The sequence below is a fragment of the Anguilla anguilla genome, chromosome 10, assembly GCF_013347855.1.
Source record: "Anguilla anguilla isolate fAngAng1 chromosome 10, fAngAng1.pri, whole genome shotgun sequence".
Lineage (NCBI taxonomy): Eukaryota > Metazoa > Chordata > Actinopteri > Anguilliformes > Anguillidae > Anguilla > Anguilla anguilla.
Genome location: NC_049210.1, coordinates 20,571,495 through 20,694,069, shown reverse-complemented (window position 1 = coordinate 20,694,069; position 122,575 = coordinate 20,571,495). Strand labels below are relative to the sequence as shown.

The 122,575-nt window shown below is 43.5% G+C and overlaps 3 protein-coding genes and 1 non-coding gene across 8 annotated transcripts; all 4 read left to right on the top strand.

Moving 5' to 3' along the window:
- Positions 1 to 50,298: 50,298 nt before the first annotated feature.
- LOC118206596 (far upstream element-binding protein 3-like) lies at positions 50,299 to 86,038 on the top strand. Of its 5 annotated transcripts, none has more exons than XM_035379442.1 (19): positions 50,299 to 50,453; positions 54,888 to 54,941; positions 60,716 to 60,827; positions 66,603 to 66,633; positions 67,088 to 67,137; positions 67,893 to 67,964; positions 68,853 to 68,910; positions 69,513 to 69,675; positions 70,119 to 70,217; positions 70,976 to 71,080; positions 71,253 to 71,355; positions 72,224 to 72,324; positions 74,477 to 74,618; positions 77,816 to 77,976; positions 79,257 to 79,330; positions 79,921 to 79,997; positions 80,460 to 80,528; positions 83,488 to 83,618; positions 84,076 to 86,038. In XM_035379442.1, exons 1-19 carry the CDS (start codon positions 50,355 to 50,357, stop codon positions 84,082 to 84,084), a joined length of 1,710 nt encoding a protein of 569 aa, XP_035235333.1. In that variant the 5' UTR covers positions 50,299 to 50,354; the 3' UTR covers positions 84,085 to 86,038. The 5 variants fall into 5 exon arrangements, with proteins under 5 accessions (XP_035235333.1, XP_035235337.1, XP_035235332.1 ...); XM_035379441.1 differs by having other exon boundaries at positions 50,300 to 50,453; positions 66,600 to 66,633; XM_035379446.1 differs by lacking the exon at positions 80,460 to 80,528 and having other exon boundaries at positions 66,600 to 66,633.
- On the top strand, positions 70,344 to 70,577 carry LOC118207152. The gene has a single exon (XR_004761321.1). It is a non-coding gene; the product is annotated as a small nucleolar RNA SNORA53 (small nucleolar RNA).
- A 15,589-nt stretch (positions 86,039 to 101,627) lies between the features above and the next one.
- Positions 101,628 to 106,280, top strand: prdm12b (PR domain containing 12b). Its single transcript, XM_035379934.1, is given in 6 exon segments — positions 101,628 to 102,151; positions 104,072 to 104,262; positions 104,375 to 104,530; positions 105,116 to 105,227; positions 105,732 to 106,107; positions 106,109 to 106,280. Coding segments are annotated over 6 exon segments (1,125 nt in total). The 5' UTR covers positions 101,628 to 101,931; the 3' UTR covers positions 106,179 to 106,280.
- Positions 106,281 to 109,737: 3,457 nt separating this feature from the next.
- exosc2 (exosome component 2) lies at positions 109,738 to 114,864 on the top strand. The gene is made up of 9 exons (XM_035435851.1): positions 109,738 to 109,920; positions 110,353 to 110,454; positions 111,339 to 111,384; positions 111,491 to 111,580; positions 111,962 to 112,027; positions 113,373 to 113,441; positions 113,631 to 113,807; positions 113,958 to 114,086; positions 114,342 to 114,864. Exons 1-9 carry the CDS (start codon positions 109,796 to 109,798, stop codon positions 114,420 to 114,422), a joined length of 885 nt encoding a protein of 294 aa, XP_035291742.1. The 5' UTR covers positions 109,738 to 109,795; the 3' UTR covers positions 114,423 to 114,864.
- The last annotated feature ends 7,711 nt before the right edge of the window (positions 114,865 to 122,575 follow it).

Here is a 122,575-nt window from a genome sequence, read left to right as displayed (position 1 = left end):
ATACACACACAAGCACACACACACACACACACACACACAAGCACACACTCAAGAACACTCATACACACACACACACACACACACACACAAGCACACGCACTCAAGAACACTCATACACACACACACACACACACACACACAAGCACACACACACACACACACACACACACACAAGCACACACACACACACACACACACATGCGTTTGCCACTTGGTCCCGGCTGCTGTGCAGAGGTTGATGGAACAGAAGGTGTGCTGGAACATGACAAAGCCAGGGCGTGAAATTCAATTAGGAAAGGGCCTGCTCGCGATTTCACAGCCTTCACACCACAGAAAAGCTTTTGAATTTATTGGTACCTCTATTTACGACCCATCTAAGCACTGACCTCATTAGCAGACACCCCCCCCCCCTCCCTCTACCCATTCCTCCCCTCTTTCTTTATTTCAAACCCCTCGTTCTTTTCTCAGTCCTTCTCAGAAAGCGTAGCGCTGTTGGGCCGGCATTATGGCAGCAGCCTGTGAACTAGCACACTGACTGCTTTCTTGTTCGGATCTGCAGTCTCAGACTCTAGACCACTGCACACCCGAAAAAAGACTCCATCAAACAGACAAAAACAGCTCTGTACATGGCCAGGTAGTGAGTTAAGGGTGGTTAAGCTCCTGTTTCAATCAAAGCCACAACAGCGCAGATCATAGCCATGCAGGAGATATGTTTCCCAAAAGCGTGAGTCCTGGTATCACCCTAGCTTCAATGCTGCTATGCTGGCCCAATGCAGCCAATCATTCTGTATCACACTATTCCCATACCGTAAGTTTACTTTCACATTAAATTCATTGAAAAAGGCCCATAGCATTCCATTTCCGCATCAGGATTTCTGAAGTTCATTGGCTGTTGGCAGCCAGCTAGGACCCCCAGGAGGTATGTGTCACACTTTCTGAAAGTTCATCCATATTTACTGTCCATGTAGCTACCAGCTGGGTTCACCCTGCAGTACATTAATGACAGCAGATCCGGAAAACTCCAGAAAGTTCAACAGTTCAACACTTTTGAAAGCACTTGCAAATGAAGATGTATTTCCTTTCCTGCCAATGGGAATCAGTAAAAGTTTGATTGAACAATCAAACAATCTAATTCTTAGCGTGCATGCTAAAAATGAGCAACGCTGTTAGTCACATGCAGTCACTTTGGTGATCTGTCTTTTATCATACACCACAGAGATCAAATGAAGTACTTGAATTCAAATCTCAAATGTGTCATATTATCCAGAGATATTGACAAGAAAATCGCAGCTGGAAAAGTCTCCATTGGTTTCGGTTCACTGGAGACCTTTGTACCCAATGAGCACTGAGGAGAGAAGTACTTCAGTCTCCAATTTTTCACCAGCGTTTGACAGAAAAGGCTGTTGATGAACTCCTTAGAGTGGTGCATTTGTGAGTCTTAATGATGGCAGTTTTCTGTAACCTCATGCTTTTGTGATAAATGCTAAAGCAATCATGCAGAACTTTTACAGAAGCATATAAGCTAATATACACATAAAAAGTCACCTCACTTTTTATTAACATTCCTGCTCTTTTCTCGCAAGTATAACTGTACTTATTACTTATACTCGGTACATATTATGTGGTTAGGTTCCTGTTCTTAAGAAGAGTACTGAGTGTAAAATAAATCTTAATCAAAAACAAATGTTAAAAGGGATCAATTGAGCAATTGTGGAAAGGGGGGGGGGGGGGTCAATCATTTTCCTCCCTGCAATATCAACAGGTTTATGATGATCAAAAACAAGGCTTTTTACTGCCAGGTGTCATATCCACAGAGATATTTTAGAAAGCCTGGCTCACAAAGCTAGTCTGTTGCTAGTGATATTGGTTTGCCATTCAGGTGGTGAAACATCACTTAGAGTTGATCTTTCTGGGTACCACCCATGGCTGCTTATATCAGGTTTATATTTAGAGAAATTAAATGGGTCCAACCTTCAAAAACCTCGTGTCTGATGGCTAATGATGGAGGATGGTAATTCTTGGTTTAGGGACCATGTTAAAGAAACAGCACTATTTAATGAACACTATACACATTTCTGGTGGAGGGATGTTCAATGTTCATTTATTTCTTCTGAGTGAACAATTGGTTTCTCTGCAAACCAGATAACCTGTGTAGGAGTAAAGCAATATTATTTAGGATTTGTGCCTAGGAAATGTGCCTGGAATTTGCATCTGGGAAACATACCTGGATAATGTACCTGGGGTTTGTATATGCGAAGCATACCTGAATTTCATAGCTGGGATTCAAATCTGGGAACGGCATCAGCTCAGCTGGGTCAGATTACTGAGCTACTTAAAGTTTGCGTGTAAGAGTTTGTTTATAATATTAATAAAGTTAAAAATATTTATGGGTGTGAGAGAATGGTGGGATGGAGCAAAATTGTATTTGAAAACTTTCTTTTTTATTTTACTTTTAAAGGATCATGTACCCCCCACATTGATTATTGACGACCTCATGCCTGTACAACCCCCCCCCCCCCCCTCCAAAAAAAGCACCCCCACCCCATCTGCTCTGGATGCATTCCACCTCCCGTTCCTTCAATTCAATGGCCCCCGACTCTCCCCGTCCCACCATGAATACAGCTGCACCCGTCCCAGAAAGAGAGGGACCTTTCTCCCCCCCTGGGGTCCCAGACGCCCCTCTTCCCTAACAGATGATTTCCTCTCCGTGCAGCCCCTAATTCCGGGCGAGCGGAGGCGCGAGGTGCGGATGAGGGGCCCGCAGATGAAAGTGGGATTAGCATGGCAATGAGTCTGCGTCTGAAAGAGTGAGGGAGAGAAAGAGAGAAGGACAGAGAGGGTGAGGGTGAGGGATGCAGGAGGAGTGAGGGACAAGGCAGAGAGAGAGAGAGAGAGAGAGAGAGAGAGAGAGAGAGAGGATGAAAGAGTGAGAAGCAGAGAGAGGAGAGAAGTGGCCATTGTCTTTCCATACCATACATTAATGTAGTTGGCAATGACCTCCAGTAACGCACAGTTTGAATTTGAATTTGAATCTGAACTTGAGAAAGGTACATAAGAAGAGAAAGAAAGCTTACGGGTCCATTTTCTCAAGCATGGAGATGGACTACAGTGAGAATGGACCCATTCCAGCAGTAACTCCTCCTATGTCCTGAGTTTGATTCTGCATGCTGTCTTCTGGCACCTCGTATAAATCTCATGTCAGGATTCCTCACTGTGCTGTACTCCTTGCCCCCCTGTCCCTATAACCGTTACAGGCATGTGTTCCCAAAATGGGCCCTTCCTCCCTGGGGGGCATTTGCGGCCTTTCCAGTTTTCCTACAAAGCACAACACTTCCCCTGGCCCAGCCAAAATGGCACCAGCATCCCAGGCAGAACACAAGGGACCAGAGTGGTACCGAACAGAGAGGAACTGAACAACGTTTCATTGCATTGGCACATACATGTTATTCCAATGTGTATGCGCATGGATTGAGATGACCAGCTACTCGCTAAGGGAATGATTAAGATTTTTCAATTAGGTTTAAGTGTGGTGAGTAGGGCAAAAGAGTATAACCAGCAGCAAGTGTACACACATCCATACATGTGTGTACATCTGCGTATGCATGCATGTGCGTGACTGGCTACGTCTGCTTGTGCACGTGTGAGCGTGAAAGAGGAAGAGAGATGGAGAATGGGAGAAACAGTGAAAGTAGCACAGAGTGGGAGGTAGTTGGGACTGACAAATGAGTGTGTTTTTGTAAAGACCCATGAAGTTACCCTCCTTTAGCCCGCCTCAATGAATTGGTTCATGGTTACCCCTCCTTTGTTGTCTGGGGCCATTGGGTAACTGATGACTGGGAAGTAATTAGGCCAGGCTTGGATGTTAGCAGGTACCGGCAGCTGTCCTTTGTACAGGCCATAATGTGGGGTGTGTGTGTGGAGGGTGGAGGGAGGGGGTGGAGGGATTGTGTATGCAGGGGGTCAGACTTTGCCCATCTGTTTGCCTGAACTCCCCCCCCCCCAACTCCACACACATACACACACATCGACACACACACACACAGACATAGAGACACACAAACGCACACACACACACACACACACCTACACACGCCTACACACACACACATACACACACAGCAGTGTCTGATGGAAGCAAATCATCCACAGCTGTTTATACAGACACTATAGCAGTATACCAGCAGGTCAGTCTCAGAAAAAAATAGCCCTGTGTTGCCCTTACTTCCTTTCCACAGATCAGAGGAAAGTTCCATCCATGTGGTCATAAGTTGATCCAGCCGTTTGGTACATTGACCAGTCTGCCTGCACGGTTTCTCTAGCGGCTGTGTGCTGCAGTGCGTTTCCCTCTTCGGCACGCAAAGCATGCATGCAACACGCAAGCTAACATCTGCAAGAAGCCATCATTTTATTTCTCTCCTTTTGGAGTGTTTCATGAAGAAATCACAGTTTTGTTCAATGAGCACATAGCACAGGTGTTTACATGGAACATACAAGAGAAACTTCCCACTCTGGAATTACTGCCATTCCCCCGCCTCACTTTGTATCAATAGCAAGGAATAGGAGTACACATGGACATGCAAACTCGCTATTAGCCGAAGTAGATGGACATAGTCTATTCTATTCTATAACAAAACTATTTACAATTTTCAACAAGGAAGATCCATAGCCATAGAAATTTCAGAGGAAATACAAGGAAATTAATTTGTTTTTTGGCATAATGTGGTTGGGTATATTAATTGCAATGACTGAAAACACTATTCATCAGACCTGGGTCAAATATGTATTTGTTTTGGATTGAAAATACTTTTCTATGCTTTACTGATCTTATCTGGTGTATTGGAACCAATAAGATACTCTCAAAAAGTGCAAACCCTGCCTTCTGGTCACAATGGCAGACTCAATTACACCAGGCAAGGTCAATAAAGCACAGAAAACTATTTGAATCCAAAACAAAAACATATTTGACCCGAGTCTGCTATTCATATTATAAAAGTTAGGGCAGAAATGATTGGATATTGTACATTTTTAACCATTTCTTTATATTTTATTTGTTATTGCATATGTGCAACTCTGAGAATTATGGCACAATAATTAAAGACACAAGTGTATGCTTAAGCAAGTGCTGCCTGTACTTATCTTTAATGTTCAATATTTAGGCCACTCCTAAATAAATTTTGTTTTCAAAAGTTAATACTAACGTTGTTTCCCTCAAGTCAACTGTGACGGGCCATGTAAATGGTCTACTCCTTTTCTGAACAAGCAACAGGGATGACGACATTGAGGGGAACTTTGGTTTGCAATTACCCTGAAGTTGTAGCAGATTTATCTGTGAACTGCAAAGTGACACATTTAGTGAAACATTTTTTGACAAAAATTAAAAACCTGTCGCATAACACATTTGTGAGACAAGCCTCTTGGACTTATCTTTATTCACATCATGCCTGAATGGAGAATGTCTGTCATCCATCAGAGATATTGGAGGTGAGGCTGGTGAGTTGTTTCTTAAATAAAAGTACTGGCAATTGATGTGCCCCAATTCGTGTAACAAATGGCCTTGCAGTTCTGAGCATAATTGCCCATAGTGCCATCTAAGGAGGTAGGGATTCAGTCAGCAGTGTAGTCCTCCTAGGCCTACCTCCTCTCATCAACTGAATGCCAATGGTCTGCTACAGAAGCTACATGTCCTCATCAAACCCAGCAGAAAAAAGTTCAGAATTTTTTATGTTTTGATGAAATAAGTATCTGGGATGACAAAGACGTTGAAATATTTTCAAAAATATGATTCATTTTTTTTCTTGAATGTCCCTTGTAGTGTAGGTTTCATCATAGTGGAATATATGGTTCTTGAGATTAAGGTCACAGACTCCCCTACAGGGGAAAAATGAATATGCTGGGTCTTAGAAGGATATAAAGTACTCTAACCTACAACAATGACTTATACACCTCAGGTAGACTATGGAGAATAAAGAATTGGCAGTTGACTGGACATGTTTTGAAGAATGCACAAGCTATCTGCACCCTCTGGAATTCAACAATGACTGTTGCAGAGACAAGACCTACAATTACAACTGGGCATGCTGAAAAGAGAAGCCAGAGGAACAGGGTGACGCGAAAAGGATTTAAAAGGAGAGATGTTCCAGAGAAGACTGCTGTGATAGCGGGCTCCTGGTCTGTTGCTCAGGGTCGCCACGGAAGGATAATGCCAGCATCTGTCACTCACACACCTCCGTCTCCTGAAGGCATTTCCACCCACCAATCAATGCAACTGTCACTCTCTGTGCAGTCATACGCTGTCTCTGTGTACTCAATTACTTTCTTACTTTTGTAAAGATGTAGCTTTTATATAGCTATTATGACTAGACTGTATTATAAATGATACGTGACTTTTCAATGATCATAGTTATGGGTAAGGCAGTGGCTTTTTTTTGACCCAAATTAACTCCCACCCCAGTTCACTGCAGAACCATCCGCACAGATATAAACATATCTATTTTTTATAGGTTGAGAAATTGATTCCTTTCATGCCTTTGTATTGTGTGTACAAGTGTGTGCCATTGCATGCATGTGAGTGTCTGCGTGTGTGTGGGTGAGGGTGTGGATGTGCGTACATGTGTGCCAGTGCTTTTGTTTGTACTTGAATGTGTAAGTGGGTGTAAGCAAGTCTCCTTATGGCTAGTAGTCATTATTAAGGCTTACTTTTGGCTCAAAGTAACTTTAAGGAAGCCTGTGATATTCAAGAGAAATTAGTTCCAATCAAATGAAACAGTATTTCAGCTGTATCTGCTCATTGGATGAGCCATGAAGTGCTTTTGCATTAATACAGCAAGAAGCTGAAGTTCCTCATAATGTCCCGTGTAAACAAAAATGTACACAGCTACTCACACACATATGCCCAAACACTCACACACACACACACACACATACACATACACATTTTAGCCAAAATACAGTTAAATGCAAAAGTTTTTGGACAGTGACAGTTTTTGTTATTTTGGCTCTATACTCCAGCACATTGAATTTGAAGTAAATCATGTGAGGTTAAAGTGTGGACTGTCAGCTTTAATTTGAGGGTATTTACATCCATATCGGGTGATCCCAATCCAAAGAGCCAAAACAACAAAAATGGTGTCTCAATACTTTAAACTGTAGACGCAAGAGAGAGGCCTCCGCTAGGAAGGTGCCCTCTGGAGTTACACAAGGCAAAGAAATGTTTGTTTAAATGGCTTCTGTCATCACAGTTGCCTTGTGATGAAAACCTCCAACCCAGCTCAGTGAACAAAGTGCTGCAACACAAGTCTGTCTTGGAGCAGTTAACACCGTGAGTAAGAGTGACCACCCCCCCCCCCCCCCACCCCCCCGTCCCCTTTTCTCTCTCTTCCTTCTCCCCTTCCACAAATGAATGAGAATTAATGAAAAGTTTAAGCATCCTGGTCAGGTTATCGACACAACCCCTGCTCTCTGTGCCCGGGTGCTCTCAGATAAAGCAGCCCCAGATGAGCGATCGGTTGATGGATAAGGTGCTATTAGGTGGGATGTGGGGGGGAGATTATCAGAGCTGATTAGCTACTCCCTTTCAGCTGACACACCTGTGGAGGAGGCCTACACCCTGCTCTCTACCCCCGCTCAGCCTTCTCTCTTTAGCCCTCCCCCCACCTCTACCCTAATGAACAATGACAAAGGTCCAGTGTCACTGGCCACCACGGCTGTGCCGGACACATTTTTTTTGGGCCACCAGGAGGATGGATGGGACTCCTGACAATAGTGGAAAAGACCTGCAGGGGTCAGAGGTTGCCCAGGGGTCATAGTGCCTGGGGGGCATAGGTATGCCCGAAGTCCTTAGGTGGGGCTTTGGGGCATCACTACAGTGGGGGGTGGGTGTAGGATCAATAAAGCCTCTGCCTCGACCTTACTACTGCCTGGAGGGTTTCACCCCCTCTCCTGTCTCTGCTACTTGGATACCTCTCTGTCCTGAGTCATGAGACAGTGAGGTTGGCATATCCTCGCTCTTGTTATTTGTTTATCACAGAGTTGATGACCACCAAAGCTGAATGGCATTGACCTGTAACAGACGGTGACTTACCCCATTTTTCAAACATTTCGGATGTCAGTTGTTAATAGCTTGGTCCAGGGTGGTAGTGCACTTGGAATAGGGCTTGAGAAGCCAGCCAGGTCAAGTAGGGGGGTAGAGGGTTCCTCTTGACCGACCAGCCCCTGCTACAACTTTTGCAAAATGTTTTTTTCCTCTGGCCCTCTGCCCATAGCAAAAGGCAACGCATTTTCATTGTATCGCTACTCACCCCAACCAGCAGTGTTCAACAAGCTCACTGTAATATTGCAAAAACATGCAGGTAGTCAAATGTTTTAAATGCCTCCAACCTTTTTTTTGTTTGTGGAAGGTTGTCTTGTGATTTTTCATTATCGCAAAGTATTTTATAAGCTTTCCTACAGATAAAGGTTCGATTTTGGCCTATTTACAGTGTGGCTGGAAAATTGTGGTTTCAGGGTGGTGAAAAAGAAACATAACTACATTGTTGGTTGCACGATGTTGCAGTAATGTTTTGTCCTAGTTGTGGAGGCTGAATGTCGTCTTAGTTTATTTGTTTAAAAACTATTAGTTGGAAATACTTTCATTCACACCACATTCCTTTGTGAGTCCTCTCCTTTCTACCTATCAAAGCAAAAGTTTTCAATTTTTGCAGTGTAATTTCTCATTTTATATTATTTATTTATTTATATCTCAATTATAAGGCTATTTCACTTGTTCTGCACATTGTTGGAGTTTCTCTTCCTTCCCAACAAGAATGAATGCGTTGTAGTTTTGTATACCTAGTTAGCATATGCTCAATAGTTCTATATTCATTTTCATTTTCCAGATAATACATCCCTTTGCACGTCACATCACTCATTTTGCAGAGGGAGTGTTCGTTTTTAGCCCTGGGTTGGTCCACAGTACCACCATGCTTCCTATCTGGACAGATTTCACATGTGAAGCATGACTGTGTGTGTGTGTGTGTGTGTGTGTGTGTGTTTGTGTGTATTTATCTGTCTGTCTGTCTGTTTCTCTGTCTGTCTTGTATGGGTTAAATGGTCAGACTCTCTGTCTGTCTTGTGTGTATGTGTGTGTAACTGAGAAAGAGAGCAAATCTGTATGCAAATTCTGTGTATACACTGACACTGTCCTATGTCAGTGTCTGCATAGGTGTATGTATGTGTGTGTGTGTGTGTGCGCTTGTGTCTGTTGGGCTGTCTGTCAGTCAGTCGGTCTGTTCCCTTTCCTGTGTATAGGTCTGTCTTTCCTTTTGTTTATTAACAAACATATTAAACCCCTTCACAGATTGTTCTGCTATTCATCGCTGTATGACAATCACATTAACGAGAACTCGCCTTTCATCAGCCAGTTGATTAACATCTTAATATCATCCTCTTTGTTCTGTCAACCAACTCCACACATGCAAACACACAGACATTGTTTTCCCCAGATGAATCAAGCACAAAGAAATTGAATTTCTAAATTCTATTTGTCTTTAAAATAATCAGCAAGGTGTTACTGAAATGAAAAATAAAATAAAACACCCATCCAGGTTTGCAGAGTGGGGAAGCCTAAACAAAAACAATAAAACAATAAGCCGTCAAATTAAAGAAAATCTGGATTTAAATAAGCCGGAAAGCATTAACGTATCAAGGTAACAGCAAGCGTGAAACAGTTATTCATCCGAACAAAAACATTAATTACTTTTTTAAATCAGTTTTTGTGTTAGCAGCACCGGCATGAATCGCCTTTAGAAATGTTTGGCTTTTCAGGCCTCGCGGTGTGCGTACGCGCGCGTGTGCATCGTCGCACGAGGGCATGTGCCTCACAAGCCAAGCGGCCACGATTTTTAAGGATTGTCATTTTAATGAGAGCGATTAATTATGGAGGTGAGGGAGAGCTGGTATTGTTTGCTCTCTTCTCTTTGCTAGCATATGGAGAGAAGGAGAGTGTGGGCCTCTAAGGGAGGAAGAAAAGGCCCTTGTGTCTGTCTTGTCTTGTCACTTTCATCCCCCTTTTTAGCATTTTTTTTTTTAGCAAAAACGCCGTCCCTGTATGTCAGTTCTGCACTCGCAAGCGCAGAGAACCATTAGGCATTCAAGAGTCCTCTCAGCAAGATAGAACAGTACCTCACCGTCTGTCCTTGGGAAGGTCCTCACAGGGGAAAATGTACGTTCTTTCTCAAATTCGAGCAACATATTTGCAAAAAGCATTTTTAGTTTTATTTATTATTTATTCATTTTTTGTGGGAGCTTTTGTCTGACAATTTTAGATGTTTTCATTAAGGGGGGGGGGGGGTTGCTGTGGTTGATGCAACAGCATGAGTAAGCTGTGCATGTGTAATTCCTTTCTTTATCTCAAAGTGGTTATTGTTGTCCCGGATACAGAATAATGTGTCATACCAGAGTGAAAATTAAGTTAACATAGATATATGCATTTTAAATTTTGGAAAGCTGAGCTCTGTTTGTCAAATAAATGCTAAACTGACTGAATTATTACCTTTCAAAAGCTTGTCATTGAAGTTTTTTTCTCTCAGCAATAGTTTGCATCAAAAGCATCAAAGCTTTATTCATAATAACATCTTTGCCATTGCCGACCCCTATAAGCTTGAAGCAGAACAACTAGCCAGAAATGTGATACATTGAGCAACAGTAAATTCATTTCTTAAACATACAAGGACAAACAGCACACACCTGTCAGATATTGTCAAACACAGATCTGGTTTAAATGAATGACTAAAGCTTAATTAATTGAACGCTTTGCTTTAATGAAAACAGAACATGCAGTATGCCTTGGCAGAGAGGTTGAGAGACATTAGCACTAAAGCTACATATCAGTAACATGTTAATTCAAGGTATCATAATCAGTTTGGCCAGTTTTCAGACATCAAGGATATTTTCTTTAGAAATAGGTTGCATTTGCTAGATTGACTACTGAAACAGGGAATCATACTTGAATGCTATGAATATTGTTGACACCAACAGCTGTAATTAAACACAGCCAATCAGAAACAAAGACAAGGTGAATGTTAATGTACCAAACCTACATATATATATACCACATCAGCCTACTCCTTGGATCAAACCATGCAAAACCTGAAATTCCTTTTTCAGTTACCTTTATTGATTGAGAGATATTCTGGGAAAGGTACCATCACACACACACACACACACACACACACACTCAAATAGAGTTGCCATAGAACCGCAACCCCAAAGAGACTTTGGGAATTTGGGAAGACTTTTTTTCTGGATGATGTCTATACAACTGGTAGCTCAGTCACAGCATGCAACTGTTGTTGGCTCTTATGTATGGTTCAGATCTGGGTCAAATACGTATTTGTTTTGGATTCAAATACTTTTCTACGCTTTACTGATCTTGTCTGGTGTATTGGAACCAATGAAATACTCTCAAAAAAACAAACCCCGCCTTCTAGTCATATTGGCAGGCTCAATTACGTCAGGCAAGATAAATAGAGTACAGAAAAGTATTTGAATCCAAAACAAAAACATATTTGACCCAGGTATGGTATGGTTCTTTGGCCATAGATTTGGAGCTAATTTATGCCTCTAGTATGCAGTTACCTTAGTTTTGGAATCCTTCCTCCTCCACAGTCCACACCGCCATCCGTATGGCTTTTTTAAACACTTTTCTTTGTCTTCTATTCCTTTGTAATAGATGTCCAACTGGGGCATCATCCTGTGATCAGGTGCAACCCTGTGCCCTAGGCTCCAAGCACAAGATAAAAATGAATCAAATGTACAAATCCAATTAATCTTACAAATGCATAACTGGTGTATTGAAACTTACTCTGAGGCCTATAGCACCACGTTGAACAACAGAAGTATGATGAGCAGACAATAAAGAGCAACTTTTTAGTTGATTTTCTTTACCCTGAAGTTTGTGCTCTGTGCTTATAAATCTTTAAATAAGTGACAGGTAGGTCTGTTGCAGGCTTAAGCGGCCGTACTGTGCAAAGTAATATGCACTTAGCTAGCAGAGCTAAAGACCAAGGGTTCCCAGCAGTGGAAAGAATTACAATGTTTACTGAAGTTGCAAGGGGTCTTCTTCTAAAGCAGACATTCACCTGGTCAGTCTTGTCTCTGAGCTCTGCAACACTAGCATTCAAGCTTGGTAATGTTCATGTTGTGACTGTATCATATAAGCCCAGGGATACTTCTGTCCTGAATTTGCAGAGAGCAACTGTAGTCTGGTCATGTAGCATAACAAAGACACACATTTTTGCATTTTACCTGCTTAATTGTCAGCACACTTGCACCGTGAGTGTGGTAGAGGTGGCATGGTCTCTGAGCACATCTCCTCACCCTTTCTGATTAAAAAGCACACTTCTTGGCACTGTCATCTTCCTACCCTTAAACATATTGCACATACACATACATACACACTTTCTGTCTCTAAAATACACAGCGTAGTTCCCCTGATGCACACACTCAAATACAGTCCCTAAGACAGAGTCTCATTCTCTTCTGGCTCCTCTCTCTCAGACTCTACTGCCTCTCTCTCTTGCCTTCTTGTCTGTCAGCACAGCCCGCCCCCTCGTTATCAAATTATCCTTCTTACACAGGAGGAGGGACAATTAGGAGCCGAAAACTGAGGTGGTAGCTGTGCAGACAGGTTCCCTCTGTGACTTTTTGTTTTGTGTGTGTGTGTGTGTGTGTGCGTGTGTGTGTGCATGTGTGCGTATGTGTGAGTGTGTGTGCATGTGTGTGTATGTGTGAGTGTGTGTGTGCGTGTGTGTGTGCACGTGCATGCATGCATGTGTGCATGTGCGTCTGCGTGCATGTGTGTATGTACGTGTGCGTGTGCGTGTTTGTGCATGTGTGTGTGTGTACGTGCGTGCATGCATGCATGTGTGCGTGTGCGTCTGTGTGCATGTGTGTATGTACATGTGCGTGTTTGTGCATGTGTGTGTGTGTACATGCGTGCATGCATGTGTGTGTGTGTACGTGCGTGCATGCATGTGTGTATGTACGTATGTATGTGTGTGTGCTTTGTAGGTACTTGTGTTCAGATGTGTGTAAATCTGTTCTTTTGTATGAATGTGCATATGTAGATTTGTGTTTATGTGTGACCTCCTGCTTACTGATGTGTACATACGTGAGTCTGTAGGTGTTCAGATGTACCTTGTTTGTGTAGTGCATACTTCTGTCACTATGTCACTTACAAATGTCATCAACTCATGACTTCAGCACCTCATCCTTATAAAAAATCCAACAGTTCATATCATTTTGATGTTTGCCCTGAAAAAATGATGTTTGCCCCAGGCTTGGCGATGCGATTCCCATACAGGACATTTTCACATTCGGTAGATATCACACGGATTCACAAGACACGCCCAGCACACCCGCGTCTCATTCGCGTCAATTCTCACTCTCAGATTTTTGTTGTTTGGTTTTTTTTCTATCCCCGAGATATGTTATTTCTTTTCCGAGCGGTAAAAGCGCCCCCGTTTTCTGTTTTGTTCTCCGTCTCCGGCGGTGCCGTGATACGGCGACGGTTCGGCTCGGCGAAGGGGGCGAGCGAGCGCGCCTCCGGCGCCGGGCTCTGACGGCGACGGTCCCACACGGCGGGCCTGTCAGGCTCCCTTCGCGCGGCACAACAGGCTGATTGGCAAATTGCCGATCCGCCCTGCTCATGCCTCCAGAGTGGAATGGCAGGTATAAACTGGAAAATGTGAAGCGCACTTTTCCCCTGATCGCTCAACAGATTACCGAGTCTTTTTTATTTCGCAGCCCCCTCCCCCCCCCCCCCCCCCATACTCTTTATATGAATGCAGTAAATACATAACTAGCGGCAGCTAAGAAGGAGAATGACAGACGGCCTTTTCACAGATAAGTGTGTGTGTTTGATGCAGTCGGGTGGCGTGTGGAGGTGTCATATTTATCTTGATGTTTTGATGAGGGTGCGGGGGGTGGATTTTGAGGACCGAGCCCTTACAGTTCTCTCCAGTCGGTGCACAATGCTGGCACATGGTGGAGTTGAGCTGTCCTACACCATCATGCTTCAGTTGGACTGCTGGGTTTACCAGTGGTTTTTGGTGGATCATAAATTAGTTCTCACCTTTTGACATTGTTCATTATTCATTCACTCACCAGAAGTTTTGTTTCATGTATTATTATTATTTTTTAATTGTTATTATTTTTGCCAAGCATGCATGCAGCTTGAAATTAGTACACATTTATATTGCTGGATCTTTACTGAAGCTTTTTAATTCAACGCATTGAACCTGCAGCCATACTGAGTTGCAAGCCATCTCCTCATCTGTATTATATCATTTTAACATAGACATCACAAATGCATGAGTATGTCATGAAGTACAATAAGTAAATAGATGTCCAATTTGTTTTGCACACCCATACACACACACACACGCACGTACGCACACACACACACACACACACACACGCACGTACGCACACACACACAGAAATTTACAAGCTCAGTTCCCTAAAAGCAATGACCATGCAGTGCCGCCCCACAGTTTAGCAGTGAGGGTGGAGGGAGTGGCCATTTTCCTACTGTACTTTTGGGCTGGGAGGGGGTTTGGAGCGAGGGGTTCTGTGTGGTTTTATCCCCAGAACTAAATCTTTAGATGAGAGTGGAAGCCCAGCTTAAGTGGACATTGCCATCACTGGGGGATAGTGTAAAGGCTGGTGTGTGTGTGTGTGTGTGTGTGTGTGTGTGTGTCATGTACCGTGTGTGCGTTTTTCAGGGGGTGGGGATTGGGGAATTGCATATTTCCACCAGAGAGGGGGCTGTGTCTCCCCCATGGTCATTAAAATTCACCTCCTAATATAAAGCGAATGTAATAAGTGTGTCTCCTACCTGTTCCATTATCCAGACCCTGCAGAGCAGTTGTGTGCACACCAAAGAATCTGCTCTCCAAAGAGGGCACCCACCAAGTGAGCAATTAAACTAAAGTACACATTCCCGCTACATTTCCCCTCCAAGACTTCCATTATTTCTCTTTTTCCACACTTTATATTTCTTAGACTCAAGCTGCCATTTACAAATCTTACAGGGAAAAATTGATCTATTTTTTTCCTCCTTATTTCCATTGCTTTCTACACTGAGCCCAGGAAACTCAGTCTTCAGGTAGATTATTCATTCCAGTTTTGTGCATGTTCTACATTAGGAGTATCCAATTAACAAAAGTACAAATCCTCAAAGCCACCATATCATTTACATTGAGTGTGTTTTTAAAGAGGAGGTTGAAGGTTCTGCTGTTACTAATATCTAAAAATAACTTCTAATAAAATTTTTTAAAACATATTATGCCATATGTTGTGACCTGTAGTACCTATGTTTGACTAAAATTGAATAGCGTTGTTTTTAAACACTTTCATTCCCCTCTCAGGTACTTCCAGGTACACGATACAAGTATTACCTGTATTCATATTCATTTATGAAAATATCCAGCAGTTAATTAAAAAAGTTTCAATTGAGAACAAAATGCTTGTTAAAAATGTGATCCCAGCCACAAGGCCCACAAGGAATACCAATACCTATGAATACGTTGATTGCCCATGAATCAATATGTTGATTGCAGGAATACCCACCTTCAGGAAGGATAAATCTCACCACAGACAGCTGTGCTAATGCCAATAAACACACATTCACTGCAAAATACTGACTGTAGCTATAGTATATAGTGCTTCTGGGCAAGGAACAACAAAAGAAAAATATTAACAACACAAACAGAGATGCTAAGTAGAATCAGCTGTAGCTGGCTAGCAGCCAGTTAACAAACTATGCGTAATTAAACCAGGATTACCTAATTCACATTGAGTAATGCAAGCAGGACTACAGAGACAAATAGCATATTCGTAAACAACAGCAGCCAGAAACTCCAATCAATCAATGAAGACTCATAGTGTCAGCCAAGCACCAACACTCATTCTATGGATATCTCTATCCAATACCAGAAATTATGTGCCAAGATATAGGGCAAAACAGGAATCGCTGGAAGAAGAGGAAGAGCTCTCTCATTGCCTGAATACTGCAGAATACCACTATCTATTTACTGCAGGGCACTGCAGAATACTAACTAAACACTGCAGACCATTAATACTTCATTAAAAATGGACTTACAAGCCTATTTAATTTTCAAATGCTGCCTCTAACATTGCCAGCTAGCTTGTCTGCATGTTAGTTCGTAAGGACCATACAGTATATAATAACCGCCGTAGTTAATGATAGTCCTGCTACAATCAATCTCCAGTAGTGGAGCATAGACTAGGGTGTGGAGACAGAGGAGTGCAGGATTGGGCACTGCCCAACCAATCAGAAAAAGAGAAGTATATAACTGACGAGATGTCAATCTAACTTGAAAATTAGGTTGTCTGGGTAGGACCATGGGCCAAGTTTCTCTACTCTACTCACACAAAAGGAAAGTCACATAAATGGGAAATGTATTAGAGTTTAAGATTTAGGCGGAGGCATATTTCTCTCTGCCAAAGTTACAACCTCTTAGAAACAAGCCATTAGTCTGTCAGTTCTTTCATTTGTTTTGTTGTCTGCTCATACCAATGACAAAATCGAAATTGATGCATGAGGCATGCTCATTACATTTGAAATGGAAGCCCAACTGATAAACAAAAATTCCCACCCTGTCAATGCATTCTTCAACCACCCCTGGTATTACACTGAGCATGGTAGCATTGGTAACCACAACATAGCAACGTAGCAATACCAATATCAGTATTTAAACAATCTGCCCAGTGGAGAGTACATGTTGTTTGAAGTGCATAGACTAATACAGGGCTGTAACAGTTGTCAAAGGTCACTGTTGCTACACTGTTGATACTGTTGATAGAGAACAGGCTGATGATACTGTTAGCGCTGATCTATAATAATAATAATTATTATTATAATAATGATCTATATATAAGGCTTTCAGCAAATGCAAATATTTCACTTAAAATGTAGTTTTTTTTTGTGATTATAGATGATAGATTTTAACTAACGCCATGCCCTTGGCACCTGGGATTTTGCAACCCCTTGTTGCCTACCCACTGTTTTCCCTGGAAGTTGTTAAAGGTCATTCTTCACAATATGTCCCAGTTTGGACACAGACCAGTATGGGGAAAGCAGAACAACTGACTTGTGTAGAGGGTAAAACTTCAGAGGGTAGAACTTTTTCAGTCTGAATAGACTTATTCCCTTCCTTCCTTCCTTCCTTCCTTCCTTCCAGAAACATCTACTTGAGAATGGAAAAAGATTTATGGGACCAGTTTTACCATGGTTCAGTGTAGACGTTTATGCCAGTTGCTGAAACCATGCATGGGACCATCATCCTCTGGTGCCTTTTGGACCCTGTTAACAGTAGGGCTCCAAAGGTCATGGATTTTTGTATGGTTATAATATAGTCTCCATTTAAAACAGTAGGGGATATACTCTGCCCATTCAGCCAGTGGCGGGCTGGAAAACAAATCACACATGATATGGCTGAACCGTTCACACTGGCCATTTCCTTGTTGTTAGTATGGCGTAGAGGCCAAACAACTCAAAATATGGTTTTTCTTTGAGTGGGACACAGGTAATACTTAAGTTGATAGTTTGCAAGCTGGGCTGTGCTATTCAAAGGCCCCCCAGCCCAAGTGTCTCTTCCAGGGCCCCAGACACTCATCTCCGTCCCTCCATGGCACTGCCACAGCCCCTGTCACCGCTGTCTGACCTGCATGAATGCAGGCACAGCAGCTGAAGGCAGGTGCATATTTCACACACTCCGGCCATGCAGCACCACAGGAGTGCCAGCACCAATCAGAGGAAAGGTTCAGTTCTCACTAGTAGCCTGTGAATGCCTGATATAATACTGGCAGTAACTAATCCAGAGGTAACTTGGAAAAACCCTGGGAAACTTCAAGCCATCCGATCCACTGTAGGATAAAGGTGGTTGGTCATAGTTGTCAAGTGAGATAGCCTGGATTTGGGATTGCAGTGTCAAGTCTATCGGTTCCTTTTCACAACTTAGATTTTACCATCAAATTGCAAATAAGTGGGATGTTGAAGGGGGGCAGATGGGAGGGGCTTACAGGAGGGATGTACAGGAAGGGCCTGCAGGAGGCACATAGACAGGAATGTAAAGCTGGCTTAGTGAGCAAAAGTGTGGTGTGTCGCCTGGGCAGGTAACGATCTTGCCCCAGGTGGGGTTAATACTGTGCATTAACCCACCCACAGCTTTTAAGCAAAGCTAACCAAGCAAGAGGAAAACAATTTAAAGAGTCATTTTGCAAAATGACATGGATTTGGTTTCTAATCTGGTTTTGATAGTCTTTTACTGGGTTTAATGACACATGCAACTGCTGGGGGAACATAGGTAGGTGAGGGGTGTGGGGTGGGGGTGGGGGTGAAGTGGAAGAAGGAAAGAGGAGATAGTGTTTAAGTAAGGTTTTACTAAAACTGGTCCTGTCCACTATGCCACTGTCTAGTACCTGATGGCAGAAATGACAGAAATGAGGAGGATGGATTTAGCAAACATGTTTCTGTACATGCATGTGTATGTCTGTTTGTATGCCATCAATTATTGGAATCAGGCAATTTTGGGCAGGGGTCGAAGAGCCTGATATATTATTTTTGGTGTTGATTGTGCATCCTGAACATTCTTAAATTTACATGAATTTGCCTCCAGTGAGTAATCAGTACAACATATGGCAGAGAATAGAAATGGGCAGTGAGAGACACGACCGAGCGGAATAGGTTTCTTGGGGGGATTCGCGGCTGTTGAAGGAGAGGCAGTGCACGTGTGGGTGTTTGCGCACGTGTGTTGGTCGCATGGGAGCTCGCCAGGAGCCAGTTCCTAGATGCCAATCTTCAAAACACCCTAAACCTCAAACATTGCTTCCAGTTACCCTTAGGACCTGAAACCAAAGACTATGCTCCCAAAACAACAAGAGTCCGAAGAACACAATGACCGTAGCGATCTGTCTCATTTAGATTTCATAGCGCCCCCACCCAATCCACACCCCAGTAACCCCACGCCCCAGCTAAGGGCATCTGGATTCTATGACGTTTAGGTAAAAAAAAAAAAAAAGGAATTTTAGAGAACAGCCATGCCTGTCCTCAGCCTCTTTCCCTCCCTTACGACACCTAAGTGACAGCTTCATTTTTTTAGTCGTTAATTTTTTCATCCGATTTATTTTCTCTCTCCGGTTTGGCCCCCCTCCTCCTCCCTCCCCCCCCCCCCCCCCCCCTCCACACAGCAGTGTGTTAATTGCAGGGTTGACAGAGCCCTGGCCCCTGGAAGCGGGACGGCCGACCGGCCCCTACCCTGTCATTTGCCCGCGCTCCTCGCTTCTCAGCCGCGGGGTAGCTGGGGATTTTCGCGGCAGGTCCCGGAGTGGAGTGGACTCGTCTGCTCCTCAGCAGGACGATAATGACAGCTGCCTTTTAACGGCGCGCTGCGAGGGGAGGGGAGGGGGGGGCAAACGGCGGGGGCGCTCGTCAACTTGAAGGGGGATCATTTTTGTCACAGGCGTTTGACTGTTTCTTTCTCTCTTTTTTCTTTTTTGATTCCTTTCTCTCTCTCTCTCTCTCTCTCTCTCTCTCTCTCTCTCTCTCTCCCTCTCTGTACATGAGATGTGTTTTTGTGTGTAGCCACGGTGTATTTTTCGTTCACCGTTCTGGTCATTTTCGATTACTGCCGTCACTTCATCGTCTGTGAGCCGTGATGGGGGCATGGCCCTGTTTCCTTCTGGCCTGCGTGCGGACCATCAAACCTCTCCAAACCTCAGAGGTCAGCAGAAGTTGATGATGGGTCAAGGGTCAAGTCATAACAACTCATCTACAGCAGTACACAATGCTGTCACTGTAACCACAGCCACCATCATGACCGCACAGCACTGTTGCACACATCCCCGTACATGTCCCCGTACATTCATAGAAACATATATGCATGATCCAGTAATCCAGCTTTGTGATACAGGCCCCTGAAGAATTAATAGGCACACCGTAGAATATTGTCAGTATCAGATATAATGACATGGGAATGCTCGTACATTCTCACAGTAGATGGATGTGATGGTAGTAGGTCCTTCACTAACCGTTTCACTATTCTATCATGCCTTGATATGTAGGATACAACTTTGTCTGCATTGCAGCCATTTAGAATATGTGATAGATGATTCAGTGACTTGTTCATGATGGTGCGAACAGTGTGGAAACTGAGAGTCAGGAAACTAGATCGGAAGATTAAATCTAAGTGGTAGGACCTGCAATCTGGTTTTAACAACCCTACAATCTTGCTTTGGTGAAATGGCAATATCCTAACTGCAATGTTGTTCAGTACAGAATGAAATATAAAGCTTTATCAGCAGAGGGAAGACATGCTAGTTTCCCCCATAAGTGTTGCTGTTGTTTGAGTTATTGTAAGTCCACAAGGAGCCTGTGGGCATTAGCAGATGTTAACTGGTGCTCGGTGTGCCTGTATCCAACAGTCTCTCTTATGGAGGGGTGTAGTGCTGCAAATGGAGTTGTCTGTGGGCCATTAGAGATCAATTTAAAGATGTGCCGAACAATTAGGTAGTCCTGGGGTATAGAACTCGTGTAAGCAAGGTAGCTGCCGGTCACACCCCGTCTACCCTCATCTAGCCTGCACTTTGCCCTCTTGCCTGTCGTTTCCGGTTGCTAATCTCCCCCCCCCCCCCCAAAAAAAAATCCACAGTCTTTTAAAACAGTCTCGTCCTGGCATGCTGTCTCACCTGCAGGGCCTCCCTCCGTCCTTGCTTTGCTCCTGACAGGTTTTTGGTTCAGCTCAGGTGTTCTAATCCAACTGCGTCCGCCCACCGGCACGCTCTCCCTTCATCCCCTCATAATAGGATTTCACCCACCGGAGGCTGATTACAGAACCGCAGCAATTAAACCCCGATGGGACCGCCGAGCGGAGGAGCGAGAGGAGACACACAGGTGGGGGCGGGGCGGGGGCGCGGGGACGGGAGGGGCGGAGGTGAGCGAAGGGGTCGAGCAATGATTAAAGCTATTACAGTCAGGCTCCGAGACTTTTAAAAACAGTAACAATTAACTATTGAGCCCTCTGATGCCCGTGATACCAGGGTTCTCCCCCCACAGAGCTTCTTAACCGGATTTTCCTCTTCCGTATCCTCACTGGGGAGGAGGGAGTGATAGCTCACCGTCTCCCTTTACTTTCTTTTTCTCTCAACTGTTATGTTACACCAGAGTCATTTTGCAGAGACTGTAGATGCATGAATCCGCAGTGATTTATAAAATAGAGGTACGAAAGTATGGGGGTGGGGCATCTCCTTGAACATTTTCAGGGAAAACTCTAGGACTCTAGGCTCTCGGTCCCATATGTCTTTGGATTGAATCCATAATTCTCCGTCCTGATTTTTTTTTTGTGGGGGGAGCACACTTACATACTTTGTTCTCTGGCTCTGTCCTGGGGCAGTATGAGGCTTATAGAGACAGCATGAAGTGGGGGGAGTGGTGGGGGGTTGTGGGACAGGGACAGATGTGGAGAAGAGAAAGCCCCCATTGAGAACGGGCGTCTCAGGGCCTCTGTCCCAGCTGCCCGTCTACCAGGCTCGGGTGGGGAGGGGCGGAGCCACCCCAAGGAGGGGAAGGTGAACCTCACCTGTACGTGGAGACAGGATCCCCCCCTCCCCACCCCCCCACCACCCTTTGAGGGAAATGAAGGAACATATGTGTGAGGGGTGGGGCTCACTGCTTAAGAACTTTAGCCTCTCTTATGAGGCCACTGGGGACAAGAAAGTTGAAAGGGTTTTCCCCAATTCACCCCCCCCCTTTAAAAAAGGTATTCCCTCTTCTCTAACAGCTCTTTCAGAATCTGTGAGAACAGTGACTCCTCCATGTGATGGCATGGCCTGGGGCTCACCAGTTGAACCGTCATCTGGAGTCCCTTCACATGTCGCTCTGCTGGACTTGACCCATCACACTGGCCCTGAGCCCTGCCTCCTAAGACAATGTGTCCTGACTGCACAATTATCACTAGCTGGCTCATCTAATCCTCACCCTGACCAGTTTAGCATGCCTTACTGTTTTACAATGAAACCATTTATGCAGCTGAATGCTTTGATTCTGGTTTGGTGTCTTACTAAAGTGTGGGACAGAGGTCTGTCGCTCCTGGATTTGAGCCCACGATCTTCTAACCGCACAATCGGTCCCTTGACTAACGACCTAAACTTTGTACATCATGGCTAGAGTGGCGAAAGGTGCGGTCGATTCTCGTCAGACAGTGCAAGTCACAGGTCATAAAAGAGGAATACAAGAGACTGCAGCCATCACGCAAGCCAAATTGCACGCTATTGCATTACCAGCATTGCGTTAACACCAACATGCAAACGCTGTTGCACAAGCACCAAATGCATTGAACGCTGGCATTGAACCAGCACACAGATGTCATGGCCCCAACACTGTCACACTAACACCAACGTGCTAACGCTGCTACTAACCCCATTACAAATAAATTACTACCTAGCACTGCTATACTAACCCCATTATAATTTCTTCATAATAGTAGCATCACGCTGGTGCCATCACACTAACAGTGTCACAGTAGCAATAAAGGCCTAATACTATTGCATTGATGCATTCAGAGCAACATACTTCTGCCATCTACTATATCACACCACCAGCAGCACACTATCACTTTTGATTTAACACCATTACGCAGCAGCATCAGTGAAATTCCATGGAAATCGTTGACTGTGGCTACATGTGGAATAAAGGCAGCTGTACACTATATTAATTCGGCCAGATATTTTAACTTCTGAAGAATTTCAATGTTTTTTCTCCATTTCTCTCTCCCTCTGTCTCTTTTACCACCTCTCTCTCTCTCTCTTTCTCTCTCTCATGCTTTATTCCTCCCCCCTCTCTCTTTCTCACATTGACTCAGCTTCATACTGAGACTAGGCAGGGTCCTGGCCTTCTCTGCCCAGGGGCTAGCTTAGCGTTGGTCACAGCAAAGCTCCATATGTTCAGCTCCCAGCTCTTCCGTGCGCTAACGGCTATCACGGTCATAGGAGCTGACCATCTTTGGCCAGGGTGTGGTATCCTGATCACTGCTTTTAGGGCATAAGAGGAAGGAAAGGAACAGTGTGGTGGAGGTACCAGACCCTCAGCGAGGTATCCAACTGCACAGAAAGGAGCGAAACATGTCCCTTACAGTTGCAGACTAAAGATGTGTTTAGCAGAAACTGAAGATCCAAAATGGTGGAAATACAAACCATGGCCAATCCATGTGAAGTGTTACACGCATTGGTGGCCATACCGCGCACAGCTTTTGACCCGCAGCTTTAACCTGTTGCAATTCCACACTAACAATATCACTATCGGCCTCGTGATGCACTCCTGCATAAAAACACCGCAGACAACTGAGCATCATCTCTGCGGGGACAACGACATCTTTGCCGGCTCGCGAGCCGTCGTCGACGCTTACAAACCCCTGGTTCCATAGAGGCAGTATTGATCATGGCTCCAGAGGGGTAAATATCACAACAACGTGACTCGCTAGTCTGCGGGCGCCCAGCGTGCTTTTTATCTTATTTTTCTGCTGAAACAACCTTTAACAACAGGCCCCTTCTCGCCACACACAGCGAGGCAGATAAAGGAAGTCGCGGACGGAGCGGAGCCGCTGCCGTGAGAGGCTCCCGTGGGCCACGTGGGAGTCTGCACACCTCCGCACCTTCCCTCTCTCTCCTCTCCCCCAACTCTTTTTTTTTATTTTTTTTATTTATTCCTGTCTTTTGATTTCTACACCGCTGCTTTTCTCAAGGCTTTGAGTGACGGTGTCACATTAGCCTCTGGGACACTGAGGAGCCGGAGCGGACGGAGGAAGCGCTTTGGCGCAGTGGGTAGAAACTGCCGTAATTATAGAGCGCCGACACGCCGAAGAGGAGAAAAGAGAGAGAAAGAACAAGAGGCAGGCATTAGAAAGAAAGGCACAAAAATAAAAGCAAAAGGGGGTTTCATTGAAAAGAGTGGGGGATGGAGAGAAAAAAAGGAACGGAGAGAGAAAAACATCCAGATTTAAAGAGAGAGGGGGGAAAAAAGAGAGTAAACTGGTATAAGACGGCTTGTTTCTCCTCCTGCCGGCGCAGTCCCCGGCGCGTGCTGGTCCTTGTGAGCGCACATTGTCTGAGCCGCGTGTGCGGACGGACGGGATCAACGCTTGTGTACTCTCAGGCGTAAAGGGGGATGAAAACACTTTAAAGTGTTAGACTCTTTTTTTTAAGTGTGGTTTTTATGGCCGCCCGGGTGGGGGTGGAGGTAATTCTGTGTGTGGTGGCTGGGGGGTTGGGTACGAGGGACTGGCCTTGTTTGGTTCATCAAGCAGCAGAAGCCCCTACAAGTCACACAGAGCATGCTGGGAACACACACTACTAGTACTGCTGGTCTGAAGTACAAAAATTGTCATTATTATCTATGGATTATACAATATGAAGTATTCTAATAATATAATAGTTAAGAAAAATTACCAGAAAATGTATCCACTTCTTAGACGGTAACATTTTCTGAGAGCTATAATTTGCTTGTCTATGTTGTAAACTATGTAAACTCAATAATCTAATGTTTTACTTGTTGTCAAAGGGACGGTTTATTTCAGGATAAAACCATCTGAGACGCAACAACTTGTATGCAAGGATACTTTAGAAAATTATACCAACAAAATTAGAAACAGTAAAATTACTAGTGTTACAAATTACTAGTTACAATTAAAAATGTACAAGAACACTTAAGGGAGTAGCCAAATGAAGCCTTTTTTGGGGGCAGTTTTCAGATGAGCAGAATAATCTTCCCCATCACTCAGTGCTTTAGATTATTTGCCAATTAAGTCTATCGTGGCACTTGGCAGCATTCATAGAGCACAGTTATAATATTGGTATAATTTCACAGTTATATATTTGTATAACTTCTTCCAGTCCATTTTCAAGCAGACAGAGATAGACAGACCAGTCACAGTGCCTACAGTTTGGTGATGGAGGGAACCAGACTAAAGAAAGCTTTAGTTTTTTGTTCTGTTTATCTCAGAGCTGGTTCTACAGGTGCTTATTTTGACTTCCCATTTTTTTAAAATATAAACTGAACAAAAACTGAGAGAAAAGAGGGCATCAAATGAAATGGTGCCTCTTCGTCACAGAAAACTGTGAGTGACAGGACCATAATGCAGAACCTCCTTCCGTTCCTAAGAGATGGACACAAAGGCAGTGCTTTCAAACCTGTATTAAATGTTCGACTAAAGATCCTATCAACAGTATGGAGGACTGCGATGGCTGAGAATGTCTCCATCACAGGGGTGCAGCAGGCGTCGCTTTATCAATGAGAAGGAATAAGCACAATCAGACCCCAGTCCCGCACGATTGGAAGAGAGAGAGCGAGAAAAAGAGAAAGAGAGCGAAGGCAGAAAATGAAGGCCACGCTCAACACACCTATAGATTAAATAGGAGATGCTAATAGGTACATTGTTCATTGTGTAGCCACTGTACTCAAGAAGGCAGGGTGATGCAGGCACACGGAGCGGGGAAAGAAAGGAACCATCATTGACAGGTTTGGGCTCAGTGTTGATTCTTTTTTCGAAGAACAGAACCATTCTCGCTGAACCCATTCATGCTGGAATATGCCATCCAGAACAGTGCATGAGACCATGACAATACATTCATAATGAATAAGAAAATTACTTGAATAATTTAAATAGAAGGTGAAACTGCAGAACTATTCATAAAACCCTTGGCTTGAACAATGAAAGCTATGCCATTTAGCTTTTGCTTTTCATCTTCGCAGGAGCACGGAGGCTGCAGAACGGAAAGGGTCTGGGTGGTGTGTCAGGTCTGGTGATCTTTTGAAGATATTGCACAGGGCTCCCTTTAGCTGCCCAACAGGCAAGCGCCAAGGTTTCGAATTTCAAACAGGCTGTAGGGGCAGCCAATGGAGGGAGATGAGGAGGCGATTGACATGCCTGGGCCCAGGAAGTTCGTAGGTCAGGTGAGCAGCAATGTTATGAATGGTCTCCCTCTGCATTTGCAGAGGTAAATCTTAACAAAGCCCCTAAATAGTGATATTAATGTGTGCTTGAAGACTTTCTGCAACATCCCAGGAGGGACAAAGCATGAGGGGTGTGTACGTTCAGCTTCATCTGTAGTGCGCATGTGAATTAAACAAGGTGACTAGGTTTTCCTGTTGGGGTTCTGTCTACTCAGCAGTCCTGACTTTCATTGGTTAATATTCTCATATTACTCAACACCGAATGGTGCGCAGCCTGTGGTGTTCAGTGCGATCAAACCCAGATTAGTGTCAGAGGTCTGTGAGGTAAGAGGAGGAATTCACTGTACACCCAGTAGAGTGGCTTTGTTTCAACAAATCCTTGTAGCCACTGTCCAAGGCTATCTGTGTAGCCCTCATCTTCTTCTACATGTTTCTCCTTCTATTATTATTATTATTATTATTATTATTATTATTATTATTATTATTAATAGAAGCATTGTATGCCAAATGAAATGATGATGACATTTGTGGTAGTTTGGGTGGTGATGGTTTAGGAGGAGTGTTGGCAAGCAGTGGAGTGAATTTCATTTAGGAAATTAAAAAGGGTTTAGAAGTAAACATGTAAAATCCTTCTGCATTTGGGTGCCTTTTTATTGCAGACATTTGCTCAACCCCCCCGCCCGCCCCTCCCCCCAATTCTAGCCCTCTTTATGGGTGAAGAGAAGTTTAAGTGAATCTGAAGGACGCCATCAGCAGCCTAAGGAGGCAGAGGCGCTCTCCTGTTTTCTATGGGGTTGCAGTGGACCATTTTTACCTCCACTTGTTGTTTTCTCATCTGGTTTCATTTGTCTGCTGGTCCTCCTTGGTTTTTCCCATCCGTCTAGAGCCCTCAGACACAGGCGACATGGCAGAACCTGCTTTGTGTTGGGACAGAGTGGGACGGGTGTGTGTGTGTGTGAATGTGTGTGTAATTGTGTGTGTGTTGTGTGTGTGTGTGTGTATTTGTGTGTGTGGGGGAGTCCATCTTTTTTCTTCTTCAGTTCCTCATTTTGACCTCTTGATCCGCTGTTTGTGGAATATATTTACGGATATTTAGATGATCTGAGCAATCATGACAGGTAATACTTTTGTACTATCCCCACATTTGAAAAGAACTAGATGCATGCAGAATTAGGTTTTCATGAGTGAATATAATCATACAGGAATGGGGGCCATTGCCCAGGACATAACACATTTTAGATGTCTCTCTCACACAGCTACTGGTCCACTGCCTTACTGCAGACATATGATTTAGACAACTGAGCCTACTCCCATGGTGCAGTGAATACTGAAGTGAGAAAGCGTGTGAGTATTTATTCTCGCAAAACCTCTTCATTTTATTTTACTTTTTAATATTTTACTTCATTTTTGCTGTGAAGCCAGGATACGGTTACTGTGTATGCTTGGACCTTTCAAAATGTACATTACAATGTTTTATTGAGACGCAAGGCGATGTTAATACTTTGGGTGCTTTTGTGACTGGAGAGGAAAGGAGTGATAACCCAAAGCCTGGTTGATCAAGCTTGTACAATTTGCTATGTACCAAGCAAGCGGTCTTCCATGCCAGTGGGGGAGTATCTGTCAGTGGGGGAGCTGTGATGAGGGGGGGGGGGGGGGGGGGGGTTATTGGGGTAGCTCTGCATCATGCATGTTTATGGAGTAGGGTGGGGGGGGAGGGAGGGGAGGCTGGGGGTCATGGCTGGTCGATAGGCAATCTCTCACAAGCAGTAGCGGAAGTGATGGGACTATTTCAGATGAAATGTCTCATCTCTAGTGGAAGGAAAGGCTAATCTGGTGCAGATGTGAATAGACTCAGCAGGTGTGCAGTGGTCATGCGACCTGTGTGGACGGGAGGAAGGGAGGTAGGGGAGGGGGGTGGGGAGGGGTGGGTGTGCTGTGCATGTGTGCGTATGCGTGTGTGTGGGGAAGTGGGGCGGGTGCAGCAGTGGATTTGGGTGTTTTAGGAACGGGCGTGAGCAGAAAAATTGAAACATGCAGGAATGCAATGTTTGGCACTTTTACTGAGAACAAAGTGGCCCAGGCAAAAAATTCATTTTTAACAGCTTGACATTAGCATAGCAATGGTGGCACAACAGACCAGTACTTGGGCCGTCTGGGTTTTTTAGAGGTTTTTTTGCAGGAACCTGGGCTTTGGAACGAAATGTAATAAAGTGGGAAATAAAATGGCAATATCAGATATTGTTTTGGTGTTTTTTTTGTGTTCGCATTGGTGTCTCCTATTTTATTGTTCCTGAAGCTCTCTGCTGCTTAAGTAACCAGAAAGGGGAGGGGCTTCCCTTTCTTCTGGAATCGCTTTAGAGGCACCTTGTCAGTGCCGCTGCCCAGTATAAGGGTGTCCCACAAGCTCCCATAGAAATCCCCTCTCTTTGCAAAGCATTTTGTTTGGTACATGTTGTCAGTGCAAAAGAGAACTTACATAAAGGTTTGTGCAAAATAAATAAAACACAGATGATGCCTAAAGCCACATACGTTTATGGCCGTTAATTGCACTACCCCAACCCCTTGACTTGTTTAATTACTCGTTAGCCACATAACTGTTCAACTACTCAGACATGTCACTGTCAGCATCTGTATGTCACTGTATCCATACGTATTTGTTCATACATAGAAAAATGTATGTGTGTACAACCCCAATTCCAAAAAAGTTGGGACACTAAATGAAATGCAAATAAAAACAGAAAGCAGTAATTCGTGAATTTGCTTTGACTTGTATTCAAACAAAAACAGTATAAAGACAAGGTATTTCATGTTTTACCTAATCAACTTCATTGTTTTTTGAAGATATACGTTTATTATGAAATTTATGCCTGCAACACGACAAAAAAGTTTTGACAGGGGCAATTTAGGACTAATAACGATGTGACAAGTTGAAAAAACAAGGTGATGTGAAACAGGTGATGTTAAGCAGGTGAGGCAATCGTGTTATAGTATATAAGGAGCCTCCAAGAAAGGCCTAGTCCTTAGTCCTTCAAGAGCAAGGATGGGTCAAGGCTCGACAATTTGCCAACAGATGTGTCAACGAATAATCCAACACTTTGAGAACAACGTTCCCCAAAGACAAATCGGTAGGATTTTGGGCATTTCACCCTCTAGAGTGCACAGTATAATTAAAAGATTCAAGGAATCCGGTCAAATCTCGGTGCGTAAAGGGCAAGGCCAAAAAACACTTCTGAATGCGCGTGATCTCCGATCCCTCAGAAGTCACTGTCTTAAAAATCATCATGCGTCTGTAATGGATATGACATGGGCTTGGGAATACTTTGGTAAACCTTTGTCAGTCAACACCATTCGCTGCTACATCTACAGATGCAAGTTAAAGCTTTACTATGCAAAGCAGAAGCCATACATCAACACTGGCCAGAAGCACTGCTGACTTCTCTGGGCTTCTCGGTCTCATCTGAGATGGACAGTGGAAGCGTGTTTTGTGGTCCGACGAGTCAATATTTCAAATAGTTTTTGGACAAAACAGCCATTGTGTTCTCTGGGCCAAAGAGGAATAGGACCATCCAAGCTGTTATCAGCGTCAGGTCTAAAAGCCAGTGTCTGTCATGGTATGGGGGAGTGTCAGTGCCCATGGCATGGGTAACTTGCACATCTGTGAGGACACCATTAATGCAGAAAGATATGTACAAATTTTGGAGCAACATATGCTGCCATCCAGACCCCAGTCTTCTCCAGGAACGTCCCTGCATTTTCCAGCAGGACAATGACAAACCACATTCTGCCCGGATTACAAGTGCAAGGCTGCGTAAGCAGAGAGTGCGGGTGCTAGATTGGCCTGCCTGCAGTCCTGACCTGTCTCCGATTGAGAATGTGTGGCACATTATAAAGGCCCTGTACAATTTTGCAGCCGAAGACCTGCATAATGGAAGAATGGGGAAAAATCCCACTTGCTAAACTTAACCAACTAGTATCTTCAGTGCCCAAATGCTTAATAAGTGTTATTAAAAGAAATGGTGCTGTTACACAGTGGTAAATACTCGACTGTCCCAATTTTTTTGGAGCATGTTGCAGTCATCAGATTTGAAATGAGTGTATATTTTCAAAAATCAATTAAATTCACAAGGTAAAACCTCCATTAATGTGCTGTTGTAATGATTTCAAAATAGTACAGGCTGAATAGTATTTACACCGTTGACATTTTTGCTTTTATTAGCATTTTCCATACTGTCCCAACTGTTCAGGAATTGGGGGTGTATGTATATAGGTGAAGTGGTGTAGGTATGATCAACTATGGCAGTTAAAGACTGACCAGTGATAAGGGTGGGTGTTCCCTGAAATTACTTCCAGGACACAGGCACATGAAAGGACAACCTCAAAGCCTTTACCTGCATGGAGTTCCATTAGCTACAGACTACATTGGTAACAACCTAGCCATAGCATATAAGTAGAGCCAGAAAGTTTCCCAGTCACATCAGCATTGTTTTATTGGTGGTTGCCAATGCAATTTGGGGAAACTCTTCCCTATTTTATAAAATAAGGTGATGTCACAAACTGCCTTATCCCAATTTTATTATCCCCTCATGGAACATAGGACAGGACGACAGGACTTTGTATGAGGTCCATTACTGGCACTCGGCATCCTGTCATCCTGAAGTCATTTGCTGTATGGAACACAAAAACTTGACAGGATGCCATCTTCCAGCTGTGAACACATGGACCTATGAGGTCACTTCCTGTTTGTAACACAGAAACTATGTCACAACACAAAAGGGTGATGGTGAGATGGCGTCATTCTCCATAAGTATAGTATGTGTGAGAGTGAGAGATAGAAGTTGGAGAGACAAACAGAGAGAAGGGAGAGAGAACAACGGAAAGAAGTTGGAGAGAGAGAGAAACAGACAGACAGAAGGGGGAAAATGGGACAGAGAGAAGTTGGAGAAAGAGACAGGGAAAAAGGAGAGAGAGTGGACACCTGCCCTTCCTCCCAACCCCCCCACTCCCCAACTCAGGTTCCACAGACATCCTCCTGAAGCGCCAGCGGCCAAAAGAAGTACCTGTCACATTGATGGTGGGGAACAGCTTTGAAACTGACAACACAACAAAAAAGCAGGGAATTAATGAGCCTTGACCTACATCAATTATCTCTCATTAACGACCCCACCAAGCCCCCTGCGTCTCTCTCCTGGGAATTGCTCAACAAAAGGAAGATAAAATCCAAAGTTGTCACAGAAAGGACTCCTAATTGAGCCACTTTCTTTTGCTCAGAAACAATCCCTCCCTCTCACTCTTTCACATCACACAAAAGCCTCCTTGTGTTTAGGCCCTGATGTTCCTTATGATGTGACATGTGATGCGTCACCAGTGAACAACATTGTGCATGTGAGAGGTTTTCTCTGAGCTTTTACCCCCCCCCCCCCCCCCCCCCCCACACCATCTTTTGGGACTTTGTTTTCTTTTTCCCTGTTTTTATATTATTTTAAAAACATGATAATCCCATTCTCGTTCTGAAGGCTGTCTAGCTTTCGTCATTTTGTTTTGTCCAGCTTTTCCCGAAAGAGACACCCATGCACTCAAATTGTTTTTAATTTGAGTTAGAGTACAGTCTGTCTGAGCTGGACTTCTTTCCTTACAGCTTACAATAAAATGGAGAGAGGAAAAATGTTAAAATGAGACAACATTGAAAATTTCCCACAGAGTCGGTGTCCTTGCCAGACACAATCAGCAAAAGGAACCTGAGTGGTATCACATCTGATCTGAGTATTTCAAAAGTAAAATTGCTTTCCTTTCCTTCTTGTCAAAAGAAAAAGTTTCTTCCTTCCCTTCTTGTCAAATGTCATGAAAAAATGCTGTAGTGTATTAATTCATTTTGTAATATGGTATATGCATTGGTTTTTAAACATATTTGTACTGTAACAGTACAGAACATACTATTTAATAAGCATTTTCAATCAATCAGTCAACCAATCAATCAATCAAATTTCTATAGCAATAAAGTGTAATGTCTTCCTTAATCAATCCTCTTGTGGCATCCCAGGGCAGCTACTAAGTCTTCTACTTTGTCTCTTGGAATTATCTTCGTGCCCCCACTTCTTGCCACCTGTTGCCAGACTTCTGGGCAAAAATCTGCACTTTTGAACAAGCTCTGCATTGACAGTGAGTAGGGAGCAAAAACTAAAAAGCCACACTTGACTCTCTGGTAGGGGCCTGGGGGCAGGAATAGGGGGTTTGGGGGTGATGTCATCAAAGCAGGACCATCGATTCAGAGCAAGGGAGGGAGGGGTACAGAGAGACATGAAATGACAAGGGTGGGGGTGATCCTTAAACAGAAGGAGCAGTATTCCTGTGGTTACTCAATCCTGTCTGACCTGCCTGTCATGGCTTGGGGGGGGGGGGTTCTGGGGTTGCTGGGGGGAGACGGGGGTGGCAGGTTTTCTGACCCCTGCACGGAACATAAGATTCCACAAAGGAGCTGAGACAATGACCACAGACGGTCAGTTACTAATCAAAGGGCCTTATTGTTGGGTACCTGTAATCTAAGACCCCGAGCCTGTGCAGGGCATGGCATTGTGGGCACAGAGGTGCATCATGGGAGCTTGGAGTGGAAGGAAAGGAAGCTGGTAATGCATCCTTCTATGGAGCTGGGCGTGGTGGCCATGCCAACTGAACAAGCAAAATGCATGAGAGCCTCTTCCTCAACATCCGCTCTGTTTGCTTAAACACTTTATGTCCATGACCTCAGCTCCTGGAACACAGCAGAATAAAACTATTAAAATCATGAGAGACAAGAGGAGGAAGCTACTGCCAGTTGATGCAAAATAGTATTCACAAGAACCCAAATGTTCAGATGTGTGGGGCTGGGGTCAGAGGGGGCAGTGGAGGGAGTGGGGGGGGAGGCTCGAGGTCCACCTCTGGTCTTGACCCAGAATAACCCATAAGAGCAGAGGGCGGTACCTGGGTCAGTGCCTATCAGGTCAGGGGATCTCCCCTTTCTGGACCCTTCAGAACCCCTCTGGACAGAGTCCCACTGTTAGCCAGACACACAGAGTGTGCTCAGTATGACCTTCTGGCAGATGTTATCAGCATCCCTCCACCCCCAGCTCCCCCACCCCACCCCACACGCACACACACACGCACACACACACATCTCCATTACCAGCTATCAGGGTGCTCACCTGGTCATCAGGTGGATCAAAGTTCACTTTTCAGTATTTCAGTTTTCCCACGCCCACCCCCCTCCCCATCTCTCCAGTTTATCAGTGTGATCTAAGAGCCAGCATTGGTGATGAATTTGTTCCACAGTGTTTTTCTTCTTGTTATTTGAAGACACAGACATTTTTCTTTCTGCCACTTTCTAGATCTGAATGCCCTCCAGGGGCTGTTCAGGGGTTGGGGACATTTTCACTGATGTTGACTTAAATTAACTGACTTAAACTAATTCAATTACACACTGCTCAAATTGTCGGAGATGCTCGATTATATTTCAATTATGCCAAACGTATACTCAGTTTCAATTTGGCAATTTTATTGAGTTGCAAATAAAATCAAACAAGAAAAAAAGAAAGATAAACATTTTTAAAAGAGCAATAATTTGTTTGCAATAGAAAATACATAATTTTGGCCAAAAATACATTATACCTCCAAAAAAAATTGAATTCTGAGGACCAGCAAAAATAGATTCTTTTCTCAGTTTAGCGACATAGCATTATGGTTCAGCAATGGTATATTTTGATATTGGTAACATCCAATACACAGTTGCATATGTACATAGAGACAAGGGCAGTACATTGAGTGAGATTTAAATCGCAAACTTTCAATATGTGCTCAGAAAACCAAAATGACAAAACTTTATTTTGCTGGAATTTATCAGACTCTCTTATATCGAATGACTTAGCTACGGTACAATGTAAACACAATTGCAAACCAGGGAATCAGGTGCAGTAATTGATTAGGGGGAAAGTAGAGTGGGGAAGTATAGTCCCAAGAGAGACTATAAGTGCAAGGAGTGAAGATCCAATTGACAACTTGTCAACTTCCCTATTGAACAATAAACTTTATACAAATAAAAACTGAACTACCTCAATGAGCATTGAACTACAGTACTGGCACACATTATGTAAACACTTCATTTATAATAAATAGATTTTGAGAATTGATGCAACATTTTGCAACAGTTTCTCTTTTTGGCATAATATATGTAGTAAATGTAAGACTAAAATTTAAAAAAATTTAGCAGTGGTGATTAACATGAAATAATCAATACACCTTTCCCTGTGTATTAGCTCATACCTACAGTACGTAACTGAGCAGTCTAATGTATCTTACTGTTAGTAATTTTATGAACAGCTTGAACATGCATTTTCTTGGCCAGTATTTTTGTATATAAAATGACAATATTCATGCAAGGAAACAAATTGGATTGTAGCCTTTATTTCAAATTACTGATGATCACGCAATGTCATTACCACTCGTGAAAAAGGAAAGGGCATAGACAAAGGTTTTAACCGTACTAAACTTCTTTAAGCAGTGTTTCCATAATTTGTGCCAGTAGCGTACATTAAATGAACAACAGCAAAAAAGCTCTGAAAAGGGCCCTGAGAAAAGAAGCTACTCCTAACTAGGTGTCAGAACTAGTTAAAAGTGCTAGAGGAGGTTGGGGTAGGCAGGTCTTCAATCTGCTTTGGAGGAGGGCCAACGTTGCTGCTGCTCTGACTGCCACGTGAAGCTCAATCCAACACTGAGGGGACACCGAGACAGCAGATGTGACTCTGAAGTGGAGGCCCCAAAAAGAAGGTTGAGCCAGATGCTCCTAGAATGTGAAAAGGAAAGGTCTGGCTAGTGTGTCGGGTCTGATGATCTACTGAAGGTACGAACTGGAAGTTAGTCAGGTATGTTATCACAAAGGTTCTACATTTCATGAGAGTAATTATGGGTAGCCAATGGAGAGCAGTGGAAGCATGGGGTCATGTGTGCTTCGGCAGGTTGAAGACCAGGCAAGCAGCAGTGCTCTGAATGAGCTGCAGAGGCCTGAGAGCAGAAACAGAGTGACATGTGAGATGGTCACAGTAGTCAAGGTGGGACAAGACCAGAACCTGAACCAAATACTGGGTCAAGTAGATGGTGAAGAGCAGTTGGATTGTCATAATGAGGAGCAGTCTGCTTGCCTGGCACACTGTTGCCACATTCACAGTGTTGTTAAGTCTGTTTTTCACTCCGAGCTCCTTGGTGCTAGAAGACGCCGACAGCCGTGATGTCCCTCAGTGTGATAGAGAGGTCACGGAGGGTCATGGAGAGCATAGCAGTCTTTGCCAGACTGAGCTGAAAGTGGTAATTTTCCATCCCGCTCAAGAGGTCATTCAGACAGGCTGAGATGCAAGCAGAGACAGGAAAGATTGCTGACTGTCATTGGCATAGCAATGATATGACAAGCTGTTAGCAGCTACGACAGGACCGAGGGATTTATAGTAGAATGCACAGAGAAGACAGAGCTCCGAGGCATGCTTGAATGGGGTTTTGACACTGTGCCACCTCAAGCCACCTGAAAGGAACTTCTAGTGAAGTAGGACACAATGCAGCGGTCAACAGCGCAGAAAAAATGTCGAGGAGAATCTGAACTGAAAAGAGAGTCCATCTGAGCAGTGTGGAGGGCCTCATTGACTGATGTCAACGATTTTCTCCTCAAAGTGGATGACAAAGAAAAGGTAGATAAAGGTGGAGAAGTGGATGTGTTAGCGAGGGCAGAGAAGACATAAAGGATTTTTCACGATACTGATGATGTTTATGTTATCATTGGTTTTATTGCTCACTGGGGTAATGCTGCATCAAAACAGCTGTGGGCTCTGGCAGTCATGCCCTGGTCAGTGCATATTGGCACAAATGCAAGTTGGACCACAGTGTTAAAGGAATAGTTGACTATCTGAGATCTTATGGAATATTATTTCAGTTTCAGTGTATGTTTTTGATTGGGCCGGACAGTTTTTGTATGGGATGAAGGATATTTCAAATATTCACAGATATTGTCATTGTACAAGCTGATTTGGAGTTACATCAAATATATTTTCTTGCTTTAGATCACAAATTAAAGCCCCTATAAGCAGGAGTGCACAACTCCGGTCCTGGATGGCCGATCTGCATGCTGGTTTTTGTTCTAACCGATTACCATTTCTTACAGCTCTAAAACCTATTCTGCTTCACTCCTGTACTTGAGCACAGTGAGATCTCGGATAAACTGGCAGACTGCGACTGTAGCTGGTGCTTATACACATGTCAGATCAAGATATGATTGGGCCAACTCAATAAATGTTGGCAAATGTTGTCACAAAATCCTGAAATGTAGGCCATCAGACACTTCTGTCAACATTTACAGTACCCTTTGTTAAAATAAATATCAAAAATTCCATGGGCGCTGCCATTTCCTAAACTTGCCCTTTAGCTTCACTGTCTAAACTGTAATTCTGCGGAGTGATGGCACGAGCCGTGTGCCGTGTGCTGTGTGTCGTGTGTCGTGTGTCGTGTGTTGTGTGCCATGTGTCGTGTGCCATGTGCCGTATGTCGTGTGCCGTGTGCCATGTGCCGTGTGCCGTGTGTTGTGTTGTGTGTCAGCTGAACAGAGACTCTGACTGAAACAGCCGCTATCCTCCTTTCCTGCTTCCGCCCCAACAAGACAGCCCTCGTATCCATTATGTGTACTCTCCTGAGTCTGGGGGGAAGCTGTTCTCAGTGATTGAAGACCTCCCGTCCCTGTATTTGTGGGTGGAGGAGGGTGCCATGGGGGCCTTGGCTCCTGTCTCGGCTTTTTAACACGGCTAAGGTTGAAGACCTCTGGGCCCACTGGTACCTCTTAGTTATAGTTCCTCCTCACCATCGACCACTGCATTAACCCTCCCCCCCCCCCCCCCAACCACGCATGCTGGGTTTGATCCCTCCCACCCGCCCCCCCGCCTGGCACTTCTATTATTTTCTGTACAAGTCATTATGGGATGCATTTTCTTCTTTTTATTCACAACAAAGGGTTGCTTTAATCTGAGACATTAATTTAATTACTGTGTAGCACTGAAGGAGAATTGTCAGGACAGACTGGAGATTTTTGGAGTCATCGGAATAATGCTGTGTGAGGGTAAATTGCAAAGGAAAGTGCTGTAGATCTGTGAAAATAATTTACACTGGGCAGAATACCTTTGGTCATTGTCCCACACTGGACAATGACCAAAGGCCAGGAAAAAAAGCTAGAGGAAAAGAAGGAGAGAAATACAGAAAAAAGGATTTGATGTTTTTAGGACCATGCAAACTCATGTTCCTCCATCCAAGTTGAGAGTGACCTGATGATCCAGGGAGGAAAGGGTTAATTGAGGCCAGGGGGCTGTCAAGGAGGCTAATGGTCCTGGAAAGAAAATGATGTCATCTTAATTTTGTTGTGTGTGTGTGTGTGTGTGTGTGTGTGTGGTACACCAGGTTATGTAAAATGGCGTATCACAAGGAGAACAGTCCTTAGTACACTGACAGGGTGGCACAACAAATCAACCACATTATACACAAAATGAGTATGTAAATACTAAGGAGCAGAGGGGCATAGTGTCCTGATTATGAAACTGAGGATAGTTTTCTTACTACTTGCGTTCTTTTCATTTAAAATAAAAATAATCCAGTTGTTATTCTACATGGTAATACCGTAAATGTAGAATAGTATTATGTGCCAAATCACATTTTGCCAAGGGACTTTAGGGACTTGTCTCAACAATGTTCTGTTGAAGTCAGGCATGAACAAATGAAAAGAAACCATGGATACATTTTTTATTATTTTAAATTTTAAACATACTTTATCAAACCATAGTTGCCTTAAAGCTAGAAGTGCAGAGATTCAAATTTAGTTTTTACGTTAGTGTACTTTGGTTAGCATGTAGCACAGGCTTTGCTGCCACAAAGAATCACTGAACGAATCTGCACTGAATGAATGCAGGCTGCACTTGGGTCCTTTGAGTCATTCACAAACGAAATATTAACAGGAAGCACTACTGAACGAATCACTGAACAAATCGGTGAGCTAAATGTTTACTGTGAACTGAATCAAATTTACTCCAGTCACCGAAGACAAATGTTCACTGCTACTTCATATACAAATGCGCTCTACTCAGCTATACCTGGCCATGTTCATAGATAGCCTGCATTTCAAGCCTGGGTCTCCATGACACATGGAGCTGTCTTCAGGCTGTGCACCCCAGCACCCGTGTCAAAGGGCCCTCCCTCACCACCCGCCGCTGGATCTATAAACAGATGGGATGCCATCATGACCCAGAACCCTGTCTTTGTTTGGGGGAGTGAGTGATGAAATATTGATGGAAAAATAGAAATATTTTGCCTTAATGCCGCCCGTCTGAGAGGGTTAATGACTCTTTTTAGCGCTCTGTGTCTCAGGTTACAGCGGTCAGATCACACGGCTCTGCACACAGACTCATGCACACAGATACAGACGCACTCACGCACATACACCAAGGTACTTAAGAGTTCTTGCCCTGTGGGGTTATGTCCAATCAATAGCTTTTTACAATTCGGGGTAAAGTTACCACACCTCACAGGACAGAGGGTAGCTGCTCTCACAACACAGCAGAGAGGGAAAACATCTTGAACTCAGGCCTGTTTGTCAGGTGCTGGTCTCTGTCAGATTGAAAACCTACTTGTTGTATCTTCTACCCATTATTGTGTCCTTCACCCCCTCTCTCTTCATACTCATGGCCTACAACCCTCTACCATACACTCCCAACTGCCTATACCCCTCTATTCTGCACTCCCAGCTGCCTATACCCTCTATTCTACACTCCTAACTGCCTATTCCCCTCTATTCTACACTCCCTACTGCCTACAACCTTCTACCCTACACTCCCCACTGTCTACACCCTTCTACCCTACACTCCCCACTGTCTACACCCTTCGATCCTACACTCCCCACTGTCTACACCCTTCTACCCTGCACTCCTCACTGCCTACACCCTTACATCCTACACTCCCCACTGCCTACATCCTTCTACCCTACACTCCTTATTGTCTATACCATTCTGCCCTACACTCCCACAGTCTACTTCCAGCTACCCTACACTCCTCATTGTATATATCCTTCTGCCCACCCCTCCCCACTGTCTACTCCCATCTACCCTACAATCCTCACAGTCTACACCCTTCAACCCTACACACCCCACTGTCTACACCCTTCTACCCTGCACTCATCCCTGGCTATACCCTTCTACCCTCCACACTCCCCTGTCTTCACCCTTCTACCCTACCCTCCCCACTGTCTACACCCTTCTACCCTACTCTCCCCCTGTCTATACCCTTCTACCATACACTCCCCACTGTCTACACCTATCTACCCTACACTTCTCATTGTCTATACCCTTCTACCCTACACTCCCCACTGTTTACACCCATCTACCCTACAGTTCCCCCTGTCTACACCCTTCCACCCTACACTCCCCACTGTCTACACCCTTCTACCCTACCCTCCCCACTGTCTACACCCTTCTACCCTACACTCCCCCTGTCTATACCCTTCTACCATACACTCCCCACTGTCTACACCCATCTACCCTACACTTCTCATTGTCTATACCCTTCTACCCTACACCCCCCACTGTTTACACCCATCTACCATACAGTCCCCCCTGTCTACACCCTTCCACCCTACACTTCTCATTGTCTATACCCTTCTACCCTACACTCCCCACTGTTTACACCCATCTACTCTACAGTCCCCCCTGTCTACACCCTTCCACCCTACACTCCTCCCTATCTATACCCTTCTACCCTGCTGTTCCCCTGTCCACACCCATCTACCCTACATTCCACACTGTCTTCACCTATCTACCCTATACTCCTCACAGTCTGTACTCCTATACCCAACACTCCAAATGTCACTTCCCTATCCTCCATTCCCCACTGTACCCTCCACCAGTTTCCTTACCAACCTCTATGTCTCCCCTCCGCCCTGCACACTTTCACTCTCATCCTTCACTCTGGACAGGAGTAAAGTACAAGTCTTTAGCAATCTCACCAGGGAACAACATGAACAGGGGGGTCTCTAACCTATAACCAGCTGTCCCACTGTTAACCTCCAACCCCCCCCCCCCCCCCACCCCACCACACCAACTCACAGGCACACACAAAAGCACACCATCACCGCCAAAACCACCAGCGCACCCCCTGCCCCCAGAGTAACAGTAATGCAGCTCCAGTCTAGCTCAATCAATACATTTATTTTCCTTGCAGTGACTTCTCTGTCTTCAGCTCCCCAGAGTCCTGTAGTTTGTTTGCAGGCGTGCTCATTGTGTCCTTCGATTTGTTTCTGTAATAGGCTGGATCTGCTTTCAGGGGGTCAAGGCTGTGCTCCTATTAACCCTCTTCTCCCTTACAAAAATATCTGAATATATATATATATATATATATATATATATATATATAGTGTATATAGTGAGCTCCATAATGTTTGGGACATAGCCTTTTTTTTATTGATTCTGTACTCCAAAAGTTTTGATTTGTCATTAAATAAATCATGTGGCTCAGGTGCAGATTCTCAGCTTGATTTTTTTTATTTAAGAGATTACAGCACCTCCTGAACAGTCTTCTAATGTTTGGGACATTAATGTTATGTGAATGAACGCTCCTGCTTGTTTCAGGCAATAGCTGTCTCAGGTTTTCTCTTCAGCTTATGAAACACATGTTCAATTGGATTCAGATCAGGTCAGTGGCGTCACTAGGGTTGGTGACATCTGGTGTGGTCGACCGTTGGTGTGTTTTGATTTATTGCCAGTCATTTCGGTGTCACCCCCCAGTGGTGGTGTCACCCAGTGTCCACACCCCCCGCACCCCCCTAATGACGCATCTGGATCAGGTGAATGACTTGGCCAGTCAAGAATTTTCTATTTTTTGGCTTTGAAAAGCTCTGGCAGTATGTTTGGCAGTGATTTGGCAGTATGTTTGGGATCATTGTTTTTTTGAACTTAAGCAAACAAGATGCTTCTGTGTACTTCGAAAAAAGTTATGTCATCAATGAAGATAAGAGAGTCAGGACCTGTGGCAGCTCTACATGCGAAAACCATAACACCCCCACCACCATGTTTCACAGATGAGGGGGTGGGGGGTGCTTTGGATCTTGGATTGTTCCTTTTGGCCTCTATTTTGCTCTTGCCATCATTCTGATACAACTGAATCTTGGTCTCATCTGTCCACAAGGACTTTTTCCAGAACTCTACATGTAGGTACTTTTAGGTACATCTTAGCAGACTGTAACATGGCAGATCCATTTGCATTTTGCAGTGAAGCCTCTGTAGTTCTGTTTGGGAAGCAAGTAGTCACTGACACATCCATGCCTGCCTCATTATTGATTTGTCAGGCAGGTGTTTGGGGGTTTTTCTTCTTTATGGTGAGAATTCTTTGGTCATCAACTGTAGAGCTTTTCCTTGACCTACCAGGCCCTTTGCTATTACTGAGTGCTCTCTTTCATTTTAATGATGTTCAACACAGTTGATTTTAGTAAATCTTAGGCTTGGCCTATATTTTACTTATTTCCCAGCCTCATAATGGCTTCCTTGACTTTCATTAGCACAACTCTGGTCCTCATGTTGAAAAACTCTAATAACAGACTCCAAAGGCAATCAAAAGCTTAGAATCAAGACTAGATACCGAAAGATCTCTATACTGGATACTGGCACTAACGAAGCAATTGAACACATCTGACTGATCAGAAATTTGTCCCAAACATTATGGTGCCCTGAAATTGGGGGTTATTTATAAGATTTTCTGACATTTCTGCATGGAGACAAAATGGACAATTACCACATGGTCTTATCATAGTAATTTCTGAATGCTGATGTGCGGTCACTACTTGCATGTGTGTATGTATGTTTGCTTCCACACTGCACAGCCATCTGGCTCAGATAGACTGGAAATCAGGATCAGATTCATTTACTGTCAATGATACATAAAACCTGCTGTAGGCCTTAACCTTCAATAGCTCAATCTGTTTATGAGGGCGTTTCCCAACACGGAAAGCTCCGGTTAACATGTTTAGAACACGTGAGGTTCAGGTTAAAATTTCAGAAAAGGCAGAGATCTCATATCCATTATCTCTGCTACAGACCCAGTTTTTTTTCACTTCTGCTAAAAAGCACCACTCTGCTCATTCCTAGTGGTCAAAAGGCCTCTCAGGTGGAAAAATAAGTCAATCAAAAGCGGTGCGTGTGTCGCCTCAGCGGGTATTCATGATGACAACCAAAGAGCCTCTGAGTTGTTGTGCAACCTACCAGGGCAGGAGACTTTTACGGATGCTCTCAACTGGTGTGCACGGTTAAATCCCGCCATTTGACTAGATGCAGACAAACATAAACTGTTTATTTTTCTGGAATTTTATTACAGCATGCACCATACTGTACGCAACGCGCGTGTTTACGTGTCTGTGTTTATGCTCCTATGGTGCAAATTTGCCTCTCTGCGTATGACTGCAGGTGTTTATGCCGTGAGTTTTCTGTCATTTTTTTGTGGGTTGCAGGTGTGTGTGCGTGTGTGTGCGTGTGTGTGTGTGTGTGTGTGTGTGCATGTCTGTGTGTGTGTCTGTATATCTGTGTGCGCAGGTTTAATCTGCCATGCAGCATACGTCCAATGTGGACCCGCATGTGTACATGTTTGCGCATTTGTATATGTGCACGTGCGCACATGCATTTATTTGAGCGTGTTTCTGTGTGTGCAGTATATGTATGTGTGAACGTGCGTGCATGTGTGTGTATGCGTGTGTGTGTGTGTGTAGGCGTGTGTCTGTGTGTGTGTGTGTGTGGTGAGGGGGGTGGAGACCCCCATGGCATGCTGGATTGTGCTGATGTGTGTAAAGAGGCCTGCCAAGTGGAAAATGTTGGTTTCTGAAGAGCTCTTCAAACAAAAACACAAAACACAACCAGGAGAGTGCATTAGGAGGCCGTGTAGCGCATCTGACATCCAGCCATTCAGAGCTCCTCCACTTAGCCTCTCTCTTGTTCCTTCTTTCCTGCTGAAATGAAATCATCATAATAAACAGATCTGGTGAGTGTGGCCCTTAATGGCAGCACATGTTCGGCTGTTTGCAGATGGGGCTCCGCACACGAACCTGCTAATTGTCTGGAGTAAAACACGCATCATCAAAAAATGGGAGTAAAGACTCCGGAGGACAGACCTGTAACATGCTAAGAACACAAAACCTTAACATTATCAAAAAATGGATCTTTATTTCAATGTCAGCTTTATTACTAAGTCACAGCATATATGCAATGACTGCATAACAATGCTGTGCAGGGGACATAGCAACTGAAAAATCTACCCTGCAGGAAAACCAGCATACCAGCTGGTGTAAAAAAAAAAAAGAAAATTCAATTTAAGAAATTTTTTATGCCTCATTTTAAGCCTATAAAAGAAAGGATACCAGCTGAAATTATCTTAAAATTTATATTAGAAAGTCGTGAAAACAGCATTATAAATATTAGCAGAGTAATTACATTATTAATGGAAGTATCTTCATACAACAACCTGTAGGGTGAGGGAGGAGTGTACAGATAATGTTTTGGTGATAATATCAGCTCCATATTTTTAAAATCTGTGTGTGTGCGCATGTGTGTGTGCGTGTGTGTGTATTTGTGTGTGCTTGCTTTCTGAGGGACAGAGAGAGAGAGACACATTGTAAGGACACTAAGAGCACCAGAACATGAGGGAAATGCAGTCGACATTATGATGGTGAGAGAGCAACGAGCCCATTAAAAAGACATTTATCTATAAAGTGCATTGGCTTCCTTAGAAAACTGCCTCAATTCAAGGACAAAAAAATGATTTCTGATAAAGAAAACATAAGTAATGGGCATGAAATAATAGGCTGAGGACATGTGAATGGGAGACATGGATCTAAAGGTTTCCTGATGATGTGTTTCTTAATGGATTTTCATTTTATTTCCAAATGTAGTTGACTACTTGGCTATCAAAACAAGAGGCGTTCCCAAGTGAAGTGGTAAAATGGCAGCAGTTTAAAATGTACCAATACACAGAAATGACGGGAGGGAGGAGGCATTTGAGATTGGAAACTATTGTGACTTTGTTCTAACAAATGAAGTCACCAGAAACATGCGGCAAGGAGCCATAATTTATTTAGAGATCGAAAATATTGTTCTCAATTTACACATGACAGAAGTTCAGGCCAAACCAATCAATTTTCTCTGTGCTCTTGTACATTCAGAATGTGTAGAATTTTTCACTGCCACTGCTATGTCTGGCTGTCCAAAACAAAACAGAGTTTTTGGACTGTGTAGTTTTTGAGACATAATGATACCAGATTAAATTATCGTGGTAAGTTTAGATGTAACATTAGGGGTGTGAGCACACATAAATAATAGCACATTTATCACTAAATTATTTCCTCCCGTGACTCGGCTGCTAATTGCTGAGACAATGAAATAGTCTCTTATTTCTGAATCTAAGCTCCTTGGTCATATGTAACATGTTCCAGAGTAATGTGAGAAGAGGATGCTGTCAGTAATTTGAAAATTATTCTGCACACCGCATTTAATTGTCTTCGCTTTCTTCTGTTTTGTTCAGAACACGCATCTGCAATCACTTGTTGCTCCACTAGAGGGCGGGTATTAAATGGAAGCAGTGGTACTCTATATAAAACCCGAAAGGTCCTATATCTACTCCAGCCAGACAGTAAATGTTTTGCTGTGGCATGCGAGTGCAGCGCTGCCGTTAAACAATTAAATAAATTGCAATAATTTGAAACTGATTGCAGGCACCATGTTGAACACTGCCGTTGGCACAGGACCAAATCAGAGAAGTGGACCAATCTCTCTACACACACACACTTCCGCTGCTGTGTGGTTTGTGCACATTACAAGCCAACCTGCTATCACAAAGTACATGTTTGTATGTATATGTGCAACTTGTTAAGCCAGAGAACTGTGTGTGTTTGTTTGTGCGCATGCTGCATGCATTCAGTTGTGTATGCATTCTTTATTAGCCCCAGCATGGAGGTTTTATTCTGTGATTGCTTCCACATATTTCTCAAGGTTTGCTCCCATAAGCCTCTGTCTACACATACAGTCATAACAACATCCAAAGAGATGATGAACTGCCCACTGTCCTCTTTCACACTTTCAACCATCTTTTTTTTGTCAAAACAGGGTCTATAAGCTGCATTTACAATTTAAATATTATCCCATGACAAGAGCTCACGCTTTCACCACGTGCATTTTGGCCTGGGAAGGGAGCAGGTGAATGCTGTGGGGGTGTGTGTGGGAGTGCTTCTTAGCAGGTGTGTCTCCTGTCTCTACGGCGCTCGTAAGAGTTCCAGGCCCTCTCCGACTCCTTATGCGCAGACCCGTCTTGTAATGATACCTAATTTGTCGGTCTGAATCATACCGGGCTGGAAAGACTCAGCGTCTGCCATTTACAGCACGGCTTCAGCCGGAAGCCTCGTGCACAAGCGAAAGGGAAAGATGCAGAGAATGACAACTAGAGGATCTTGCAAACAACCCAATTTATCTATTATATCCTCAGAGCAGTCAGACACATAGTAATCTATACACAATTTCTATAAGAGAATAGAAAGGAGAAGAGTGGCTGGGGGGGGGGGGGGGGGCTTCGGGGGCAGGAGGGGAGAAGCAAGAAGAGAGAGAGTGGAGATGGCAGGGGAGGTCCCGATGTCCCGGCAGAGTAAGGGAAATAGTGGAAAACATCCGTAATTTTCACCGCAGGGTCCAGTATAATTGAGTCATTTAAAATACAGATACATAGTTGAATAAAAGGAAGGGGAAGATGGTGTTGGGTGGGTGGAGGGGGGGGGGAGGGGGGTAGAAGTGTGGTAGACAAACCTAAAGAGATCAAAATTGTTCATCGCTTTCTAGAGGTGTGACCCCTTTCTTTTCTTCTTTTTTTCTCCTTGTCTGAAAGTGGGTTTTTTTTTGTTGGGGCGGATTTTTTCTATCATAGCCGAACCTGACTGATCCCACCTCTCTTTTTTTTCACTCTTTGTCTTTCTTTTACTCTCTCTTCTCTTTACAAAGCATTATTTTTTCCTTGTTGCATTGTTCAGTTAATTTCATTCCATTTGCGCGACTGCAATAATGCAATCGTGAAATAAATATTGGGATCTCTTACATGAAAATGCAGAGTTGCTGGATTCTCTTACATTTGATTAGGAAAAAAAAAAGCAGCTGAGAAATGTATTTTTCTATGTTAAGTTCCTGTTTTTTGTGCCCCCTGCTTTGCATGTCGTTGTGCCTTTTGTGCTGCTGTGTCTCCCCTCCAGGTAGAGAGATTCTGGTCGGAAGGTGGGCCGGACAGGAGAAGCGTGCCGTTGCCTGACAGGAGACGGACGCTGCTGGACATCAGCTGTCAGCCAGACTGAGGAGTGCCTGTTGCCGAGGATGCCGGGACCATCACGAAGCATCGTTATTAAATAGATGCTGGACTATGTATTGATAATGCACATCTTTTTGCGTTAGTCCGCAGTCCACTGTCCGCTGCAAGCTGTCTGCTGTCGGCAATCTGCTGTCCACTGTCTGATGATCCAGATGACACCTTCAAATCTGTGCTTGCTACCTTTTTAGATCGCTAACTGTAGCCTGCATTACCTCTTAGTTATTGGAAATTATTTTGGGTAAGAGCACAGGTTGACAGTGATTACCCCACTTCCTACTTTGGAACATCAACAAGAGATTGGAGGAAAGATTTCGAACAGAGGACAATTTTCAATTCTGGCATTCCTTCCATCTACCCACTAACTGCCCCATGAGATTCTGCAACCTGGGCTGAGCTTGATTTATTTTCATAATAAGCTGCAGAAGGTTTGGGACAAAGAGATATTTTTTATTTATTTGGCTCTGTTCCCCAGAATTTTAGATTTGTAATCAAACAGTGCACGTGTGGTTAAAGGGAAGATTCTCAACTTTTATTAAAAGGTATTTTTATATAATTTAGTTTCACCGTGTAGAAATTACAGGACTTTTTATAAATAGTCCATCCATTTTAATGGGAAACTTCTCGGACAAATGGTTTCACAGGTGTTTCTGATTAGTCAGGTACAATCAATTGCTTTCTTAGTGCAGGTATAAGACAGCTTTCAGTATCTAGTCTTAATTCAAGGCTTTTGATTGCCTTTTGAGTCTGTTATTGGTGTGTGTCAACATGAGGACCTGAGTTTTGTCAATGAAAGTCAAGGAAGCATTATGAGACTGAGAAATTTTTTTAAAAAAACAGTCAGGGATATATATAGGCTTATCCCTTAGGATTACCAAAATGTATTGTTTGGAACTTCATTAATAACAACAAACACACTGGTGCGTGCAGTAATAGTAAAAAGTGTGTTAGTCAAAGAAAGACCTCTATAGTTGATGAATGAAGAATTTGCACCATAATGAAGGGAAACTCCCAAACAAACGCCTGTCCGAGAAATCAGAATCACTCCTTAGGTGGCAGGCGTGGATATCTCAGTGCCTACAGTCCACAAAGGACGTGAACAAAACTACAGAATCTACAATGCAATATGCAAACCACCCAGGGTATAGTTTGCTAAGAAATACCTAAAAGAGCCTGCAGAGTTCTGGAAAAAGGTCTAGTGTACAGATAAGTTTGAGATTGACTAGTATTAGAGTGCAGGGAAGAGCAAAGTGAGGAGGCCAAAAGGAGCTGCCCAAGATCCAAAGTACCCCCCCCCCCCCCCCCATCTGAGAAACAGGATGGCTGGGATGTTATGGTTTTGGCATGTATGGCTGCCACGGGTATCAGCTCTCTTGTCTTCATTGATGATGTAACTGCTGATAGTAGCAGCAGAATAAATTCTGGAGTATATGGAAGCATATTATCTACTGAAGTTCAACCAAATGCCTCTAAACTCATTGAATGGTGCTTCATCCTACAGCAAGACAACAACCCCAAATATACTCCTAAAGCAACAAAGCCAAAACTGGAGCATTCTTGAGTGGCCAAGATATTCACCTGATCTGAATCCAATTTAACATGCATTTCATATGCTGTCAAGAAAACATTTGAATGTCATGTACCCCCATTGCATTCACTTTTTGTATATACAATTATAAAATCACAACACTCAAATGGTACGGGTATGTGGTAAGTGGCAAGACAGCCAGTGACTACTGGTCATACACAGTGCAGAGTAAGTTTAATTGTGTGCACTGGTTATATCCAATAAATCTCTACCTGTCATTAGATCAGATTTCTGACTTGGGTTCAATCAGGCAAATGCCACACAGTCTTGCTATGGCTGTCGTGGATCTACTGCTAATAGTCATGTAGTTGCCCTCTGCTCTCTGTGAGTGGGCCAATGTAGACACCAGCTATACCACGTTTATCATTTACTTATTACCCTCTAAATTAAATATCATTATACAAGCTGCTTTGCATTTACTCTAAGTGTATTTCCTTACTGTAGACCATGAACCCTGAATGCCCTGATATCAACCATTGTAAAGGCAGTAGGTCGTCAGAAAGCTCTGCATATAAAATATCCTTCATCCCACACAACACTGTCTGGGCTCATTGGAAACATACTGAAACAAGACATTTCTAAAACTCCAGAAAGTGAGAATCATTTAACTATGACTTCCTGGTAAAATGAAAGTCAAATAAATAAAAAAACAAGCTGAACAGAAATTATTTGAGACTACATTTAAATAACGGCAGATGTGGCCAGTGCTGGTGCTGGAAGGTCACAGGTTGTGCTGGTTTTTTAAAAGGTAAGTAATACAAGTCACATGGGGTAAGAACAACTACAAATAGTTTTAAAATCATGTGAGTACACAGAATGACAATTCAGATAGGGAGGATCTAGGAGAGAAATGGAATCATTGTCTCTCATTAACAGAGGATATTATATCAGATGAAGGACTGGCATTGATTAATTCATTAGTATAAGATTATGAACAGAATATTACGCTAGTGACAAGATTAAACAGTTTTATAACAAATCATATGGTTGTTATCAATGTAAGTTGCATACAGATTCATTGAAACATCCATTGTAAATATGAGAAAGTAAAAACTTTATGGAAGGATCAAGACAGCTGGTTATCCAAAGTACTGAAATATCATAAATCCTTATGTTACTGCAAGATACAATGTATGATAGCATATACCATATAGAAGATATACCAGTTGGTGGATTATTATGTTTTCATCATCCATCCATCCATCCATTATCTATACCCACATATTCCTGATCAGGGTCGCAGGGGCAGATGGAGGCGAGCAGAGGGTGCTGTAGCCTATCCCCGCATTGGGCGAGAGGCAGGAATACACCTCGGACAGGTCACCATTCTATCACAGGGCACACACACCATTCACTCATACAATCATACCTATGGGCAATTTAGAGTCTCCAAACTAGCCTACCGGCCTGTCTTCGGACTGTGGGAGAAAACCGGAATACCCAAAGAAAACCCATGCAAACACAGGGAGAACATGCAAACTATGATGTCATCATTAATTGTGAAAAATACAGTACTTTCAAAGTGGAAAATAGCCTAGAGTCCAGGCTTGCAGTTGTGGAAATACCATATGGTATATTATTTGAACATTGAAAGAAGTATTAATATTGAAAGTAATGAAATTCAACAGTTTCGGGGAAAATGTATGGAAAGCTTTAGTAGAGAGGCAAAAGATTAATAGGTGTAAAGAATATGAGAGGGTGGGATAGGATATACTCAATTTATAGATTGTTATTAAAGGGGTAAAGTAATCCCTTCATATGTCTCCTATTTCCGTGCCATAATGCCATTTAGATTATTACATCCTTGTAATTTTCATATCAGACTGTTTTCCTTTTTGCTTGGTTATTATTATTATATTGCATGTATATTTTGTCTTTGCCTTTTTAATTGTCAGAGTTTCCGAGTGTGCTACGAGTCCACATGCATGTTTGAACTGTGGGTAGGGGTGGGAAGAGAAGGAGTCCATACATAGCAGAGGTGCACTTAATAGCTATAAAGTGACAGCGTATTACTTCTTATTTTTTGTCAACTTTATTTTGTTTTCACAATGGCTCTATATTGACCAGTCTTTGATGTTCGATTTGTGAACCACATTGATCATTGAAGTAGACTTATTGAATGTAAACCACGTATTACCACGTATTCCCCTTCAGAAGCAAGTGAATGTGACCCTCGGAAGCGCCGAAAGACCAGCAGGCTGTCATAGTTGTGGGCATCGGTTGTGGGCTCTCGCGGTGTTTCTATGGTGACGTTGCAAGGTTCTGTGCGCGTGATCAGTTTCCGTTTCCTGGGTCTGCTCTGCGCGTGCAGGTTTTTTTTTTTTTTGGTGTTGCCGAAAGCTGCTAGGGATGATGATGATGGCGGAGTTGGTGCAGGGACAGGCCTCGGTGGCTCAGCCCGGAATGAAAGCAGACGGCTTCGCCGACGCTTTACATCGGGCCCGACAGGTAATGCAAAAAGGCAGATTATTGCAGGATTTGGATGGGCGTCCAACCAGGCGTTTGGAATGGGGGAGGGTACAGTTTAACTAGCATATCCCAAACTCACTCGTAGAAAACACATCGCTAGAGTTCACAAGTTCCAACTGTAGAAGTGCATGGCTGTGCGTGCAAGATTTAGCCAACAAGGTAGCTTGTTAGCAAAGAGCCATGAGGGCAAGAACACGGCTTAAAAACCGTGTTAATAATACCCATGCTTATAACAACTGACAATTTTGCGAGCGTAATAACTTTTAATGCATATAAGTGGGTCGACTAAAAGAAATGAGCAACTGGTTTACACTCTAACAAAAGGCAACCTGTTGTTAGAAGAAGTCCCTAAAGTTGCTATATTTGTCTTGATGGCTCTGGGCCTAGCGCCGTGAAGCCATTCTGAGTTGTATGATGAGGTCTCCCTCTAGCAGAGTAGCTAGCAACAGGCTAGTGAAGTTATGTTTATTAGTTTTACTATCTATGGGGCACTGGGGGTTGAGTTGAACTCATTTTAAAAGCAATGTACATTTAATAGTTTGTAGATCTGTGATCACTGCTTGTAAAAAGACGGGTTAGCTGGCTGTAGATGTTAATGTAGCGAGCAAACTCATTAGAGAAAATGTTCGAACAACCTTTAAAAAAGTTTTGAAGTACCATATCATGCTGGTAAACATAGTGTATAACGTTAACGTTACGTAGAAGATAGCGGTATAGCTAGGTGTTCGTTTACCACAGTTAGTTCCCAGATCTTGGAAATTTATTTTAGCTTGCGCCCAGTTTAGAGAACATGTCAGAGTACTGAAGCGAGAATAACTAAGTTAGCTAGCTTTCTAATGAGTGCGCACAAGGTCTTGTTGGCTAGATACAATTCTGAAGGCGTAGAGCGACGCTAGTGCTGGTCTGTAGATGGGTGCATTAGTAGCTAGGAAGGCTAGCTAGCTAGTTAAGACGTTTCTGCCCCTCCACCCCACCCACCCGTCAACTAACTGTACAGACGTCATAAGGCCCAGTAGCCAATTGATTGTTGTTGAGAATTAAGATATGTAATCATTCTGGCAGGTCTTGCAAACATACTTGGCTAGCTAGCTGGCTAACTCACACAGCGCCTGAAGTTTCCAGCATGTCAACAACCTCCCCTGACTCTCGCTGCAGTGTTTTTTCCTTCTCCATTTTGATCGTGTAACTTAGTGTCACGATTTTTTTCCTCCCAGAGTCGTGACTCCAATTGTGAATTCATATTTGCTGCACGACGCATAAAAAACTCCCTGTAATTCAGCTGCACATATTAGACCCACCATAAATCTGCCTCCCGAACTGTGACGTTCTCAATGTTTTTTGAAGACACAAATTTTTGATGCCCAGCTTGCCGAATCCTCATGTTTCTCCAAATTAAGTTGCTCATCGTATTGTACTCCCCTCTTTGTAGGCGTGTCTATTGTTCACATTGAAATTTGACATTTGCACACTTAAGAGCAAACTTCAACAGAGTCAGTTGGGCTTGCTGGCATTCTAGGCAGTGCCAGTGAACCCAAGGGACACTGGGTAGTGGGCATAAGTATTTCTTTACTTTTTATCTATCAGAACCGGACACAAATGAGCTGAAATTTGAATAGGATTATGTTAAAATACAGTGAATTGTAATTGTATTATCCAGCAGTCCTGGTTACCTCTAACACACTGCCCCGTGTTGAATTGACCAACGTACATTAAATTACATCGCATTACAGTCACTTACCAGGCACTTATCCAGATCGACACACTGTAGTGGAGAACATCAGTGTTACTCTCAGGAATACAAAAATGCAGTACCACCAAGAAGGCACAATGTAAAATTGGGTGGAACGCTCTGCCACATTTGTGCACATCCGCCTTCTCATCCTCCACTCGAGAAAAAACCTGTCCGAAAATAAGAATCCATGTGTTCCAAAACCTCTGAAATGCATTGGACACAAGAAAACTGGTCTTGAGCCATAAATGGCCCTGACCTATTACGGAGCGGCTAATGTGTGCATGGTCCATCAGTCAACTGCTTTTTAAATCCTGTGAAAGCTGCTTTTCTAATTTCTGTACACTTAGGTTTTAAAGTTTTGTGTGAAATGTACGCGTGTTTCACCTGCCTGCCATCTTTAACAATCAGTTGTTGATGTGTAAGTCCATGTGTGGGCAGTTTTTTTTTTTTTTTGTCAGCAGAAAAATAATACTAGACTGTGTAAAAGCCTAACCCACACAAACACTTTTGAGATTTGAGAACTCTAGCATTAAAGTAATTAATCTCACAATGTGAGCCTGTATTGGAGTATGTGTAGTGACAACTTTATAAATATTCTAGTAGTTGGTACTGGCCTAAATATAGACTCTTCGTCACACTGGTGGACATGCCTTTAAGTATGATATTAAGCAAGTTTTACAGTATCTTTAAATTAATCTGCATGTGCCCCCCCCCTTCATTTCCTTTCACTTGTGTTTTAAGGTTAGGGTGGGTAGGTGGGAAGGTGGTCAGGGTTCCCAAGCCATGTCTGTCTAATTGTGTCCTGTCAGTATCCTAATGTCTACTGGGCAATCAGTGATTGGCTGTATTGTTCTTGGCTATTTTGTCACGTACAACTGGAACAATTGCCGTTTTAAATGTAATTCACATTTAAAATGCCCCTGTCACTTGTAATAGCATTGCCTTTTGTAGATGGGAATAATATAGTGCCATGTCTACACCGATCAGCCACAACATTAAAACCACCTACCTAATGTTGTGTAGGTCCCCCTCGTGCCGCCAAAACAGCTCTGACCCGTCGAGGCATGGACTCCACCTCTGAAGGTGTCCTCTGGTATATTTGGATTTCTGTATATATTTGTATCTACTGTATATTTGTATCTGATATTTTGTATCTACTCTAAATTTGATTCTGATTGTGGTACTTTCGTTGTCTTTGAAGCTGCAACAGTGCAAATTCCCCCCCCGGATCAATAAAGTACTCTACTACTACTACTTATTACATTATTGGTTTGGAGTGTGTCCTTACATTTAAAATTTGAAATGGATTACATTATTGGGAGTTATTACACTATTGGTAGTGTATTACATTGTTAGTTGCTACAGGGCTATAAAAAGGTACGATATTGTTAGAGGGTGAATTATTTCCGCATGATTTTAAAAACTCTCGACGGGTCAGAGCTGTGTTGGCGGCACGAGGGGGACCTACACAATATTAGGCAGGTGGTTTTAATGTTGTGGCTGATCGGTGTATATCTTAATAGTAAAAGACATTTTGAGATGTTATTTTGCACTCCCTGGCATAGCAGCACTGTTTCTGGAGCCCTTTATTCTATTCCTCACTTACGTTGCATAAAAAACCTGAGACTGAAAGGCAGCCAAGCATGTCTCTTATGTCCCTACAGCCAATGCAGTGGCATCATCTGCTGACTGATTCCCTATATTTGTTTTTAAATCTGAAGTTAATTTCAATAATTTTTTGAGTATTTGATCTTGGAAGCCTTTAAATATTCTGTACAGATTGCGTCAGATGCACACCAGCTGTGTGCATTAGTTTGCATTCCTTGAATTCATTTTTAGGAGGTGAAATGGAAAGAATTCTTAAGATGGGGCCTTTTTGCATGGAACGGTGCTACTCTCTGCCATGAGTTTCAGGCTTATATTCAGAATGATCAGGCACTGCATATTTTGACGCTTTTGAGAACCTTCAGTACCTATAACTGCAGAGAATGGTGTTTTTCCATTATACTTTTGCCTGTGTTGCTTTTCAAGGTAGTCTGCCAGCACTGCATTGTATTGCTCTGTCTATGGCTTGCATGGTTACAGATAGCTTGTGGCATAATGACCTTGTCCTTCCCCCAAAGTTTATTGTTCTTTTTTGTAGCAGACAGCATTTAAAAAGCTCAATACATTTACAGCCCCAGTATTTTTATGCAGTAAATCAAACCTGAAAGTATTTACAGTTAACCAGTCATGCTGGGTTTGCTAGTGTTATTTGTACACCCCTCCCCCTTCAAATTGTACCACTTTTAAACTAATATTTGTGGTTGCTGACTGGTCACAACAGCCTAATACTTGTTAGGTGGGGGCCTGGACTTAACAGGTCACTTCTAACGTTGTTATGACGTTAGGCCAAAATAATAGCAGGTAGCCTATGTTTTATTGTTTGAAACTAATTTTGAAATTGATCTTAACTGTAACAACCCGAGTACAGTTTGGCATTCAAATTGTGGCTCAGATTAGTGTAATGAAATTAAATCTTTTCAGGTTTGGTTGCCAGCCAGACAAGTTAACATTGCGTTCTTGGGAATTTAGTTGATGTCAGCGCATTTGTACTGCTACCCTGCTCCTCGTTATGCATGTAGAGAATTTTAACGAAGCATGAAATGAGCGTAACTGAATATTTTTTATGTTTTACCCAGTCATTGCTGCCGATGGAGAGAACTTTCTGCTCCCCCAGTGCTGCAGAACCGCAGGTCCGTTGAATTCCTGACTTTGACACCGCCATTGGTCACATCAAGGCACTTGAGCGACGTTTCCAGAATGGCAGTTGTCCCTATGAGTGTTCATGCAACTCGATTACATTGAGAATGCAACATTTACTTTGTATGTAAGGATATGCATTAGTTGTATTCATGTACGTAATGTGGGAAAGACATTGACAAATCCCACTGTCACTGTTTATGTGCATTTTGTGCTACTACTTTGGCACTGGGGTCTTAGGTCTGTGTTCTGTTGCCTCTGGGGAAAATGTTGGTTAAGTGTGCACTGTGCCAGCTGTTTTTTTACTTTTAATATGAAGCAAAAATAGTGAGCAGTAAGGTGAACAGTTGTACATGTCTGTGAGCAATTTTATTTAGTCTATTTTTTTAAAAAGCTGGTCTGCATGAAGAGGGAGAGAGAGCCATTTATTTTGTCTCTAATTATCATGTCCAGAAACCAATATCTGTGTCTACTTGCTGGACCCTCACTGAGTGTGTCCTTACATTGAAAATAGAATCCTGGTGTCCCCGCCCCTCGGGTAACCTCCAAATTGAGGTAGCACAAGCTGGCAAACCGGACCAGTCAAACAGCTGGCATCATGGGTAAATCCACTCGCCAGATTCGCACCGCTGGTCACTGGAATAGAAGACCTCCAGACTTGTTGAGTCTGTTTGAAGTCTTATTTCCGTACAAAGCCCTGTCATGATAGCGAGGTGGTGTGGCAGGTTGGCAGCCACTGAATTGGTATGTGTGTGAGCACTGGCACCTAGAGAGACTGCCTCGGGGATTTGTATTATGTATTCATTTGGTTTCAACGTATCTGTCTAAATGTATAATTGTAGGATATTGATGGTAGTTTCATGTGTTTTTTTTTTTGTCTATGCATTTGAAGTGCTATTTAGTTGATGACTTCTTTTTAATTTATGAATTTTTAATTTACCGACATTTCCCTTCATTTGGAATTCCCAGTCTGAATTGTAGGCCTCTCCCATTGGCTCCCGTGCTGTCCCTTCATGAAGGCACGCTTGCCTGTGCGTCCTATGGAAGGCATGCAAGCGCCCGCTGCTTCCCTTCACTCAGCAGTCCAGCGGAGCTTTCGCTCTTACGGTGCCCGACTGATGCACCTGACTTTTCATAAATCTGGTGTCTTATTGATTAGCAAGTTTGAGGGAGGACTACTATAGGTGGGAATTTATTATTCAGAGAAATATGTTTCCGTAAATATTTTGGAATTTTCCCCACCGCCTGCTTGCTGATTGCAGTGTTCTCCTGAGCCCCATCACAAAGTGCTGTTGACCGGGTGCGTGCCGTCCAAGGCAAAGCTGGAGTCTGCTGCCGTCTCCTTTCACACTTCCGCACCTCCGGTAGCTGAACGCGCGGCTGCCGTTGTTTGTGTGTCCACGTCAGGTCTCCGCACGACCCGCCCTTCAATGCAGCCCTTTCCCGCTGACCACACGCGGCGCGCGGTAACCAAAGTCAAACGCGTTACCCCCGGCGTGAAGGCGGGGGGCAGGCCTCAACGTTCCCGCGTGTGCTCGCGCGCGTGCTGAGAAGTGCTACGTGTGACCAGAGTGTATGGCAGAGTTTCAGTCACCTGCTACCTCGCTTTGACTCTCTAATGGCGTAATGTGCCTTTTCCGACCCCGGCGGCGAAGGAAACTGCAAATTGTTTCCTTTGCTTGGCAGGCCCTCTTATCCGGGGCGACTTTAATAGCCGCGTTTTTTCAGATTATTAGGTTTTAGTCCTCGGGAATCATCTGTCACTCACAGACATTTCCTGAGGGAGTTTGGAGTTGTTTCACCTCGCTCGAGGGTGCAACAGCAGCGCCCCCGTCTCCCGATTCCAACCAACTTTCTGGCCGGTTCCCTGCCCGGCATACTTGCAGCGCCTCGTGCGATCCACTTAAATATCTGGGTGTCCAAGTGCCTGCTGCTTGCTGGTTCTCCAGTGCGACCCACCCAACCCAACCCAAGCCGCTGAGTCTTGTGCTGCGGGTTAGACCAAGGGATGATGCAAACACTGCTGCTGTAGTGCTTTGTTGGCCGTGCTGTTGACTGAACCGCACGCCCCGATTCTCACCTCTTGCCTGAGGTTTCCTGTGTAGACCACTTGTCTGCTGTTATTGTAAGTCAAATCCTTTTGTGGACACGTCACTGGTCGCTGTGCTAGAATTGTTAGCATCCCATACATTAGGGTTGTGCAGTCATCACGAGGGTTCTGGGATCTCTACTCCTTATCACAAGTTGCTAGTACGGAAAGATGCAAATCACACAGCGTGGAGGCCAACTATAACTGGTATTTCTTGAACCGCATGCTCAAAAAAGAAGAAAAACAAGACTTTGACATTAAAGACTTGAAATTTAATTGTAAGTTAGGATGTGAATACTGTGTTTTGCTGTCGCTTCTTCAGGTTCGCTCCTTAGGGAATAGAACACCTCAAAAGACATATATATGTATTGAAAGTTGGTGCATCATATCAGTCACTTTACACGCAGTCAATTAGAAATTATGATCATTTTATGGTCAATCAGTTAAAAATTACAATCATTGCAATCATTCAATGAGAAATCAATCAATTCTACAACATGATGTCAATAGAACGCAAGTCCCACTTAGCCATCTGATGTCCCCGGAATTTCAACATCTGCACTTTTTAATTTAAGAAAAGAGGTCAGTCTTTATAGCTGCCGGTGCTCATAGGGGCTCGCTGCTTCGTTAAGTAACAGCCCATATGTCTGAATTAAATGGCGCCATCTTGCACCATGTTCATCTGAGTAAGATTATTTTCCTTACATTTTGTAAGTGATAAAACTTGTTTGTTCCACCATCTAATTTTGATAATAATGTAAAACCTTGAATTGAATTGGCGAATGATTTGAATTATTGATTACTAATCATTGGCTGAGTGGGCTGGTGTGCATTCAAAACCACATGGATTTAGGCTTATGATGACCGTGGCTTGCGACTTTAAAATGCTGTGACTTAGCAACAGTGCTGTTCTGTATGTATATTTGAGAGATTTCAGGAATTTACTGTGGTGCCGCCCCCCCGGCTGATTATTACCAGTGGAAACCCCAAAGCTTATATAATTATAGCCTTACGATGGCATATAATAAAAAGTACAAATTTAAACTAGACTATCAATCGATCTTGAAAATGGCAAAACTGACCTGTTCGTGAGAATCTCAGTGGCGCATGTGCCCACCCCTGCAGTAGACGATCAGCGATCCCCGAGGGCCACGTTTGGCCAGTCTAAGCATACAGCGTACAGTGCATTCAGCAGTGCATTCACGTCCGAATGGACACGCGTGCAAGTACAAACATACACGTGCGCGTACGTTCACAGACGCACGCGCACAGACGCACGCGCACACTCAGACACGCAGCAGCCTGCTCTTTTCTGTCACTTCACTCGGATCAGTATAAAAAGAAAATTATACCTTAAGGTGATGGAAGTCTCCAGTTGCAAGTTGCACGCACTGTATTTTTAATATTTCAAAATGTCATCGATTTAGAGTTCAGAAAGATCTCAATTTTCTGTAATTTTTCCAAACTATATGCCACTTAAAATAGGAAAGGAGAGAGTAGGTGGAATGCTTTTCCTTGATAATTATTAAATTTAAATGCCAGGTGCCTTTGATTAACTAGACATTGAAATTAGAAAGGCAGGAAAAATAATGATGTTTTTGTCATGAGCTGTCTTTCAGAACTGCTGCTGCTGTCATATGGTCACAGCCATATATATATATATATATATACACATACACACACATACATACAGTGAGCTCCTTAATGTTTGGGACATTTTTTTTCTTCTTGATTTGGGTCTGTATGCCACTATTTTTGATTTGTAATCAAGCATTTTGCATGTGGTTAAATTGCAAAATGCTTTTATTGAAGGGTATTTTTATACATTCTAGTTTCACCACAAAGAAATTACAGCACTTTTTATTCATAGTCCCCCTATTTCAGGGATGCATGATGTTTGGGTCTGATCATTTCCCTGGTGTTTCTGATTAGTCAGGTGCATTCAGTTGCAGGTCATAAGAGAACTTGAAGTATCTAGTGTTTATTCTATGCTTTTGATTGCCTAACGGATTGAAATCTGTTATTGCCGTTTGTCTACATGAGGACCGGAATTGTGCCAATGAAAGCCAGCCATTATGAGGCTGAGAAATAAGAAAAAAAAAATGCATAGACCAAATCTTAGGCTTACCAAAATCAATTGTTTGGAGCCTCATTACGATGAAGGAGATCACTGGTGAGCTCAGTAATCAAAGGGTGTTGTAGGCCAAGGAAGACCTCTGGTTGGTGAAAAGCATTCTTACTAAAACGAAAAAAAAAAAAAACCCCAAACACCTGTGACAGATCAGAAACACTCTTCAGGACGCAGGCCTGGATGTGTCAGTGATTACTGTCCGCTGAAGACTTTTCGGAAAGAACTATAGAGGCTGTGCTGCAAGATGAAAACTTCTACTTGGCCACAAAAGCAGGATGGCCAGGTTACAGTTCGATAAGACGTAGATAAAAGAGCCTGCCTTGTTCTGGAAAAGGTCTTGTGGATAGATGAGCCCAAGATTGACTCGTATAAGTATGATGGAAGGAGCAAAGTATGGAACCCAAAAAGAACTGCCCATGATCCAAAACACCTCCCCCCCCCCCCCATCTGTGAAACTTGGTGGTGGGGTGTTATGGTTTGAGCATGTGTGACTGCCTCAGGTCTGGCAGCTTGGCTCGCTTGTAGTTCATTGACGATGTAACTGCTGATATCAGCAGCAGAATGAATTCAGAATGAAGTACAGAAGCACAAGTTCAAGAAAATGCCTCCAAACTCATTGGACGGCACTTCATCCTAACACAAGACAATGATCCCAAACATGCTGCTAAAGCAACAAAGGAGTTTACGTAACATTAATATGTCCCAACGTTCCGATGTGCTTAAATGGGGGGACTATGTATTAGAAGTGCTGTAATTTCTTCATGGTGAAACCAATATGTATAATAATTTAATTAAAGCTTAGAATGTTTACTGTATAACCACACGTGAAGTGTTTGATTTTTTTTTGTTTTGTTTTGGGTCTTGTAAGGAAAAAAGGACGTCTCTCGAACGTGATGAAAATGTAATAAGTTTATTTCCAATACCGGCAGTGACAAAGCGCACGAATGACACTTTGGATTCAGCAGAGTCAGACTGAACCACAAACCTTTCCAGAGGCTGCTTCTTATTTGTTTTCGAAGCTTTGATCAGGAGTGTTGAATACACATACTAAGAAGGATATAGTTAGTTTTGTAACACCTATCAATTAGGCCGTAGTGTATTGGCCGTCCCGTTGTGATTGAATTAGCACGTCTGTTGACTTGGATGGTTCCCAATCTTTCACTCTCAGTCGCTATTCTACCATTGTACCAACTGTATTGTGATAATGATAAGATCAAGGGAATGTGTGGCCAGCAGACATATTGGCATCAGAGACCGATTTCTTACAGTCTGTACTCCAGAACATTGGATTTGACATGAAATATGAAGTTAAAGTGCAGACTGTCATTTTTATTTTTTTTTGGGGGGGGGGGGGGTCACACTTGTAGAATCAACTGGGGGAAGTTGATTCTACAAGTGTGACGAGACAACAGAACCTGTTTTAGCATTTGTATTAATGCTACCTTTGAGAGGTATTGGCTTCAGCATTGCAAAAATCAAACATGGCCTGGCATGCACACGCCTACTGCTGCATTGGTGTAAACAAATGTCTGTTCATGCCTTGTCAGATTGCAGCCAAAATGGGGGGTGACCAGATGGCCCACCTGAACAACTCCTCACCCATGGTAGACCCCTCCCTCTACGGCTACGGAGGACAGAAGCGCTCGCTGGACGAAGGGGGTGAGTAACCGCCCGGCTCCACTGCAGCCCGCACGCGTCTGGAATGCAAATACCCGACGAGGGAACGGGCCGGGGGAGTGAGGTGTGAATTCCGGTGCGATTCGTAGCGTTTCGTTTCTTTTCTTTTTAGTCAGAATTTTTGTAAAGAAACGATGGCAGCCGAAGTGGTTCGAAGTCGCAGGCTAATTGCAGCCATGGTTTGTCGCAGTCGCATTGGAAAATGTGCTCAGCGTGCTCGTAGCTTGCTGTAGTCAGGACTATTAGGACTGGAGCGTTTGTGCTGAGAGCGCGCTGTTTTCCAGCTGCAGATGCATTTGTGCACATTGTTCCTGTCTGGATTGGCTTCCTTCCCTTGAGTGGACCCCTCTCCAACATGAACTAAGAACAGGTCTCCAGCCTCATTTAAAGGCTTTGATATGCCTGCGCATTTGCAAGACGTTAAGTAAGCTGCACTCTCGGCAAGCCACTGCTGACTGCCTCAAACCACAATATACAAGTGCCGGCAGAAGAAATGACACCATCAGAGAAGGCATTTGATGCTCAACAGATCGTGATGCGTAATGGTGCAAGACACTTACATGTACACTTGCTGGGCTTCAAAATTTTTTTCTATTTAAGTCTGCTGTGTAGTGCAGTTGTTTTTGAGCAAATGCTGTCCAGCCAAAGAATTCCTGGAATCTTTTGGTTTTGGCAAATGTCCAATTCTGAACAGCCCTTGTCTGACAGGTGTTTGTCACCTCTTCATTAAGAGCAGAATCAAGCTGCTATTATCAATAATCATTTATTTTGTAATCGCACGGAACCATTTTAACATGGCCTCCACAGAGGCCCTTCTTGTTGTCGCACAGAGTCGATGCCTTCGTGAATTTGGAGCTTTCGGTTTAATTAGTTTTATTTTAGTGATCGACTGTTCTGCCCATTCTCTTTCATCCCACTCCAAATTCCAAGTGTCTCTCTCTCTCTTTTTCATTTGTTTCAGCATTTGCATACATATTGCACAGGGTCACAGATACAAAAGAAATACATTTCTGAATGCGTTTCCAAGCTAAGTGAGAGCTCCATTCAGTGGTCCTTTAACTTGCATAATTGCACTAATGTTAGTGGTGAACTGTTCAGGCAAAAGAATAGACACCTATATCTTGACATACTGAATTGATCTATACATTACTGTGTCTGTTTTTGTAAGAAATGTGTTGAGCTGTAGGCTGCATGGCAAGATCAAGTTTAGCAACCAAATGCAACATTTTGAGCAAACATGGCACCCAGTGATCAATTCCCTACTTTCTTAAACTTATCAAACATGTGAGCAAATACACACCGACTCTCTCTTTCTTCCCCTTCCCCTCTCTCCCTCTCTCATGTGCGTGCACACACACATGCACAAATCTACTCCAAAACAGACTCACAGCCCAGTAAATCTGGACATGATTTGTTCTATTTATTTGGTTTTTTGTTCTTTTATTCCTCAATTACATTCTACTATAATGTTTACCATGGTTTGTCTCCTCTTGCAATTATGTGTATCACTATCAGTTATTACTTTTTACAACCACATGATTCATAATTTTTGTTATCATTTTCTACCAATACTGTCAGGATATTCGTACTGGTCTTTTTATTTACTTATTTTATTCCTTATTTTTTGTGCTTTTACCCAATATATGCTTAAATAACTAGGATGCCTAATATTAGCATACACCCACGTGCACACACACACCTTACATGAACATTCACACGTACAGAACTGACGCACATGGCACACACACACATACAGACTCACCAAACAGGCGCACATACATAAAATTTCCCTCATACAGCATATATAGATACATATAGTATAACACATCCATATAATCACTGACAATTTCCTGCCCATCTCCATGCCAAAAACCCACTGAAAAATAAATAAATCATATTGAAAGAAAGGGCTGTTTTCCCCCCCCTTCTCCCTTTCAGTCTGTGTCCTGTCTATGTCTGTCTGTGTCTGTCTGTTCTGTGTTTTTTTAGCCTGTCTAAAAAAACACAGAACTATCCCCATCACCAGTATCAATCTGCTGTATTTTTTTATTTATTGCTATTTTTCTCTTTCTTTGGTCTCGTTTCATCACTGTTTGTTTGCTTAAGTAGGTTTTTGTTTTTGTTATTCCCTTTCCACTTAGAGGCATCATTTTTGTGTAAAATAAAAAATATTAAGAGTGTCATGAAGTTGAAGTTGACCTCCCAAGAGGGGAGGGGGCTGGTGGCAGGGGAAAAAATAAGTTTACCAGTGCAATGACAGTTGTTGATTAGCTTCTTTTAAGAATATCAGTTTACAGGAGCTCCCACACCATGCTGAAATACACTTCTGGAAGCTTGTGACAAAATCCTGATTCTTCGATGACCCACTGATGTGCAATGTGATAAAAATAGAGTTTTGCATTTATGGTGCATTCGCTGATTTAAAATAGAAGGCGTTGCGTGATAGGCTAATCTTTAACTTGCCGAGCTGGCATAGCTGAGGGCGGGAACTGCGACTGAGGTGCCCGGTCGGCCGCACCTCTCCCCCCTGCCCCTCCTGACTGGAAACCCTCACTCCCTGAGTGAAGCTAGGGCCATTCATCCGTCAACCCGCCGCTGGCACTCGTCGGGTCGGCGGTTCGATCCGCACCGCGAGGCCCGTCAGCGGATCAAGAGGCAGCGTGAACACGCCACCCCCCTCGCCCCCACAAGCACTAGGCACTTTAATTACAGGCTGAAAGTAAAATGCTCATAAATTCATCAATTGCTGTCCGCAACACCCAATGCCAATTGTTTTCCGTCAGTTGGTGCGAAAAATAAAGAAAATAAATGGACATGTGTTCCGCGTTCGCATTTTAACAGGTGGGGCGTTTGTGGAGGTCAGATGTCACGGATTACTGCAGATAGCCCGCCCACCCCCTTCCCTCACACGCACACCCGCACCCCAGGCAATGCAGTGAAAAACCACATTCACTCAAAGCATGATATCTAGGTGGCTCTGTAATGTGTGTGTGTGTGTGTGGAGGGGATGTTTGTGAGCGTTCTATGATTCCTGGAACATTTGGCAAATGGGACGCGGAGCGCCAGGCAGAGTTTAATGGGGGAATTGGGGGAACCTGGCATTTTTGGCAGCTGTTGCAGAGGGGGACCGGGTGAGGTAATGGACCGGAGAGCCTGAGAACAGTGGACTCGGGTGTTTTGTTTGTGTCTTTTTCTCTTTTTTTTTTTGTTCTTTCTTTTCGAACGGAGCCGGGGGTGACGGTCCCACCTCGACCTGGCGCTGCTCCTCCAGAAGCGCTCGCATCCTTCTGTCCCCACCCCACCCCAAAAAACCCGCTTCTGCCAAAGCCCAGAAGCCCGCCCGGTATCACTGTCATGGAGACGTTGAAGAAGTTGTGTTTTTTTTTTTTTTTCTTTCTTCTCCTCTCTCTCTCTCTCTCTAGTCCAAGTTTTCCCACATCTAGACAGCCCTTTTTTAAAGAAATGTAACAAAAAAGATAATAAAAAAAGAATGAATAAACAGAGTGCCGAGCGGGAGGGGAGAGAGAGGTGTCGCCGGGTTGCACAATAGCGTTTGTCAGTCAGCGGCGAAGTAAATCCAGCCCCCCGCCCAGGCACTTCCAGACCCACCGCTGGGGGGTTGTCCCATGCCCCGGTGTCTCTTGGAAGAGACGGGCAAACCCACCTACCCCCCAAAAAAAATGTAAAAATCTCCAGTAGGGATTTGGAATTATTCCCCCCCATCCCCCAGTCTCACGGTCACTGTTTATGGTCCAACGGGAGGGTGGGGGCTTCTGAGCTCTCCCCAGTCGCTGTCACTGTTATTGTTGGTGTCCAAGGGCGTTCGCAGGTTCTGTTTCGGCTTCACGTGGCGAGATTAGTGCACAAAGGTTACGTGAGGGGGTGGGTGGTTAAAAAAAAATCCTAAAGGTGGTATGAATGAGTAGTCCTGTGATTTTGGCGAGGGTGGCATATTTCTGTTCGAAGACTCTGCCTCTTCATCCAGGATCTGGTGAACTTTGAATGATAGCATTTTTCGTGTCCAAAAAAATTATTAAAACATATTAACCGCTCTCAATGAGGAAAAAGTCTTCCACTCCAGCAGCAGCTTATCCTTCTCTATAATTGTCTTGTATCATTTGAATCAGGACTTTTGGGAAAAAGTGTCACATTATGGGAGCATTGTTTCCAACATATTTTTTGGTGATTTGGTCAAAGACCATCGTTCTCTTAACCCTACCTGTGACAGAGTGTTTCTGTTTGGAAAAATTTTAGATTTTTAAAAAATATCCATATGAAATTCATGTTTCAGCCACCGAAATGTTCCTGAAGCAGAAATTAGTCTTTGATCGTATTGATCTTGTCACAGACTGTACGAGAGGAGAAGTAACTTAATCCTTTATGGTATAAGATCACAAATATGTGATTAGCATGTTCTTAGCTGAACGTTCTAATGCCAGTCGATAATGGTAATTGAAAGCAAGGGAGGGCGAGAACACCGTCTTAGAATGGAGAGTTTCCCAGGAGGTTCCTCGCTTGGCTTAAGGTTCAGCAGGAACAGAGAAAGTGAGCTGTGGTGGCAGGGGCCCTTCGAGCCCGGACCGAGCGTCAGTGTTGACGTGATGGTGTAATGCTCTCGTCGTTTTGTCTGTTGTGAGAACACAACGGTTCTGAGACCTGATAGCGAAATGCTTTTTTTTAATTCTTTTTTTTTTTTTTAAAGGAAGAAAATGTCATTTGAAGGCTTTGGGGCTTATAATTTCATCGGGGGGTATCGTGCAGATTAGATTCTCTTGTAAAAACATCTGGAATACTGAAGAACACTGGTACAGCTGTCAGTCTGAATGGTCGCTGTTTGATCTGGAGGTGGACATGGGGCATCTGATAACTATCCTATCAGGTGCCAGGCAGAAGTTTCTGTTAGTTGTTTTTTTTTTTTTTTTGGGGGGGGTTATTTTTATAACTGCCTTTCCTCTGAGTTTTTTTTTATTTTTTATTTTTATTTGAGGCATTCTGGAGCCCCTGCTTATCAGAGGACTTTATTCAGCAGCACAATCACATGACCTGGCTTTGTTCCTCTTCCTTTCTGCTTGCACAAACCTCGTCTCTCTCTCGCTCTGTCTTTACCCCTCTCTCTCTCTCTCTCTCTCTCTCTCTCACTCTCTCACTCTGTCTTTACCTCTCTTTCTCTCTCTCTCTCTCGCTCTGTCTTTACCTCTCTCTCTCTCTCTGTCTGTCTCGCCCTCCACTTTGCCTTCGACTTGTTTTCATCAGCGTATGTTATTTCTGCTTTGCAATCATGAAGCTATAACCGTGTTCTGAGTGCCGACGGCCTCCCCGTCCCTGCCTCCACCTCCAGGCGCGGCCCCCCTGCGTCCGTCTACGGCGTGGGGGTGGGAAAGGGTTCGGGGGGGGGGGGGCTGTAATACGCCATCCGCAGAACAGCCCCTTGGTCTGGGGCCGAGGAGGGAGGCGGGGTCGGTCGGTACCCCCCGAGTGTGGCTCGCTCCCCCCAACTGTGTGCCCGTTATAGAGGAGTATCGACAGAACCATCTCACTCTATCCCCTCCCCCCCCCAACCCCCACTTAGCCCCTTGGGTCATTACACTTTCAATCTGGCTGTTTGTGTCACAACTAAATTTGCTTCTCCTATTAAGTTTTTTAAAATGTGTTCATTTTTTTTTGAAGATGAAAAGTTAGATCATCTCTCCTCAATATGGTTTCTCTCTCCCTCTCTCACCCCCCCCCCACCCCCCACCCCCCATCCCCTCACAGTAGGTAACCAGCTCGGAGCAATGGTACATCAAAGGTAAGCACAGCCTACTCAATTTGCCCTCTGTATTGATAGGCTGTAACTACGTATTGATTCTGCAATCTGCGGAGTTACACCACCCCCCCCCCCCCCCACACACACACACACACACACACACACACGCTCCACTCTCTTATCGCACTCACTCTCCAACCACAGTGCAGCGTGTACTGCCAGCCTCGTCAGTCTCCGCTGCAGTGCGCGCTCTGTCTGTGGTAATGCTTGCACGTGATAATGAGTGAGAGAGATTTGCATAACTTTGTTGTTTGTGTAGCTGCACTTCTCCATGTAGAAAGCTTGTGTATTTCTTGCATGTAAAACTGCTATACTTTTTTGGGGGAAAAAAAGAGAAAGATTTTAAATTTAGGTTTGTGCCTCTCAAGTTTTTGTCATAAAAAAACGAATCAATAGATGGAACTACGATTCAGTATGCATTGTTTTTTTCTTGCAGGGCTGGTATGACCGAAGACTTCAAAGTGCCTGATAAAATGGTGGGATTCAGTAAGTATGCTGGATGAACGTTGGAACTGGCGTTTGGTCGGTACCGTTTTTTGGGCGGGACTGGTGCTTCAGCCGGAAGGCTAGCGTGGGTCAGCGGCGGTGCTCCACGCCGCCCTCGGACCCTGCGGGGGACGGCGGTACCAGGGGCCTCGCGCGGGACAGCGCGCGTGGGCACCTCTCGCCTTAACACACGTCCCAGAGGTCACCAGGCCGCGAGCTTAAAGCCATCTCTCTCTGTGCAGTCCTCTCCAGAACCTGGGGCAGGGAAGGCTAGCCAAATAAATATCCTTTTTCCCCCCCGCACCTGGAGAGAGAGAGAGAGAGACTTCATGTGCCCCTTCCCTGTGCTTTAGTGGTTACCCAGCCGCTCTCCCGTCGGCCTTGCCGAACGTTTTTCTTTGGTTCAGTCTCCTGTTTTTTTTTACCGCCCACCAGGTTGAGAACCTGTTTTAAGATCAACAAGTATGGGATCAGAATGTTCTTAACTGAACATTCAAATGCTGATGTAACAATCACCACTGGTAATTGAAAGCAACGTCCTAGAACACTGACTTAAGATTTTGAAAAAACATTCCAAAAAAACCTATTCTTCTGGCCGCAGTTCTGGCCTAAGTTCTGGCCGCGGCGAAGGGTGGGACCAGTGTGGCTTGCATGCGACGGGTCATTAGGAATGTCTCACTTCGCCTCTTCCTTTGTTTCGTCCCTCTCGCTTGCTGTCGCGCCGCCCTCCGCCCTCGCCCCCCTCCCCACTTCAGTCATCGGCAGAGGAGGAGAGCAGATTACGAGAATTCAGCTTGAATCGGGCTGCAAAATCCAAATCGCAGCAGGTGAGTTTCACAGTCGAGTCTTTTTTCTTTCTTTTAAAGGAAAAAAACACGTGACTAACATTCTTCACGTGCTTTCCAAGACACAGTTCACACAGGTTAGTTTTGATCCATCTTTTATTATACATCAAGGACTTTCATCATTCAGGTTAGGTCCTCTCCACACAAGTAAAGAATGGCACCCGGGTTAGTTTCTTAACCAGTTTATTCACCATCCTTATATACTTTAAAAATATCCTTATCCATATGTACTTAAAAGCATGTATATCTGAATTAATTGTTTTGGTTCAAGACTCAAACTTAGGTAGGTAACGCTATGGTGCAAAGGCCATGATTGATTTAAGGAGCCTACTTCACTTTACTGTTTTTGATGAGAACCTTAAACCGAGGTTCTGGTTAACTGTGATTCATTAAAGATCCAATTAATGTGTCTTTGGTCAAGGCCTGCAGGTTTTCAGGCCAGATTAGCCGATAGCTGACTCCTTGAATATAGCTACCAAATTGTCCCTCTGCTAAATTGCCTTAAATGCCTTCCTCACCACCTCAGCTGATGTGCAGTGCACTTTCTGGTGTGAACTCGCTGCCATGCATTGATCAGATCGGTGCTAAACCTTGCTGGTGGTCGAAGTGTGCTTCCCCTTTGTTGTCAGGTGGTTAGAGGTTGTGAAAGGTATACACGGTCCGGCACTTTCCTTAAAGTTTGCTTGTCCGGGGAAGTTTCCATGTCACATTTGACATTTTAACTGGTTCCGTTCCTATATACTGGCAATTCCATAAAACAGCCTTGGCACTTGGCATGCAGGCTGGGATTCAAACCAGCAGCCCCCCCCCCCCCCTCCTTTCCCATCCAAAGTCCAGGTACATTATTAACGCTTCTTTGTTTCGGTACAGACAGCGGGGGGATGATGGACAGACCCTGTACCTTGACTGGCCCCCCAGAGACCATCGAGTGAGTCTACCACCCCCCCCCCCCCCCATTTAATACCTCAGTGTTACGCCCACACAAATCCTCATTTCCCTCGTGTCCTTATTTACCTGTTTGGCTGATGCTCTTATCCATAGCAGCACACATGGCAAAATGTGATGTAATTCAATACATATTACAGGAGCGGCAGGAATGTAAGAGCTGAATAGCGGGTAACTCTAGTAAACAAGCCCGTTTGAATATAGAATGCAACGGGAACCAATTTAGCTTAATGTACAGCTACACTTACAGTAAGAGCAGCATTCCAACATTCTAGAATGCACTTGAGCCTAATAGTGATGTATAATAGCAATGTTATACTGAAGCACTATGGCACACAGCGTGCCATTGAATGGCTGTTGGATCATTTGGTTAAAATTCAGATGTTGCAGCGTTGCCTGCGGTTGTGTTCAGGTTATTTCGGCAAAGCTACTTCTTGGTAGACCTTCCTCCCTTCAACACACAGATATGCACTCTCACACTCATTTGCACACGTTCGCAGTGCATTGCTCGGTTGCTTTTTTGGAGTCGCTGCATTAAATTGCGGCTTTAAGGTGACACTCGCTGTCGTTCTCCCCTCGATCCAGGCACGCCAAAAGGCTGCTGGGACAGATTGTGGATCGGTGCCGCAACGGCCCCGGTTTCCACAGCGACCTGGACGGGAACAGCGCCGTGCAGGAGATCCTGATCCCAGCGTGCAAAGTGGGGCTGGTCATCGGGAAGGGCGGGGACACCATCAAACAGCTTCAGGTGGGCGTGGCCTTCAATCTACCCAAACGTCCCTCCTCCTTTTCCGTATTCTTATGCCCTGTGGTGTTTTTCCTTCACAGAGGAAATCACGTTATTATTCACCTGGAAATGATCACATTTTAAATTTTGATTCACTCATTTTCCCCTTTATCTTTGACTCATTTTTAAGAGCCCACCATCTTTCTATTGCGTTAGATGTTAACTGGGTGCTTAGTGTGCAACTGAACAACAGTAAGAGCACCGCACCAGATTAGTTCAAAGGGCAGACATTAAAGAGATCACATCCAGCAGCATGTTGATTTTTCCAATAATATCAAGGGGATTAAATGCATGGGAGTCCGATGACAGTCAATATTCGGTTAACCGTGATCCCCACCCCCTATCCCCCCCCCACATTTTTGCATTGGGGTGGTAAGTGTAATCAGGCATCCTCTGCATTGCAGGAAAGAACGGGGGTGAAGATGATCATGATTCAGGACGGTCCCATGCCGACGGGGGCGGACAAACCCCTGAGAATCACAGGGGATCCCTACAAGGTGCAGGTGAGTGGAAGGAAGGGACCTCACTGTCGCGGCCTGGGGTTGGGGACCCTGGTTACGATCCCCAGGCAACGACGTTCGGAGCTTATAATGCATCTCCAAGGACTCGTAAAACACAAAATGTTATGAAACACGCTCCCTTAGATCCACCTCTGGGGGAACGGCCCCTCTGCCGTGAGCCGCGGTCGTCTCCCAGGCAACCGCTGGGCTCCGGCGGAGGGTCTCCCGGCAACCTCCCGGTTGTACGGTCAGAGGTGCTTGAGTCATTGGCGTGTGAGAGTAGTCTACCTGCAGGCCAGCCTCAGTGCTGCCCTGGCCTCTGACGAGACATGCCCAGTGCAGCCCGGCTGGCCTCCGGACACGTACGCTGTTGCCGTCGGGCGCAAAGCCTTATGCATTTCCTCCGTCCTTCTTTTCGCCTGTCGCACGTTGAAAGTTCTCATCCAGCTGTGTGTATGCAATGCTCAGCTTTGTGAACTCTGTGAATTTATGTGACTTACTTTTGAACCACTAACAGTAAACTAATAATAACAAACAGTTCTGTTGTTGATGTAAGGAAATTCTTGTTTGTTGTGGCTTCTGAGAATTGGCTGAGGTTTTTGTGCGACACCCGTGGTACAGACGCTTGTGATTACTGTCATGCGATAGTCATAAACTGTTCATCGCTAACCCGCGAAGACGGGGCTGTTCGGGGAAAGCTGCCCCTGACGGCGTGTAGCCACGGGGCCCGCCCTGACTCATCGCGTTTGCCCGTCCCTCAGCAAGCGCGGGAGCTGGTCGTGGAGATCATTCGCGAGAAGGACCAGGGCGATTTCCGATTGGGCAGGAGCGACTTCGCGTCCAGGCTGGGCGGAAGCAGCTTGGATGTAAGCTGTATACCTTTTTTTTTTTTTTTTTTTTTAAATGTATGATTTAGCATTTTATTTAGAAGTCCTGTTCCTACGGTGTGTAGCTGTGGATTTGTGGTGGGGAGGGGCTTGTGTAAAGAAGCGTCAGGAACGTGGCCTTTGACCTGCCCGTGGGCGGGAATCCCAACAGGTTGCCGTCCCGAGATTCGCGGTGGGGATCGTCATCGGTCGAAGCGGCGAGATGATAAAGAAGATCCAGCACGATGCAGGCGTCAGGATCCAGTTCAAACCAGGTTCAAAGCTCTCCTTTAACAACACGAAGCTTATCGCATGGTTTTCTCATGCCTGTGGGGTACCTTTGGGCTAGGCGCTATGCCTTATTTTTAAGTGTAGCGGTATGAATTCATGCAACAGTTTGCAATTTTGCAGTACCATCGTCAACGGTATTTTATTAAAATTAAAATTGCACCTTGCAACAGTATGATAAATAATTTGCTATTTACCTCAAGGTGAATTGTCCATTTTGAATGAAACTCATACTTTTTAATTTGACGTTGCAAAAAGCATGTGCAGGGAAGTTTGTGGAAAAGCATGATGTTGTCGGAGCTGTGACACTATGAGACCTATCAGATGTAAAATCTGCATCTGGTTGCGCTTTTAAATTAAGGAATGTGTGGAAGTAGTGCTGTGCGACGAACCATATTGACATTTATAAATTTGTACATTTTTTTAAGCATAATGACAATCATTTACTTACAAACACTGTCATACCGTCAATATTATGAGAAATGTCATGATACGATATTTTGGCCATATCGCCCAGTCTTACCTGTGCATCCTTACATTCACGTTTAGGCAAGTCGGCTGAAGTATGTTGTTCAAGTGCACAATGGCAGGAGCCCAATCTGGGTATCAAGCCTGTAACCTCTGTGGGACAAGCCCCATGTGTATTTGCACACTTGAGTTATAGCAATTGGATTAACACTGATTCATAGGTGCATCAGAACAAAATATAATCTTATGAAATTGGATGTTTTTGGTGTTTTGCCCTGGAGTACTCCATATACTTGTTCTCCAGGAACATGTTCATGGTTCTGTGATTTTTACGCTGTGTTTGTCATGTGACTGTCTCCCCCCAACCATACCTGCTTCCTTCTCCAGACGATGGCATCAGCCCTGACCGAATCGCTCAGGTGATGGGTCAGCCCGACAGGTGTCAGCACGCTGTCCACCTCATCAATGAGCTGGTTCACACAGCCCAGGTACATCCCCAACCCCCCCAATCTGAGCAGCAACGTGCATGTTAAATCATACGGGTCAGAAATGATACCAGGCAGCAACGTGCATGTTAAACCATACGGGTCAGAAATGATACCAGGCAGCAACGTGCATGTTAAATCATACGGGTCAGAAATGATACCAGGCAGCAACGTGCATGTTAAATCATACGGGTCAGAAATGATACCAGGCAGCAACGTGCACGTTAAATCATACGGGTCATAAGTGATACCAGGCAGCAACGTGCATGTTAAATCATACGGGTCAGAAATGATACCAGGCAGCAACGTGCATGTTAAATCATACGGGTCAGAAATGATACCAGGCAGCAACGTGCATGTTAAATCATACGGGTCAGAAATGATACCAGGTAGAAATTCCAGTTTTTCCGAAAGTAGTACTTAAAAAATGTTCAAAGTTCATTATGGGAATGTCTTGGGCTGCATCCTAATCTGCTGTTTGCCAGCTTTTTCTTGGTGGAATTCCCCCTTGACGCCAGGTGGACCTCAGTCTCTATTTAAGGAGAATTTTCAGTCTGTTAATTAGCCAAGTGAATTTTTTTATTTTATTTTATTTATTTATTTTATTTTTTTACATAGCCCCTCCACCCTTAATTCAGTTCCGCCACCCTTCATTCTTCACAAATACAGACTCCATAAATAATAATTAATTGTAAGCATCATCTTAAGTGAATTTTGCATGAAATGGACAGGGGAGTGTTGTCATTATAATGGAACCCAGCAAGGTTATTTAGGTTTGCTTATTTTTTCATGGGTGTTTTATAATTTGTTTGCATTTCTTTTTCATTTGTCAAGAGTTAGCTGAGATGTTTTTCTTGCTGATATTTTTCGTAATATTTCTGTTCCTTAGCTGCGTCAGATGGTTTTCCATATTTGACAATGATATTTGCATTAACAGGTAATAGTTTATCTGTTGAGCATCAGAAAATTGATCTGTAAAATAATGCTCAATTTCAACTGTTTTTTATGAGAAGTCCAAATTTTATAGGAAGTAAATTATTGCAGTGGTTCATATTCAATATTGAGACGATTGAGCCCGTAAGACCTCAAGCTCATCAGGATCAGTATAATAATGGTCTATAACCATTCTTTACAAACATTTGTATGCTGTGTGGTCACAATATAAGAAATGACATTGGTGTTCTTGTAAGGAAGAGTTAAGAATAAGAATGTTTATGCATTTCACTATTTCCACTTTCAGGAATGACTTTAGATTAGTGTTGCGAAGCTCACTAGAACCGATTATGAGATTTCTTATTAATCACTTTTGTGTGTGGTTTGGCCATTTTTGAGCAGGAAATGCCTACCTATCAAAATTAATATCTTAAGTCAGCCTGGGCCAGACTAATCTGCAAAATTATTATTATATTTTTTTGAAAATTCAATAGGCCTGATGCGTATCAAACATACAGCATTTGAAAATGGAAGCTATGATTAAAACCACTATAAATGGCGAATTCAATTTATTTATGCTTTTGGAATCTGGAAGGTTCTGTGTTTACCCCCTCAGAATGTTTAATGAGGGAAATTTGAGTATCGTTTTTTAATTAATTTTTGCATTTCGTGTGATCGATGTTGCTTACACAGCAGGGATTTGGCCATTTAAAAACCCCTGACAGGTGAGCCCCTCCCCCCCCCCCCCCCCCCCCTTTCCAAACCCATGCAACTCAAGCCTGAACTCAGCCCTCTGGCTGGGTGGCTTGGGGGGGATCTCTTCAAACAAATATGGGCACAGTCAAACCTGTGGTGGAGCTTGTAGTCCTAGCCCCACCCCAAGCTCCACCCCTCCCGCACCTCCGGTGGCTCAGCGCTCACACCCTTGGGGCGCTTAGCAGCAGGAAGGTTCTGTCCCCCTCTGCAAAGGGGAGGGGACAGCTCAAAATGGCGTCTCGCACCTCACCTTTATGCCGCTATTATGAACTCCTGTCATTTTTATTCCTGTTTTTAACAGTTTAAAAAAAAAAAAATACTGACCACATTCTGAAGTGTGTCTCAAATACAAATTAAAAAACCAGGAAGTTGAGACGGTGAAATGTTTGCAGGTGTCTGTCTTGGGTTAACAGGTTGTAAATGTACTGACTGTGGCGCGTGCGTGCGCCTGCCTGTTTCTTCACAGGAGCGTGACGGTTTCGGGGGAGCGGGGGGTCCTCGCGGCCGGGGCCGAGGCCGCGGCGAGTGGAACATGGGGGCCCCGGGGGGCCTGCAGGAGGTCACGTACACGATACCCGCCGACAAGTGTGGCCTGGTGATCGGAAAAGGTGCGGCCCCCCCCCTTTTCACCGTCCCCGCCGAAGGAACCGCTTTTAAAAAGCAGCGCAATAATAATAATAACACCCGCCTTCGCTGCCTTTCACGGCTCTTTGGCTGTGGCGTTGGTAACGGCTCTCTCCAAACGTACCCGGAGTCAACCTTGTGGGCTCCGGGGGCGGCATTGTTATGTTAATTCCGCGCACTATGCGTCTATTTTTCCCATTTCTATTTCTAGTAAAGGAAGTCATTTTAAGTTTTATAATGGCTTGGAACACCTGGGTGGCCACAGCAGTCTCTCTCCCCCCCCCCCCCCCCCCCCCCCCCCCCCCCCCCTCTCTGCTCATGTATATCTCTTGCTTTTAAAAAGAAAAATGCCATTCTGTCCCTCCGCAAAGGACTTAATGAGGGAGATAATCCATGTAAAGTAATGTGACATTAATTGTTCGGGGTTGATAATAACAGCCCTCAATCATGTGGAAGATTGCCTCGGGCTTTTAATGAGAGCGGCTTTCAAGGCGATGGAGTCGAATGAGGGAATGACAGAGTCAAATTAGCTTATTGGCTATTCATGCTCACTCTATTGCCCGCTATTTAAAAGTCATTGACCGTTTAGCGATTGGCCGGTGGTGGCGGGTGACCGTGCGAGTTACGGGTGGGGTGTTTGTGTTTGGGGGGGGGGGTGCGGGGGGGGGGGGGGGGGGGGCGCGGTGGGTCAGAGCAATAGAAATGTCAAGTGCCTTCTGTGCAGAGGCGAAAGGGGACACAAACGGCTGGCGTCATTAGCATGAGAAGCGGGCCCAATGCGGACGGGCGAGTCGGCGGGTCTGGGCGCTGTCAGCGCTGCCTTTCGGGCCCGCGTGATTAATGCCTTTACGATGCCGCGCACAGCCGGCGCCGCCGCTCGCCCCCTTCTGTCAGGGCCCGGCCCCCCTCCGCCCCGACGCAGACCCCGTCGCCGGGGACGGGGCGAACCGGAGACCACCCCGGCCCCTGCCTCTGCCCTGCAACACCTCGGGCTGCAGGAGCCACTCCAAATATTCCAGGGGAATAAAACAAAAAATGAAAATAAATAAGCAGCCTTTCTATTTATGAGTGATCTCCCCCCCCCCCCCCGGCTTGCCACCTTCCCTGCTGTGGAGGTTACCCGTGTGATGCCAGGCGGACAGACAGATTGATTTAGCCTTTGCACTATGACTTCTGTCCCGTTGTATTTGGGGGAAAAAACAGCCACGGGGTGTTATTCTGAAAGGGAGTGTTACTGTTGATAGATTCGATGGAATCTTTCTTTCCCCCCTCCCAGTCATACCGGGGGGTGTTTTTTTTTTCATCATTTTGCTAAAATCTAACAATACCCTCAAAGTCTCAAAATCATTTCCCTGTGGAAATAACCTGGCTGTAACAGGTCGTAGAAGGTTGCAGTTGTGCTTGTTGTGTGTAGTTTGGTGTTAAGTTTGAGAAGTGTATATATAGCATCATCTGTTGCGTCGTCTGGGCTCTGTGCTCATAGACAAAACAGTCCAGTATCAGAAAAAAATATTTATTTTAATTTAAAACATTATATTTAAAACATTGAAACAGTTGAATGACCTGGTGGAGTAGAGTGAGGGAAATCAGTTTGTCACACAAATTCCTTTGCAGACTTTGAGACTAAAACCTGAGGGGGAGTACTCCTGCCCAGCTTACTCTCTCCATCTCTCTCCCTCTCCCTCTCTCTCTCTCCTCCCTCCCTCCCTCCCTCCCTCCCTGCCTGCCTCTCCGGCACACTAAACAAGCTTCATTGAGAGGTCCTTATTATCTGTCACAACCAGGGCCGACTCCATGGATTGAATAGTCGCTGTCTTTTATTTCTCTCTTTCTCTGACCGGAGACCTCATAATGGCTTCATTAATGCAGAAGTTTAATTTGGTTTACAATGGGTTAATGGCCCCGGGGTAGTCTATTGGCAGCGGGGCAGGGGCAGCGGGGGGAGGCAGGGTTTTCACCGGCGTTTTCAGGAGCAGGTCACCCAGGGTCACCTGCGTGTCACCCAGAAGTGAACAAACATGTAATTGATGTTCGGACATCCCTGCCCCCCCCCCCCAACCCCCCACCCCCCCGCCACCACCCCTCCTCCGCCCCTGCCCCCGATTCCACAACAGAAAGCCGTTCAGCCTTTTGAACAGGGAAGGGAGAAATGGGGGGGGGGGGGGGGTTGTCTCACCCCCTTAGAAAAGGAGAACAGAGTGATGAATACATGACTGAAAGATAGAGGGCTCAGACTGCACTGATACACCTCCCCCCCCCCCCCCCCCCATTCCCCAGTACCCTAAAAAAGGATACGCTTTAATTTTTTCTCTCTTCTCCAGCTTTAGTGTTTCTGTTTTCCCCTGATGTATAATTGCGCCTCACACAACACACACACGGGCCGGGCGGCCGGGAGTGATGTCCGGGCCACTGGTGCCTGTCTGGGGCCCTTTCTCCTGTGGGCTGGGAAGAGTGTCTGTTTTTGTCTGTGATTTTCACGGATTTTAAAAGGAGAGAATGTGGGGAAGGACCGTTGGGGGTCCCCACCTTTGCGGGGCTGCGACGGGACAGCCACGCCGCCTCGCGCACGCTTTCGCCGTCCGAGGGGCGGGCAGACGTAAAAAGAGCGCTTCGTAAAAGAAATCAAAACAAGATTATAACTATTATGGCCTTTGTTCGACTGTATTTTTTTTTTTAGAGCTCTTTGTTTCAAAAGACATTTATTTGTGTCTGAGTGTTTCCATGAAGGTTTCATGCTGCATAAATACTGTTGGAATTCTGAGAGAATTGAATTTGTTAATTGAAGGTTGACTGCAGAAATTTCTTGTTCATTACAAAATAGCCTAAATCTGGTTTTAACTTTTGCAAGCAATTTGCTGGGTGTTTTTTTTTTTTCCTCCTTTGAATTTGAAGGCGTTGCTTTTAATCATTTTCATATACTTTGCCAGCCAACTTAACACTGTGGATTGGAGACCAGGGCTTCACATGCACCAGTGGGTGGAACTATCGTGTTCTGTCAATTGCTTATTTATTTATTTATTGAATTATTTATTTATTTGGGGTCAGTTCAGAGTCACTAGTAATGTGTGACTGCTTCGTGTGGCTTGGGTCCAGGAAAGCAAACCTTGTGATTTTTTTAAAATAACTTCTGGTTTCTGTATAAACATGGTTTGGTTCCCCTGCCCCCCCCCCCCCCCCCCAGGTGGAGAGACCATCAAGAACATCAACCAGCAGTCTGGGGCGCACGTGGAACTGCAGAGGAACCCCCCGCCCAACACGGACCCCAACGTCCGCATCTTCACCATCCGCGGGACCCCCCAGCAGATGGACCTGGCCCGTCAGCTGATCGACGAGAAGATTGGGGTAATTTGGGCATCACTAAAATAACCGCAGCTGATCATGATGAAGATAAATGCCGAAATGCACTGTGTGCTCTGTCACCAGTATAGCACGTGTTGCAAAATGACAGTGTGACGCTAGTTTAAAAAAAAAAAAAAAAAAAACCTTGGTGGTGGATAAAAAAAAAGTAGCAAGCATAGCACCATAGAAACTTTTAGCCTAGATTTTAGGCCTCTTTAAATGCGCATGTTTTTAGTTTTGATGTATCATGGGTTCAGGAATGGCATTCCGAAGCCTATGAGTAAAACTAGCTTCTCGGCATCAGAGAGGGACAAGAAGGATGTGTTACAGGAAATGCCGCAAAAAATATGAAACGGTTCTCAAATCCATCTGCTAATGACAAAACGTTGCTACTACACAGTGTCTGTGTATACTGTACCATCAGGTTCTGCTTGGAAATGGTAGGTAGGCAGTGCCTGACAGGCTAATGTCTATTTTTGGCACAACTATCTTCAGTACTTGCACTTTGTTTTTCAGTAGTAAGATGCTGAGCTGATCCTCTAGAATACGGGCTTTTTCCATGCTAAGATGCTGAGCTGATCCTCTAAAAAACAGGATTTGTCCATGCTAAGATGCTGAGCTGATCCTCTAGAAAGCAGGATTTTTCTATGCTAAGATGCTGAGCTATTTGTCTGCTCTCTAAATCAAGTGTCTGGTTTTGATGCTAAAAGAACCTCTGCCCTGCAGGCTATTTTGCCAAACGTTGGATCCATTATGTGGATCGAGGGCACGGGTGGGATGTGAACCCATTATGCTCTGGCTCTCTGAGGCTGGAGCTGTGAACCTCTTGATGAAACCTAAATCATTTCTCTCTTCCACGGCTTCGTCCCCACAGAATTTTAAAACTAGTCCATGTTCAAATGGTAAACGGGACACGTGAGAATTTCCATTTGAAATGCAGAATCAGTTTTCATATTAAAATGCAGGATCCTAAATAAGAGTAAATAATAGCACCATGAATTTATTTTTAAATACATGTTCTTTTTTTTATTTGAAACTAGACAGATGAAACACTGTTTTATCGAAATGCCCCTCTTTAATCGGTATTGTGAAGTTAATTATCCAAGTTTTTCTCTTAACCATCAGATGCAAGAAATATAAACAGGTCGACCTGCAATAGAAGAAATTTCAATTTAATTGCCAATCTGCCTTTAAACAGAAATTCGACATTTTGATGCACATCGTGCATCTGAAAATACATGCTAATTTTTTTTCCCCCTGTATCTCCCCTCTTGGCCTCCCAGGGATCGGGCATGGGGGGCAGTGGCAGTTTTGGGCTGGGCACTTTCTCTCAAGGGTCTGCCACTCCTCACCAGAAGTAAGTCGCTCGTGCTAACCTTTCTGTGTTCATTTTGACCGACCGTGGGAGGCAGCTCTAGAATAAGTTGCGTCTGAGAAAAGACTCAGAATGAGAGTGAGAGGTCTCTGTCTCTGGCCGACTCACGTACTTATTCACTCTTGACTAACTTGCTTGGTGTCCCTGACTGATCCGTTCAGTGACTCATTCACGGAGCCGCTTCCACAGTAATGTTTCGCTATTAGGAAGATGAAAGAGCCTGTAGAGTTGTCACAGCTGTCACACTGTGGCTGTTCCAGTTTCATTCCCCCTATCATTTTTAATAATGGTGATTCCATATTGGCAGTGAGGTGAGCAATAGGACATTGAAGTTTCTGTAAAGTAAAAAATGAATAAATACATGGGAGCATTAAATGTCATAGGCAGAAAAGAAGTGATGCAATGACAGAGGTGACAGATCCCTTGTTGTTCATGTTAAAAACTTTATATTTGGCCATATTTGCGGGACAATGGTTTCTGAGGTGATGGTGATGCACTGTGCTAGTTCTGTATTATACCGCTACTGTTAGCTGTGTTTCTGCTGTCTCACACCCTGTTTGCTCTGTGTGCAGTGGACCCCAGACGTTCATGACCGGAGGGTGGGGGACAGCGTATCAGACCTGGCAGCCGCAAGGCCAGCAGGACCCCAGTACGTGTGACCCCGGTTCTCAGACATCCGGACGCACTCCAAGTAACACTCTCCCATTCTGTCCTCCGCCTATCTCCCTTCATTTCTCCTTTCTCACTCTCCTTTCCTCCCTCCCCTCTTTGTCCCTCTCTCTTGCTGTATTCACCCCTCCTCTGCTTCAGTCTCTTCTTCTCTCCCTCTATCTCTCCTCCCTCTCTCCCCTCCCCTCCCCTTCTTTGTTCAGCTCTAAGTAAAGTGCAGCCTTTCTTAGTAAAGAAAACCAAAACCATGTCAGGGAGAACCTCATCAGCCACTCAGAATGTCACGCACACAAACTAGCATAGGCAGTGTATCTCTCCCCTTTAAAAATAAAGAAATTTAACCCGGGGCCCGAGAACAGACACAAGTACTTTTATTTTGTATTTCCCCCATGTCTTATTTTAAAAGCGCAACAACCTCATGCAGTTCTGTATTTGGTTCCAGGTCACAATGGATCCCAGACAGGGCAGATGGACTATTCCAAAGCATGGGAGCAGTATTATAAGAAACTAGGCAAGTCCCTACCCTGCACCCTGCAGCCACTCACCCAACACATACCCACAGAACATGGGAACCACGCAAATAATTTTTTCATCCCAACTCAAATCAGTTTGGGGTGGTGGCAGTAAAGTTTTGGTGTGTGTGAAGGAGACCTCTCCCCCCCCCCCCCCCCCCTCCCCCACCTCAGTCTTCTCTGTGTGCCTGGGGTTGGTTTCAGTATTGGGGGTGGGGTGGGGGGAGTAGTGACCCACCTGTCAAATAAGAGCTTAGCTTGTAGGTTTCTTTGTTTCTGTCATTATTGTAAGTAACCCCGACCCTCTGTACCTTCAACCAGATAGCCAGTTTTTCTAACTCACTGGCAGACTTTAGACCACCCCCCAACACACACACACACACACACACACGCAGTGTGTATCTTGGGAGATAAAGTGGAGGTCAAAGGGCAGTGCCTTCAGGCACAGAGAGCAGGCTTAGGGCAGCTGGCTGAATGGCGGAGAGGGTGTCCTTGCATGGGGTCTACTGAAGTCAAGAGTGTTCAAAAGCCAAAAGTTAACCCCCCCCTCCCTTCCCCCGAAAGGCACCACCTAGCCTGCTTTAGCCTCTCGCCCCCCCCCTCAAAGCCACAGTCACGATGGCCTTAACGCCACCTGTGCTACATTCGCTGCTGGAGCGCTTGTGTTTGTGTGAGGCCCGCCTGGCCTCCTCCCGCCCGGAGAGAAATCCCCCTGGAGCGCTAGAGATAAGCTTTTTTCAGCTGAGGGGGTTTTTTTTTTTTTATTGGCTGCTGGATCAGTGACCTGGCCGTGCCCTCGTCCAATCGGAGGGCTCCGTTTAAGTAAATGAGAACCCGGCGTGCGTTCGGCCATGAAAAGCATTTACATTTACGATGCAGCCTGTACTGGAGAAAGGTCCTCTGCCCTTCGTAACGGTCCCAGAGAATGTTTCCTTTCCCGTTCGCTGGCTGCGCCGGGGGGGTGTGACCGTAAGCGGCCAGTGACGCGGCGTCGCCTTCTCGGGGCTCGGCGGCAACGGCGCACGGCGACCCGACATTCAGAGCGGTCTGAACGATCAGGCGGCGGCTCTCAGTCGGGGCCGTGTGGGGTTGGTTTCGGGAAAATCTCACCCGGTTAGGCGTTTCAGATTTCCTGGATGCTTCAGGTGCGAGATAATTCTTCTTTTTGTGTTTATTTTTTACCCCCCCCCTTTTCTGTTCGCATCGGAATTGGCAATTAAGCCACCGCTGTGCCACCCACGCCAGTTCTGGGAGGATTTGCAGCTGAAGCACTCCACTGCACTCACACAAGCCGGTGTCTGTTTTACACTTCATAATTATGCACAGAAAGAGAGGCTGCTGACTTGGTCTGGCTGGCACAGTACCGACTGAATTGAACATTTTTAGGAGCAGAAATCGCTTTGAAGTTCTGTAATCGTTGCTGTTTTTTTTTTGCTTTGTTTTTGGATCGTTATTCGAGGGAAATTCACTTTCGGTTCGACGCCGTTTATTTATTTGCTTCGTGCGTGTGTGTGTGTGTGTGTGTGTGCCCACGCCTGTCTGCGCGTGCTTTTGTTCGCGTGCCTGTGCGCGTGTGTGTGTGTGTGCGTGTGCGCGCCTGCTTGTGTGTGCGCCTGCGCATGCGTGCGTGCACGTGTTTGCGCATGCGTACACGCGAGCGTTACCAGGCCAGCAGAAGCCAAGCCCGGAGCATTGGCCCCTGCTAGAGCAAGGCCTGGTGGGAGTACTGCGAGACACAGAGTAGGTTTGCTGGGAGACGCGGCTCCCCTCTGTCCGTCATTCGTGCTGTACGCGCCGCAGTGCGGCGCAGCGGTCAGGGCGTAACGTTCCCCCGAGGGCCTCGGAGTCTTCCTCACGTTCGCTCGGCCGTCCAGCGGGCCCCGAACGTCAGCTTGGACGACTGCGTGCGGTCTGTCACGGCCGACGCAAAAAAAAAGTGCCCCTCTCTTTCACTCCGAACGTAAAATGTTAAACAAAACTCAAGAACAGGCCTCGTTGTTTTGTGCCCTTTCGATTCCACTGCCACTGTCTCTTCTGTAAGATATTTCCATTCAAATATCCAGTTTACAGCTAATGTGAAAAATATCCAGTCGGTTTGTTGCCCTGGATAAGGGAATCTACCACGAAAGTGTAGCCTACTTTATTACATAACGTTTTACCTGGTAATTTATTACATATTATCATTGCAGTAAAATAAATTTTTTTGCATCTAGTCCTTGATGCAGGGCAACGAATGTAAACCAGTATCAGTTGTTGCAGCTAGCTTTCTGGCGTGAACTGGATGTCTTGTGGTACTTACAGTTATTCTCATGGGTGATTTTAAAAAATAAAATGAAAAAAATGATCACTGTAATGTACGACTGAGCAAAACATTTTGTCCAGCTTTGTTACCAGACGTGACGAGAGTAAAGCGGCGAGCGGGTAATTATAGGGTGACCAAAGTCACACAGTGTGACCTCATCAATTTCACGTCACATTGTGTAATGACAAACATATCGCGGGCTGCGGCCGCGATGGCGTTTGCAGTTTAAACGTTAAAATCGATAGGTTCTGCTGCTCTCGGGCCGGCGTTCAGGAACGAGCGTCCTTTTCACGTGGAATCGGTTCACGGTTGTAAGGGTTTCTGTTGTTTTTTTTTTTTTTTCCTTCCTGGCTTGGAAATGTAATGTTTATTTGTTCTGCAAGGGCTCCCTTTCCTGCTTCCGCTCTGGCGAGTCCTCGCATGATAGGAAGGACCTCCATGTTTATTATCTTCAGTGACCATTTAAATCCGAGCACCCCCTGCAGCAGGTGGTGGGGGGGTTGTTGGGGGGGATATGCATACCTGTGGTTGAAAACCGATTTTCCCTCGTGTGGTCAGATTTTAAATTAAATTGACATTTCCCCCGTTTGATAGCCCCTTACTTTCGCTTCTCTATTTAAATGTTTTTTTTTTGTTTTTTATTTTTACCCCGTAAGGCCAAGCCGCTGGACCCACCTCCCAGCAGAGCTCCCCTCCGGACTACAGCGCCGCCTGGGCCGAGTATTACCGCCAGCAGGGGGCGTACTACGGACAGGGCACACAGCAGACCCAGGCCCCCGGCCTTCAGGTACCGGCGCCCGTACCGCACCGCACCGCACCACCTCCACCTCCACCCCTTCCCCACCGCTCTGTCTCTGCCTAGATTCATAAGTGAGGAGGTGGTGGGGCGGGGGGTGGGGGGGGTCAAAACGGGAGGGAAGGGTGCAGTGCTTGTTTTAGGTAAGAGCCAGGTAAGTTCTAGGTTGTTTGGAGCCTGGAGCTGTGTATCGCCTCTGCTTTTGACAGTTGGAATTGAAGGGCAAATTGAATCTGCCTGTGGTCACGTATGCTTTTTGCACAGACTATTGTATGCACTGAAAACTAATTTTTTCCACAATATGAAAATGAATGTTTGTCTACACATGATAGATCGACTCCCCTTTAGATTCTTTTTGTGGGGACCCTCTTACCACAGTTTTAACAGTGTAAAGGACAAGTTCTGTTTTGCACAGAATTTCTAACTGGCCCACCGTGTTTTCTTACAGGAACATTAGAATGGATTTCCTTCAGTTGACGATTTTGGAATGCGGGGGAGAGAGAGTGTGGAAACGAACCTTTTATAACAGGTTTATAGATTTGCAATGTCTTGAAGACTTAATTTTTTTTCTTAGAGCGAAACACTAGCTGTAGAATTACTTGTACAATTCAAAAGAAAAAGAATGAATTTCTAAATCAGGAACATTTAATTGTTACTAAAACAAAAGTGTGGATACCCTTATATTTGAATGGACAATTTCTGGGATTTCTTGGGGCTTGAGAGAATCTTTTTTTTTCTTTTCTTTTTTTGTCCTTTTTTTTTTTAAATCAATATTAAAATTACAAAACATACCCCGGAGTTGTAACATTTCAACCAAATGCAATATAATCTATTTTTTGTAGTTCTGTCGCAATAAAGTCGTGATTATGGGCTTAGCAGTCTTGAGTATTTTTTTTAAATGGTTTTCTGTTTGTCAATGAAAAAAAAATTTTTAATGTGTAATGTCTGCTCTTTTCCTTATTTTCATTTTTACATGAAACATTTTTTAATTCTGTGAGATGAAACTGTGATATCATGTTACGGGGAAACGTATTATTTTGTTACAAAATACCGGGAGTGGTTTTCAGCAAATGGCAGTCAATTACTAATTTAATTCCTGTTATGTGTAGTATTCTATTTCAATGTCACTGTATTGTATTCTGGTTTAAAAAGGTGCAATATCCAATTTCCTTTTCTTGAAACAAAGATGAACTCTATAATATTTTGACAAATGTTTAACCTGTAGGTCTTGGAATGAAATCATGTTTTTTTTAGGCAATTGAAGATGTAATAAAATTATTTTTTATTACAGTGATCTAATATGGGTAGGGGGGTGTTGCATATTGTGAGTTAATGTCTTTGCTATCTTGTTAAACTATGTGTGTATGTTCAGATACTTGACTAAATAGTTTATTTAAAATATATATAATTATATCTGATGTTTTTTACATCATTTTCACAGGAAAACTATCCCTGTTCTGTTTTCTGTTTTCATACTGAAAAATGTTCAATGATAGTGAATGTGTAATTTGAAATCTGATGTTGCATCTTGCTGCAGGCAAAATTTTGAGAAGAGATTTTTATGTGCGCTCTGTATTTTGACAATTCAAGACTGCTAAGCCTTTATTCAATCCTGTGTAATTAATTGTAGCTTTTATATTTTAAGTATTGAAAGATACGTTGTTTCTTATTTGGTACCAACGAGCTCCCCAACACCCCAGACAGTATACACTGTGGACTCTTGCAAATGCTAATAACTTTTTAATTCATTGGGTTTTTTTTCTTTCTATTATGTGTAAGCTAATATATGTATGATTGATTAGTTACAAAATGATTATAGTATTATTAACTGCATTGCCTAATGAAAAGGGATATTATAATTTCAAAATGTTTAACTTTAGTATTTTATTTTTCCTCATGTGTACAGATAACCATGTATTAAAAAGGTTGAGTAATTTGTCTTTCAGTTGAAATGAAGTGGGGGTTTTGTGTTATGTTTGGGGCAGTTTTTCTTTTCTTTTTTTTTTTTTTTTAGCACATTCCAATTTCAAATGTTTGCTTTTATTTGCAGTTCTCTTAAACCTAGATCTACCTTTCAGAGCCCTGTCATTAGACACACCATGCAATCTATATATACAATATATAGAAGTTATATATCTTATATATAATGTTATATATAGAAAGTATATATTCTCTCTAGTGAATTTTTACTCTTTCTTTGCCATTTCACACTCTGTAATAAATTAACCACAAATCTCTTGTGGTAAAAGTAAAGAATCTTTATTTTTGTAACATTGTAAGGTTAACTGCACCGGTCTGAAGTCTGATAGATTTATCTCTCTTTCCCCCCCTCAAGTTTTCATTTTTTGCTGTGTACCCTCATGAGATTAAAATCCTAAATTCCAAAATTAAAAATGAACTGTTGTCATCTTTATGCAAGATTGGTTTTTCCCATCCACAGACATATGTGCTTAGGTGTACAAACGTGTCAGAAGCTGTTGGAAGAAGTTCAGAAATGCAGTTTGGAACAAAAATATCCTGGGATGGCTGTGCTGGGCTGATAACCACGCGGGTTCGCAGGATCTGGCTGTAACTTAAGTCTGATCTTTGACATTCCTGGCTACCAACTAAGCACCTGGAATCAAGCATGTTTTGCTCAATATCCTTTACTTCTGATGTTATTTTACTGTCGTTTCTGTCAGGGTTTGGTTTATACCTCCCACGGTCATATATCCTGCATTAATGTAGAACTTGATATTTTGGTTATATAGCATATGTTTTGGTACAGTAGACTACTGGAAATTTGAAAACGATCCAGGAGATCAGTTTGCGCATTGATGTGCGTATGTGTGCTCACTTTTGCTTTTATTGCATCCCGTACGCCTTCATGAGAGGGTCCCACGTGTGCACGTTTGTCTGTTGAACGCAGAAAAGACGTCAGCCTCTTTAAAGCCTTCCGGTAATTACACATCAAATGACCGACACTGAAAATTAATGTTGAGAAATGGGAGCTCTAAGTGGGCATTTAAAAAGTCAGTGGTAGGAAGAGAAAGGAACACTCGGGACAGGGCTGAGGGGAACGAGTCCGAGTGGGAATTGCTGGAGCGACAATATTGGGCTTGTGTTGCTCTAATCGACGTAAAGCGGCTGGTGCCAAAACAGCATTTGGCATCAATAGCCAATGAGTAATTATTCCATAATGAACTGGAGGTGTCCCCCTAATTGAGTAGTGAGTGTAGGCAAACGGTGCCAGAAGTCATAAAAGCAGCAATATCGGCAGAGGAAGTGTCTTCTTAAGTGAAATTGTAAATACAGTTCAGCCCGCGTGCATTGTCTCCATCCGCGAGGCGCCCGACCGCATATTAAAGATTAAGTATTTAATGGGTGGGCTCCTTTGCTTTTAGCGTTTTTTTGAAGTGATTTTATAGGTACGTGTGTGTGCGCTTGTGTGTGTTCTACCCTTTCAAGGTCTTGTATTGCATCCATAGGCTATTTTGTTGATGAAATTGCGTCAAGCGATTAAGAAATGCCGGTATCCTAGAACGCCAATGCGTCTATGGGTAATCGGAAGCTCTCTAAAGAGCCGAAGTTGCCTTTAAAATAGTCTACTTAAAAAAATGACCATCCCGTATTTTACCAGACCAGAATGAGGGAGTGCTCATTTTCTGAGCTCACTTCACAGTGCACTTAGTGGGTATGTCCTCTTTTTATGAAAAGAAATAGCAAACACACGCAGACGACTGTCTGGTCTTTAAATAGGTTTGTAAAGTTGGCCTCACCCCTCAACCCAAATACAATAGGCTCGCGCACACACAAAACACACGCATATCACTAAGGCATTTGTATTTTGTTGAAATGTCCGCAAAAATCATTATGGCCCTTGAAAATCTGTGCTTCTGCTGTTTCCTTATCTATAGGGTAGCTTATTCAGTGTCCATCCCTGCGGTTTATTTCTGTAGCTTCCAAGTGCTTTCAAAACCATGGTCAGCGCCAGGTGCCAGATTTGAGCAGGTGAATAGCCTGTGTAGCCAGCAGATGATATTAAAACATTATTCACTTGCATTGAAGCTCTAGTAAAGCGGGACATTTCCAACCATTAACTGTGATAAGTTTACATTATTTTCTTAGATAAAATGAAAGAAAGTTGAGTGTCATTGAATGGCTTCCGGTACAGAGATCGTCCAGCGACATCTCTTCACAAAAGCCGAGGAGGAATTTAAGGCAGTAGCCTACAGACAGTGGTTTGCAGGGTTTACTGTTAGCGCGAACGAGGCTGCAAATGCCATTTTCTTTTTAATGAGAGTTTATGTATTTTTTCCACCCTTATCAAAGGTTGGCAAATTTGCTCTCAGTCTAAACGAAGCATACATTTTAAATTTAAATAAATATTTTCTTAAAAATGTATTTTTACGATGCTAGCAACAGGATCTGGTGTTCTATTGTACATATTTCTGTAGTAGACAGGTTTGACAATCATACAGGAAGTTACTTTAACTGACTGAATGACTTAAGATTAAGAGCTTTGTTTTTGCTGAACGCTGGCATAGTGCTGTGGATATTCCTGTGCAATGTCATATATGTCATTGCATTTCCAGTTAGGACGCTTACAGAAGGGAAAATATACAGTCAAATTTGAACCCTCTACACAGTAATGTCCGGATGCTTACAGTGAACGGGCAGTACAGAGGGTGGAAACAGTGGGTTCTCAATCAAACGTCCGTTTTAAACAACTGTTGGCCAATACCTTTCTAGCTACCATATTGTTTATAATATCAAAATACACTGTGTTGCTTGCTAGCTTGCATGTGTATATTTACAAATATAGATTAGTATTTACAGCTTACATTTGTCAGGTGAACTCAAATAGACACAGGGCATTTAATTTGAGATATCATAGCATACCTGTTATCCCAAAATAAATATTATTCCAATCTATCCAAATGTTAGAGTAACACTCAGTAAGACATTCAGTAGTCCTATGGCTCAGTAGGACAATGATTAACAATGCAAAGGTTGTGGGTTTGATCCCAGGGTACGACATATACTGAAACATGCATGCATTCAATGTATGTCGCTTTGAATTTTACATTTTATAATGGCATGTACTTTTGTAAATGATATTCTGTATTTGAAAAGAGCTGCTCTGCATTGGAGAGCCCTTCCTCTCGTCATTAGTTTCAAATGGAGGCAGCCTATTGATATATCTGATCATCTTTGTCCTATGCTACTGTATTGCTTCCATTTTAAAACCATTATTTCTGGTGTTTCACAACATGAAGTTTCTAAGTCCACTAAATTCCCCGAGCAGACTACAGCCTGCAGATACATTTATACATTGCAAACTAAAATGTCCATGTTGTCATTTGGCATGTACATTTTTATGAACTGTCTTAGAATCTGAATTTTCAATAGAAGTCCAACTCTGGGTACTTCCACATTTCAACCAGATGTCACAAATGCTTTAGGAGGTTTTCACACAAAAAACTTGAAAGGAACGCAATCTGCATAAGCTTCAGAGAACAGTCAAAGCTGGAAGGCTTTACTGTAGCTATGTATCATTGTTGGCTGATGGTAAATAAACTTCAGTTAATTTCCTTGGAAACTGATTACAACCAATAATAGGCTGCAAGTTTATAATAGTATTCATAAAAATACTATTGTCTACCAAAGTTATGTCTGCACATATGTGTGCTACATGTGCCTGTGTACCTGTGCGCGTAAATAAAGCCTTTTTAAAGATAAATCTAACTTTGTTGTACCACTTTGTTTACATTGCTTTCTTTCGGATTTTCAACCCTTGGCCATTTTAATAGGAGAACTTGTTTGAATGCTGTAAATGACTGGAAATAACACTGGTCACAGGAGCCATAGTCATACTCAGATAGGTGCTATCTGGTTAAAATGCAGAAGTGGCTATTCTTGTGCCTACCCTTCCTTTGCTTGCTCTTTTAGATCTGCCCTGCTTAGCTCTCTAGGATGCAGTGACGGACCATGAACAGGAAAGGAAGACATTGTCTTTACACTGACTAGTTTCATGATTATCACACTTGCCAAATTAAGCATGGCCAATAAATTGATTGATAGCATAGCACCTTACCTCACATTTCATAATCTTTATCATTTTAACAAGGTAAATTGCATTTCTCAAAAACAAAGAATGTCATTTTTGTATTGGAACTAAAAAGCATCTCATAGGTATGCACTATTAACTGACATGAAATGAAGTGAAATGGAATTGTCCTTTAATTACTTTTACCACTGGCACTTATCCAGAGTGACCCGCAATAAAGTCAATACAATAAAGATAATTGAACGGCAGTGTTGATACTATTTTTTTCAAAGATGCAAAAATCGGTGGAAACGAAATCCTAATAAAGCATCGTCGATGCAGCAACAGATATATTGTCTCTCCCATATAAATGGAATAGTAATGACTGTGATCCTCGTGTAAACTGGTACGCATCACTGAAAAGGAAAAGGAGCAGCCTCGGCCTCCGTTATTTCAGGCGCTCCGGATATTTAAAACGGGCAGAGAGCTCCAGGAAGTCGGCGCGTCTGGCTGAGTGAGCGGCCCTCGTCCGTGGGAGGGCTGCGCAGGAGGTCCTCAGGTGCGTGACCGGATTCGGGGGTAGAGACGCGCCGTTTTACCCGCTCTGATCCCGCCATTGATTTTTGAGGGTGGCGGAAGGAAGGGGGGGGTGACTCTGAGCCAACTTGGATTTTTGACGGTTTTGTTACTGTTCGCCTCCGTGATCCGGGCGCACCCCCCTCCACTCCACCCTGCCGCCAGCCCGCCACTCGCGCAGGTGACCATGAGCCGCAGAGAGATTGGAATTGGGGCCGTCCTATTGTTCTGGCTGTCAGTCACTTGTCAGGGCACTGCCCCACGCCCCCCCCCCCCTCCCCCATCGGTATTGACGGAGAGCCGCGGGGGTTCTCTGTATCCTCTATTCGGGAAGGGGGGATGAAAGCTCTTGGCCTGCCCTGGTGAGCCTTGTCGGCCTCTCTGGGGTACGCAGCGTTCGCTCTCTCTGTTGATGGCGACTCACCCCAGAAGCGTTTGCGCAAATGGCCCTTTACGTGCATTTCTGTGTCCGTGTCGGTTTGGAGGGGGGAAAATACTTTTTTCTTGTATTCCCAGCATTGGTGGATGCCGATGCTTGATGCATTTGTCCAGTGATGCACTCACAGTCAGAGAAAATCTCAGTGTTCTGATCTCAGTGAATAGTACAATTTCAGATGTGAGTTTCTTAATTGGCTGTTGCCACTTTTGAATATTCACTCCTTGACTTCTTATTTTGGAGTTGTGTGCTTAAATGCTTTAATTAATTTCCTGAAGAATGGCACCTTGCTTTTAAAATCCCTGAAATTAATTAATTTTCCCCTCCTACTGTTATGTCACCTTCCATTATTTGGCTTTTTTTTTTCCGCAGGTTTTGAAACCTGTGATTGTAATCTGCCGCCTCGGCCATTCAGGGAAGGACGTGTGCAGTCCGGCGCGGGTCCGTTTCATCCCCGACCTGTGAAGCCCGTCTGTGAAATCACAATGGCTGGAATGCACGGGCCACTTCCACAGTCAGCGCGCTCTTTAAACCCCTGACAACACCGGCGTCGGCGTCGGCGCCGCCCGAAAAACTCTGACCAGAGGGAAGCCCCCGGGCAGTCTGGGGAAGCCCCGCCGGCTCTCCAGCGGCCCGTCTGAAACGCCACCATTCAGCCTCCGCGCTTCCAAAGGCCGCTTCTGAAAGGGCAGCGGGTTAGGGCCCCCCCCCTCCCGTAATATTTCAGTGAGAATCCCATGTTATCAGTGACGGTGCGGATTGTCTTGTTCTCGAGAATTTTCTCCTTCTTCTTGTTCTTCTTCTCCTCCCCTCCTCCCCCTCCCCCCCCCCCGTGGAGAATCTGCAGTTTTCTCGACGGCGCTCCCGTTTCCTCCTCCTCGGCTCTTCTCCCCGTGAAATCCCGTCGGGAGGACTTAGCCAAATCCGACGTTATTGAGCGTTGTCATTTAAAATGTTTACGTTCGCGGGGAGGGGCGGCGGCCGCCCGCGCGCTCTCTGCAGCGCTGCTGCCTGCCTCCTGCCGTTACAGGCTGCAGCTGTTTTCAAATCCACCACTTGTTTCTGTGTGTGTGTGTGTGTGTGTGGGTGTGCGGGTGTGTGTATGTGTGGGTGTATGTGTGTGTGTTTGTGTAGGTGTGTGGGTGGCTGTGAGTGTGTTTGTGAGTATGTGCACGTGTGGGTGTGTGTGTGCACATTTGTATGCGCGTGTGTTTGAGTGTGTGTGTGTGTGTGTGTGTGTGTTTAATCCCCATTTCATTTTTTAATTTTATATTACCATGGGTGATTTTATATACTGGCCAGATAAGATCCAACATCTGCAGTACATAAGAGTGTCTTGTAATGTTGCTTTTGAAAATATGATTGTAACATGTGTGAAGGGCTGTGTTAGGAGGTGGGGTGGGGTGGTTGCAATTTTAGATATTCATTCTGAAGCAATGATCTGCCGTCCGTCAAATGTGGATTTAAGTCCCATTACTGTTCACATGAAAGACCTAATGAGATGTTATATGTAACACTTAAAAACAGATTAAGAAAATTGAGTAGGAATAAACCACTGCTTTTAAAGGCAGCTCAAATGTAATGTCCTGTCTCACTTATAATTAGAAAAACCATTTAAAGGTTTGCATAGCCTAGTGGACGTTTTCCTGTTTAATGTCTACAATGCACATAGCATGGTAATGCACAGAGCACAGTAATGCACAGAGCACAGTAATGCATAGAGCACAGTAATACACAGAGCACAATAATGCACAGAGCACAGTAATACACAGAGCACAATAATGCACAGAGCACAGTAATGCACAGGGCACAGCAATACACAGAGCACAATAATGCACAGAGCACAGTAATACACAGAGCACAATAATGCACAGAGCACGGTAATACACAGAGCACAATAATGCACAGAGCACGGTAATACACAGAGCACAATGATGCACAGAGCACGGTAATGCACAGAGCACGGCAATACACAGAGCACAATAATGCACAGAGCACGGTAATGCACAGAGCACGGCAATACACAGAGCACAATAATGCACAGAGCACAGTAACACACAGAGCACAATAATGCACAGAGCACGGTAATACACAGAGCACAATAATGCACAGAGCACGGTAATACACAGAGCACAATAATGCACAGAGCACGGTAATACACAGAGCACAATAATGCACAGAGCACGGTAATACACAGAGCACAATGATGCACAGAGCACGGTAATACATCAAGCACAATAATGCACAGAGCACGGTAATGCATCAAGCACGGTAATGCACAGAGCACAATAATGCACAGAGCACGGTAATACACAGAGCACAATAATGCACAGAGCACGGTAATACACAGAGCACAATAATGCACAGAGCACGGTAATACACAGAGCACAATAATGCACAGAGCACGGTAATGCATCAAGCACGGTAATGCACAGAGCACGGTAATGCATCAAGCACGGTAATGCACAGAGCACGGTAATGCATCAAGCACGGTAATGCACAGAGCACGGTAACGTATCGATCACGATGGAAAAGTTGACATTGTCACTGCAGCTCCATTTCATATTTACGTGTGTTTTTGTGTGGGCAGATGGGAGGAACAGTAATATTTATTTTCATTTATTATTCAGCGCTGTTGTTCATCCAGCGGCACGCCGGGCTCATATTTTACATGCAGCACTGTTCTTTTGCGCAGCTGATGTTTCAGAAACGCAGCGCACGTTTAAAGTTCCTCGCATCACGGGTGACCAAACCGGAGGTCCTGAGCTGCCAACTTTTTTCCGGCTGCAGAGTCCGGCCCGCCTCACCCGGGCGCGTGCCGCCAGGCTGCTTCCCGTATGTGCCCTGTGACAAATCGCTAACGCAGCTTCACTGATTCGCCTTTAAAGACCCATTTATTCAGAGCATTTACCCCTTACGGCACCGGCGGCGCCGTCCCCGCGCCGTGTTAGGGGGGCCCCGACTCTGCTAGTCAGAAATAATGAGATGCGGTGCAACCACTCAATGAGCCTCATTAGAGCCCTATTTACTAACCATATCAATTAGTGAAACACCATTAAACCTTCATGATAGGTTTTAATTAGCCTGTGTAAGCACTGGGGCTGAGAGGGGAAAGGAGGGATGGAGGGATAGGGGGTACAGGAAGGGCTGTCTTCACCTGTCTCAAACTGCCAGCCAGGTAGAAGGGTGTGTATTTTTAAACACAATCAGGAGCCTGGGAGGGGGCATTTATTTATGCATCTGTATGTAACATAAGTATAAAAAAAATTAAGTGAGACGTGAGAGTCAGAGGTGACTTGCAATTGCATTGAAGTGCCGAGGCTGAAAAGCGAATGCTGAATGAAAAGCGAACAATGGAAAAAAATTAAGTGAACAATATGGTCCGTCGCTGTCCAGCTGCCATTGTACTCTGTCGTTGCGTGTTCTCTGGGCCGTTACTTTATAGGAAACTCAGTAACTTTGTTCATCCACTTGGGTTGCTGTGGACAATAACTCCTCTCTCCCCGCTCGCGCCCTGAAGCACCAGCAGCACAATGGATGGCCGTTCACCTCGCGTTTAAAACCTCTCCCAGCTTCGGGATCCAACATCTCTTTAAACTCTTTCCACATGCTTGCGTATGCTGATGGAACGTGCCTCCGTGCGGTGCCGGCAAAAAAGTCCGTTCGAAAGAGGGAGACCCAGTCAGGATGTGCTGGAGAGAGGATGCAGTTTTGCTCCGTGGATGAAAAGAACAGAGGTGTCTGGAGGTCTGGAGACATCTTAAGATGTTTAAGGACCAGCAGAGGCGACTCCCAGCAGGCCTCGGGTGGTTGAGTCAGGATTCTGGATTAAGTGGGCTGGGAACATGCCTGGAAGGGAGTGAATCAGTTCCGAACCTGGGGTGTCCGACAGAATGTCAGGATTAGCCTTGGACTTGGGTATCCCCATCACTGGTTAGTCTTCACTGTGTTGTGAGCCCTCCCCACACCCCCGACCTCGCAGATATGATGAACCTACGGTGCATTAGGAAACATGGCACCAGCATTTTGACCCTAAATGCTGAAACAAAACATCTTGGATTAAGCATAATAAGGCAAGCTGCTACTACGCCTGATTCTGGAGTTGCCATAAAGCGATTGGTGCAACGTGGCAACAGTGTTGCCGGTAGTGCCACCAACAATCCCCCGCTCTCCATTTCCTGTGACTGCATGCAGCAGCAGTGTTGTGTGTCCTGGCTCCCGTGAAGTCAATTTGATAAGGTACATCTTTACTCCATTCATGACATAACCTGAAACCAAGAATCCAAGGTTGTGATCGTTCTCTCCTTTTAGCTTTACTTCCCTGTGTTGAAACCCCCATCCCCATTATGTGACCCCGGCTCCCCTCGGCCACTTTGATGCGCTGTCCCCCTGCCCCGTCATGGTGATCCCCATGCTGCCACGCTGCACCCAGTCTTTCTCCCTTCCAGCTGGTAAGTGCATGATCTGCGGATAACTGCTGTGATATCCACTTTAATCTCTTTTTAATGACCTAAAGTGCACTTCTCAGGTCCTGGTAAACCAGCCCCCCTAAAAACAATTCCATGACCACTATTTTTCCTGTATTGGTGACAAATAATGTGTGTGCGTGTGTGTGTGTGTGTGTGTGCGTGTGTGCGCGTGTGCGTTGGGGCGCAGGTCTTTATCTGTTAACATGGCTGAATGTGTTTTGTGAATTTGGCAAAGTGCAACTGTGTGGTAGCTGTAGCTTTCACATGCCATCCATATAATGTGAGTCTAAGCATAAAATAATAGGATAGCATCTAAATCAATACTTCATTCAACTGTAAGTATTATTAGAGTTTTATCCAAATGATTGGCCTGAGACAACGGGTGCATGTAATCCTGAACATTGAATATTACATTAATACACATGCAGGTACGCATGTGTATTATTGCAGGTACACACAAATACACATACAAATGATAACTCTCATGTCTCTCCACTGAAATGAAATGTAAGTGCGCTCACGATCATTACCACTCCTCATTTACATGTAAAGACACTCTTCCCCAGAGTGATTTACAGATTAGTGTGTATAAAAAAGCCTGATGAACAGCAGTACTGGTACATAAAGCGTCTGTGGCATAATCGAAACAGAGTGTCATTGTATAAAACAATACTACAGTCAACTGTGACGCCCAAGTAGCACAGTAAATGAGAAGAGCTAAAACAATCAAACTGCCTATAACAGCAATCACAAAGTTCAGCATTATTCACAACTGGATAAATTCTAAATAATGAATTGATGTCGACGGAAAGAAAACTTGAGTTCGCGATATGTTGCGTGATTGCTGTTTAATGGATGCTGAATAACTGCAAAGTTCAATTTAGAGTCGCAGATTGTGGCATCTCGTCGATAATTTTAGGTGAAAATATAAAATGGTTAAGAACATTCCTGAAATTATTATTATTTTATACGTTCGGATAAAATAGATATTTATTTGAAATTAAAATTAGTATACCATTGCGTAGGGCTAATTAATTAAAAACATCTTCCTCAAAAACATTCTCGAGATGCGTTCATTAAATGGCCCGACTGTTTTCAACCAACGGAGGAAAAGTATGTCTATTGTTACGCTTAGAGACAGAACAGGTGAAACAGTTCTACGCCTAACCTACCTTCGTCCTGCCACCTATCCGCCAAAGATGGAATTTCACTGCCAAGGAGTTAAATATTGTAAATGTCAAGGCTTCGTGAACAGATCTTTCCCCTCAAACCATCGAACGTTGTTCTTTTAATTTTAGAACGCTGATTTTTTTTAAATTCAATATTTGGTAGATTGTAGGTTTATCATGCACTAACATGAAGCAAATACCCGTGTGTGCGTGTGTATGCCTGTATGTGCGTGCGCGCGCTTGTGTGTCGACTACTTAAATCCATACAAAAGCTATATTAAATATGAATATTTCTTTCCACTGTCAAACATCCGTCTAATTTGTGCTGTGGAAGAGCCCGAAACAAGGTTGCCCCGCTGTTAACCATGTCATTCATGGACACGGGTCCTTCAGAATCGAAGTTGGCTTTGTTTTCTTTACTCCCGACGGTTCTTGCTTTACACACTTGGTTCCAGACATATGCTGTAAACCCGCTGGTAGAAAACATGATATTAAATGCACACTCGAGAGAAGAACTGCGCTTCGCCTCTCTTTGTGAGATCTGACCTTCTTGAAGCCCGAACGCGTTTATGGGGAAACTCTTACATATTTAATCTAACCAATAGAGGGGTTCGTAAAAGTCACACCGCCTTTAATGTGCGTTGCTTCACGCAATAAAATGTGTCTAAACATTTTCATCCCTTACAGACGCTCTTAATCAAATGCCTTGTACGCTTATTTCCAACTTATTTGATGTTGCGTTTGTTGCTGAGCCTTTTAAATGTTTTTTTTTTTTTTTGGATTTGAACCACTAAGTATTTAACTTAATATAAAGCACATCAAATGAACAATTTTATATTTTAAAAATGTGATTCAAATATTCCTTAAAAAGGGTGAGTAATATATTATCTAACGAAAGGTGAGCATTGTTCACATTCTAACATGTAGTGCTCTCGCATAGATTACTTCGCATTTGGTTCAGTGGTCTTTATGTTGGTTTTTTTCCAGAAAGCGTTTGATTTGGAAATCACATCCAAGCGAATCCTTTATAAAAAACTATGCCAAAGTAGATCGATTTTTGTGGGAAATGACGGTTTTCACATAACACCATAATGACGCAAAATGTAGAACATGACAAGATGCAAACCGCTCTCCAGCAGAGTTATTGAAATTGTGCAAATGTACCCTACTCCTTCCATATACGTGAATTACAGGAATTAATGCTCAATGAGTTGGTGCTAGGCTTAGAATTGTATGCATGCAGACTATGAATATGTATAGATAGTTGACAAAATTGGAGGGTTTTTTTCAGGCAATTTCAAGCCCACCATTTGGGCACATTCCCATAACCACTTCCCTAGTGTTGCACCCTTCCCAAACGGCGTTTTAATGGCTTCTGTTTGCTTTAGAACCCTCTCCTAGCCCTTTCCGTCTTTTCATCCCATCGTCTTCAGCTGGTCTAAGTGGGCAAAACCTGGAGAAACCTCTATTTTGTCTCCCCGCTTTCTCTTTCAAATAATCAGCCTTGTGCCAAAAGTGTCCCCCTTGTTTTTACGCGTGCCAGTCACCTGCCGTCTCCCTCGGTCCTCCTCTTTCTCTCTGCCCCCTGTTGAAAAAGCTTGCCTTTCTCCTCGCATTTCTTTTGACTTTCAGCAGTCTGTTTCCCCAAAGAGATTCAGATTGGGTACATATTGAGTTCCTTTTGTCTCTCAAGGGCTGTACTAAGCTAATTAAATTTTATCCTACCAAATAAAAAACCCATCTCTCTCTCCCTCGCCCCCATTAAATTCAGCCGCGGCTTTCCAGCCAAACTCCCCTATTTTCTTACCCTGGAAAAATCCACTGTTCATTGAGTCAAATCTATTGAAAAACATTTGCAGATCTCTATTATTCCGGGATTCTTGTCTCCTTTCTCCTATTATAAAGGGTCCCGAAACAGCTTGCTTCTTTGTGCAACTGAACCGCGCTGGAAAGGAGGAGAAAGCCATGAATGTTAAATAAATTACGCACTGGGGTAACTTTTCATTTTGTTACTATTACCTCTATTTTTGCACATTTTAAATTGCACTTCATCTTTTATGCAGTGTATATTGTCGTTAATTGAAATCGATCTCCTGGTGGGTCTCGGTTTTTGTGGTTCAGTTAGATTTTATTTTCCCACAGAAATGGTTAAGCTTGTGATCGGTCCAGCTTTCTTGGTACAGCGCATCTAAACAACCGCTTTCTACGATTTACCTATTCTACTATTTATGATTTATTTTATTTTGTGCACAAATGTAGATAAAAGCCAGGAATCACAAGCGTGTGTTCGCAGCTTCGGTTGCTAGTTCAGTTGACCATAAGTTTAGTTTAATTTTAATTTCAAACACAATTTTTGCATATCTGATATGATGAAATTTTTTTCAGAAATTATTCGGCTCTTTCAGACTTAATATCAATTGTTGCAAATACAGAATCGGTAAAACAGGCAAATAGATTCGCTGCTCTTGAGATAATATCGCTTTAGTGGTCAGAGTTCAACGGATGGAGCTGAACCCCGGAGCTGGTGCTTCAGCCAAACCTGATTTTTAAATTTGAGATGAATAATATTCATTCCAAGCGCTCACTTCCCCCCTTTTCGCGGAACCCCATATTAAATCGGGGTGAATGGTGTTGCTGAATGTAGGCCGATTTCTCAAAGAAATAGGCCTACATTAAGTAAATGTAGCTTATTTCACAGTGGCTTTATATTACCATTATGTCATCATGTCTTTTTTGTTTTATACTGATATAATAGTTTGCACACAAAACGAAGAATTTTGAAGTCAGCGGTTTAAACCTATAGTCTATAAACTAACACCAACTAAAAAGTGCACATTTATTCAGAGAATTTATTCAGAAAATTTGTCTTTCTCGGTCAGTAGAAATGCCTGTATCCAGAGCACCTGGAGCGAAAATGGGTTAATTACCTTAAAGCACATCAAATTAAACTTGGTCACTGTTTCTCTATGCATGTGGTTTATTTAATACCTATCTAATAAAGAACTCGTTTCTTTCAACCGCTCTCCCCTTCATTCGTCAACCCTTTCTGCCTCTTACTTTTTCGAAGTTGAAACGTCTTTCAGTGCAATAAATGTTTAACTGCAATAAATATAAATCAATCTCAGTGTGTGCAAATCCTATTCAAGGAAGGAAAGAAAAAAATCCTCTGAAAAAAGAAAAATGGAGGAGGGGGGAGCCCGAGCCCCCCAAAAGCAGCTGTTGGGCTGTAATCTTTTTTCGTGCCCTGTCACTCACCTTCATTTTCCGTCGTCACCGCGTTCCATGCGACCCGTTTCACTTCGAGCCCCATTCTTCGCTTTCGTTTCATTCCTTGTCCCCGCTCGTCAGACCCCAACCTTGTCCAGATTTTCGGACCATCCCCTTGTAGTTACCAAAATAAAAGAGAAGTGCATGGATGTCAAATTGCCCTCAAAAACACCATGAAAGATTGATTTGCAGCACTTTTCTTTCGCCTGACATTATTTCGGACGGGTTTGAATAGGGAACCCGCGAGCCTGGGACGGAATAAAGATGTTCTCTCTGCTGGAAAAGGGGGGAAACTGCCCATTTACTCCCAGTCCATCAATTCAGAAAGAGAGAGGAAAACAGAAAGAACTGTGGCATTTGAAAGAAAAGGCCATATACACCTCTAAACACAGTCACAATACTGAAGGCTTTATATTAACATCCATGAATATTAAACCGCTTAGTGCCACAAAAATAGGTGGAATAGAATAGGCATACCTTGCCAAGTCGGCTTTACATATTTTCATGCCCCGAAACAATACATTAAACATTAAAATCGTATCTTTACTTTTATTAACCCTGTTATTACCAAGTACTATATTAATATTACGGTCCGTGGCATTGCCGACAAAAAAGAAAATAAAAAATCCAGTCATCATGCAAGCCAGGAAAAATAAAACACCGATATCAAAACTCGGCGATAGAATAATGATTTTGTTTTGCTTCTTGCTGCTATATTAACTAACTGTTTTGTTCTTTATATTTTTAATAATATCAATTAGGCTCTTAAAATATAATCTGCAGATAAATTATTATTGTGAAGCAATCAGAAATAATTCAATATTTATGTTTTTTGTGTTCATCGGGACTTCATTTTTTGATAGCGTGATGTATTTATCATGTATTCATTTCGGCTGGTTATACCATTAATAAATGGCTTTTTCAAATCTGAAATCGTGCGAAGTTTAGTATTGGTCTTTTTGATTCCAATGTTATCTCGGTGAGCAACAATTGCTTTATTCGAAACTGGGACAGAATCAAAGTAATTAGCCAATGCCTAATGTCGTCCTGTGTGTGTTAATATATGTTAATAATTATCTGTGCACGTCCTTGATTATACTACACGAAAGAGTTGGACTTATGGGACTGCAACATCTTAAAATCTGAAGATTTTTCCGGGTCTGTTTTATTCAGACAGCATATAAAATTACTCATCGTGTAAGGTTTTAAAGTATACCTGCGGTTTACACACGGATCTGTAAAACATAGCTAATGCAATGTGAGACTTTCAGACCCAATAATACAGATCACCTGTGACTGAAACCAAAATTGATTATTATGTATTTTATATACCCATATTCTGCGCTTTGTTTAATCTTTACCTCGAACAGGATGAATTTATGTGTTGTTTGTTATTTGATATTATTAAAAAGTATAGTGTGAGTGTAAAATGTGGCACGCTAATTGAGACGTTAAAACGATGTTTTTACTCATTTTAAATCACTCTTTGATACTGCAATAACGTTTACATCCTTGTACATATGATATTTGATATTAATGGGAAGCCGAAGCGAATTGTTGAGGCGTCATAACTTTTGTATAACCTAACTGTAATATATTCTTAACAATTATTTTCAAAGATTATGGTGTGGCGTTTTTACCTGAGACTATGCAGCCTATAGTATTGTGTACCAGCTGCAAAATGAACTGTGATACACTAAGTTAATTCTAAATTAATCCACTTGTTTGTTTTCATGCTGGGAGCTGGTTTTGATTTTAGTTAGTTTGGCTTTTGCCTTTGCCAAAAGCGCTAAGTCGCTGAACGGAGGCATTAGATTTCCCAACCAAGGCAACCGCGGGTGGAGTTGCCACGCTGGTGAACGCGTGGTGAGACGGGGCTTGTTATTATTGAGGAAAGGTGGTTGTTGTATCTCGAACCCCCCCCCCCCCCAAACACACACACACACACACACACACACCCTCTATCTCTCCCCTTCTCTCTCACACACATACACCCGCCGGTCCCCAAAGGAGTGGCCACTCAATAAAGGCTTGGCTCTTTTTTCTGGTAGAACAAGTCTATAGAACACAAGGGGAGGGTCATTAATAACTAATTAGAGAGGGTCAAACCAGCCGCATATAAAGAGAACCGAGACTTTGAAAAGAGGACCATTTTCAACTCCGTCGTCTGCCAAGGAGGAATACCATTTGGCAGCACATAATATATCTCGATATAGGTTATATTTATTTGCCAAATTACTTCATTTTCTGTTTGTTTAAAATAAATTATATGAATACATTAATATACAGAACAGGATAATTTTGCGTTAATTTTTATCCAGTGCAAAATTACTGTTACGCGACTGAAATTAGTGGCAGAATGGGTTCGGTGTTGCCCGCTGAAGCTTTGGTACTGAAGTCTGGATTTAAACAGCAGAGTCTGTCTCTGTCTGAAATCATTACCTCAGACATTCTCCACAGCTTTCTCTATGGCCGGTGGAGGAACGTGCTGGGGGAGCATCTCTTCGAAGAAAAGGCCAATAGCGTCAGTCCGAAAACCGCCTTCACTGCAGAGGTCCTCGCGCAGTCCTTCTCGGGAGGTGAGTTGTGCTACTTCATTAGCCTTCTGTCTCTGGTCTTGTAGACACGGGTTTCATATATTTCTATGGATGCGTATACAGCCTGTCATTTCTGTTTCCTGTATGTTGTCCTTATTTCCAGTGTAAATATGACAAAAAACTAAAACGCCGAACATGTACGAGAAAAACTGGATCTACTGAATGTACACAGAAATAATATACGGGGTATAAATCATAAGAGGCAGTGCATTTGTTGACCGAAGGGTTTCAGTTTCAACGTAGGATAATAAACGGCATTAAAACAACGCAAAAGCCGCTTTCAAATAAATTGAATTTACGGCGAGTCTACCGTTCGATTTAAATGAACGTCTTTCATTTCTTCGCATTCCTGTTTAAAATATTATAATTTTCAGGGCGCCAAAAGTGGATAGAATAGCTTTTGAATAATGAGCGGTTTTATAATCTGCACGGTGTAAAACTTCATTGGGGTTTCACCGACTCCCACTGTCAGACAAAATAAACGAAAAGCTAAAACTCACGCACATTCACTGTTTGAGATTTCTTCCCAAGGTCCCCGTGACTTTCCCATTACTGTTCTCCACTACTTTCCCACTTTTCTCTTTTATTTCCACCCATTTACCGCATTAACCCATTTAGCACATTGAGACCTCGCATTTAGAAGCTTGTTAGGCGTGTAACTGTTGCTGACTTAAAGAAGAAGGGTATTAAATTCATTTGGTTAACGTTGCGCTTGACCTGAGAAAGTTTCCACTTAAACCGAGGTCTATAGAGAGAGAAAAGCCCCCATTCTTTAAGATGTCCCGGGTTTTATCCCCCATTCATCAAATTCCGGACAGTCTCTTTTCCCGTGCTTAGGCAGCTATGGCGCGCCTGCACTTCTCGCATTCTCTCGCTTTAAAAGATTGCTGTTCCTCCGTTAATACACCGTGAAGGCTAATTCTATTGCCATTCACACCGTGTCGACCATCTAATCGCCTTTCCATTTTTTTGTCAGAGAAATTCCTTGGCCTTTTAAACAAGACCTCATTTCATTCACCCTAAATTTATTGCTACAAAGTTCTTAAAGGGCTAATGAATTTGGAATTAGCCGTTTCTTTCCAGCCGAGTTTAATGAATGTATATCACATCTAAAGCATGGCAAATTGCTGGACTCGAATAATAGCGAGCCATTTAACCCCTATCTGGGCCGTCTTTTCACGTCGCAAATACAATTCCATTGATTTTGACATTAAATAAATGAAAATTTAAGACATTTTCTTTTAGTTTTAAAAGGGAGGCAGCACCATGCTAGTATTCCTTTTATTTTGCTTAAGTTACAAAATTGTGTGTACATGTAAGACACCAATATAAAAAACTATTTTTGAACGATTTGAAACGAACTACAACTGTTTTCTACAGATTATGAGTCACTAATAATTATAGCCTTTATTTCAATTGTGATAGTTTGTCATTCGATATTTCTCTATTTTTCGTACACTAAACTAGCATACGCATGAAAATGTTCAGTGTTAATTCAGCACTAACACACGAGGATATAAATATAGACTACTGTCAGAGTTTGAAAATGAATATGTTGCCCGTTTGCCCAACTTTGTAGAATAGTTTAAATACAGCTGTATCGTTTATGCAAACAGGTGTAACATTGTTTTGTGAAACAAAGCATGCACTAATCAAAAATCAAGGTTTTATAAATTAATAACATATGAATACACCTACGATTAAGCAGTAATAAATAGAGACATATGCGCACCTCCTCTGTAAACGTTCAAATGACTCGTTTTTTTGTCTGTGGAGTTCGTATCCCTGCGAACCTCATCGGGCTTCTTTGCCGAAGCCCTGCCAGCGCACGTGCGGTGCTTACTTGCTCTGCTACGCTTTGCCTAAATCCTCTTCCTGTTTGCCGTCACGTTTTTTCTGTAGAAGTTCAGAAGCTGTCGAGTCTGGTGCTGCCGAGTGAAGTTATCATTGCACAGAGCTCCATCCCCGGGGAGGGACTCGGTATTTTCTCCAAAACGTGGATCAAGGCTGGCACGGAGATGGGTCCATTCACCGGCAGAGTAATCTCACCGGAGCACGTGGACCTCTTCAAAAACAACAATCTCATGTGGGAGGTAAGAGAGGCCAGGCACCACGCAAGGAAATGGTGGGGTAGGAGACAGATTATTGCCATCCATGCCAAACCAGAGACAAAATTGTGACCCTGTTGGCTCCACGTGTTTGCAGGTGTTCAATGAGGACGGGACAGTGCGCTACTTCATCGATGCCAGCCAGGAAGATCATCGCAGCTGGATGACTTATATCAAGTGCGCACGCAATGAGCAAGAGCAGAACCTGGAAGTTGTGCAGATCGGGAGCAGCATCTTCTACAAGGCGGTGGAGGTGAGTGCAGCTGCGGGCCGTCAAAAACCCCACACTTTAATTCCTAACACCCCAATACCCTGACTGACCAAATCAAGAGCATTTTTTTGAAAAGGAAAGAGAGAAAAAATCCTTCAGTGTTATTTCAAATTGTGTCTGACATGATTTTCTTCTGACAAGTTTAGGCAGATACCTTGTGAAATGCTTGTAAATACCTTAGGAAATGCAATGGTTCAGTTGCAGAAGCGGAATTAGCGGGGGTGAGCAGCCATTGGGGGCCCCTGAGTACCCAAACATAGGCACTAACTTAGGCCTGATTCATGAAAAACATTGTTAAAAGAATGTTTATCGTTTGCGTTTAATTTTTTAAAATAAATATACATTTTTAAATCAGAGTTGACATTGAAATGTATTTAAAATGGACTCCCTTTTCCTTTACGTTGTTTTATAAGCGTGATGTTGTATTTCTCATTATACCTCAGGCCCATATGCATGACAGGCTAGGTCTGCCCCTGTTCAGTTGGGGGTGATTAGAGCATCATGGAGCTCACAGTGTTTGCATTAAGTTGACATTTTACATAATTATATTTTTATCATTTTCCACAGACTATTCCCCCAGACCAGGAGCTGCTGGTGTGGTACGGAAACTCCCATAACACATTCCTTGGGATTCCAGGGGTCCCTGGTATGGAGGAAGAGCACCAGAAAAAAAAAACTGGTGAGTCCCATTGCTGAGGGCAGTGGAGGGAGGGAGGGACAGAGGGAGAGAGGGAGGGGTTGATTGTAATCAGAGCCATTCGAGTGACAATGGGTTCATTAGTCCATTCATTCATGAGCCCAGAAGATGTCTTACAGGCGGGCTGTAGTTTGTTTAAAGGGAGGGTTCCCTGCAAGGACAGTTGCCTTTGGTCAGGGGGGCCATTTCGTCTTTACTCACCACTGAACCCTGAAGTGTGTGGGTGGCAGATTTGGGTCTATATGCAGGGTGCTCTTGAAGGGGGGTTGGGAGGTGGTAGGCCTACAGCAGTGATGGACTTAAGAAAAAGAGAGCAATACTCTTCTGTTCCTGCTGCATGTTCGAATATGACACGCGTGTGGTGTAAGAAGCGACGGTCTGACTTCCAAGCAGTCGGGATCGTTTGCTTGCCGGTCAGGGCTCCAACAGACACAGGGGCAATGCATTGACGCGTGCGCCTCCTGTTCCTTTCGTCTCCCCGCGCAGACGAGTTTCACCTGTGCGACGGGTCCTCGTCCTCATCCTCCTCCTCCTCGTCGTCGTCCTCCTCCTCCTCGAGCACGAGCCGCATGCGCTGCGTCATCTGCCACCGCGGGTTCAACTCCCGCAGCAACCTGCGCTCCCACATGCGCATCCACACGCTGGACAAGCCCTTCGTCTGCCGCTTCTGCAACCGGCGCTTCAGCCAGTCCTCCACGCTGCGCAACCACGTCCGGCTGCACACCGGCGAGCGCCCCTACAAGTGCCACGTGTGCCAGAGCGCCTACTCTCAGCTGGCGGGCCTGCGGGCGCACCAGAAGAGCGCCAGGCACCGGCCCACCAACACGGGCGCCGTGGTGGCGCTGCAGACGCACTCTCCGCCCCCCCCCTCAGATGACCCCCGTGCCGCACCCCGCCTCCCTGGTACACCACATTCCCACCATGGTGCTGTGAGGGTGGGGGGGTGCCCACGCTCATTCCTGCAGACACAGCCATGCCCACGCTCACTGTGTCACTCACACTACCGCACACACACTCACTCTCTCACTCGCACAATCGCACACACACTCACTGTCTCATTCACACTCGCACAAACACACACTTACGGTGTCACTCGCACTACCGCACACACACTCACTGTCTCACTCACACAACCGCACACACACTCACTGTCTCACTCACAAACACACACACACTCACTGTCTCACTCACAAACACACACACACTCACTGTCTCATTCACACTCGCACAAACACACACACACTCACTGTCTCACTCACAAACACACACACACTCACTGTCTCATTCACACTCGCACAAACACACACACACTCACTGTCTCACTCACAAACACACACTTACGGTGTCACTCACACAACCACGCACACATTCACGGTCTCACTAGCACAACCGCACACACACTCACTGTCTCATTCACACTCGCACAAACACACACTTACGGTCTCCCTCACACAACCGCACACACACTCACTGTCTCACTCACAAACACACACACACACTCACTGTCTCACTCACAAACACACACACACTCATTGTCTCATCACACTCACACAACCACGCACACATTCACGGTCTCACTCACACAACCGTACACACACTCATTGTCTCACTCACAAACACACACACACTCACTGTCTCACTCACAAACACACACACACTCATTGTCTCATCACACTCACACAAACACACACACACTCACTGTCTCACTCACAAACACACACACACTCATTGTCTCATTCACACTCACACAAACACACACACGCTTACCGTCTCACTGGCAATCGCGCAGACATGCACACACACTCAAACACGAACACTCAGTCTTAAATCTCGCACGTGCACGTACACTTCATTCATTCAACCACAACTGCAAACACTGACTACTGACGTAAAAAAGAAAAAACTGAAAGCGCTTTACCAGTGTCCCGCCTTCCCATGTGCTCCTCTGTGTCTCAGAGTGACCGTGTTTGGTCCTGATTGGGGGAACAGGAGTCTGTCATCAGCCAGCCAGGGATGGCTTATGGCCACAACTCACCAATTTGAAGAGTTGAAACATGGTTCAAATAGGCTGGCAATTCATGTTTTAGATGCGAGCACAACATATTTGAATGCTTTATTCACATGGTTAAAAAGTTCTGGAGATGCACATATTAATGGGAAGAGAGCATCCAAAAAAAGTCCCCCAATGCATACGGTTAATATGCTGATAATGTTTTTAAATTCTTATTAGCCAACTTGTTTCCAATAATTCATGCTACACATTGTTAGCCGAATATTTTTTGTTTATGATCTGGAATATAATCCCATAGATATAACAGAAATAAAGAACTGTAAATGTTGTGATGAAAGAAATTAATCTGTATGAAAAAATAAGTTGGGTCTATTTTACTTTTTAATGAAAATCTCAGCATTTTTCTATTTTTTTGCTAAAATAATTATTTATGTTACTGCTGATGCATGAGACAATTTATGGTTTCAAGATGAAGTACAAATATCAAGGACACTGTTCTATGTCTTATTAGATACTGTAACTGAAAGTGAAATGTTTTGTCCTCATGTTGGCGTGCAAACTATTTGTTTGTTACAGCACCATCTGGTCAATGGGCAGTTCACAACTGTCCCCGAGTCTGCAATGCAGTAGGTTCTTCAGACACAGGACTGAACTAAACTAATTTGATTAAAGTTATTACTTGTCCAATTAGATGTAAAATTCCTTATTTGTAACTAAAAACCTGACCGGACTCACTGCTGCTCTCATAGACCGAGGCTGAACAGGCCTCCTCTGGTTGACCATGGAATTGTGCGCCCCCTGTGTCATTTTAGTATCATTACACCCCTGTAGGTACAGGGAATGAAAAAGTTCATAAAATGTAAATAAAAGAATATATAAACAATGTAAATATAATTTTAAGCTGTGCTCTACTTCCACAAACACTGAATAGTCACTTTATCTCTGTACATGTATGTAAAACTTTAATTACAAACTTTGGTATTATATATTATGAATACTATGTATGCAGATGTAAATAACTTTGTATTTTCATCCAGTATTCTGAATAAACTATAACAGAAATTAGCCTGTGGTTGTTTGTTTTGAATTTGTAATAGAGGAAGTGTATTCTCGAGTAAGGTGTATTTAATGTTCCCTATAATGAATGCACATTATCCCTATAATGTATTCACATTATGCTAAGATGTTAATATCTTATGTTAGTTGATCTACGTAATAATATATTAGCATACAGGGGTCATCAGACAGCTACAGCTTTTTCATATTCTTGGCAGTCCGACGCTATCACGGTTACAGCACCTATCATTGTTAGTGGCAGATGTTTTTGATACTTCTCTGTACACAATTTAGCTGCATAGCCTATGTTAATAGTGTTCCATTATTTTATCGCAGGCAACTGTGCAAAGCTTAAGTGTTGTATATATCTTGCCGTGATGCAAATTTCGACCCGTAAAAAAAGTACTTACAATTCGAATGCATTATGATCATTTCCACTATCCAATAATTTAACTCCGTGCTACATAATAGCTTACTTTATTAAACTGGAGTAGACGTAGCCTTAAACACTGGCGAAACAACTTCTAACTTTGAAGGCCTACTCACATTGCAGTGATTTAGCGAGCCTTAATCGTGGTCGCATTTTCTACCATTGTTTAATAAACAATGAAAACACTGATGAAACAGGCGCAATGTGGAACAACCCAGAAAGTCTAGTAACAAGTTTTGTTAGTTTGTTTAACTTTGCTAATTAGTTATCATAACAGTCCTACGCCTCCCGCAATTTTACACATTTGCCACTCATAACTTGCGTTTAGATTTTATCCAGTAGGTGGAGCTAAATACCTGTTATTGAAGTCCCTTCATTTCAACTTGGTGGAAGAAATGCAATGTTTCCGATCTGTGCTTACACATTTAATGCATTCATTCGAGACACGCGGATAGTTTCCTTAGAACACACAAAACCAGAGAGCTAAAAGTGGAAATAGTCGTAAGAGCCTACCGCTGACTGCGCAAACTGTGTTTTTCTTCGTTGTGATTTTAGCTGTTCCACACCTTAAACAATGGTGTGGAACAGCTGAAAACAATCGGAGTCAACTTCTTTTAAACATTTAAGACAACAATGCTTCGCAGTATATCTCACTTTTATAATTTGTCACAATAAGAGAACAGTTTATCAAAAATGATTTTTAACAACTGTTAAACAATAGGACTTCGATATGAGAATAGATAAAGATCTTGAAACATCAGACTGGTTGTTTAGAAAATGATAGATACAATCAATCGATTTATTATTTTCCATACTTCTTATGGGTGAGTTTACTTGGAAGTGTAAGTAAAGGTTCCATTACTCTTTGTGTAATTTCATCAAAGAATAATATGAAAGGCTTATTCTTGCTAAGCCCGAGCATGAGATCGCACTGAGAAGATATGGTTGTATAGTGTTAATGAGCTCGTATGCTATCCAAAATCTCAGTCCACGCCACAATGCCACTGACGTAATCAAACTGCGCCGCTGACTACACGCAAGCAAGGGACCAGCATGGCGGTTGATATGAGATTACCCACTGTTCGGAAACAATTAACAGATTCTTTATTTTCTGGAACAGAAGGAAAACACCTTGTAGTTCCAGGGGATGTTATTACATCGGACACGGGATTTATGAGGTAGTTACGAATTCCCCATTCTTTAAAAAGTGCTAGCTATGAAATTGGCGGAGTTGACGGAAACTCAGAACTACTTTCACCACATTTTAATACAGTTTTTCTGCCATTAACTTCCCCCCCTTAAAACAGGTAACATGTTTGTTGAAATCAACCAATATTGTTGACCGATGTAACGTTAAAAGGAATGAGCTTCCCAATACAAATAGGACAGCAAAGTCACTGCTCATATTCCCGGGAGAAAACTAATTTGTTAGAAATTTCTTGATGCTGCTTGTGTGAATTTACAAGATGCAACTCTGAAATTTAAGGTTACCTCTGGTTTGGGCGTTGCATTCTGGGAGGGAGAATTTTTTATCAGTTATTGTTTAACAATATGCCGTTGGAGTGGCGCGATTGGTTACGTTCAGTGACAGCATAGGACTTTCCCTTCAGGGGCCATGGTACCTACATGGATGAGGAGAAGCTGACGGCGTCGGTGGCAGGAGAGGTGGAGAGGGTAAACAAGCTCATCTGCGTGAGGCCCCTGAAGACCAGGTGAACACCTGCCTGCATTCTTCTCCAAAATGCATACTAATAGTGATTATCCATTTCATGTTAACATATGAACATGTTAAAAATAAATACAGAAAGGATAGAAAGAAAGTGTTTTGCCACATGTTGGCTTAGCTACATGTTGGCTTAATTTCCTTCTCAAGCCCACATCTGGAAATGATAGTTATCTCCTTGCTGTATAAGCCTAGGTGCTCCATTACAACCTCAAGTTCAACTGAAAATGGAACTAATCCTTATTGGCCAAAAATCTATACTGAACAAGACCAGTAGCCTCTTCCTCATATTCTGATACCTCAGTCTCCCCTACCAGGGAGACTCAGATTTTTGACGAGCCTGTTCGAAGTCTCCTTTTTCCAAATCATAAATATTGTTTGAGCTCTTTCTCAGCCTCCCCAACACTGAGAACCTCATCCAAGCTTTCATCACTACCCACCTAGACTACTGTAAAGGCATTGTGCTGTGGGCCCAACACCGCATTGCTACATGAACTCCAAAAACTTCAGTATTTCACAGCTAGGTTACTCACCCACACTCCCTTCACAAAATCACACCTCTCAATCTACTCTAGCTCAATTTACAATGATCTTATTCTCAAGCATTTTTCAATTTACATTTTCCAGAAAGAAAGAACACATTGAGAATTGGAATATGGGGGATAACTGCAAGATGATTTTCTCTGCCCTCAAAAGGCAACCAAACTTTGCCTCTAGAAACGGTGGTAAACGCAGAATTGCTGATTTGGCCGCTATACATATGGGTTACGTTTAAGGGTGACGGAGAAATTTGGGTCCAGCTCTACATTTCTGTGTGTTAATACTGTACTTGAATTGTTTTTTTATGTCCTCATTTTGTCTTTTGTCTTTCAGGTTTAATGGTGAAGTTGGGGATGTGGTTGTGGGTAGAATCACAGAGGTATGTTGTTGTGCAGCTGAGTTCTGGTTATGATGTTAATATTTAATGTAGAGGACGTGCTGTCTCTCTCTGCTGAGAGTTGAACGTCTCTGCCTTGCTGCCACAGGTACAGCAGAAGCGCTGGAAGGTGGAGACAAACTCGCGGTTAGACTCTGTGCTGCTGTTGTCCTCGGTCAACCTGCCAGGCGGCGAGCTGGTTAGTAGAACTCCATCATTCCATTGTAACACTCTGTTTATATGTGTTGTGGAGACTTGTGTTATGTAGGCCATGCACCACATGATTTTGTGTAAGTAATATAGCAAATATAAACCAGAATACAATACATTTTACTGCTGTTTATTTGTGTACATGAACATGCAGTCAAAGACATCGTACATTTTGATGTAGCCAACTAATGGAAAAGAAACAGAATAAAAGTGCTGATGTTACATGCCCGTGGGTGCTTTATTGCCAAACAGTGTACAGACAAATGTTAAGTGGAGGATGAAACTCCATGTGTGTCGGCGTTGATGGGCTGGTATGATATGCATGATGTCTCGTTAGAAAATGGCTGCTGCTTTGCTGTGTGTTTCATAGAGGAGGCGATCAGCGGAGGATGAGCTCACCATGAGACACTACCTTCAGGAGGGTGACCTCATCAGCGTATCCTTCATCGGGATGGGTTTTTTTTTCTTCTTTGGGGGGGTGGGGGGTGGCATAGTTTCCATTTGGGCTGCATGGATTCACAAAAGTCATGGTTTGGTTTGGTTGGTGGTTTCGGTGTTACGGGGTCAGTTTTTTTTGTAATGCACAGAAAAAAGTACCGATGCCAATATAATTTTTATTTATTTGACAGAAAATATAATTTAAAAAGGTTATCAAAACGCAATCAAATTGTCATCAAGAAATTGCCAGAAAAAAAAGAAAAAAGGGCCACTTAGTTATTTTTCAATAGATACCCACATTATAGGCTAAGCCCATGAACAGCCATGGCGTAAAAACTGGAATGTCTTTCACTATTTACACCCCAATGGCTTTGGTTATAGATTTTGCCCTGTCTGGGTCTGCTTAGAAATGCTGCAGGGAGGTGGTGCTGTTGTATCCCTGACTCTCTTCTTCTTGTGCTTGTAACAGACACACCGGGGCGATGACAAAGATAATGTGCCTTCATGCTCAACGTGTTGTATTTAGCATGTGGCACACGTGCATGACAATGCTTGTGCTCAGGCCTTGTTTTATCCACCATCTTTTCTCCATCGCTACCGTTGTTAACACTGGATCCATAACAGTAGACCTCTAACTGTGCGTCTTCCTGCACGCACTTGCCGTTTCGCAAGCTGACCGACTCACTGGTGCTTCAGCTCTGTGCTGGCCTTGCCGACACTTCACCTGCGTAAATGCTTCTGCTGGATTTTTGATTTAAATGAAAGCAGTGCAAATCTTTGTACTCTTTGTACTTTACTTTCAAATAGAAGTAGCCAATATGACCTTCACATGACAAATTCTTAGAAAAACATATAGTTGTGTGGGCTTATTTCGAAAATCTAGCTACACTTGAGACGATTTTTTAACCAAGTGTACCAAACTGAATGCTTCCGAACCAGACCGTGGGTGGCAAACTGAACAGTTAGTTTTTTTTTTGTTGTTGTTTTTTTTTTTTTTTTTTACGTTAACTGTTTCATCCCTGGTTTCCATAGTAACTGCCAGGTAAAAAAAGGTGGATTCCGTTAGTCAGTGCTGTTATCCGCTCCACCCCCCGTTGTTGCCACACAATTTCCTCCCCGTTGCGCTGATCAGAGCTGCTTACCGGTTCTCATTTTCCGATTGTCACCGGGGTTCCCGTAATAAGCGGCGTTTACGGTGTTTTACCAGGCATTCGCCCCCGTGTGGTATGCCTGTCAGGGTAATGCCGTCACTCTGACTGTCTGTGCGTGTGGCGTGTGTGGAATCGTGCGTTATCCTCTGCTCCTGCCTGCCGGGCGGTTCCCCTTGACTCTTGCTCTCTCAGGCCGAGGTGCAGTCCGTGTTCTCGGACGGCGCTCTCTCTCTCCACACCCGCAGCCTGAAGTACGGGAAGGTGAGCGTCTGTTCCCAGAACTCTCACTGAGCAGATCCACCACATCACATTTTCCACAGGCTGATGTAGCCGGTGTTTATTTATTTATCTTTCTTAGTTAAACTTATCCTAATTCTGTCATGCTTGCCTTTTGGGGTCATGGGTATGGCATTCTTCTCTTATAACTGGCTTTTTGGTGCCCCCATTCAGCTGGGACAGGGCGTGCTGGTGCAGGTATCCCCTTCCTTGGTGAAGAGGCAGAAGACTCACTTCCATAACCTGACGTGCGGGGCCTCCATCATCTTGGGCAACAATGGATACGTGTGGCTGTATCCCACCCCAGGGCATCAGGATGAAGAGGCCGGCGGTTACTACACCAGCATGGAGGTGGGGGGAGGGAGGGTGGGATGGTGTATTCAAGGGTAGATTGAAAGTTTGATAAGAGATTAAAAAAAAAAAAAAAGTTGTTTGTGAATTTTACTGCCTCTTCCATTCGCTTGTCCTAATCTCTGTGCCCCCCCCACCCCCACCCCAAAGCCCGTTCCTTTGTCGGATAGGGAGGTGATCTCCAGGCTAAGGAACTGCCTGCTTGCCCTGGCAGCCCACAAGGTGCTTCTGTACGACACCAGCGTGCTGTACTGCTACGAGTCCTCCCTTTCACACCAGGTAACTTCCAAATCCGCCGTCTCATTCCAGGTGCATTTACCTGAATGCGCCAACAGGGGCTGCTTTTTGGGTCATTTTCTTTGGAAGCTTTGGGCTTGGCCCAAGCGCAAATTTCTAAACGAATTGTGGGTGATCACCAGCCTGTGACCGTGTGTTCTGGTTGGCTTGAGCCAGTAGAGTTCCTGTCTTGACAGGTTCCAAGCATATTAAAGTGGCAACTGACCCCCCTCCTCTTCTCTCTCTGAATCGTACCAGATCAAGGACATTTTGAAGCCAGAGACTATGGAGGAAATTGTGATGGAGACTCGACAAAGGCTGGAAGTTCAGGAGGGCTAGAGGGTAAACCAATTTGTGTATGAGGAGATGGACCCTGTTTGCAATCATCCCAAAGCCTTGAGACTCTGGGTGCAGCTACTTTTCCTGAAATTCATAACAGAGCCCAGTGTTTACTCAACGGAACCTGGATTTCCTGTACCAATTTTTTACCTCCTGAAACATCTTTCAACCTTGATGTGGAGGGATTAAATCTGTATTTACCTCCTGTTAGTGAATAGCTGATAAGACTGCTTTCAGGTGCAATGCAGTAGATGAAACAGTATTCATTAAAATATGTATTTGTTTTCAAAATGTCCTAAAGGTTGGTAGATTTGAGCAGATACATGGAGCAAGATAACTTTTTATTTCAAGTTCAGTGTTTACTGCACTTCTTTTTGTAATGTGTACACAACTGCCGTCTTTCTGTATTAAATAAAACATTTAACTTAAATGTAGCTCTTTACTTTGAGAAACCATTTACTTTTATGTCTCCTACCTAGAGTATATTTTAGTCCATGGGCCAGACCAGATTTCTTTACTACCTGTGGCAAATTCTAGTAAAAAATTTGAAAAGGTACGGGTCTCACTGTTATGAGCTCATTAAATTAACTATCCTCTCTAATAAGTTAAATGTTAGGCATTGGTGCATATCCTATTTTAGGCTCATGTTCAGGAGTCTTTAACATTTTCTTAGCACGTGTTTGGCATCGGTTGAAAGGATAGTTTCTTACTTTTCATTCACTTTGTAGTGAGTCTGTTGGGCAAATGAAAAGGTTACTAGAGCTATTCAAAGTGACAGTGACACACATTGTTCCACAATTTTTGCCTAAATCCATCTTTATTAGAGCACTGTGACATCTGGAAACTTCACAGAGACAGAATTAAGCAACTGGAATATTCATAGGACTCCAATTATGTGTAATTTATGTGTAATTTACTGTGTGTAATGTACCCATACCATCACATTGTAAAGGGGCTTTTTGGCCTTAAAGTAACTGAAAGACTGCACAAGGAAAATATCTCACATATATTCTTGATAGCATAATGTAATATGGTAAGCTGTCTTGCGACTTGCCATGGCACATAGGACTACTATTGTTAATGACACATACTGCTCTTCAAGTGTATGTGATCACTTTCATGTTATCACATACAAACTTTCATGTTTGTTTTTTCCTTATGACTGTCAGACCGATCAGCCTCTACCTCATTGTCCTCATCATCTTCAGGTTTCTGACTGGTGCATGTTTACAGGGCAATCTGGGATCAGTCAGCAGAGACTCTTCCCAGGAGATGTTATTATTTATAGTCTAATATTCAGGACATCTGAAAAGTCGTTGCTGTACGCTTGAGGGTGTTTCCTTTACACCAGTGCTTTCTTTGAACTCCATGAGTTGTGTTTTAAAATCAGACATTCAAAAATTTTAAGAATTAGTTTGAAATTGTCAAACTATGAAACTATATTGTATGAACAGCAGTATTTGTTTCACCATAATGTTTTTAATGTAAGGTGTTATTTACCATTGTCAAAGCGTACAAAATGGAGAAGAGGTGCTGGCTTGCGTGTGGTGGTAAGCCAAAGAGACACGGCCGACCTGAGACCGCCCAACAGCCACTGCGGACTCCGGACCATATTCGGCTAATGGACACCCGGGTCCAGCATGTGGTCATGGCGAGTGTGTCTGAACTGTCCCATATTGTTAACAGCAGGTAACAGTCATAAACAATCAGCACTGTCGCCTCCCCGCCGGGAGGTCCTGGGTTTGAATCCCGGCCGGGGCCCTTCTGTATGGAGTTTGCACATTCTCTCCATGTCCGCGTGGGTCTCCTCCGGGTACACTGCTTTCCTCCCGCCATCCAAAGACATGCAGGTGAGGCCAACTGGAGAGTCAAAATTTCTACCTTTGCCCACTGCATGCTTGGATAGGCTCCACCCGCCTCCCCTCACCCTGAGTATGCAGGCTAGCTAATGAATGGATAGATGGATGCACAATTTAAGAATAGAGTCAATTACTCACTCCCAAGGCACAAGAGACTTTTCAGGTAAAACCAGTTAAAATGGCTTTGATTCTTTGTCATTATGTCATAAGCTGTTCACAATATTAGTGTTTCTTGCATTATCTATGTATATGTCAGTCGTGCATCCATGGAAAAATATTAATCAGGGGCCCCAGAACTACAGATTTTGTCCCAGTCAAACCACATAGTGGTGCTATAGAGCTCTGTATTTTTTTTTTTTAATCACTGGTTATTGGTAGAGACTTCACACCAGCTGCATGTATTTGCCTCCTCATTTGGAAAATACGTGTACCCTAAGGGTCGCCATCATCTTGAAAGCAGCCATATTGGAATGTTATCCATTTTTGTTTTTTCTTACTTTTAGCCTAACCACATAGGTGATTCCTTATTTTTCTCAGTGAAAAACTTTATCATAAATGACTTCAAACACATTTACTTCATTGAATTGATTATATTTAGATTATTTTCATCGATCATACTAGAAAAATTATACGATGAAACTATTTCACGAAGAAAAAGTTGAAATAATGCAAAAAATACCTAATATGCAATATATACAGAGTCCAATGAGGAATCAAATTTCTTCAAAAACATGGTGTAATTAATGAAAATATGTTTGAATAAAATCTGGAAATTAATTAAAAACTCTCATTGAATAAAATCTATTCTCATGTCTGTAAGGCAGTTCACAGAAGTCTGCCTCTTATCAGACCCTGGAACTCTACGCCATGTGGCCAGATAATATTGCCAAGTGGTAGCATGTATAGTGAGAAAAGTACTGGTCTAGCACTGATACTTTCGGAATACCGTATTTCATTGTTGAGTAGCTGGACTCCCCACTTTTCTCACTATATATGCTACCGCTTGGCAATGTTGTCCGGGGCACATGGCGTAGTGTTCCGCTGCTATGCCGACGATACGCAGATTTATATTTCAGTGAAACCTGGCTAAGCACTGCCGCTTTCGTGGTTTTGCCATGATTGTGTCTTTATTTGATGACTTGGTCTTTTGCTTTGATCGTTTTGTATATAAGCGGAAACGTGCAACGGGTCGGGGAGACTCGTCAACACGGTCTCCTGTGCGTATTACGCCTATAGCCATTTTACCACTCGTTTTGCACCATTGTCATTATTACTAAACACACCACACAATAAACTGCACTGCACACCTAGTGATTTTAAGGTCCTAATATTCACATCGAATTTTTTTTAAAATTCTGTTGCTAAAAGGGTCTGAAAAGTATATTGACAAAATCGTCAAGTTGTGAACAGATATTAGTCCTTGATTTGGATGAACAATTCTTTTCACTATGACCTTATGTATTTGGTATTTTTTCAGTTGAATACATTTTTCAAAGTAAATCATTTCAAACAGATTTTTGCATTTTTTTTTCTTTAATTGATTATGTTGATTATGATTAGGCTGTTTTTAACCCATATTAATTGAGAAATGTCATATTTGAGATGACTCCCAGGCCTATAATTAGGGTTAGGGATAGAATTAGGGTTAGGTTAGGAAAAATCCCCTTATGAGGGCCCCTTGGCAAAGGAATGTTTGCACTGGGCATTCAATGTAGGTTACTGGAGCCTTTTAGTAGGAAGAATTTGGTCCCTCTTGTTTTGAAGTTTTATGTGTGTTTGTTTAGTCCTCCAGGGAATATGGTGTTCAGTTTTATAATCCAGTGCATTGCTACCCTACGTCTGTCTTCTTTTGTCCCGTTAGTATTTGTTTGAAGGAATAAGAATTTGTTAGAATTATGGTTAGGGTTGCAATTAGGGTTAGGTTGCCATTTTTGTCAGGAAACAATTCAGGAAACATATATTTAACAGACAATTACAGAAAAGCCTCCACCACTACATAATATCAAATCTGTTAGTATAAGTCCACTCTTTCTTTTGTGCATTCTCCTGCCACTTTAAATCTTCCATCCTTCCAGTCAAGATACAAGTTACAGCTGCGTCCTCCCAACAAAAGTTGTTCCCAATATATAATAACATTATATTAGAACCCCTTGACTTCAAAAGAAAAGCTAATATTAAAAAAAACAACCAAAAAACAACCCCAACACACTTTAGCTGCCTCACAGATCTATTTATCCTGTGCATCTAAAAGGCTAGAGGAAATATTTATGATGAGATTAGTAATTCAGCTGCATAAGGAAGGTGAAAGTCTGAAAAAAATAAGTGGAAATAAGCAGGAGTTTCCAAAACTGGGGTTCAAAAGACTAGAATAAGATACAGGCGACTCCTGAAATGGATATCGTAATGACCGTGCAAGAACTGGTAGACCACCGAAACTGCCGCCATCACAAAGACAGGGCTCAAAGACTTTGCCTTTGAGAGATAGGAAAAATCAAGCTCCAATCTTGATTCTGATCTGAAGAAATCCACCGTGAGAAGACAACTCAGTATCTGAATGGATACGTAGCTGGTCAAAAAGCCACTACTGAGAAAAGGATATAAACAAAAGAAGAACATTTTCTCTTGCACAGAGAGGGCAGTATGTATGTCGCCGTAGCAATGAAAGACTCTCGGAACCATGTCTTCAACCGTCAGTCAAACATGGTGAAGGATCAGTGCAAGTTTGGGGTAGTATAAGAACACCTAGAGTTGGTGGCTTGGTGTTGATTGAAGGCATCATGAAGGCTGATAAATACAAACAAATCTTAACATATCATGCAATATCCTCTGGATAACTTTTGATTGGGAGCAAATTCATTCTACAGCAAGATAATGAACCCAAAGCACACAGATCAAGCTGCTGGCGTGATTTATGATAAAAAAATATTTCACTGAAAAAATGACTTCTCTTACATCCAAATTGTGACAGAAATAAATAAAGAAATCAAGAGCGCATACTGTGCATGTGCAGCAACCTTTGCACTTTATCACCACTTCCTCACACTTGGACTGACAGGCAAGGGGTCAAACAGCAGCACATTTCCCAGAAATTTATTGGGGAGACGTGGGGGGGGGGGGGGGGGGGGGAAGCTCAGATTAGGTCAGTTAAAAGAAAAGAGAACAAATCCACTGAACTTAGTCATACCGATTTTTGTTATTGTTGGCTGAGACGAGGAGGGAAATGTGAAACCTGAGTCACAGAGTAGGGAGAAGTAGTGATTAAAAAGTGCACCAGGTGAAAAGGATAGTCTATAACAATGACTCTGTCTGTCACCTCTTTTGACTTTTCAACTTGATAGTCTGCATAGCCAGACTGAGCCTTGAGCAGGGCTGACTAGAACACAGTAGAACCTGAATGTTCTTTGGAAGTTTTGCTTACTAAACAAGGGTGACACACATACCAAGGGCTATACCCATAGGTTGTCTGAGGGTTTTGTATGTAGGTCCACATTCAGAAAAAAAAATCTTGATTGTTTATTTTCAGCGCAGGAGCTAATGTTATAAAAACTCACGAAAGAAACATTTTGGTATTCAAGCTGTCTTCTGTATGTATTTTTCACTTATGTATGTTGATACCAATTAAAATAGTAATTTAATGAGATGCTATACATCAATGCACCATAATTGACCTTAAATTTAATAATCACAAAGTACAAAGACATTTGCCCTCAGTAACAATCGCCATTTTTCCCAGAACACCATACCAGAAGAGGCCACCCCACTCTAAGCTGATTGTTATTTTAATCACCACAGAAAGCCAAGACCTCAGCTTGAAGGCAAAACGGTTGTCCAAAATACAGAACCTACCACAGTACATTATCTCCATCAGTGAACAGTGCTCTGATGCCCTTCAGGCTATCTTAGACCTAAGTCCTGCTTCGCCTCATCTGTTTGCCAAGAGGAGGATGAAGACAGGTTTGTCAAGTTCTATTAAAAAAGGAGATTCAATGAGAACTAACTCTGTCTTTGGTCCATTGCTGGTATTTCTGTAAGGTGCAAAGGTCACTTGCATTATACTAGGGTCAACTTGCAAAAAGAGATTAAAGGAGCCAAGCACAAAGGAGCAATAAGAAAAACAAAATCTACAAACAATAAAAGATACACATTTTAACCGCAGTTGCATACAAATTATAGCATAGTTGAAAAGGGTAGAACATGGAAAAGTGCTAGCTGGACCCAAACCCTGAACATCAGGATTCAAGGGCAGACTATCATCTTTAACGCTTCAGCATTGAGTTTATCCATAACTACCAGAGTTAAAAAGTTCAGGAATGGATCTCCATGCATGAACAAAAGTTTTGGGCCCAACTGAACAGAAAAGAAGTGCTAAGAAAAAACATCATGAAAAATGTTCATAATGGGGAGATATGTTTTTTATAAGCTTGAAATGTCAAAACAATATTACTGATAAAGCACCAACATGAGGGCAAGTTGATGTTATGTTGTGTGCCCTAGTTATGTGGTCCCACTGTGGTTATGCCTCTGTGGTCCTGCCAAGTTTGGTGAATTTTTTGATAATAGTGATGTTGATTTTATAGCTATAGCAGTGGGAAAAAATCTGTACAAACACAATGGGGCCTAGGCACCTACCATGCTACCTTAAAAAGGTTTTGCCTGCAGAGTTTGTGATAGGATTTCACCAATAGGTCAGAGTATATCTGTTCTGTTGTTCAGCATAAACAAAATGCGAAAACAACAAATACTCCTCGTGAGTGAAGGTAGCCCCACTGTGACTTTTGATAAGCCAGGGCAGGCCACTGGAGAACACCGTTACCAGCTTGCTGAAAGCAGCCATGAGAGGCCATGAGTCATATTGGAAATGACCTTTTGCATTTTTTGTTCATTTGTATTGTTAGACAGTAATACACATATCATTTAAAAGTCTATCGTCAATCTGAAATTATACACATGTGACAGAGAATTGCATAACATGCCTGTGTGTCCTGTCTCATTGCAGGTTGTTCCGTGTTTGGATAGCCTGTCTGGCCTTGTTTAAAAATGCAACCTTAGCAGGAAGGAAGACTCGGGGTATAATGGAGAGCGGTGACAAAGTTTTTCTTTGCTGCAGTTGTGATTTGGGACATCTCGCTGTGCGTGCGTGACTCCTTCCTCCCTCAAATTTCCTGTTCCGCCTCTGGTTCCTCTTGTAAAAACAGGAGGAAGCACCCTTTCCTCTCTTCCCAGCCCAAGTGCCTGATCTTATGGGCCTAAGAGCATCGGTATGGAAAGTCTGTCACCTGCCAGATAAAAAACAGGAGTGGGGGGGGGGGGTCATTTTCGAGATATCCTCTGACTAATACGCTTCCCTCTTCAACTGGTTACTTTTGCAATAAAAAAAATGTTATCAGCAGTTCCAATCTTTAACTTATGCCCAAAATAATGAGGAAATAGATTTTCTGTAGCCTGCTGCTTGATTTCTCATGGGTAGCTTGCTTATTTACACCCTGCCACAAAGGTCGCCATTACTATAGGAGAGACCTACCTCTAATCAGAAGAGAGGACTACCTCTGACTGATGAAAATTGGTGTCATGAGAGCTTGTCATGTGGAAGAAACAAATGCTACTAAGCTGAGGGGACCCTAGCGGACATAAACCAACAGTACCATACCCATGCAGGGAGAGGCCAATTATGTCATTTTGCTATATACCTCTGGATTTAGTCAGCTAACAATGTGGCAGAAGCTCTGCAACCACAACACTGCAGATATTCAGTCATTGGCCAGTGGTTTATACAGAAAGAACAGTAATATCTGTCCGCTCAAACAGTGATAGAACAGCATTGTCCCTCGGCTCAGAGATCAGGTGAAGGCGGTAGATATCCTCCTGAGCTCTGCAGCTCAATATCAGGGGAATCCCCAGACACAGTGGCATGCTATGTAACTTCTAGTAATAAGTAAGCAGCATAGATAGGAGTTTGTTAATAAATTGCACTGTGGTTACTCAAAGTAACTCTTAGAAGTCAAGTAGAACATTTTGCCAGCCTGTCGCCCAAAATGGCACATCTCACAGATGGACACAGTTCTTGGCACACTTGCAGCTGCCTGTTTATTTTCTTTGTTTGGGATGTGTTAAGAATCTCTTTATTAATGTTGAAAGGTCTTATGTCAACTTCTTGCTCTCACTGAGTCCTGTGGGTTATGGAGTTCAGCAGCTTTCTTTGTATTTCAATAGTCAATGTTCTTGAGGAAAGTTGTTCTTTATGGATGTATTTTCAAATGAGAACAGTTCCAGTCAGTCTCTTAAACACTCACTCAC

What these genes read in the sequence shown, in the direction of transcription:
- LOC118206596 (XM_035379441.1), top strand. Translation starts at nt 50,355, where the DNA reads ATGATGATGATGGCGGAGTTGGTGCAGGGACAGGCCTCGGTGGCTCAG. An exon ending in GGGATCCCTACAAGGTGCAG is followed by an intron (nt 70,218 to 70,975) that starts GTGAGTGGAAGG and finishes CCCGTCCCTCAG; the next exon opens with CAAGCGCGGGAGCTGGTCGT. An exon ending in AGCTGGTTCACACAGCCCAG is followed by an intron (nt 72,325 to 74,476) that starts GTACATCCCCAA and finishes GTTTCTTCACAG; the next exon opens with GAGCGTGACGGTTTCGGGGG.
- exosc2 (XM_035435851.1), top strand. Translation starts at nt 109,796, where the DNA reads ATGGCGGTTGATATGAGATTACCCACTGTTCGGAAACAATTAACAGAT. An exon ending in TCGGACACGGGATTTATGAG is followed by an intron (nt 109,921 to 110,352) that starts GTAGTTACGAAT and finishes CTTTCCCTTCAG; the next exon opens with GGGCCATGGTACCTACATGG. An exon ending in TTGTGGGTAGAATCACAGAG is followed by an intron (nt 111,385 to 111,490) that starts GTATGTTGTTGT and finishes TTGCTGCCACAG; the next exon opens with GTACAGCAGAAGCGCTGGAA.